Here is a 127,330-nt window from a genome sequence, read left to right on the forward strand (position 1 = left end):
CTTCTTCCCTGTTGTCTCTGTTTTTCTTTTTTTTCCCTGTTTATTTCTGCATACCCGTCTCTCTCGATTCTCTTTCTTACCCCTTCTATCTTTCATCCCTTGCTCTCTCTCTCTCTCTCTCTCTCTCTATTTCTCGCTCGCTTCCTCCTTCTTTTCTATCCTTTTCTCTCTATCTCTCACTTTTCCTTTCTCTCCATTACTCTCCTTCTCTTCTCTCTATGCTAGGCTTTACTCTCCCCTCCTCCCTTCCTCCTCTCCATCACATTCCTCCTCCTTACGCTCACTTCGCACCCCCTTGCTAAAGTATACAAGGCTACGCTAGGCTCTGTTAGCGTGCCTGGACAGCCGAGTGACTGGGACCATCGCCTTCGGATCGAGAGTACGAAGATTCGATTTCTGCCTCGTGAAATTTTTTTTCGCCAAGAATTTCCCCTTCTCTACACTTCTCTCTTTCCGTACTCGTTCTCTCACTCATCATGGTTATTGCAGTCCCCGCCGGAGAAATTGGCGCACGCGTTCTGGGAGCGAAGCAGAAGAGGACGAAGTTGAGGAAGAGGACGAAGCGAGCGCGTGGTGGTTCATGATGAAGGTCATTTCTGTGTCCGACAGTCAAATCACGGCCAGCTAAGGCAACTTCGCTGTTAAAGGAACTACCAGACTCAACATCCAGTACACCGCTGGCAGCGTAAGCGATATGGCCAAGAGCGTTATGCAAAAAGTCAGAGAGGCGGAGAGGATTTATTGGATAGTAGCGATGCAAACAAAAAAAACCCTCACTCAGTAATTACCGAACGGGCAAATTAGAAATAAGGAGGGAGGAAGTTTATGATAATTCAAGGGGAAGCGCTTTACTGTTCGAAACGAGGTCGGATTGCCTTGTAAGGCGTAGTTTTAAAGCGAGATTGCGTAAAAAAAGAAGAAAAATGTCCATGCTGTCGGAACTCTAAGGATGCGACAAAGCTTATTTTGACTGAATGTGGAGATATCCTCCCTGTTGTACGCCTTGGCACGACCCTACCTGAAGCCTTGTGTTTTAGGAACAACAATGGAAAGCTGACCACGTGCGCTATAGAAATAAGAGACGGTTAGAGTGCTGGTGGCAGAAAAGTAGTTCGAAAAGACAAAAATAATTAGTTGTTAACACAACCTGATTCTGCTATAAGGGGCGGAGAGGTGAACTGTGAATTTGTTCTTCTTTATATGCTAAGATCGAGAAATTCGAAGTATAAAAGACATTAGCCCAACTTTAAAAAAAATTCTTTTCTTCTGTCGAGCCTAATGGCGCGCATGTCACTGCCCCACTATAAAGGTGACGCTCATAGGATCCATCAATCCCCTGCAGAATCGTCCATGGGCAGGCACTATTGCAACTGGTATAACGGAAGAACTCTGGTCTGTGTGTGTGTGTGTGTTCATCTGTCTTTGTGTGTGTGTGTCTGTCTCTGTGTGTGTCTATCCCTCTCCGTCTGTGTGTCTGCCCGTCTCTGTGGTTCAGTGTTCGTTTGTCTGTGTGTCTCTCAGTGTGTGTCTTGTTCCGTCTGTGTGTTTCTATCTATCTTTCTCTGTGTCTGTGTGCGTGTGTTTGTAAATCTGTCTGGTGTGTTTTTCTCTGTTTGTGTGTGTGTGTCTGCGTTTTTGTCTGTCTGTCGCTTGTCTGTCTGTTTGTGTGCGTCTGTCTGTGTCTGGTTGTCTATGTGCGTGTGTTTGTGTGTGTCTCTGTCTATCTCTGTGTGTGTCTTTCTCTATGTCTCTTTGTGTGTGTGTATGTGTGTGTGTTCGTCTGTCCTTGGTGTGTTCGTGTGTGTGTTCGTCTGTATTTGTGCGTGTGTGTATGTGTGTGTTTTTCTGTGCCTGTCTGTGTGTGTCTGTGTGTCGTTGTGGGTGTGTGTGAATATGTGTTTGTTTGTTTGTCTGTGTCTCTCTCTCAGTATGTCTCTTGCTCTATCTGTGTGTTTCTTCTATTTCTGTGTGTGTGTCGTTCTCTGTGTGTATTTGTCTCTTTGTGCGTGTGTCTGTGTGTGTTTGTCAATCTATCTGGTGTGTTTGTCTCTGTCTGTGTGTGAGTCTGTGTTTTTGTCTGTCGCTTTGTGCGTCTGTCTGTGTGTCTCTCGTTGTCTGTGTGTGTGTGTCTCTGTGTTTGTGTCTCTGTGTCTTTCTATCTGTGTCTGTCTGTATGTCTGCCTGTCTCTGTGTGTTTCTCATTGTGTGCGTGTGTGTGTTCGTTTGTCTGTCTGTGTCTCTCTCCCACTATGTGTCTTGTTCCATCTATGTTTCTGTCTATTTCTGTGTGTGTGTCTATCTCTGTGTCTGTTTGTCTCTTTGTCTGTATTTATCTGCCTGGTGTGTTTTTCTGTCTGTGTGTGTCTGTCTGTGTTTTTTCTGTCTGTCGGTTTGTGTGTGTGTCTGTCTCTGTGCGCGTCTATCTGTCTCCGTCAGTGTGTCTGTGCTTATCTTCTCTCTGTGTCTGTATGTCTGTGTGTGTCTCTGTCAGTGTGTCTGTCTTTCTTTGTCAGAGTTCTTCGATTATGCGAGTTGTGAAACTCCCCACAGCTCCGTGTATCAAAACCCGAACTCTTACAAGCATTGCAAATGTCATGATTCATCGAATGAGGAAAGATGAAGCAGTGATGCTGTCGTTATTGGTCGCAGGGGTTTTCCCCGCCTTTGCTGGTGCAACTGCGATTAGAACCAAGAGCATACATGCAAAATTATCATGAGATGGAGACAAAGAAAGCCCTTTAATGAATAACGGAGAATTCTGCCGCCGTATTTAAAGGTGCCTGCATGCCACTCTTTATAGGGGAAGGGATTAAAGGACAGAAAGGACCTGGGAGAAGGAGGGCAGGAAAAGAGAAGGCACAAAAAAATATTATGATCGTGGCATGTACTTGTCACAACGTAATGCTGATGTAAGTTACGTCGCAGTTTATCAATTCGGTTCATGTCATGATTGACTGTGATAGTGACGGAAGTGCATATAGGTATTGAGTGATCTCGTGATAAAATGATAGTAATTAATGTGCGTCGGGAATATATGGTCGGGGGGGAGGCTTCATAATGACGGAAGAGCAAATTACGAATACCAACTGAATCAAGTACGCTATGAGATTTTTTTTGAACAGTCAAGCTGTTCTGGCTCGGCATATCTGTCTTGACCAATAACTACCACCATCGTGAACCGGCACGCGCTCTGTCCGTCCTCTTCTTCCTCTTCTTCATCTACTTCGCTCCCAGAACACGTGCGCCGATTTCTCCGGCGTGGCCTGTAATAACCATGATGGATGAGAGAAGGAGTACATAGAAAGAGAAAGAAAGAGAGGGGAAAAAATTAACAAAGATGAAAGAAAGAGAAGGAAAACATTGCTCCAGAAAAGAATTCTTGACGAGGCGGGATTCGAACCCGCGTACCCTCGATCCAACGCGAGCGTCGAAAGCATTCATCGACAACGGCGCCGACGTCGGCACGGTATTTCCTGTTACACGGGTTCTTTAAAGCTATCGCGTTAAGGTTTCCAGAGTATATTGTCGCTGTCCCTGGTATACACTGAATCACCTGCGGCGCATACCCGCATACCACGGGCCGTGATGTGCAGATACGGGGCATACGTTACTGGTTGTAAGGATTTCAGGACGTGTGCGACACGATATTCACGTTATTCTTGCTATGACCTGAAAATTGTGTTCGTCATATGTTCGTGTGCAGCTATGTCAGGTTTGGTACCAACTTAAGGAGACGACCACAAGAGCACCCTCACCTGAGCAGATAGATAGATAGATAGATGGATGGATGGATGGATGGATGGATGGATGGATGGATGGATGGATGGACGGACGGACGGACGGACGGACGGACGGACGGACGGACGGACGGATGGACGGACGGATGGATGGATGGATGGAATTGAACGGTCAAAGTGCCTTTGGTTCGTAAGAAATGCTTCGCATTTAAATATGTTGTAGATTAAAGTTATGTTTGTTCTAAAAAGATAGCGCGTGCAAACACGGACACAAGAAAGAAGTCAGGGCACTACAAACTCCGACTAACAACTGAAGAGACGCACAACGGCGGAAAAGAAAGAAGGCACGAAAACTTATCTGCGCATGCCCATGCAACAGGCGAACCTATCAAGCTTCTTTCCGTCCGTGTTCGCACGCCCTGTCTTTTTAGAATGAATACTTCTTACCAGCTCAGCTGTCTGTTTTTCTAAAGTAATAAAAAAAATTTTTTTCATTTGCAGATCGTACTCTCTCTCGAACGAGCGAAAGAGAGCACGGTGGAACAGCATATCGACCTCTCCCCCGCCGTCGGGAACATGAAGGTTCTCCGCCTGTGCTCTGCTGCGCCCAATATGGGCGCGAAGACATACCGTGTCGCGGCCATGCGGAGGGGTCCCTGTGACGTGCAAGGTTGGATTGCTCCGCCAGCCCTCTCCCGCCAAGGCCGCAGCCGCTTTCGCGTCTCCTTTTTTTGTGATTACTGTTGTACTTCACTTCAACGAGATCAGGGTGTGTCGAGATAAGATCGAGCATGAGGTCCCGGTCACCATTCCCGATTGTGATGAAATTTACTGTAGGTCTACGCATTACACCCAGAACAATGGTTTCGCAGTTAGTTTTGCGAAAAAAAAATTTGTTCGCCTGAAAAAAATATATATATAAATTTTGGCCGCAAAAAACGCTTTTCCGCCAATTTCGCGATTTCTGAATTTTGAGCGCACCTAGGGAAAAAACGGTGCACTTCTTCGTCACAATATTTATTCCCCTTAAAGAACAAGTAAAATACAATCTTATGAGTCTATTATTTCCCTTGCTTGTCGAAGCACGTTTGAAGAAAAAAAATCACAAACTTGGCAAATCGCACAAAATACCTCTATTTCAGGAATTGATTGCTGCAAGCACGTTTAATTGAGGATAATAAAAATCAATACATATTAACTTTGATACTTTCACTCTCTTTTAAAATAATTTGCATGGTTTTATCGCGCTCCGTTTTACTTGATAATTGGGCTGAAACGTAAGTGATTTACCAAAAACGCCGAACTTTGAAAATGATTTTCTCAAAAAGGCCATTTTTAATTTTTTTTTAATCCCTCTGATTGATGTTAAGGACGTCATCTACCATTGTGCAGAAAAAAACGTTGCATTATTTTGGTTGCTAACAAGTTATTGTGCGTCAAATGTGACCATGCCAGCCTAGCGGCCGCGTCGTTCGTTATGGGCTGAAACTCGGATATAAGTTGCTAAAAATACTTGTACGTGACGTAATCACAAATCAGCAGCTCCACACCAACAAATGCGCAGCCCGGTGTCATGGTTCAACAAGCTTTGTCTTGCGATCAGCAGCTTCACAAACCTGCAGCAGCGGCCGCTCGATGCTGCGGGCGCTGACATTACATGAGTGCCGCTTCGACTGCGGATGAGCTCCGCTTGAGCGCCAAACTACGCTCAGAGGACAAACGAGAGAAGGAATGCATCTCTGTGAAAGTTAAAGGCCGTTAAGTGCCAACAAATGTCATTGTATGCAACGAAAACTCTGCCGGCGATTTCCCAGTGAGCGCCTCCAGTAGTGCCCTCGTGTGTTGCTTTCTTTCTTCGGATGACCTAAATATAATTAGGTTCATTCCATGAGCAACATATGGCACAAAAGAAAGCCATTGACATCTAAAGAAAGCTGTCATACGTGCTTCCGATGGTCGAGCAACTCTAACTGCAGTTGTTCATCTCGTGCCAGAACACTTGTGTCAGCCGGCTGTGAAAAGAAGTGTGTCCAAGTCCTTTACTTCATTAAAGAATCGCTTTTACAATACTGTATTGTTGGGCGTCCGCGGATAGAATATTCAACGCAAGTCGAGCGTTTATCACGATATCATGCGGCTTCGGGCATAACAGCAGGAAAAAAAATACATCCGTGCTGCATTGAAGGCGCTCACTGGGAAATTGCCGGCAGAGTTTTCGTTGCATATTATGACATTTGCTGGCACTTAACGGCCTTTAACTTTCACAGTGATGCATTCCTTCTCTCGTTTGTCCTCTGAGCGTAGTTTGGCGCGCAGGCGGAGCTCATCCGCAGTCGAAGCGGCACTCATGTAATGTCAGCGCCCGCAGCATCGAGCGGCCGCTGCTGCGGGTTTGTCAAGCGGCTGATCCCAAGAAAAAGCTTGCTTAACCATGACACCGGGCTGCTCATTTGTTGGTGTGGAGCTGCTGATTTGTGATTATGTCACGTACAAGTATTTTTAGCAACTTATATTCGAGTTTCAGCCCATAACGAACGACGCGGCCGCTAGGCTGGCATGGTCACATTTGACGCACTATAACTTGTTAGCAACCAAAATAATGCAACGTTTTTTTTCTGCACAATGGTAGATGACGTCCTTGACTTCAATCAGGGGGATTTTAAAAAAAAATTAAAAATGGCCTTTTTGAGAAAATTGTTTTCAAATTTCGGCGTTTTTGGTAAATCACTTACGTTTCAGCCCAATTATCAAGTAAAACGGAGTGCGATAAAACCATGAAAATTATTTTAAAAGAGAGCGAAAGTATCAAAGTTAATATGTACCGATTTTTATTATCCTCACTACAACTTGCTTGTAGCAATAAATTCCTGAAATAGAGGTATTTTGTGCGATTTGCCAAGTTTGTGATTTTTTTCTTCAATCGTGCTTCGACAAGCAAGGGAAATAATAGACTCATAAGATTGTATTTTACTTGTTCTTTAAGGGGAATAAATATTGTGACGAAGAAGTGCACCGTTTTTTCCCTAGGTGCGCTCAAAATTCAGAAATCGTGAAGTTAGCGGAAAATCATTTTTTGCGGCCAGAAGTTATATATTTTTTTTCAGGCGAACAAAATTTTTTTCCGCAAAACTAACTGTGAAACCATTGTTCTGGGTGTAATGCCTAGACCTACAGTAAAGTTCATCGCAATCGGGAATGGTGACCAGGACCTCGTGTTCGATCTTATCTGGACACACCCATCAGTAAAATACTGCTGCGTCCTCGTCACTGATTGTACGAAATGCTAAATAACTGCTACGAAAAAATGTTACGTTTTTCATAATGCCTTAGACAACACCCTGAATGCCGGCGCCGTCTGCTGTGCCACCGATATGGAAGCCACAGGGGCCGAGCGCTCTGCTTTTGTAAAAGGTAACGAACCATTATGTGTTGAATTGAAACTAAGCATTCAATAGGCTTTAGCGCGTGCTTACGGCAAAGAAACATATTTTCGCTGCAAGAAATGCCTGCACCCGCGCAACTTCACTCATTGTAGGTTTGCATCTCAAAACGGGCCGCGGTTGAACCGGAAAGCATGCGCAAGTTCACGTTCCTGGTTTGCAGACATAGCCCTTCCAACACCCTGTAAGACCTTTTGCGCCGAAGCCACTTCAATGTCACAACTGCATGAAACTAGGTCACGTGAGAAGCGTATGCGAAGGTAAGCGAGTGTGTTCTCGTTGCGCTGAAACCCATTCCGCGGCCAGTTGTAAAGCCAATGATCTGAAGTGTTCAAATTGTAGTGGACCCCACGAAGCTTCCTCAAAAGACTGCCCAAAAATGAAAAGATGGAGAGCTGTGTTGAGACAAATGGCGAGAGACCATACATCGCATCGCGAGGCCGCTGCAACCGTCAGAAAGAGGCGCCGTCGGCGCCGAAGTTCCCCAGAGAAAGCCAATGCCTCTGCACCCGCAGCGCCCATTGGACGCCCTGCTTCACCACCTCCTTTGCCACCCGGACTCTGCACAGCTGGTAGGAAACAGAGTGCAATGAGTGGCGTGGTTGATGTGGATTCCACTTGGCCTACATTGCCGCAGCCACACGGATCGGGGACGGCCTGTACAAACCAGGACATCATGGAATGCATGGACACAACGGACGCAGCTTGTCTCCGTTGCCAAAGTCGCAGCGACATGAAGATTCACAGTGTACATCGGCAAGAGCGAACCCTGAATCTCCGACTGACAACTTGCCAGAAGAAGACAAATCAATCCTCATAGTGCTTTAATCACTGTTAGATACACTTCGCGTGTTCGTCGGCAGGCTGAAATCGCCATACATTGAGTCCGTGCAACAGGTACTGGATGTTCTATGTCCAGTACTTGCAAGCCTTCAGTAGGCACCATGACTCAACGATTTACAGTGGAACGTGATACGCCTGAGGTCCTGCGTCAAGTACTATCGAACGCAGCAATGCAGTTTAAGCTCACGCGTATCTTTTTTGTATGTTCCCTTCTTTCTATCTTTTCATCCCTTAATCCCTTTCCCTCAGCGTAGGATAGCAAACCGGACGCGCGTCTGGTTGGCCTTCCTCTTCCTCCTCCTCCTTCCTGTGGTGGAAGAGTTGCGTCGGCGAGACAGGTAACCTTCAGTAGAGACTCAAGCAGCACATGTATGATGTAAGAAAGAAGCTTTCATCGAACGCGCTGGCCGAACACGCAGAAGCAACTGGCCACGAAATAGACTGGGATAAGGCAAAGTTAACGGAAAGAGAAAAGAACTGGACTTCTCAGCCTTATCTTGAATCTCTGACAATCCAGAAAATGGGGCACACGCTTAATCGTAATGGCGGCAACTTCCCACACGTTTACGCACGTTGCCTACGTCGTATTTTAAACCATACATAACCGGACTGTTTGCGCATTCATTTTTCGTTGTGAACAGGGCTCCCGTGCTGGAGCCGAAACGTCTTTCTTTCATGTGAGCATTCATGGTCGGTGGCCATTTTAACCCTATGGGCTTGAAATAACAATAAAAGAAAGACAGGTCACAGCGGCATCACGCTCTTGCAAGGCAGGGTAGTGGTAAAAGTGAAAGCTCACGCCCGGTTCCTTCGCGTATACCGTAGCGCACTGTGTCACGGAGCAGAAAAGTGCCATGCCGCCGATAACTTTTACTGCACTTTTCCGGATTCTGTAGTCTCTAGGGGTCCATACACATAAAGTGAGAGCGAAACAACGCTGCTGAAACAGAAAACGCCATGAAATCGCGGTTAAGAACAACGCATTTAACCATCCGCTTCCCTTCGCCAGAGCAGGGTGAGATCACCTGATTCAACCCTGCATGTCACAGCGATTGCAGCGCCCGCGTCTCCAGTGGTGTGCCTCGCGCCCAATATCAGCAGGAGCAGTGGCAGATCCAAGGGGGAGGGGTGATCGCCCCCCCCCCCCCCTCCAGCACCTTATCGATAGCAATCTTTCGGCGCGCGGAAATTTTTAGGCCGATGCGGCGACCTTGGCTGTCCGCGGCGAGAAATGCACTCATCACTTCAACCTGTGCTGGGTGCGAAGATGGCTAACTAACCTCCGCCTTTTTGAAAGCGAGCTAATCGCGTCCAACCCACATCCCATTATGCACCTTATGAAAGAACTGGAATGTGTGTGAATGATCGCGTACTTGAGCATGCCAACAATGTTATACCCCTGACACACGGAAGGTCCTTTACTGAAGGGGGCATCTTCCGGAGGGTCGCTCGTGAGCTATGGCACAGTACAAAGAAGTATCTCCCTCCCGGCAATGTTCCTTTTCGGAAAAGCAGATTCCGCATCCGCATGTCAAACCTAAAGGGTATTTTCTCGCATACAGTGTGCAAAACTCAACAATGCAGCCTTTTAACAAATGCTCACCAGGTGTCGCCTAAACCTCTCTGTGAAGCTGTAAATATGCGTGGCCCGCCAAAAAATGCACTGCTGTGGCAGTGACGACATCCTTTGTGCGTCTCTTTGCCTAAAGCCCCAGCGGCAGCAGAGGCGTTGGAGGGGCTTAAGCTTCGCCGATAGTGTGGTGCATTGTAGTCTGCACAGTGGGCACCAATCAACCGCCTGGTCTTTAAAACGTCTTCTCTCCAGCCAATTTAACGAGCAGAGCATTTATTTTTTTTTTCTTTTCTCTTTGTCGGTGCTCCTCTGGGAAACCGGAGAGTGCGGTGGCGTGTGTCGTAGTAGGTAGTAGTAGCCTCTACTGCATGGCTCATACCCACTCTGGGGGATTGGCCAAGAAGTCATCTTATGAAAAAAAAAAATTTCTTAAAAGTATTTTGAGTATTGAATGCTGATGCCAATAAAAAGAATAAATAAATAAATAATAGTAATAAATATACAAAAAACGTACGCATCAATGATAAAGTGTAATAATAGTTTTTCAGATCAGACACTTTACTCGTTGTCCCAAATAGGAATTAGAATACAAATAATAAGAAGAAGAAGCACAATGATAATAAAAATAATATTAAAACTTTTTTTTCTATTATAATGATACTTACCTATCCAATTGGGAATTTAAAGTCGTATTCGTTTTGTTTCGTGAAGGTATCTACACACGGCATCAAACGCATTCCTGTGGCTGAAGCCCAGAGTTGAAGCACTGAAGGTAAGCACATTGTCGATTGTGAAGTTGAGTCCCAGGTTAGCGAATGGTATATCAAGAAGTTTTTTTGAGTAATCTGTATCTGCAACATGATAAAAAGTAGTACTCTATTGTTTCCATTTCTAAACAAAAGGGACATAGGGGCGACGTCGCCAGGCCAGCCCTGTGTGAATATAGATTTAACGGGGGCACACGACATCGTAGTCTAGTTACTAATACTTCCAACTGTCTAGTAGGACACCATTGGATCTTCCACAAAAATTTTAGATGATTAAATTCTGTCCTAGCTGTTATTAATTCTATGGCGTCTGCACGAAGTGAAAATTTTCTATATCTAATCGCAGTGATACTGGCCACTACAGGAAGGACAGAAAGAATTGGACCATTCAATGCAGCTCGCGCTAGTGAGTCAGACATTTCATTTAATTCTAATCCAGAGTGGCCAGGTACCCATAATAATTTTAAGAGCTTTAGCTGTGGAGGAATTAGCGTCAGGAACGTCTTTAGGGCCGTTGATTTTGATGAAGCTGTAAGGGACGTGCATACTGACATGGAGTCTGTTATTATTGCGTGTCATCAGCGCAACTTCTTCCTCCAAGGCGTCCTTCAGAGCATCAAAGGTGGTTTACAGCGTAGTGTTAACTTTTGCCCATGTGTCCGTGGTAGGGCGTTGGCATTTCTGGAAGACGCCAGTGCGGCCGCACGGCTCTCGAAGGGAGGTCTTCTTGTGTTTCACTTCGCATTCCTTGTTTTGTTATTTCTTCTCTCTGCTTTTCCTGCCTCTGTAGGAAACATTGAGCCTTCGCCTGGAACTAGTAAGCGCTTACGGCCTGAATGTCCAACAAGACTGAATGTCCAATAGTGGACATACAGTCTCGTTGGACATTCCGTCTCGGTTGGACATTCAGCCTCGGTTGGACATTCCGTCTCGGTTGGACACTCAGTCTCGTTGGACATAGTCTCGTTGGACATTCAGCCTCGGTTGGACATTCCGTCTCGGTTGGACATTCAGTCTCGTTGGACATTCCGTCTCGGTTGGACATTCAGTCTCGTTGGACATTCAGCCTCGGTTGGACATTCCGTCTCGGTTGGACACTCAGTCTCGTTGGACATACAGTCTCTTCCGTCTCGGTTGGACATTCAGTCTCGTTGGACATACAGTCTCGGTTGGACATAGAGTCTCGTTGGACATTCAGTCTCGGTTGGACATTCCGTCTCATTGAAAATTCCGTCCCGGTCGCAAATTTCGCTTTTTCGTTTTCGTTCCACACATCCCAATATTTACTGTGAAAATTTTGCGCATGTGCCGTAACATTTGCGACGTGCGTGAAAATTCGTTTCGTCATGATAGGACGTGGCGCTGAGACTGTGCATTACGCACGACGCGTAATACTGCTCGAGACCTAGTCTTGTACAAATTGCTTGGATATAGAGAGACACATGGTGAAAAGACATGAGGGAATGAAATACGGACACAAGGAATTAGACGCAAAAAAAGGTATTTAAAAATAAGAAAGAATATCTTAAAAACTCCCTTTTGCACCCGTTTTCTCGTGCTCGTGTTCTTATACTTGATGCCTTTTCAACAAATCGAGTTGATAGTTCGCGCTTTTCATGCCTTTGTTATGTGTGTCCTCCCTAAAAACATGTACCTGGAACTTTAGCACAGTTTGACAATTATGCAAAACCAACTACCCCGGTACCTCACCTTGTTGAGTAATCGATTAGCTTTCAGTTTTTGCGCTGTAGTCCGTCAGTTTCTTTGGTTTTTTTTTAAGTAATTGTAATCGCTGACGTTCTTTCACTGTAATGCGTACAAGTCTGTTCCCGACCCAGTTTGTTTTCTTCACTTGAGTTTCACAGTACTAATATTGATGTCATTGGAAGAGTTCGTGCTCAGGCGGGTTCTGAAAGTCCTCAAGTTATTTTAAACATCATGAAAACGGTTTTATTGTCGCCAATGATTACCTGTATGCTATGTGTTGTAATGAAAAATTATTCACGCGAAGCACTTTGCAAAACGCAAGCAAGTTTGGCTACTTCGGCGATAAGCTCAGAAAAAATCAGCAGCTCGCAGCCGATGGCCTGATGCTCTCTTGACTGGCTCGGTGCAGCTGAGCTGTATGTCACCACTCATTGCACTTCACTCTAATGCGGTGTGACGTCACTAAAACTTTCGTTACACTTCGTACACAGTGATGTCGGTGTCAGTCGCGCTAGCGATGGGTCTCGATCGCGAGAATGAGCATTTATACTGACTTTGGAAGGGAATTGAAATATATTCTAAACGTTTTCTGCGTGTAATACTTCGTGCTGATTGTCCTTGCTTACAGAGAAAGCCTACATCAGGTTTTTTATAGCTTCAGAATTTGGTGACACCACCTCTTTAACGGCCTAGTGTTGCCTAGACCGGCCCGCGGTTCTCTTGTAGCCGAAATGCCACGACATGTTTTCATCAAGGTAGTCAAAACTAAAACATATGTCCCACACTGCAGCATGCTTCATAATCATTTCGTGGTTCTGGCGCGTAACACCCAAGAATTTAATTTTAAAGGAAAATTTCCTCCTTAGCCTCTTCGACCCACATTCTTTAGAGGAAAGAATTGTTCGAGGGGCTCATCGAAAGCCAACAATCAAGCCAAGGAAAGCATTATAAGGTACGAACGTTATTTGTTGTTGTTTTTTTAACTGTATAGTGTAATATTTAAACGGCACGAAAAAGCACACTATTTCTTTCGATGGGATTCGAACCCACAACTTTCACATTACGCATCTGATGCTCTGACAATTATGCTACGATGGAGGGCGCTCCCTGGTCCACTTTGTTGGATATTTAAGTGAGTTTTATTCCTGGGAGTGTTAGCCAGCGCAAATCGTCGCCGTAATTATAAGGTTGCGGGCTCGGATCCCACCGACGGACAGGGTTCTTTTTCGTCCACTTGAATTCCTTTCAATATGGGTCATAATTATTACATTGCAGTTAAATAAAGCAACAAATAATGTACCCAATGTTTTATTTGGCTTAATTGGTTGTTGGTTTTCTAACAAATAAGCGAGCTCCTCGAATAATTCTTCTTTCGCACTTTCATAGCAAGGGCTTCGTCCTGCCTCGTGACGCTTTCTGGCAAAAAGCAATTCGAAGGTCGCAGGTTCGGTCCCTGCCCGCAGCAAGCTATCTTTTCGTCCACTTTTCTTTCTTCACATTTACCTTACATTTACTACTAATAACACCCCCTATACTTTCCTTGGCATTATTGTCTGTTAGTGCTCATTAATATTGTGCATAACAAAGAAAAACTAGTCCTCAAAATTAACACTTCTTTCCTTCATTCATAGCGATGGGTCTCGTTCTGGCAGACTTGATGCTTTCAGGTAGTATGCGAGGGATTATTGGTCAACTGCCAGCTCGTAATAAGTTCACGTGCTACGTGACGCCAACAGGCAGAAAAAGAGTGTTCCACACTCGCCGTCATGGCTACTGGCGGCGCTGACTGACGCTCCCACGTTTAAATGCACATATATACCCTATAAAGTGGACGGGGGGATGGCCGCCGCGGTAGCTCAGTTGGTAGAGCATCGAACAATTCGAAGGTCGCAGGTTCGGTCCCTGCCCGCAGCAAGCTATCTTTTCGTCCACTTTTCTTTCTTCACACTTACCTTACATTTACTTCTAATAACATCCCCTATACTTTCCTTTGCATTATTGTCTGTTAGTGCTCATTAATATTTTCTGGCAAAAAGAGTTTCACACTCGCCGCCTTAGCTACGAGTGGCACTGGTAACGCTCTCAGGGCCTAAACGCACATAGATACCGCACAAAGTGGACGAGGGAGCGCCCTCTCTCGTAATCCTTTGGGGAATTGTGATGTGCGATTTATTTATTCAGTCTCGTTGGACATTCAGGCTCTGAATCCAGAAGCAAGGAAGGAGCCTTCCCTTAGTCAGATACACATGCTCCCGGCTGTGTTAGGAACCCGTACTTGCACGGGTCACCTTTCATATCACTATATGTGGAAGGCATTCATTTGCATTCGTCGTACAGACTGTGTAGTGTGTTCAAAAAAAAAAAGAAAGAAAGCAACACAGGTCACCACCAGGGGCTATACGAAACAAGGAAATTATTTCGATATATTCACAGAAAAGCGGGTAAGCTTTGTGACTGATCTTCTGCGAGCCAGAGGAGGGGGCTCACACTTTGACACGCTCAGTCATTTCTTGGACTTCATTTCCAGGTGCAGGGATCTGTCACCGTGCGTCTGGGATTACTTCGGCGATGTCGCATTGTCGCCGCCACTACGAAGATAACGATCGGCTCCAACGAGCAATCCGCCTGGAACTTCTTGGTGCAGTGATGTGGTCCAGGGTCTCGATGACACCGCAGTGACAGCAGGATGGTGAGAAGATGCGGTTATGGTACACGGCTCCTGACCCGAAGGTCGCGGGTTCGATCCCGACCGCGGCGGTCGCATATCGATGGAAGCGATAATGTTTTTTTTTTTTTTCGTTCCGTAAAAAAAGTCTACCTCTCCGTCCACGTTTCAGCGATGTCAGCGCTTTAGAAGATGATTTTGTGTTTTGGTTAAACGTGACTGCAATGATGACAAGCCCCGCAAGCCATGAAAGGTAAGGATATTTTTGCTGCACACAATCGATATGCAATGCTTTTCTGCTGCTCGCGGGTACTGTAACTGTTTTGCTAGCAGATCAGTTGGTAGAGAGAACAGTTTTGATTGTATAATACCTTGCTGCACGAGAGAAGCATGATTTTAAAGATCTTAACACCGTTGCTAGTTGGGCGAGTTGGAACATGTCACTCATAATGGTATTGAGTGCGAACACTAGACAAAAGACGAGCGAGAGGACAAGGACGCAGCGCATTCTTCCAACTAAAATTTATTCGAAAAGCGCACACATATATATGCTCAGAGGAAAAGAACCCAAGTAAAAAAAAAATTTCGGCAGATCCCACGTACCGTGGGAGTCCATGTTATGCGAAGCATGCGGTGGGAAGGCGACTGTGGCGTAATTTTTTTGCTGAGCGAAACGTTACGAAATGATGCTAAAGATTCGTATAAATTTTATACGCACGCATATATGCTGAAGAGCCGCATATGTGTTATAAACCAGTTGTTTACAGTTGGGTAACGCTGTCAACGGCAACGTGGGTATTACGAACCCCAGAAGCGGTGAGCTGATATGTAGTGCTTATACTTGTCTGTTATCGTGGAGAAAGCACGCACGTTTCACGAAACTGTGCGCATGTGTGTAAGGGGTTCCTAACAGTTCTTGAACAAGGTCATCACCACCGTGATCAGTGAGCACTAGACGCTGGTAAGGACTTGTTATCGGATCTGGTCGCGAACGCGGTGGCGAGGGGTCCATGTGTAGTGAAAGTATGAGTTATAGTACAGCTGTTAGAAATCGTGGATGCCTCGGTCATTTCGTCGACAAATTGTCTGTCTATAGAGCCGGCGACATGTCGGAATCTGAAGTCACCCATCGCGTTGGTGAGGTTTAGGCCGTTGAGGCTGGTAAGCCTGGATAGGGCCAGGGCTGGGCAGAGATACTCAGAAAAGTATTCCGGAATACAGATATCGAAATACATGAACTGGACGCCTAAAATACAGATACTGAGATACATTTCCTTTTAACGTAACGGGATATTTCGGAGATACTTTTGCAATAAGACGAAAAAAGTATTCCGGAATACAGTTACAGTGATACAGTTAATGGAATACTTTTTTTATTTGAAGGATGCTCATACTACGCAAAGACACTTATTAGTGCAGCATAATGTTGTAATTAAAGCTACAGTGCATCGAAACTTTCAGTTCATTTATTTATTTATTACAGTACCCTCAGCGCCATTAAGACATTGCAGGGGGGGGCTGGACAAAGTACATAATTAGCAATAATGACATAATTACAAGTATCAATTGCAAAAAAATACACTATTTCACAGCAACTGTAACAAGGATTGGACACCGAAATCGACATACTTGGCGAACAAACTAAGTTATGCTAGAAATAGCACACTTTATGCAAATCACTCGAATCGCTAATGAACACTAGTGAATTGAGAAAAAGTATGCATTTACTTTGCACATAAGATCTGCTTTGCTGAGAAGGTTACTGTGTGAGCATCTCAAATAGGCTGTCTTCTAACAGCGTCGGTTCAGCCTCAGCACAAGGCTCACTAAAGAAAAAAAGTCTGTCTACCGCTGAAGGCGAGCACAAATTCGTGTTATAGTGAATAAATATCGCCTTCATAGCCGGATTGCCCTGCAGCGTGGCGATATCTCTTCTCGGGTCATCTAGATACCGAAACGCTTCCGCCCTCACTTGGGTTGTTCTGACTGTTCAGAATCCGAAGTCTGTCCCCATCTTCGGAACCCTAAGCCGTCTGACCCTGTCGGTTTCAATGAAGCTGTCACCACCACCGACGCTACCAGGGGGGGGGGGAGCCTGCTACCACAAAAGACTGTTTCACGCATGTAATCAATTAGGAACGCACCCTGACATTGGAGAGGTGGCTGAAAGCGCTTCAAAGATTGCCATCTTCTAGTCCCTTCCGCAGCGACTACGGGAACTGCTTTTGGAAGTGCCGCCGCTTTGAGAACTGAATGCACGTGAAGCATTGCAAAGCCTGTTCCAAGGCGGTATCCGCGCGGGAGGTCGCGAAGTAATAGCTTGCCACCTGAAAAAAATTAGGCGTGCTGCACTGACCTTGAGAGACAGCGACTTTCGTCGGCAGAGGCCGACAACACTGCCCCCGCGATTCTGCCGTCTGCGGCGACGCGCGCTTTACCACATGGACCATTCTGTGCTTGAGCGGAAACCATCGCCGCCCTATCTGTCGGCGACCGGCGGCGCGCCTTTGCTTGTCTTGGCACGAAAAAGAATAAAACACTATTCCCCCATTGGAAACACACCTCAACTCATTTCCGACACAAAAAAAACAATGTAGCGAGATACCCGTGTCCAGCATAGTATCGCGATACAGGCGATACATCGTAAATATATTTCACTACTGAGATACAAATACATTTTTCAAATGTATCTCTATACAGAAATACAGGTACTCAAAAGTATCTCTGAAATACTATCGCGATACTCTTGTATCGCGATACTGCCCAGCCCTGGATAGGGCTACGTAGACGAACATCATTGGATGGCGCTTGTCGTATTCGTAGGCTACCTGGGCGTATGTGACCTACGTAGCCTAGTCAAAGCGGCTGTCAATCAATCTGTCATCATCCTCACTCAGCATGAGGCCATCGCCCAGCCTCGTAAGAAATGAAGAGAACACTGCGTCGTTCTGGCGGACTAAGTGCACTTTACGCTGCGATGATGTGAATATCATACGCAACATTCGTTAATGCATTCCTCCGGGGTCGAGCAATGCTTCAGTGTAGCTTGCTGAATACAAATGTAATGCTTATTAGACTGCTATAAAACCGGAGCCAACACTGGAATCACGGACGTTAATCTGATATGACGCCTGTATTGTAGGACTATACATATGTAGTGTTTATTGCTTTCTTGTAAAATTAGATACCCAGCACCACAACCACAACTGACGTTGCACCGACATTACGCCTGCATAGGCTGTTTTACCAAAGCAGTTTGTAGACCTGGCGTGGCTTTGTGGTAGAATACCTGATTGCCACTCAGAATGCTTGGGTTCGATTCCTGGTGTGATCCTAATTCTTATTCTTTCCATTCGTCGGGTCAACGTTGCCGATATGACCAATGTCTGTTCTCGCCGTTCCTGGGAAGATATAAACTATCAATCACCTGTGGCGCATACCCGTACACAGCGGCCGGTGGTAAACGGGTATGTGCCACACGTGTCTGGAGGATAAGGTTTGACGACGCACGCGACAGGATTCTCACGTTATTCATGTTCTTCTGTGGTTATTAAGGAAGGGAAAAAGGCACCTAATTTCTGTCTGCCTATAGGCGACACGGCGCACTGCCTTGTAGGGGTGGGGGTAAGGAGGGAATAAAAGAATAGTAGGAAAACAGAGAAAGAAGTGATAGGAGCACATCCACCCAACGAAGAGAGAAGAGGACAGGAAAGATGGGGAAACGGTCACGGGAGTTCAGGGACGGGTCCACGAAACACAGCTAGAGGCACGGTGCACAACATCGGCGAAGCGGCGGAGGCCCCGTCGATGAGCGGCGCACGGCATAGCGGGCGAGGAGTCCGTCACGGGGCGCCGGTCAGCGAGAAGTACGAGGAGTAATCCAGGACATCGCGGCCGGCACGTCCATCTTGCTTGAAATCCTGCGAGCGAATCCGTATTCATGTCATGACCACACAGTCATATTCGTCCAGGTCTCTTACCCTCCCATGCTAATTTTGGTCTACACCAAGTTAAGGACGCCATCACGAGAGCACCCAGACGTAGGCGGCTATATAGATAGATAGATAGATACGTAGATAGAAACGCTCAAAGTGCCAGAGGTTCGCTAAGAAATGCTTCGCATTTAATAAAATAAAGGAACCCGGAAAAAGTGTCACGCTAGGAAAAAAAAAAGATTGACGTCATTTCTAGGCGCGCCTGCGCGAGAGTTCAGTTCTCGGTATAATATTCGCAGGAATTACATGCGTAATCTTGCTATTTACGTTTGTCCTCAACGCTCGAGCTGGAGCAGCCGACCATGGTTTTGCAGGGCGATAATGCCGAACAATCAGAGGCCTGCGGCGGAGCGGTTCGCCGTCTGCTTGCCTCGAAACCGGAAAGCGGCAGCAGACGATGCATCCTAAGATCCCTCGCTCTTTTGCCGGTCACCTATTACACTTCAACAATGAATCGACTTAGATTAATAAATTCTACTCTGAGAACCCTAATGTCGTTAATTTCATTGTCATATGCCAATTAATAGGGGAGAGAATCAAGGTCAAAGTATCATTCGCGCCGAAATCTCTACGCGTGACGTCACGTATTTCGAACAGTATTTTTCCCCTTTTCGTGACATTAGTTCAATGAAATTTCCTGAAACTTGATATGTTATGTCTATGGCCCCCTCGCAGTAAAATGTACTTCATTTTTACCAATTAGCAACTACGTATGACCTAGTAGACGCTGTCAAAATCTGTGAATGAATGAATGAATGAAAAACTTTATTAATGCAAATGAATTCTCCCGGCGAAGGTGGAGCATTCAGTCCAGGGCCCCTGTCGCCTTTGCCATCTTTGCGCAAAATCTGTGAAGTTCCAGAGTTTGGTGCGGGAATTTCAAGGTAGAGTCGCCACCCACATTTTCTTTTCGTGCGTTTTCTCGCTTACCAAGCGTCGTCTCGCGGTATAAGAGTGGCGTTTTCGTTATTGTGAATTGCTAATTTGCTAATGCGCGAAAAAATCGTTTTAGATGCGAACACGGTGGTAGAATAAAACAGTTGGCCCATCGAGCGCCGCGAGCGCGTCGCCGTACTGCTCGAGTTGCTCGCGGACGCCGCTAGGTTCGCGACGAGTTTTTGGGCCGAAAGACGCGCATCGCAAGCTTTCGCAATACTGTCGCTGTGCTGTAAAAACCGGTTTCTCTAGCTAATTTCGTGGCTTTAAAACGTGTTTTTACAAGCTTGTAGTGGCTGTCTGCCAGCTTCGACCGCAAAACTAAGAGCGCCAGGCTTTACGAAGCTTAAAATTTTCTAATCGGCGCGGGTAATTCCGATATGTCTGTCACAGGGTGCCGATTGCAAGAGACGCGCGTGCATTTTAAATGCGAAGCATTTCTTAGCGAACTTCTGCGACTTTGAGCGTGTCTATCTATCTATCTATCTATCTATCTATCTATCTATCTATCTATCTATCTATCTAATCTATCTATCTATCTAGCCGCCTACGACTTTGTGCTCTCCTGGTCGCTTGGTTAATCGAATGTACACCAAAATTGGTATGGCGTAACATGACTGTATGACGAACATAAATGACAAGTCATAACATGAAAATCATGACACGCATGTCATGTACAGCATGACTTACGTGCCACGCTCATGGTGCGCTGGCGGCCGTTTCGCTAGCTTGATATACACCAAAATTGGTATCTTCCGATGTGACTGTGTGACGAACATAAATAACACGAGTTAACATGAAAATCATGACACGCATGTCATGTACAGCATGACTTACGTGCCACGCTCATGGTGCGCTGGCGGCCGTTTCGCTAGCTTGATCTACCCCGAAATCGGTATTGCGTGACATGACTGTGTGACGAACATAAATAACACACGAGCTAACATGAAAATCATGACATGCATGTCATGTACAGCATGACTTATGTGCCACGCTCATGGTGCGCTGGCGGCCGTTTCGCTAGCTTGATCTACCCCGAAATTGGTATTGCGTGACGCGACTGTGTGACGAACATAAATAACACACGAGTTAACATGAAAATCATGACACGCATGTCATGTACAGCATGACTTAGGTGCCACGCTCATGGTGCGCTGGCGGCCGTTTCGCTAGCTTTATATACACCAAAATGGGTATCTTGCGACGTGACTGTGTAACGAACATAAAGAACACTAGTTAACATGAAAATCATGACACGCATATGTCATGTACAGCATGGCTTACGTGTCACGCTCATGGTGCGCTGGCGGCCGTTTCGCTAGCTTAATGCACTAAAATTGGTATCTTACGGCGTGACTGTGTAACGAACATAAATAACACGAGTTAACATGAAAATCATAATATGCATGTCATGTACAGCATGACTTACGTGCCACGCTCATGGGGCGCTGGCGGCCGTTTCGCAAGCTTGATCTACCCCGAAATTGGTATCGCGCGACGTGACTTTGTGACGAACATAAAAAAGTCACAGTTTCGCCGCAACGGCGAAGCAATGATTGCGATAGCAATAAATTGTAATGTAACGCGAAGAACGGAAAGCAGCTCGAAATTGCCAGCGCATCGCTCGAGCCCAAAGGACGCACGAAAAGAACGCACACAGGACGAGCGCGAACTAATGCGTCACAGCTCGACACTTGAAGCGCACTGCTCAAACATAAAGCAGGACGCACGAAACAAACGAACAGGTACACACAAGACGAGCGCGAACTAATGGTCACAGTTGTTACTTATTTCTGTTTGAACAGCGCGCTCCTTTCGCAAACGCGGCCGCTGCAGCGAACGAAGCGAAGCACCCCACCGGCCGCCCCTTCTTTCCTTGAGATAAGCGCACGAAAGCGACGACGTCCTGTAGAGCGAACAGCAACGGCGTTCGCAGGGGCGGGGCGACGATCTTTAAAGCGCGCAACACGCGCGCACGTCGCGCCATCTATGTGGCCACTAAGAAAGCATGCTGAATTGCATGGTGTGTATAAATAGCTCGCCGTTAGCAGGCTGAGAGACGGTGCTGTCGTGTCCTAACGTCTAACGCGGCGGGCTGCAAAGCGAGAGGTCGCCCGTTCGATTCCGCGCGTCGGAAAAAATTTCTTAATTATTTTTCTTTGTGGCCTTTCTATATATATATATATATATATATATATATATATATATATATATATACATATATATGTATATATATATATATATATATATAATAGATATAGATATATATACGGTGAATGGCGGCGACGGGGACGGACATTTTCCAGCCGAGACTGTCCATATAATTGCTATCGCAATAAAACACGAGTTATTATGAAAATCATGTCACGCATGTCATGTACAGCATGACTTACGTGTCACGCTCATGGTGCGCTGGCGGCCGTTTTGCTAGCTTGATCTACCCCGATGTTGGTATTGCGCGACGTTACTGTGTGACGAACATAAATAATAGGAGTTAACATGAAAACCATGACACGCATATTCCTCAGCGACATATAAGACGATGTGTGCAGCTCTTTGCTGGCTGCTTCGCATTACATCGATTCCCACAATGCGTGGGATCTGCCGGATTTTTTTTTCTTTTTTCGAAAGCGTGAAAATACCTACCGGCGAGTGTACAGAGTAAAACAAAAGCATGTGGTTTTCACGTTATTGTATGTATGTCGGAGGACTGTAGCCGGCGGTCTTTCCGTGGAATTGCATTTCTCCACAACTGCAGTCGCTTTTCGTCTTTCGGCGCGGAGAAAAGACACAGCTTTTCTTTGCACGCTTGGTAACCAGATTTGCAATTTGGAGCGAAGCATTTTCGTCCCATGGTGGCTGCCGCATCAGCGGCACTGTTGGAGCAACCATGGTTTCAGCCGTGGTTCCAGCTTACAAAGTGAGCGGAAACACCGATGCGGTCGCGCGCGTTGGTTTGACAGAGCGCAACAAACGCGACGCATCAGAGCGGATCTCAAGCCGTGGGATCACCTAATCACGACCACTGTCTGGCCGTGATCATGACTCGAAGGCCGATTGCGACATTGCGACGCTGGTTGCGTCACATAGGAACGCTCTTGCTCTTCGGAGTTCGGACGCTTGCACCTACGGACGCCTATGCATTTATCGAAGGTGTCCAAGCAGAAAGGAAAAGACGCCGCGGCAACGCTGGTTGCGTTGCGTGCTTAGTGGCGCGCCCGTTCTAAGCGACGGCAACTCTTCATTGTTGTTCAAGGCCTCTCTGGTGTAATAAATACATCGCGGATCTCTGTCTCAAAAGTTAAAGATGTAAAATAGCACTTTAAATGCTCGCAACGCACGCTGGCATTATGCTTTCAAGTGCGGCGGAGCGGAGATATCGGCCCAGAGTACCCCTGCTGCCACTTAGCAGAAAAGCGGCGGCAACTCGAGCACCTACGTGACACGCGCGGCGGATTGGCGAAGCGGCGCGTCGGGCCACCTGTTGTTATTCTACCACCGTGGATGCGAAGCATCTTTTTGCTCGGGTCTATGTCCCGCGACGTCGGCGTCCGCACTCACACTACGCATGCGCAACTCTCCTCCTTCCCTCTCCAACAACTGCGCGTTACTCTCTCCACCTCTGTCCCAGCACCTGCTTGCGCTTCTCCTGCGTTCTCGCTTCTGCTCTCGCGGCGCATGCGCTACTCTCCTCCTCTAGTCTCCTCTCCTTCAAGTGGTAGAGCGCTGCGCGCGTTCAGTCCAGCGCTTGCTTCGGTTGACTCCTCTGAAATGCGGGCTCGACATGCCGAAATTCTCTCCTGCGCAACGCCACGATGAGCGCATGCGCGTCTTCTCTCTCCTCTCCTACGCTGCCCTCCTGTCGCGCGCCTGTCGACCGCGTTCCCCGCTCGCCCTGTGAGAATTAACGGCCAGGCTAGAGGGAAGACACGACGCGCTTAGTGTTCCTCTTCGCGTTCCACGACGCCAGGTCGGTAGCATGCCCAACGAACGCAAACGGAACGCGATCGTGCAAGTGCTCCGGCTTCGCATCGCCTCATGGTCTCCTTTAGCGGGAGATGGTGTAATTTTTTTGTATGCTGACGAGATCGGCAGCAACACCGGCGTTCGCCGCAGATTGTCTTTTGCGCTCGCGAAGAAACGCGACGTGCGTTTCTCGCTCGCGAACAATGCGGCATACGTTTATCAGTCACAAAAAACGTGACATGCTTTTCCCGCTCGCAAAAACCGCGACATACCTACCGTAAAATTTCGAGCAAGCAACCCCCACCCCACCCCCCAACGTCGAAATTGCCGGCAAAGGGGCGGGGGCGCTATCTCGAAACTTTATTTAGGCCCAGGATTTTTGTAGCTTTTAATCGCTTTCAAAACCATCGAAAGACTCCTCCGAGTCAGCTGGAAAAAACACATACCTGCCAACTCTCCCGAATTGTCCGGGAGACTCCCGAATTTGGACCTAATCTCCCGATTGTACGAATGTCATGTTGAATCTCCCGAAAAGTGGCCACCAAAGCAGAGGCGGGTTTTTTTTTTCTCTTTTTTTAAAATCATGCGCGTACGTCAGCCTTTCCTGCTGTGGCGGTGCTGCGGAAAAGCACTCGCCACCACACTTCTATTTCACTGTAACCATATCGTAGAGTACCGCTGAGTACATTCTAGGCACTGTGCATCTGGGCGAAGGCTGGCCGGCTGGCCGTGAGAAGCGCTCGCCACCGTACCGAAAGAAGGCGAGGGAAAAGGTACAGTCTCAACGGAAAAAAATTGCCAGAAGTGCACAGCGGCCGGAGCCGCGGCGCTGCACGAGCGCTCCGATAACGAGACTGTCGAGCACATTCCATTTTCCAAAGGAGGGGTGGCGGCAGACCGGCGGTAAGTAAGCGGCCCCCATTTTGCTTTGCACTCTCGATATCGGCGTGCTTGGGAGAAACAGCGCCGCGTGTCGCAATCTTGCCGCTCCGGCCACCGTTCAGTTCATTTGCGGCAATCGTTTCCGTTAAGCCTAGCCAGAACTTTTGCGTCTCCATCTTGGCCCCCGCATTTTGTACGCTACACCGACTGCCGTGGGGGTCGCGTGTTTCCAGAGTTCAGTTAGAAGGTCGATGACGGCGTTATAATCAAAGTACTTGCAAATGTTTCTGGACTCATACACAGCTGGGTTTCCGTGCTTTGTGACTTCGCGGAGAGGTGACAAGTACGGATTCTGTACCACGTGCGCCTGTGAACTGCCTTGGTGCCTTCACAAGTAAAGAAGTTTGGTTCAAGCAGCTCAAAACAAACATCCTTATTCCTTTCTGATGTCAGTCTCCAGTCTCAGTAATTTCCGCTACGCAAACCCCCCCCCCCCCCCCCCCCCCCGCTGCGGTCTCCCGACTTTTCATGCTGTGAGGTTGGCAGGTATGAAAACAGGTCGCAGCATTCCGCTTGAAGTCCACCGCGGTCTTCTGGCACCACAGCTCCAACATCGGCTAGTCCGCTGTGCAGGTCGCCGTCCTCCGAGCCATCGAGCGCGTTACTAATGCCGCATTCCTTGAAGGACCGTGCCACTGTCTCCTCAAGTACAGTGGCCCACGCCTCGGCAACAGGATCGAGCACGTGTTGCCGCGACGACTTCTTCAAGTTTCCTTTCGGTGTTCGCGCTTCCTCAAGCATATACTGCTCCCACAAACGCCGCAAGGTGGACTTGAACGGCTTATTCCAAAACACGTCAGCGGGCTGCAGGACGCTCGCGCACCCCGCAGGCATGTAAAGCACGTCGGTGTCGTACTCATCGAAAGCATTTGTGGCGGCTTGTGTCTTATGGATGGGCGCCTGGTCCAACACTAGAAAGCGTCGCACGTCGTCGACGTTTGGGCCCCAGACTCTCGATAGCCATTCTTGCATTTTCTCTGATCTCATCCAACCGTTTTTCGTGGCGGTGAGACGAACATTTGCTACGAATGGGAAAAAAAGTCAGCGTCGTGATAAAAAGAACTAGGCGACAATGTGACCCCTCGCCCCCATCAAAAAAATAAAATTATTCTCGCCTGGTATGCGAAGGCTCGCAAAGGCTCTGGCTGGAATTTTTCCGCTTTGCTCCTTGAGATAATGAAGGCCGCGGGAGCTTGTGGCCGGTGGCGCAAGCAGCTAGGCAAACCGTGAAGCCTCGCCGGGCACATCCAGTGTTCGCAATCCGTATGGTGCTTTCGCCGACCACGTTGTTCGTCCTGTTGGCGGGGTTGTCTATTCGCACCATCGTCTGATCCATGTTGGCCATGTTATATAAGGTGTAGCCGTTGCGCCTTCGCAGCGAGTTCGCGGAAGACCGAAAGGCACTTGCTGCTTCAGAAAGTTTCTTTAGTGTCCCTATACTATTGGAAGCCAGCGATATCAGTTTTCTTTATTGCAGTATCTTCCAGACATACTCATTGTTTCTTTGTTGTTGCGGCCTCTTGAAGTGGTACTTGAGCTGGCCAGTGCGTGCAGCTCGCAGCGCTTCCTCTTGCTCGAATGTACTATCGTCCATTCCTTTCAATATATCCCACAAAATTTCCTGATTAACGTTGTCGTACGTACGACCCAGTGATGTCTAGAAAAGCCACGTACAAGGGCCTATTTTCTATTTCAGATATTTCTATACACTGAGTGAGAACAAACAGGTTATTGTCTAACCGCCTGTCGACTCGAAATCCATTCTGAAGTTTTCCCAAAATATTGTTATGTTCTGCCCACGTTTCTATTTTCATTTTTACTGCTTGCATCACGAACCTGTGTCCGATGTAATGGTCAGTGGTCTATACGAGCGAATGTTATCCGTTTCTCCCTTGCCTTTATAGATTAGGTTCATTCTACTTTTTCGCCAACTTTCCGGTATTTGCCTGTCCTGTAAGCATTTTCCCACGGCAGTGTTTCTTTACGTGTTATGTCCTAGTTCGTTAATCTAAACCCGCGGTAGAGCGCTTTGGAATTTTTCCTTCGGCCTTTTTCCAGTTGAAATTCTCAAGTACTAGCTCTTCCTCGGTTGCTCTCTCCGCCACACTTTTACTCACTGGGGATATCCCCTGAACGCTCTTTTTAAAAACGAGCGCCACGGTCCGTGGTTCTCAGTCCGACGCGCCGTCTCTCGGCACGCGGAAAACGAGGACTTAATCCGCCTCTCCCCAACAAGCGCTCCCTCCGCGTCGTTCGCTCAGCTAAAGTATTTCTTGCACCGTAGTGTAGAACTTGTGCATCTTAGCAAGCGCAACAGAACAAACACGGAAGAAACAGACGCGTAAGCAAGACGGGCGCTAGGAGGTGTTCTCTGCTAGCGCCCAGATGCACAAGTTCCACGTTTTTCAGTTGGCAACATTTATGGCAGCGCCCACGGCGTCGAGGTTTGTGTTTGGTTGGTGATGTAGTTCGCACAGTTCGGTAGCGGTGCACCTTTTCAACGGTCTTTGTGAGCTCGATCGTGTGTTGAGACTTCAAAGAATGGATGTACTAAAAGCAGAGATTGAGCGCAAGCGTAAAGAGCTGGAAAACAGGCAACTTGTCGTGAGTACTCGGCTGTCCGCTTCTGTCCAAAGGCTGCCAGAATCATCCGCTGCTGTGTAGTTCGTTGTAATGCGAATATTGTGGCTTGTAATAGTTGCAGGCACTGTTGCTGCCTTTGGCAGTGCTTACGGATTACGTAACAGCGCTGTCAATTAAATGGCATAATCGCTCGTGCGTGATGCGGTGAAGCTGCATTACGCTACGCTACAACTTCGCGCACTGTTAGAGCTAAAGCATGTTTGCTTTGACAGGGACCGCAGAGGAAGTTCTTCAAGCGGGAAGAGCTGATCAAGCAGACAACCGAAGAGTACGAGCAGCGTCGTCGAGCCAAGCACCAAGACGAAGATGACGACGAGGTGTGTGACATTCGGAAACTAAATTCTCAGCAATCAAAAGCTATTATTATTGCGGATGCTTTATCTGTTTGTACACATTTAACGTCCGCAAAGCAGTCTCCTCTTCTCAGGATATTTTGGTATCTTGTACCGCGTAGCCTATCAGAAGTTCGGTTTCTTTGGGTCCCCGGGCATGCTGGAATTGCACTAAATGAAACCGCTGACTCGCTCGCTTCGGCATCGTTAAATTTCCCGGTGGTACTAGTAGCTCCACAGTTTTCTTTTATTACTGCTGAACGATTCAAACGCCTATTAATCTTAAAAATCAACGAAACATCGCTCCTACAATCTGAAGAATTTCGGCACTTGCAATTCACATGGAACACCGCAAACTGCCTTTCCCGTCAATGTGAGGTGACCCTAACAAGCTTTCGCTGTAGAGTTCCTCGGTTAAATTATTATCTCCACAAATCACGATTTTCATTAACTAACCTATGTGCAGTTTGTAATGAACCGGAAACAATAGATCACTTTCTTCTCACATGCCGCCGTTTCGCCTCACTGCGCCGAATAATTCTTGAGAGACCGATTGGCATGCTCGGATTGGCAGTTGATACACCCACCCTTTTATCGTTTGGAGCCAGTCAGTTGGGTGCGGGCCGCTGTGTTATTCTGTCAACGCTACATAGATTCATTCAGGCAACCGGAAGGATACGCTGCTAGTGGTACCGCCAGTTACACCCAATTCTTTGACCCCCTTCTTTATTTTTGCTAATTTGTTTATATATTATGGTTTATCGAAAGCTTCTGCCCCTTTCACTTTTTTTTTTAAGGAATGTTATTATAGTTCTTATCTAATTTCTCTCTTTTTTTTATTTTTTAGCAAGCGTTGTGTAAACCATTTACATTATAAAGTACAGTGTGGCCAATCCCCCTTGTGGGTATGAGCCAAGACCTAGGCGACAAGACAAGACAAGATATCCGCGGTTCACTCCTCGCAGCTTCCTACGCATAGTGCTGAAGGCCCAGGCATTTGCATCTCCCTATAGGGGGTATGCACCTGACGTCATCCGCAAGGAGCGCTAGCGTCGTTCCAGGATGCCGCCATTTTGGCGGTCTCGGTGGTTCGATGCGCTCACGGTGGCACTGTGGAACTATCTGTTTTTTCGCTTTTCTTGGTGCACCTGTGGCCTGCAATGGATTTAAGCGCATACGCACGTGGGTTAGATAAACCTGCGCGATTTCGCTACCTGGAGAAAGGTCGTCTGTGCGGCGGCGTAGACCCACTCGAACTCGGAAGACGCTGAACTTCAATCCGATGTTGCCCTGCTGCCACGGATCGACTTCACCGACATAAAGGACTACCTTGTTCATGAGACAAGTTTTGTGTCGCGTGAGCAACGAAAGCTTATAAATCCATGCACGGTCACAACTATCTCATCAGCGGATGGGTTCAGCAGCCGGGTGTCAAGGTTCTCCAAGACAGCACGATAGTTGTAGTTGGAAAGGTAAACAGACTTCCCTCATCCACTTGTAATCGCGTTTATTGTGCCGTGCGAGCGCTCTGCCGATACTGTAAACCCAGTAACGGGATGTAATGGCAGGGAAGAGATCACAGCAATTGCTGCAGTGCTGTTTTCAAATGGTTTTTGCTTCTCAACAACCGCTGCGTGCGGTGCTAGTGTGTAGTCGATTTATCGCAGCTTTTTAGTGCAGGCGTCGAAGTTCTGCCGTACAGCACAATCGCTGTTGTCAGAAAAGGAAGCCGGCTTCCCCGTTTATTTCTAATCGCGTTTGTTCTATCGTGCTAGCGCCGTGTGAAACCCGTAAACACGGTAACGGGACGTCAGGGCAGGAAGGGATTACGGCACTTGCCAGTGGCTGTTTCTAAATGGTTTTCGCATTTCAACAACCGCTGATCGCCTTGCTCGTGTGTAGCTGAGTTATCGCAAGCGTTAAGCGACAGTTCTAGCTAGGGCGACGCGCAGCTTCCTGAAGGATTAAGTATGATCTAACTCCATTCCGCGTTAAACGCGATCGCCAGAATTTAAGAATCCGCGTTGCGTCGATCACTTACGTCGTGCAAATCAGCGTTGACGTTGCTTTATTCAGACATTTCTTAGTGTTCCAACTTTGCAGCTACGATAGCTTTCTAATTTATTTCAAATGTTTAGGTCACATCACTGAGGTTGTCTGTTTGTACTCCCAGGTTTGTCATTCAGTCAGTTAATGAAAAGCTCCTTACGCCGTGGCTTCTCATCAAAGAAGACGGTGAGGCACAAGCTGCTCACTGCACCTGCAAAGCTGGCCTTTGGTATGAAAAAGAAACCTACAGAGGCAGCATTCTGATCCACGGGCTTCTTTTTCGCGTGGTTGTTACAACCAAACACGGCGCAGTTCACCATTGTCGCAGCTGGCTGACGTGCAACCACGGCACGTACCGTCTCTCCGCACACGCAAATAAATTCGTTCAAAGATTTTCATGTAATAAATACGCACGCGCACGAGACACTGCTGTGCGTGGGCTAAGCAGAACGCATACAGAACGTAGCCTGATACTGCCGGTACTGCTACCTGCTACTGCGCTCACGAACGGCCGGACCGCCAAAATGGCGTCGCTGCCCGGCGATGCTGTCGCCACCTCGCGGATCAAGGTACAGTGCATACCCCCTATACAATCACTGCACCTGCTCGTTCTTGCTTACCCTGTGTTTTCTGTTAGTTTTGAGAAATCCTTAAGCTAAACAAGATAGTGGTGCACTTGTGTACATAAAGATTTTTAGAGACATACAAATAGTACAAATATAGTTTCATCTTTCATATCATCTCACGTTCCTTTTTTCAAGTTCTGACATCGGTAAAGACACAGATTGTACTGTGCATGTTTTTTGTTTTGTTTTTTTTTTTGTGTGTGTGTGTGTGTGTGTGTGTGTGTGTGTGTGTGTGTGTTTATATAACATGAACAAATATTGCTTGTTGTTCATCTGAATGTACCTTTCTTTAAATGCTTCTCAGAAATCGAGGGTCAGCTGATTAAATTGTGAGGTATCACATAAGTGTTGAGCCCCTCTACGTCAACGTGTGCACTCACAAGACAGTCTGCATGTTTGAGAAACTTGCTTAGTAAACTACTGCCTTAATACCGTGACGGATCTGATGCAAAAGTTACATGCACTCGACAAACAGGCAGGCTTGAACAAGCACCATGTTCATGTTCGTGTATCAAACGTGTGCCCCTAATTTTTGGATATGCTCTACCATGGCTGTGTGTTCATCTTTGGATTACTCATACCTCTATCGCTTTCTAATTTTGTTTTGTTGTCTGGGTATGCATGTGTTTTTGTGCGTTTTCTGTTAGCATTGGATGGGAGATTCTCTGCTCCGATAACCAGTTCTGTTTGCACTTCCATATTTCTCCAGTCCTGCATGCCTCTTCTAGGACTTGCTTCAGGAAAACAGCCTTGTAATTCTGTATTTAAAAAAAGGCTTTTGAATGCCACCTTTGATCAATCACAACCTTGTGAAGCCAACAGATAATGAAGCCAAAGAAACCATAGGTGGTGTAATATGTATTTTTTAATGAATTGTATCAGTTGTGATATAAATGGAACATGAGTTAAAGTGGAAAAACAACTTAATGATAGGGGAACCAAACCCACAACCTTCGCGTTAGACATGATTCTCAACCAACAAAGCTATGGTGGTGATCTTTGCCCCTTACACTTCTTTGGCTTTTTCATGCGAAGCTTGTTGTAAGTCACAGATTTCAGGGGTGGTGTATGCAAAAAACTCGGCACCGGCGAGCGTACAGCTATGCAGCCCTCAAAGGTGCACTGGCCACATGCTTAGTTGTGTACACTGTTTTAGAATCATTGGTGCTCTCTTGATCGTGGGCTTGTCAGCGATCAGCCGTTTTGGATCTGACGTTTTATCAAGGTAACTTCTCACTTCACATTTAATTGTTACCTGGATATGAATGCATGACTGTCGTCGTTGCCTGTAGCAACTGAAGTGTTGCACTTCTAAGCACATGGATGAAGGTCCCATTCCTGTCGTGGAGGAAGGGAACACTTTGGAGGAAGCACTGCACCATATGATAAAAAGAAAGAAAGAAAGAAAAGTAGTACACCAGGAACACGCATGCCAAGCTTCCTGATAGGGCAAGGGCTTCTGCATTTTTTCTGTATGTGTAACCCTGATAATGTGAGCCAGCGCCGCTTGTAGCAGTGGCTGCAAAGTTGGGGCATTCTTCTGGCTAGACAGCATTGTGTCGCACACAATCTTTACACGTAATGTTCCTATGGATCCTAACTGGCAGCAAGTTGTTTTCTCGTACGCTTTCATTCCCCTTGAACTCACATTGACTGCAACTAATTTAAAGGCTTGAAATGATGCCCTCTGTAAACTTGTGCTCCTAAACATTTGTAATTGTCCTTCTGATGAAGAAGTGACTTGCACTGTACATAAGTGCGCGTAAGACTCTCTTTGGTCTCTTTTTTTGTTTTGCTGTGTATTGCACTACTTTTTATTTAATTGTGATACCGTCATGTGTGATCAGTTGCTTTCAATTACTTGTCACTTTTGCCTTCAATATAGGGGCTGTGGCTCAGTTAAGCTGTTTAGGGCAGCTTTTGCTGCAGTTCTGTCCTTGTATTTCTTAAAGGAGTACTGACACGATTTTGAAGTGCAGCAAAACGGACGTTTTTGGTTTCCTTGGCATGTAATGTTAACGCTCTCCCCACACCGCATCCGGGAAACACGTATAAATATTTAAGTTTGATTTTGAAGTTTTCATCTACCAGCATCTGCAAGGCAGCTTCACCGCATGGAGAGCCCTATGATGTTTCAAGTCAGCTCACTTGGTTTGCGAAGTCTGGGTTCTGCATGCAGCCTAAATCACAGAAATCGCTGTCGGAGGCACTGGACGACAGTTCACTCACCATGAACCACGTTCGACTGAGAGCAAAGGACAGCAGGTGCATATTTCGTGGGTTGCAGTCTGCCCGTGACGTCACGGACAGACTTGACACGTCACTATGAAGCCGCCCTCTCGAAACCGAAACCGAAACTGCTGGTTGAAAGAAGCGGTATTAAAAATATATGCAATGCATCCCCAGGCACCACGACACTCTTTTTAGGGTTCTCGACACCCGTGCTTTTATTTAGAGCAACAACCCCAAAAATTTTAAAATTCATGTCAGTACTCCTTTAAGGCAGAAGTAAACTTGTCATTACTATTATTATTATTATTAGTAGTAGTAGTAGTAGTAGTAGTAGTAGTACTAGTAGTAGTAGTAGTAGTAGCAGTAGCAGTAGTAGTAGTAGTGGTAGTAGCAGTAGTAGTAGTAGTAGTAGTAGTAGTAGTAGTAGTAGTAGTAGTATACTGTCCTTGGCTTCATTGTCTGTTGGCTTGGTATAGTTGTGTCTAACAAAAAATAAGCCCTTCAGTCCACACCCCTTCTTTTATTTATGTCTGTACAGTACAGTAGGCAGTTAGGTTATTAGGGGTGAATGGTATTAAAACATTCCAATACAATCGGTCTCCGTGGACTAGGAAAGAGCGAAGATGTAGACAACACGAATGCATTTCATTGTCTGCAGCTCATTTTCCTCCTCCTCCACTCATGGCACTAGATTGTTTTCCCGAGTTGAAATACCAACGTGCCCAATGTACATCAGAGTGACACAAAGACAAAAGATTGCTAACAATATTCGAGTGTCTGTTCTCACCACTGCCCTCTTGTGCCAATGCAGTCGTCATCGTCGCTGTCAGTGGCCAGCCTCCTCAAGAAGAAGCAGGAAGATGAACGTGTACTTCCGAGGAAAGAGGTATGCTCTGGACAGATTTGCACCGCTGGTTATTTGTATTTCATGGCATAATAAACTTCATGGAGTACTGACACAAAATTTTAAGGCGAGATGACTTGTGGGATAGACTTGTGTGAACATACATGCATCATCTACAAAATATCAACAGCTAATACAGCTTAGAACATGTTTAAAATCATTTTATTAAAGTGTATGTTGTGTGACTGCATGAAAAACTCCCCACCTCACGACATCGACACCAACTTGTTTTTAATGTAAGCAACCAACTACCATCTTCATCGCAAGTTTGTTTTGGCCGCATGCTCCTTAAGAGCGTTTTCTCCTAGCAGACCTTTTCAACGGAAAGAGTGAGCACCTCCTTTATGGACTCGCAGGAGAGTACAAAGGCCAATGTCCTTGCCTCTGCAGTACATTTTTGGGGGCCACGCATATTTACAACATCCCAGGGGGCATCGTAGCAGCACCCAGGGAGCCTTCGTTGAAAACAGTTGTCAACATGGTGCTCATGTGCACGCCGTTTTGTGTAGTCACGTAGTCAGCTGTGCTTACGTGAAAAACCTGGCTGGGTCCCACCTCACTCAGCGTTCTTTGATACCAAAACTACAGCTCAACGCTATAAAACCGTCACCAAATAATTTAACTGTTGTGTACTCGAGCAAGCGAGGAGCGAGGTGATGGGACATTTTTTTGTCAGTGCAAACTGCACAGGACAAGGCACTTGTACTGTCACATTATTGTAATATCTTGTTCTTTTTAAAGTTGGTTATGAATGCCGTCAATTAACCGATCAGTGCACTTTAGGGATTTCATTTACACTTTCAATAAGCTCGTTTTGTTAGCTACTGATGGCAAAAGTATCAGTCGCAGGTTCGGTCCCTGCTGGTGGCAAGTCATCTTTTTGTCTGCTTTAGTTTCTTCATATTTACATCATAATTGGTACAAATAACATCCCCTATACTTTCCTTGGCTTTCTTGTCTGTTAGTTTTAATTCATGTTAATTACTATTTTTTAAACATTGTGAAGGGCACTACACTGAAACGGAACTTTTCATCCATTTTGATCCAAGTCAATTAAGCAGTGAAAAACCAAATTCACCTAGCATGGTGCTTTTCTTGTTCTAGTAGCTGCTTCACTTTCTGTGCTAGTTGATACAAACATGAACCAGCAAGCTGAGCTCATTGCTACGCATTAATGCAGTAATAATTAACAGGTTGTTCTCTTTGAACATGGTTGCTGGTCAAGAAATTTTGTTTAGTACTGCCATCTTGTTTGACTTGTTTTACCGAATTTTTCACACAAGTATGAACTACTTTGGGAAAGTTGACAACAGTGCTCAGTCTTAATGGCTGTGAATGATTGCGTCTGGAAATTTCTAGCTCATAGTGCACTTATCTTTACAAAGTGTATTCCACGCCTTGCAGTGTATGATGACAGTAATAACTTACAGTGTGTTCCTGTTTACTAACTGCATGTACTGCATCCTTTACTTTGTAATCTATGACAGTGGTGTGCTCTCTGAAAAATGCATGTACCAACAACATCGCCACTGAGGGTTAATCTGAAGCTATTCCTTCACGTAGAAACCAGGGAGTTGCCAGACCACGTATATTTGTTCTGTAATAGCACCATTGTGTTTTGGGTGGAACTGTGAAGAAGATGATGGCAACAACGAGTGGTGTAATTGTGGGAGAACTTGTGATGCTTGCGGTGTCCTTCTGCAATTATTGCCAGTAATTAAACCTTCTTTCACTTAATTAATGTTGTTGATGAATGTGCAATTCAGTGAAAGGGACTGTATTCAAAGAGCAAGGGAGGGGGAAACCTTGAGTGAAATACTCTCACGTGGTTGTGACGGCGAAGGATACAAAAGTCAAACTGGTAAGGATAAAACCTGTTTGTTGGGCCCAGCAAAAGAAAGACTCAAAGTGCAAGTAACACTTGCTGCACTGTGATAACGGCAAGCAAAGACGTTGGTTGTCTATAATGTGATCCTTGACGGAATGCGTCATCTTTTATAGATGAGTGGTGGATCATTCCAGCATTATCGCAGGTGCTTGCGTTACCTGTCGAATAATCTCGACTACCTGTGGTGTGCACACACAGCCTTATCGTAATCATCTAAAACAATCTGGAAGTTTCCCAGATATTGCAGCACGGCCTGCGCCAAGCGATGGTAAGAGTATTTTTGTGGGTGAAACTGGATCTTGTAAAATAAAGAACTAACCACACATGGCAATGCTCTGCAAAAAATGGAATAAACAGCACTCGATGGTTTTCATTGCATTTTTATGTAAAATGAAGCCACAACTTCGCCAGCAATGCATGCTCGTGCTTGAGGACCTCTGGCTGCCTTCAAATTTTTATTAATGAGGCACTGATAGCACAGGTTTAGAATACTAGGCCCGTTAGTCTTTTGTAGCTGTGGTAACATGACAAAGAAAGGCTGTGTCGCTTTCCCCTTTCACCATAGCATGACTCACCAAGCAGCAGGGTCTTGGCATGCTTTAGAAATGCCAGCTGAATGTCATTTCAGGCCAGTAGCGTAATAGTTTTGTTACGCAAGTAATACGGTCAACACAGGCAATCTAGCACCACTGGGCACACCTCAGTCTATCTCACACTACAATCACACAAACTCTCAGCAGACAAGGAGAGTGCATGTTTGAGCTAGGGACAGATGGCCTGCCATATTTATGCAATTCAATCAATGCAGACAAGAAAAACCAAGTGTAAACTTAGGACATTCTTTTTTTCTTTTTTTAGGCAGACCTGCTACTTTCTCAACCTCACCGCTTTGACACAGGCAGAGAAGTTTAAACTCAAAAACTGTCAAATTCCCAGCACAGTTTCCGCTAAGGCACTGATTGAAAGTAAAGACGAATAGGTGGCCTGGCACTGTTGCACAGGCCTAGTGATCGCAGTAAGAGGGTGCAAATATGAAACAACTGTGTGACCTCGCAGCACACATAACTGGACACGTAGGTGAAAGAAAAGAACACAATAATAAAGTTGGCATAAGCTTGTAATACATTGAACCACCATTTTCCTGACAGATCAAGACTTGAAAGCTTGTCTCGCAGTTTTCGTTGTTTCGTTTCTTGGTGTCACGTTTAATGCACGGTGGAAAGCCAGTGTGCAGCAGGACATGCTGGCCTAGTGCCTCCCATGCATCTTGTGATTTAAGCTACCAGTCTTGCATCTTGTACCAGTCTGTATCGGCAGTGTGGTTGACCACCTTGACCATATGACGTGCTCAGCTCCAGCTTAAGTAACGACATTGTGCTTTCAAAGGGAAAGTTGGCATTGTTCTACTAACTTTCTGTTAACAAAGCACAGCTAACACCACCATTCTGTTAGGACATAACGGTGTTAAATCTTTGATATTTGAATACTTGCATCGTTCTGTGCCGAGTTTTTATGTTAAAAGCAATCTCGAGTAAACCACCCTTTCACATATCAACACTCTAAACATATCTACTATTTTATGGATGTCAACTTGGCTAGCTCTTGGAGCTCACTGTCATAGCAGCCAATATGTTTCCATGCTGATGCTGTAAGTGCCCTTCAGGATGCCTTTTTTTTTTTTCTTTTTTTAAGTAGCTCAATTGAGCTATTGCTGCCAAGTTTTTAGTAGTCTCTGTTTACGTTTGCCTTGGTCGCCATCAAAATTTATGTGAACCCTTTGCCTGTAGTGGTGTGGTGCGCTATGCTGTGCGCAGCGCTGGTTAAGTGTGAATGCAGGGTGGAAAGCCGGGCTGGTTGATATGGTTGCATAGGTAAATGACAATGCAAGAAGAAGAAACCCAGAGAGAGAAAAGCACAGGGCAAACGCTGGCTGCCAATCGAAAGCATTAAAGCCAAAATGCATTCCTACACATGCTGTGTGACAGATGTCAGTAGGTGGCATACATTTTGGTGTTTTGACCGTCAAGTTTTTACTTGACGGTCAGCACTCATCCCGTGATTTTCTCTTTGTGTGTTTAATTTTACCACACTACCTACTAAGGTTTAATGGTTTTACACATGTGTTGTGTTATCGTTCAGGTGTGTTGTTTACTAGCATGTCTTGTTGCCTTTTGTTGTCTCTGTACACAGCTAACCCTGTGGTGCTGCATCAATGCAGGTGATCAGGCGCCTTCGTGACCGTTCAGAGCCCATACTGCTGTTTGGTGAGACAGAGACGGAGGCCTTCCACCGACTGCGCCGCCTGGAGATCCTGGAGCCCGAGGTGGACCGGGGACTCCGCAATGATTTTCAGGTCGGTTCATAAAGTGCAGCCGCGTCTGGTGTACTCAGCTGTGCTCGTGCATGCAGACACATTTGATGTATCTCTTATTGTCAGTTTATTTTTTAACAGCAAAGCTGTTTAATTGAGCTAGCCGTAATGTGGCCGACCCTATCTCGAAAAATAAATGGGTATGTGCCACAGAAATTGGGTAAGTCCCACTACTCACCACTGGCCCACTAAAGGTGAAGAAGGCAATACGTTAGCCCGTCCACGGGTATGTGCCACAGAAATTCGTGTGGCCCATCAGAAAACTATCATCATCATAAACGGGTATGTGCTACAGAAACAGAAATTTGGTAAATCCCACTACTCACCACTGGCTCACTAAAAAGGAAAAAGGCAACAGTTGGCCCAACACTAGAGAATGGGAAAGGCAACGGTGGCTACGAGAAGACCCCGAACCGATGGAACGCCTATGCCAACGACGGCGTGCCCGTAGATCTATGAGGGGTGCAAACGTTTGGTTTCAGCATAAGTTTGCCTCAGGCTGGACATGCATGTCGTATCTGTGACTGCATGAGAGGTGCGAATGCTTGATTTCAGCGCAAGTTTTGTTTCTGGAGTTTGGACATCTGTGTCGTGTCTGTGACTGTGTGTGGTCTAACTCGAACCTCTCTGCAATGAGAATCAACATAGAAATTACCTAACATCACCTAGCTAAAGCCTAGAAACAACCCAGAAGCAACCAGATTAGTCTTCAGAATCGTCCAGTTTCGCTGTTTCAAGGCTTGCACGGCTTAGTGCTTAGTAAAGTTTTTGCCAATTTCTTTTTACACTGTGAATTGCAAGCTCTACTGTATTAGCATTATTGTTAGATAGTCCGTGAATTTCTCAGAGTGACTTGTGAATATGCCATTTCTTCTATATTGGCTATTTTACTTTTCTCTTTACGAAAACTTGCTTCATGCTGCGAACTTCTATGTATTTGAAATATTGTTATTTTTGTATAACAGGTATGGAGGCCTCATTCAGGTGTTGGTATACCTTTAGCTTCTGTAGCTTTCTTGGTGTGATTCAAGAAAAAATTGGCCGCGTATCTGCGTGCTCCGCAGCAAATGCCGTGTAAAGACGATAGAGGAGGCGCTGCGTGAGATATGGACACCATCTGGCAATACGTCGGGAAACATGAGCTTGTGCAGAGGGTTTCCTTCCTCCGTGGCAGAGGGCGTTCGTCGGCGCACATAGGCATTTTCAGTGCAGCTGCATTTTCAGCGCAGCTTAACAAACTAGGGTCTTTAAAATTGCGTATCTATGTATTTTCTATTAAAGGAACACACCACCTAATACTTACCTAGTGATGTTGCGCCTCAGATATGCGTCATATTTACTCTTTGATCGACGACATTCACAAGTATGAACTGCCGTACCAGTTCAAGATGGGTGGGCGGTAAGCAAGTGGTTCAACTTTGGCCGGGTCGCTGAATTGGGTGACAGACAGACAGACAGAAAGACAGACCAAAATTTCTGCATTTAAGTTCCCCAAGAAATACTGTCGTTTTTAAAATAAACCACTTGAGTCTGGTGACTTCACCAGATGTGTGTAGGTGTGTGTCTGGGGACATGAGCTCACCAGAAGTTGGCACTTCTTAGTCGTACCTTACACAGTCGGTACACATTCTTGAAAACCCTGTTGCTTTTCACTCAGATGGGCGAAAGAGGAATGAACAATGATTAAAAATAAATTAAAAGGCAACTCCTGCACTTGCTTCACTCGTCAGTAGGTATGACAGCAAGCTGTCATCGGTGGCTTTCTGGTGTGTAGGGCTCTTCGTGGAAGGTTCTAGTCTTATATCGGGACTACTGACCGTCAGAATGTTGCAGCAAAGACTGTAACAAGATCACAGCAGCTGATTTTGGTGGTGTAGTTATCCACTGCTGCCGTCACTGCCAGTGTCTGTAACTGATATCACGCACAATGAGAAAAAAATATCAAAGATCGAGCAGGATTTGAACCCAGGCCCTCTGCATGGCAGTGAAGTATTATACCACTTAGCCACGCCAGTGCTTGAAACTCCTTCACAAAAAGACCCTATACAAGCGTCACATCGGGCAAGGAATCGCGTTAACATATGTGGTATAGTGTGGTACAAGAGTAAAGTAACAACCAGGCATCGTATGATGCGAATTGCATAATGACTGGGTCATTTAATTAATGCTTGCAACCCTTTGGAAAGGGCTCAGCCATAATTCTGCATTGTCATCAGCCACAGCACCAACAAAGTGCACGCAATGCCTTACAGATTGTGCAGCGGGTACGCAATGCCTTACAGATGTGTAGCGGGTACGTCGCTTCTCTGAAGATAATGAACTCATGCCGCACACCATGTTTGGATTCTGAAAATGCCTCTCAACGCAAGACGTCCTCCTGCAAATCCAGGAAGAGGCGCTTACTGCAGTCCCAAAATACGGTGAAAACAACTTGCTCGCGCTTGATCTTAAGGCGGCCTTTGACAATGTCAGTCTCACAAGGCTGTGCTAGACGGGCTCAGCAACCTAAGTTGCTGGCAGAGAATACACAACTGCGTCAAACCTTTCCTTAGTAACATAACTGCCGCATTTGGTATAGGAGGAATCCGGACTGACACATTCAACACGCCCAAAAAGGGAACACCACAAGGCTCTGTGATATCTCCTATGCTTTATAACTTCGTTAGATCGGCTTAGCATGAAACCTCGAAAAAATTGGAAGGACTCAGACATGACATCTACGCAGACGATGTCACAATCTGAGTGACAAGGGGATTTTTAGGACAAAAACAAGACGTTCTGCAACGCACAGCAGATACGGTCCACGCATACATCCGACAATGTGGACCAGTATGCTCCCCGGAGAAATCCGAGGTTCTCAGAGTTTACAGAAGAGGATACAATCTGCAGAACTCCGTAGACATCCACACAGGCAGGAAGAAGATTCCGGAAGTATCCCAAATAAGATCCTAGGCATGTGGATACCAAGTAAATGTTGTCTAGACCACACCATCAGACAGCTCTCAAACACCACACTGCAGATCACGAGGATGATTGCAACAATTTCCAACAGAAGACGAGGTATGAAGGAGGAGGACACATGTAGGCTAGTACAGGCCCTTGTGGTCGGTAGGATAGTATACAGTTCACCCTACCAAATACCGCTCGAGGAGGAAAAGGAACGATTAGAGGCAATCCTTAGGAAAGCCTACAAATGCGCCCTCGGACTACCAGTCAACACCTCGGCGGAGAAATTCCTTAAACTGGGCATAAACAACACAATGCAAGAACACATCGAGGCGCAGCTTCTTGCGCAGAAAATGAGACCCATGCTGACTCCAACGGGCAAGTACACGCTGCAGATACCGGACATGAGGGACGCTTACAGAGAAATTAACAGCACGGAGGGCATACGGAAGGACATTCGCCAGATCATTGAGATCAGCCCGATACCAAGAAACGTGCATCCGAAAATACATAAGGCCAGAAGAAAGACAAGATCAGAAGCACACAAAAGGAATTTCACAGGGAGAACAGACGTATTGTACATTAACGTGACCACATACAGAGACCACTCCGGGGTGGTAGTGAGCGTTGTTGATCAGCAGCCTAGGGAAGTCAGCAGCACTTCGATCAAAAGCAACAACCTCTAGAGGCTGAGGAAGTAGCGATCGCACTCGCCATCACGCACCGGGTCGAAGAGTCCACTGCAGAAATAGTTACAGACTCACAAGAAGCATGCAGACAGTACAGCAGTGGACGCATATCCACTGCTGCCATCCGCATACTCGAGGCAAGAAAAACCACCTTCTCGAGCTGCTCCATTACATGGACATCAGGCCATGAAACTGTGACAGGGAACCAGCGTGCCGACGCCAGTGCCCGAGCATACACCAACTGGGGGGCACACAACGACGGGGAACCACACACAGTCACTAGACGCTGTGGAGCAATTTTAAAACACCGAAGAGCCTTGAATGAAGGAAAGATGACGACTCTTAAGGGCTCGTTTTTGTTTGTTAGACTCAGTAATAATGGAAACTAACAGTCAATAATGCCAAGGAAAGTATAGGGGGTGTTATTTGTATTAATTAGAATATAAATGTGAAGAAAGTAAAGTGGATGAAAAGATAACTTGCTGCCGGCAGGGACCGAACCTGCAACCTTCGAATAACGCGTCCGGTGCTCTACCACTGAGCTACGGCGGCGGTCATCCTCCCGTCCACTTTATGGGGCAAAAAAAAAAAGAAAAAAAGAGTGTTCCACACTCGCCGCCATGGCTGCGATTGGCGCTGACTAACACTCCTAGGTTTAAATCACATATATACCCCATAAAAGTGGACGGGAGGATGACCGCCGCCGTAGCTCAGTGGTAGAGCATCGGACGCGTTATTCGAAGGTCGCAGGTTCGGTCCCTGCCGGCGGCAAGTTACCTTTTCGTCCACTTTACTTTCTTCACATTTATATTCTAATTAATACAAATAACACCCCCTATACTTTCCTTGGCATTATTGACTGTTAGTTCCCATTATTACTGTGTCTAACAAAGAGCCTTGAGGAGGATTTACCGTATTTACTCGCGTAATGATCGCACTCGCGTAATGATCGCACCCCTAAATTTTGTCGTCTAAATTCGATTTTTCTTTTTCCCCGCATAATGATCGCACCCCGAACTTGCCGCATCGATATGTCGTGTGCCAAGTCTAGCCGATGATCATCGCGTTTATCATCTGTCGAATGTTACGTTAATAACTCTTCCAAACTCGCCAAGTGAACTGCACGCACCAAACATTCGTAATTTTTGCCCACCGTTGGCGGAAACGTGCCATTTAGGATTGCAGTAAAGGCAAATGCCGCAGTTTTCACTGAATGCCCGCCATGTGTTTTATGTCTGTGGCAGCTGAACGCGCCCATCTTTGTTTCTGTGATCTGAAAGCAGGCATCACTACGCTAATGCCGTAAATTTACTGATTTAAATGAAAGCATTCCTTATTTAGACAGAAGAGACTGTTTTGACGCGCGTGACGTACTCACAACCACCGTGACTGACGAAAAGAAGAAAAAAAAATGCGGTCGCTTCGCTCTGTGGGCCGCCATGTTTGTTTTGCTATCCCGCACTGTTACAGCGGCGGCCGCCTGTTGGTCGACCTGTTGTCATCCCGCAGCAACAAGCTGCCGACGCATTCCCATAATTCCTGAAAAAGCCGTGTCGCCGCCAGCCGCCATCCCAGTCGCTCGTCACGGCGTCACTCGACACCACGTTTTTTTGGCTGTGCTTTGTGATCGTCTGTTGAAGCACCGTTTCACCATGGGGCGGTATGCGAGCTTTACTGCCGCGTTCAAGCTGAAGGCGCTTGATTACGCGCTAGAGTACGGAAACCGCGCTGCCGGCAGACATTTCGGCGTCGACGAAATCCGGATCTGATATTGGAAAAAACAGCACGAGAAGCTCATGGCTACGAACAGCACGCGCCGGGCTTTCCGCGGACCCAAAACGGGCAAGTTCCCTGACATCGAAAAGGCAGTCCTCGAATACGTGAGGGACATGCGCAAAGACGGTTGTGCCGTGTCGTTAGACATGGTACGGACGCAGGCGCGCACAGTTTCCCGGAGGCTGGGAATAGCCACAAAGGACTTCCGCGCCAGTTCCGGCTGGACGACACGCTTCATGCGGCGGAATGGACTGTCGCTGAGGCGGCGGACGTCGTTGTGCCAGCGACTTCCATCCGCGTACGAAGACAAAGTGATCGATTTTCACAGGCTCGTCACGAGGATACGCCAGAAGAACGGTTTCCTGCTGTCACAGATAGGCAACGCCGACCAAACGCCGTTGACGTTTGACATGCCTCGAAGGACTACTGTGAACGAGAAAGGTGCTCGAAGTGTGCTCGTGAAAACGTGTGGTGCCGAGAAGCAGCGGTGCACTGTGATGCTCGCAGTGACAGCAGACGGGCGGAAGCTGCCGCCGTACGTGATTCTGAAGCGGAAAACAATTCCGAAGGGAAACTTTCCCCGTGGCATCCACATCCACATTCTGAAGCGGAAAACAATTCCGAAGGGAAACTTTCCCCGTGGCATCCACATCCACGCTCAAGCAAAAGGGTGGATGACGGCAGACCTCATGGTCGATTGGATCAAGACGGTTTGGGGGCGAAGAGCAGGAGCGCTTCTGCTTCCTTCACTTCTTGTGCTGGACAGCTTTCGGGGCGATCTCGTTGACAGTGTCCGTACCGAGCTGAAGGAGCGGCGCACGGAAATCGCAGTGATCCCTGGGGGTCTAACTTCGCTGCTACAGCCTCTGGACGTGTCACTGAACAAACCGTTCAAGGACAACGTCCGGAGGCTGTACGCAGAGTGGATGGCGGCGGGCGACCACGGTTTCACGCCAAGTGGCAAAATCAGGAGACCCTCCGTGGAAGTCCTCTGCTCATGGATTCTCGAAGCGTGGAGTACCATTTCCGACGAGGTGGTCGTCAAGAGCTTTAAGAAGACTGGCATTTCCAACGCGCTCGACGGGACAGAAGATGACCATCTGTGGGACATTGAAGACACTGCCGATTCCGACAGGGAATCGTGCGGCGACGACACTGACACCAGTGACGCTTCAGACTCAGAATGAACGTTAGGGGGTCAGAGAGTTCAAAAATAAAAGGGCAGTGTTCCATGCATGTAGCTCCTGCGTAATGCGTGCATTTTATTACAAAGGTAAGCCTTACTCTACTTTTACTTTTGGTTATGTTCATGATAGCTATCGTAAGAATTCAGATTAGCGACTTCTTTGCGTTTTCGGTGCTCAGAATATTGTTTCACGGAAAATTTACCCCGCGTAATGATCGCACCCCGAAGTTGGCGTCAATTTTTTTGAAAAAAAAAGTGCGATCATTATGCAAGTATATACGGTACCCCCCTTCCACAAAGACCTCAGTAGAAAGCATTCGGTTGCCTGGAGAGAGCTGCAGACTAATACGTATCCAAATCTGAGTCTACTTAACAAATTCTATCCGGCAACATATGACAACACATGCCCGCTGTGTGGGGAACACCCAACGCTTTATCACGTCACATGGGCCTGCCAACACTCAAAGGTGGTGCCAATAAACAACACACCAACACTGGAGCAGTGGGAGGCTGCGCTGTCCTGCTCGAAGCCTGAAGAACAGCTCAAGCTGATCGACAGAGCTCGCAAGATGGCAAAAGTCACAGGTGGTCCTGGACTGAGGGCTCCACTTTCACCGGCATAATTCCTTTTCTAGAATTAGGTCTTTCAATCATTCATTCTCTGCAGAATAAGGAATAATGGCACAGTGAGTACTTCACTACATTGCGGAAATTACGATGATTTATGGCGTAGTGGGTACCTTAAAACTGTACTTGTAGTAGTTGCCTCAAGAGAGTTTACAAGAGGCTCTAGAAAGGCCACTCCTCCAGCTTTCGCTGTGACTGTGCTGCGTGTTCTGCACAGGCCTGGCATCTTATTGCGATAGTTGACCATAATTTCATCACAATTTGAGTATATTGTAGGAGTTTAATTGGCACACCGTCGTTCTCCATCCACATTCCTTCATCATCGGTTCTGGAGACTCATCTCGACTGCGACCTGTGCCTTGGGTATGGTCTTTTCGCCGTGTCTTCGGGGCCTAATGAAGGTCACATTAACTGTTGTGTCACAATATACACTGCTGTCTCCTCACTGCTCTCGCATTTTCTAAAACCCATGCAGGAGGCGATGGAGAAGGTGGACCAGATCTACCTGGACGAGATCCTCAAGTCGCAGGGAAAGACCGAGGACGGAAAGTCGGTGCACGATGTCAAGGTCGAGAACGACGGCACCACCTTGGAGGACATACAGGTGGGCAACGGGCCTCAGAGTTCAACACGAATCTCACGCGGATGTTGTGGAGTCAGAAGCACATCTCTTAATATGTGTTCTTTCTGTGTTGGCAGCTCAAAAAAACAAGAAGCGTTCATGCATATACCACATTTTCACAGGTATCCACACTACTAACAAAGCAAAGGATATTTACATCCACTCAGTTTGAAGAACAAAGTTACAAAAAGAAAAATTGGCCGCGTATCTGCGTGCTACGCTGAAAATTCCGCCGAAAGACGATAGACGAGCGCTGTGTGAAAAATCAGCGCCATCTGGCATACGTCGGGAAACATGAGCTTGCACAGAGGGTTTCCTTCTTCCGTGGCAGAGGGTGTTCGTCACCGTCTTGCATATTCAACGCAGCCGCATTTTCAGCGCAGCTTAAGAAACTAGGGTCTTTAGAATAACGTATCTATGTATTTTCTGGTAAAGGAACACACTACCTAATACTTACATAGTGATGTTGCGCCTCAGTTATGCGTAATGTTTGCTTTTTGATCGACAATGTACACAAGTATGAACCTACAAACCAGTTCAAGATGGCTGGCCCTTGGGCAAGTGGTTCAACTTTTGCCGGGTGGCTGAAACGGGTGACAGACAGACAGACAGACCAAAATTTCTGCGTTTGTTTTCCAAGAAAGGCTATTAAAAAACAATGCAGATTTCTCAGAAGGAAAGCTTCATAGCTGAAGACAATTTGTCGTGGTACAGGATGCTGAACCAGGATGACATTAAGGCAAAGGCTAGCTTGCACTGCATGTGAAATGGCTTAAAGTGCATGGTTCCTTGTGTTCTTCCGGAAAACAAATTTCAGAAAAAGTTCTGTTAGGACCACCACCTCTCGTCATCAGCGCAATACTATTCTGAAAGCGCTGAAGAGGTTTTTGTGCAAGACAGAACTCGACAAGAGACTGTAAATACTTTCTGGACATTCAAGGTATTGCTTCATCGCCACCTTCCCTCTCCCCTCCCCTTTCCTAATGCTGTGTAGCAGGCCAGAAAATTGCTTCAGGCCGACCTCTCAGCTTTTCTGCCACAATAAACCTTCCTCTCTCTGGAAGACAATGTAGCACCACCTCTGTACTTGTAGTGAATACATGTTTGTATAAGTACTCTTTTTTTCTGTTTCTTGCAGAACATAGCACAGGAACTCGGTGAGCGCAGAAACAAGGGGAAAGATGCTGAAATGATTCTTACTGCACTCAAGGTGAGATTATTGGTTTCAGCATTTTCTTCAGCCCTGCATCATCTGTTTATCCCTGAAGTCCATCAATTTCCTTATGAGTCAGTCAGACTAAAGCTATACATTTTGATACCATGGATATGACAGATATTTCTTGCCTTCCTCTAACATTTCTAGCAGGGGTGTGTGAATAGTGAATTTTCATCTCGAATCGAATTCGTATCTAATAATGCCAAATAGTGGCCAAAAATAGTGAATATCGAATCAAATATAGAATACAAAAGATATTATTAATAATTAAAAAAAAGAACGAAGAAATCAAATCTGCTCATGTCCTCGAGCACATAACGCCGTGTGTTACTGCTACCGAAAGGTTGCAAACTGTCGTGCGGAAGCACAAATTGTTCCACATGACCTGGCTTCAGGCTCTCTTGCCGTGATGTTACGTTGTTTCCTGCAGTTGAAAACATGCGCTCACTGGGCACCTCAGTAGCAGGGATGGGAAGGTATCGCAAAGCAATTTTGGCGATTCCTGAATAAAATGCAGCTCCATGTTCTTTCCAGTATTTAAAAAGATCATCCTTTCTTAGCACTAGGGGCTCATTGAAGTATTTTTGAACCTCTTGAGTAAAGGTCTGAGCTCAGTGTGCTGGTTATTTTTTTACGCTAGCAGTTCAAGAGTTTCCCTGGCCTTCTTTGCTGGAGCCATGACGTGTGGAAATGATATAACCTTTAAAATACACATGCGCTCGCTTTTGGACCAGGATATCGACAAAAGTTTTAACGGAAAGCCCACTGTAACGACGTTAGTGTCAGTTTTAGCCACCCCACCCTAACCAAGTTGCACCATTGCCCTTTGTCGCGGTTTAGATATTCGCCCTGTCGAATTATTCGAAATTTCAAATGCTAGCTATTAGAAAGTCCAATCGAATTATTCAATTAGGTAATATTCAATTCGAATTCGAAACTCGAATATTCGCACACCCCCAATTTCTAGTCTTGAAGGGACACTAAAGAGAAACAATGAATCAGTTTAGATCGATAAATTGTGCTCTGAGAACTCTAATGTCGTTAGTTTCGCCATCACATGTTCATTAATAGAGGAGAAAATTTCGTTTTCAAAGTTTCATTTTTAAATTTCATGCCGAAATCTCCCCTAGTGACGTCACGAATTTCAAAGTGTATTTATCGTATTTTGGTGCCATTGGCTCTACAGAATTACCCCAAACTTGGTATGTTAAGTCTATGGCCCCCTCAGGAGACAATGCACTTCATTTCTACCGATTAGGAACTACGCAGTCCCTAGTAGGCACCGTCAAAACATGTGACGTCACGGCGAATGGTGCGGAAACTTCAAGGTGGCGTCGCCACCTACATTTTGTTTTTGCGTGTTTTCTCGCTTACTAAGCATCTTCTCGCAGCAAGCGTGGTGTTTTTGGTATCATGAAAGAGTACTTTACTAATATGAGAAAAATCCTTTTGCTCTTTAGTGTCCCTTTAACCTTGGGCCCTTGTCAGCAAGTCGCCACATTTGAAAGTTTTTAAAGTTTCTGCACTGTCTAATTAACTCGTCGTGCCTCAGTTGTACTGACATGTTCAAGCACAGTTTTTCCCTCCACAAAGGAACATTGGAATTCTTTACCTGGAGATGTTCCTGCATTGCCATTTGTTGACTTCTTGTCTGCAATCGGTGTATGATCCCCACTTCTGTAATAGCCCCAGCAGGGCTATTGCAGGAGTGGGGGATCATATGTTATACATAATTAAATTATGAATATAGTTAAATAATAATGTCCTGCCTCACATTTTAGTACTCTTGTGGTATTTATTTGACACGTAGTAAATTTTCATAATGTGTAACAGAAGCTGGTTTGACGAAATTTGCAGTGTATACAGACCCCTGATCGATTGATATTATTGTGACTTATGCTGCTCAGTGCTAAAGTGTTTGCTTATGGGAAGACTTTGCTGTTGTGCCATTTATTTGTTAGATCACTTGATGACCATAAACAGCTGGGAAGTGAAGCTTGTTTTATAAAGTTTGAAACCAGGATTGTGTGCGCAAAGCGAATCGCAAATTTTATCTGATCATAGGGAAATAAAGCAGAGGTGTTTATCACAAGCTGAGCTGGTGATCGTGCCAACGGAAAAGATCGAACATGTTGTGCAGTACCATATCTTGTCAGCGCATTAATGACAGAGAAGCAAGGCCCTGTGTTTCCAAGTCACGCACTACATATCGCAGTGGAGATGTTGCGTGGGTGCCATTTCATTCAAATTGTAGGTAGTGTGCCTGTGGCTTAGTAAAACTTGTTGTTGGGCTAGTTGGTACATGCTTACTGTCCACCACGGTGGAGCAGCTGCTCGGCTGCTGACCCAAATGTCGCGGGTTCGTTCCCGGCCGCAATGGTCGCATTTCGATGGAGGCGAAATGCTAGAAGCTCGTATACTGTGTGATGTCAGTGCACGTTAACCCTTTCGCGACCGAAAGAAAAGAAAACATGCCAGAATTACCTAAAAACTTTTCTCGTTCAATTGGTAGAGCGTTTTTTTTTTTTCTGAATAAAGCTGTACCATTCTTTCAATTCAAACGCTTCTTTATTTCACTAATTGCGTAGAAAATGATAACTCGAAGGTGGCTTTGCCACATGGCAATACAATGAAAAGTGGCAATAAAATGAAAGCTGAGACACAAATGTCCCAACATGGACAAGTGTGGCCATCTAGCATCAAGAAACAAGTACAGTCTTCATTGGTTCCATGTGGGACCACTTTTTGTTGTTGACAAGTATAGTCATCACCGGTCATTTTGTTAGAAAATCTCATGACTATACTCGTCAGCGGTCGTGAAAGGGTTAAAGAACACCAGATGGTCGAAATTTCCGGAGCCCTCCAATACAGCGTCTCTCATAATCATATTGTGGTTTTTGGATGAAAAACCTCAGATATTATTATGATTATTGGTACATTGTTACTGAAATACGAGAAAGACATGTACCATCAAGGAAAGATTGAAGACAGGCCAGAAAAGGCTGTCACTTGCAACTAACTTTATTCTCAGAAAAGCAGCAGCATACATAGTCGTATTAGCCATGTGCAAAGCACATTGCCTTACATTCTCGTCTAAATACACTAGATAAAGGGAATGACAAGAACCCTTTGATCTAGAAAAGATTGAAAGAAACTCAACACTTCTGCGTGGTGGCTAGTTTCAATAAACTCCCGAGACCTTGATAAGTGGAAGAGTCCCTAAATGCATTGGTTTCCTTTTTTTTAGGGATGGGCAAATAGTGAACTTAAAGGGGCCCTGCAACACTTTTTCAGCACGGTCAGAAAACACTGCCGATCAGTAGTCGAGGCTACCGAGAACACACGAGCCAAATATTATTGCACAGCACACAGCCTGGAATTTACAATTCTCAAAGTAAGCTAGAAATTGCTCCCTCTTCTCTCTACAAATGATGCCATATAGTAGCACTCAAATCACTGCGCCATATACCCAAAGTCCATGGCCGTTGACTGATTTGAGCATCGTGAGCTGCATAGTTACTCTGGCTGCCGCAAAATGCTGCCACGTGCCCACGCACACGCTTACAATTACTCTGAAAGTAAGCCGCGCATTTTAAGAAAAAATGACAAGAAACTGCTCAAGGTCGTGACGCACGCTGACGAAGGGACACGTCTTGTTGCCCCTTGCATCCCCCGCCCTGCATATTGTTCAGCACGCTCGCTGGTACGAAAGGAGAGAGAAACCGCTTAGCATGCGACAAATCCCTGTAGCTGCACTCATACGTGACGGATTCTAAAAATTTTTGCGGCAGTCCATTTGTGAGACAGTAAACTCATTTAATGAAGTCATTGGACAATTACTTGGAAAAGTGTTGCAGGGCCCCTTTAAGGTGCGAAGCAAATAGTAATTTGGTCAAATAATTTAAAATCAAATGGCTCAAATTCTATATATATATATATTATGATATATTATGAAGAAAAATGAGCATTTAATCATGACCCAACCAACTTGCACAATATTTTAAAGAATTAGAACCAGGTTTGTGTGAATGTCACTTTATTGGTTTGTTGTGAAGAGAAGCAAGTTTGAATAGCAGCGAGATTTGAACTGTAGTGGGGCGCAGGTTATAAGCGGTAAAATACGTTATGCTCAAAATTTGCTATTTAGCACATATGGGCCCATATAACACACTTGTAAAAACATTAAGAAAATTATGATGGGGCTGCAAGTAATGTGCACATTTAGTAATGTGCAGTCTTTGCGCCTGCACAGGTCATTTTACGGCACAACGGCCTCATGCTGCAGCAAAACCACATTTTCAAGTGGGATATATGTGAACTATGTCTATTCGTTCGTTTTTAAAAGTTTTAATCCTCGAAAATTTCAAATCCGTGTCGAAGCAAATTTGAACACTAATATTTGTTCGAATATCCGAAGGACTCAAATGTTCGCCCATGCCTAGTTAAGTTTTCCCCTTTGTTGGCAGTTCATCCTGCAGATGTGGGGTGAAGCGCTCAACGCCCGGCCAGAGCCCGAGAAGACGTCGATGCGGGGCAAGCTGGGCTCGGCCACGTACGGCCAGACGCAGTCGTACCTGCGGCCGCTGTTCAAGCGCCTCCGCAAGGGCACCATCCCCGAGGACATCCTTGAGCACCTGGTGCGCATCGTCAAGAACATGCTGCTCAAGGAGTACGTCAAGGTGAGCACTGCCGTGATGATCTTCAAGGTCCAAATTTAGTTGCGGTGTTCCAGTTGTGCACATGTATTCAACAAACCCATAGCCATGAGAATTTTTCAAAATGGTGCTGTACTAGTGGAATTATGCACCTTTGAAGCGGCCTTCACTTGCTTTGCTCTTTCCTTTGCTACACTCTGTTCACCCATGCTTGCCTCTCCTCCTGGCCAAGTGCCCTTCCTCGCTGTGCGAGGAGGAAGAGCAGCTGGCGCACACACCTGCAAGCAGACAAACATGTTCTTTTTGTGGGTGACATGACCAGATCCAAAGTACTGTTGCTGCCTTGGCTCCTGCAGCACCCCCTGTTCAAAGATTTTTCATCTCTTCAAGCCTCCATCTTGCCCTGAGCTTCTGCCTTGCTTGGGTTTCTCTCAAGAGAAGCATTTCAGAATGCATTACTACTGAGAAACAAGAGAGAATTCACAGCTATCTCACAAGCCTTGAAAAGATGAACCAACAAGCAGTTGCGAAACTAAGGCCTTAAAGAAACCAAGAGGATTTAGAAAAGAATAAGTGCAGTGAACGATTTTTAATGACTTCATTCATCGTGCCTTTGTCTCAAGCTAAAAAGGTTATCAAACTTTTTCTGTCTTCACACTGCCATTAAAACCTTTGAGCACAAATGAGATTTGTCTTGCACATTCTGAATGGTAAGTGCCTCTTTTGTAAAATGGCAGCTGGTGTTGAGCAGTTATTGTTAAATGACGTTTCCTTTCTGTTCGTTGACTTGCAGGCCAATGATGCGTACCTGCAGATGGCCATCGGTAACGCCCCGTGGCCCATTGGTGTCACCATGGTGGGCATTCACGCCCGAACAGGCCGTGAAAAGATCTTCTCGCAGAACATTGCCCGTATCCTTCACTTCGGTGCCACGTAGTGTGCAGTGCAGTGCAAAATGCACTACAGCAAAAATATGTAAATTCCCCATTGCCTAGCATACACTGTTAGCACAAACCAGCCATTCTTCTGAGCTCTGGGCTTTGCCTTGTGCAGTTCCAAGGTACCTACTCCGGGATACTCGCTTCAGAAATGCTTTAATTTGCGATGTTCATACACTGCATTCAGCTGCCTTTTTCCTTCCCTGCAGCTGTTGGCGACCATAGGCATTGGTAAGGGGGTGCAAAAGGGGCAAGCGTCCCTTTTGCACCCCCTGCCTACACCTGTGGGCCTATGGTCACAAACAGTGCACTGGCAAATCACCATGTTCCAGCTGAACCACACAAGGATGTCATCGTGTCACAAACCCTGTCTAACTGGTGTGGAAGGTAACTATTTCGGCAACCTTGGACACCCATCCAAGCTCTTTCGTGGTCAATGATAAAATTATTTGAATCGAAGGTTACAGGGGGAGGTGCAAGGTTGCACTTTCCCCTCCCTCCATCCCACTTGTGGGTTTGGGGAGAAGGGCATAACATGGCATCCTCAGCTATAATTGGGGCGTACCTTAACAGCCCTTATCACAGCTCATGATTCCATTTCTTCCAGCTACATGTCATTCTAGATATGTAGTACGTACATTGCTCGGATGAAACATGCGTAAACACACCTTAAAATTTCGACCACGAGAATGACGGACTTGTTTTATGTGCCTCCCTCAATGCACAGCTAGTCTCCTTTCCAAACCCTCTTTCCCCCAACACCGGGCATCTGGACAAACCCCACTGGATTTATGCATACTGCCATTTAAAACTCATAGTGTGCTCATTGGGCAATACAATTATTGTCCATTGCATAGCTTAGCCTGGTTTTCATCAATATTGGACACAAAGCCAGGCTTATCAACATAATCACTCCAAGTCAGTTCTCGGGACTTAACAGCGCATCACCAGCATGAAAACCATTTTATAGCAAGGCTGCTAGCCCCTAGTTGGTCGGTATTTTTTTTAATGTGCACACGCACACAAATGCGGACCAATCCCAACGACAGTGCAAAAGGCGGGAAGCGCACAGTGTGCTGCTTATCCAAGAGGCATCACATGCAGCCATCAGGTGATATCTTCACATGATGATGACATCATCCTGTTACGTTTGACGTGATAATGTCATTGTAATATCACCTGAGACAATATCACGCGATGTCATCAGGTGATGTCATCACATGACGACATCATCCCAGCATGTAACGTTTGACGTGGTGTTGTCATTGCGCAACTTTTTACGTGTCACATGAGCATGTTATATCACGATGTCAAATGTGACACATGGTTTTTCATACCGTAGGATGTGTGGTGTCTGAATAGAACTGCTCTCAAAATACACTGACACAGTCACGCCTATGAGCAAACGAATATGTGTACGTTTATTAACCGCTTTTACATCATGGCAAGCTCGCCAATTGAATCTAATCAATACAGTGGAACTCCAATTATACAACTTTCAGAGGACCACGCATAATCATCCTATAATCCAGCCATTGTATAATCGAAAAACTAAGAATACAGTGAAACCTCGTTAATACGTACCTGCCGGGAACGCGGCATAACTACGCACTAAACAGTAGTACGCATTAACCACCAAGTACAAATTTGCCTCTCCTGGCGTACGCCATCGCCGCCAGCAAAGAAAAAAAGAGTGCCGCAGCAAATATTGCCTAAACTACCCACTGCAAAGCCTTTTCTTTCTTTTTGCCAAAGTGGAGAAAAGATCCTGGCACTCTCGCACGACTGACCGATAGCGCGCGGTGGCCGCCACGCGGCCCACGCCAAAGAGCATTTCGAAACTATTACAGGGTCCGGGATACTCAGTGCCCGACATAGCGACAGAACAGTGTCTGCATTCCGCGATATATGTGTATGCGTCTGTGCCGCGATCTACTACTAAACGAAAACGGACACGCGGAACGGCTGCGTGGAGCCAATCGTCTCCTGGGTAGTTGCGTGCAGCACGTCGCCTACTTGGCTCACGCCGTCAATGCCGGGCCGCTTGCCGTACCGCACGCGCGCATTAGTCGCGGGAGTGTTCTTCGTGCCCGCTTCACTCCAGACCTTGCACAGATGCGGCGAGTAGCTTGTTCAGATTACGCGGCGATGTCGTGCTTCCTCCGCGACGCTGTAGCGGTCCTGGCAGCGGACGGAGGTTTGTTGGGTGGTCGCCTAATAAAAGCGTGCAGTATGGTTACAACAGTGCTATGCTTGCTGTACCGTACGCGTGCGTTTAGCGTGATAGCGTCAATGCAGCGAGATTTCACGGCGTCCGCGCCCCGCAGCGCTCAACTCCGTAACAGCGATCTGCTTTCGTTTCTACAAAGCGGTGCGCGCTTGAACACGGCCCCGCACAAGGTGGCAGCGATCGGCGGCCCAGCACGTTCAGGTTGTGGCCAAATAAAACCGTGCAGTATGCTTAAAGTAGCGCTACGCTGCACGCGAGCCCGAGCAGATAGCTGAAGATACTTATTGTGATAAGGTTGTCGGCGCTAAGTCATGCTGGCGCGTTTGTCGGTGGCCGCCGCTTCGCCTTCGTTCTTTCCCGATGCTTACCTGCAAAGGCGTCGCCGCAATCGCGCGGAAGTCGGAATCGGTGATCGACCGATCTCCGCATGTCTCGAAAAGACGGGAAACCTTTGGCGCCACACTGTGGCGTCGAGAATTTCACTGGTGCAGCAAAATTTTATGGCAGAAAAAGTTATCGCGGTACGCGTAGGTACGCACTAACCGGTAGGCATAGGGCGAACCACTACGGCTTAAGCGGTCAGCGAATGCATTGGGCTCTATGGGACTCGGCCGGGGATTCGTCGCAACTACGTTTTAACCGTTAGTACGTTTAAAGCGGGTACGTATTAACGAGGTTTGACTGTATAGGCAGTGATGGCCACTGTTGCCCCACAAAAGTGGGTACATACTGCCTAAGAAAGTCTGCGGCACGAACCAGCGCTGTTCCAAGGAAGGTAGATTAAATTATTTGAAAAAATGACAACCAAACATTTTATTCGAGGTGTGAATGAATCTTGATTCCCACCTTTTAAAAGAAAAATCTGTGATTTTTTTCCTGTGAGCTTGCCCAGCCACTACGCATCACCTTCCTTTCGAAAGCTGCGACATTACGCGACAGCACACCGCTGAATGTTGTCGACGTAACACAACATGTCCACTTAAGTCAGAATGGACGCACTGGCCTCTGCAACGTCATCCATCTATTCCTCGTTGGAAGCTTCCTCGTAGAGCTCGAAATTATCTGCCATGTTATCTGCTCACAACGGTGACTCCAGAACCACCCAGCCAGAAAAAAAAAAAATAGCAAAATGACCGCACAGGAAGTGCACAGTGCTGTGAGCAGTGCAATGCAACAAAAACGAATGCGCTTCGGCTGGCTCTGGCTAGCTATGGCAGCCCGCGAGTCGAAAAATTGAAGAGGCCCTGTAGTGGCAGCGCGGAGGAACACGGTTCCTCGGTTTCCCAACTTTTTTCATCCGGCCACACAGGGGCTCCGGAACCGGGGGGGCAGTGGGGGCCGTCGCCCCCACAGGTTCAAAACCAGTGGTGGCATGCCCCCACACTAAAGGATGTTCACCCCCCCCCCCCTCGCCTTCTTCTCCCCTGGTACCACCCGTGAGGCTAGAGGCACTAGAGGCTCATTTGACTAGTTACTCCCTTCATTCAACAAACGAAACACAATTTTCTGGAAGTCTGTGACTTTCCTGACACTATTTGTCCGTGCTTTGTCTGCGTAAACAGCACTGCCTGCTTTCGCCTGGTTCAAGGTATCTTCCGTTCTGAAGTGTTTCTCCAGTAGGTAAAGGCTGAAGCTCTATTAGTCCTTGCAGGCGCATGTCTCAGTGCCACGAATTTAGGATGCCCCTCGTTCTCTGCATTTTTCCTTGCTCCTGTTCAAGCCGATGAAAAGCAATCAGATAAAAATTGTCGGTGTAAGCCTAATCCCACATAAGCAAGATTTTAACCATGAACCTACCCAGGGGCGTAGCCAGAAACTTTTTATGAGGGTTCTGACCTGCCTTTATTAATGTTCTTGCTTGTGTTTGTATTGGTGCACGTATGTATAAACATACAAAATGTAATAAATTCAGGGCGGTGCGGGATTTCGCGGCAGGCCCGGGCCGGGCTCGGGTCTGAAGCTCCGGGCTTAGGGCCGGGCCCGGGTTTGAGGTGGCGGGCTCGGGTCGGTCCGGGCTTAGACTTTGCTCAGTGCTTAAAGGGGCACTAAATGGAAACAATGAATCAGTTTAGACTGATAAAGTATACTCTGAGAACTCGAATGTCGTTAATTTCACCATCATAAGTTTATTCAGGAGAAAATCAAGGTCAAAGTTCTATTTTTTAATGTTGCCCCAACGTCATTGATTGCAAACTTAATTTTTGTCGTATTTTAAGGACAACAGCTCAATGATATTTCCTGAAACTTGGCTTGTTAAGTCTATGACTTCCTCAGATGTCAGTGTACTGCATTTTTTACCGATTAGGAACTACGTAGGCCCCAGTAGACGCCGTCAGAATCTCTGACGTCACGGTGTTTGCTGCGCGAAATTCCAGGTGGCTTCGCTACTCGCATTTCCCTTTTGCGCATTTTCACGCTTACGAAGAGTCTTGTCGCGGCGAGCGTGGTTATTTTGGAATTGTAAAAGAGTAACTTACTGATAATAGAAAAAGCGTTTTTCTCTTTAGTGTCCTTTCAAGCTTCTTCCACATACGTAGTGCCTACATACATGTTCCAAATTATGTCCCGAAAAAACGTTTTATATATGTGGTGCAGGGTATTTGGGGAAGTTTATGAAGTACAAGTACTGAACTTCTGTTCTGTTCTAACTGTTTTGCTGTGGAGAGGTTGAGGTCCATATTGCCTCGGCTACTCCATATCACAAAGTTATGCAGCGAAAAAAAAAGAATAATACTGAACGGTACCTAAACATGACCAATCCGCACACTGAAACCACTTCAAATATCATACCAATACACAGTTTGCTTGCAGCAGTTCACACTGTCATAAACTGTTCACCCGCACACCTTCCTTTTCTACTATCAGTGTATGCACTAACATTTTTCATATAAATCAATCCCTGGCTGTCTATCGTTTGCTTCTTGCACATGGGGCTACTTGAATTAGCTGAAACGGGTGAGCTAAAATTAGATAGATCAGGCGCTTATAACATCTCGCTAGTCTGTGCTTCATTTGCATTTTTGTGATTTTATATCCCAAATGGTATTTTTTAATCGCAGTAATAAACGTAATATAATAAATTTATGCCTTTAACTTATCATCACAAGCGTGATCACAGAGTTCCAAAGCGGGGAAACGTTCTTGAAAGTTCCAGCCCTCCACTAAAGCGAAAGTACTGCGCGGAATCTCGTTACAATAGAATCCCTATAAAGACACATTCTTTTTCCATCGCTGCGCCACAGCTCCCAGTGGTCATGTGACGCAATATGGACATGCACAGCCTGCTTTGTGTGCCCACATTGGTAATGTCTTAGCTTTCGTCTTGCTCCGCTATATCAAGGGTCTCAAAGTCACCTCCGTTGGGCCGCATTGACGAAAATTTACTCCCACGACGGCCAGGACAACGTGCCGAAGGTAGGCACGCGGGGGCATAGGTTGTAGAAAACGTCAGCTAAGGTTGTCATTTGAGGAAGGACCTTTCCCACAGCTCATGTATGGGTATTTCTGAAGGGGATTTGGCGGCAGGATTCCTACAACATATCGATAGCTATCTTCAAAATGACTAAAACCTGGACGCCGATTCTGACATAGAGAGTTGTTTCACGGTTATGTATCAACGCATGGTGACCGCAGGGGGTGCCTCATGAAAAAAAAAATGTTTTAGACCTGTCATGCCTGTGTAGCTCAAGAAGGTGCGTATAAATAAAATTTAAAACAAAAAATCGCAGCATATCCACGGAGTGAATGATGATGAGTGGGCGAAGCTGCGGAGGTTCATCGGTAAACCGTGAATCTTCCTTGAATTCTGCCCAGTACATCATCACCGACGTGAGATCGGGCGCGTTTATACTAAAGGTTCAATGAGAGTTATGACGACTTGCAGCTCACTTTAATTTTACATGTACGCTGTGAATTTTCATTGTTTAGAAAACCATTGCTTTAGAAAACATCTGGCGTCTTTCGTTAAGCAGCTGGCATCTTTTCGTTTTGCTTTAGAAACATCTGGCGTCTTTTCGTTTTGCTTTTAGAAAACATCTGGCCTCTTTCGTTGGTTTATTTCATCAATCAACGGCGTTTTGAACAAAATTTTTATTGTTTAATCACGCACAGGAGAAATCTCACCAGGCACTACCTTGGAGGTAAACAATGGCTGCTAATGGGAATGAGAGACAGAAGTCGGCTTTTAGCTAACACTTACACTTCTACTTCTACTAACGTTTCCTACTGGAACATGCCAATGGCTGCTAATGGGGAATGAGAGACAGAAGAATTCGGCTTTTAGTTAACGCGCACGCTGCGAATTTTTTATTGTTCAACAACGCACAGGAGAAATCTCCCACCGGCACCACCTTGGAGGTCAAGATCTGGTACTAGCGTTACGACTGGTTACGCACTACGAGGGACGAACGGGTGCCGCTTTAAGGAGCTTCGCCCCTAATAGACGAAGACAGTCATGTGGGGGCCGCGGGCCACTAGCGAGAGGTGCGCAGGCCGCGTGTTTGAGACCCCTGCAATATATAGTGCGAGAGCTACATGATGCTGCCGCAACAGCTCTGGAATATGCAGGAACAGCATAGGTGACGTGACGAAGTATCTGGCTTGAAAAAAAAAACGATTACGAATTCCGTGCCGGATGATGTCCCCTTAGCTCGAACCTAATGAATTCAATGAGTAATTGTCGAGAAGCTTATTCACGCCTTATCAAACTGGAACGAAATCACTTCGTCCACCTCCTGCCAGTCCTACCCGCGTGTTCCAATGGCCACCTTCTATCGGTACAGCATCCTTAGGAAGGCATACATCATTGTAATATAGAAAAAAAAAAAGAGCACGGTGCAAACCATGCATAACATGAACTGCTGAAAACTGCAAGTAGAAGCCCTCAAAGAGGAGTTTTATAGATGCTATTGAAGAGTGGCACGACGTTCGGGAACGAGAGAAATGAAGGGATGAGCTGGACAGCTGTGTTCATTCTGCAGAGGTCCACAATGACATTCTAAACTAGCTCCAGTGGTGGAAGCTAAGAACAACGACTGCCCACGCCTTCAGAATTCGTAAGGCAGATGTGCGCCCCTGCGGCTAGCGAAAGCAGTGCAACAAATTTTAGCGCGCCAGGATATGTGGTGCAACAGCGCATGACATGCTAAAAGGCAGGATCCCCTGATAATTGGATATTTGGCACAAGAACATGTGAAGAAATAAACTATAAACTATGCCACAAAACCTGATAGACTGTATATACTAGTAGTGCTGCGATATATCATAACGATGCTATGACAAATTGTTTTTTCTTCCTTTCGGCTGCTTATACGTATATGAAGTACACGTGGCGCACACGGATCGTTATAATTTTTATCTAGGTTAGTGTACTTGAAACAAAGGTAATAAATTTGGCTTTTTTTCCTCTATTTCTCTTCCTGTGGTAAGGTGCTACTATGTTGAAGACAGGTGCTACATATCCAGAAGGGTGCACGATTGGCTTTGTCGTTAGAGCATGCTTTAAATTTCAATAGAGAGCGCAATAACAACAAAGAGAAGAGAGCGTACTGTTCCCTGTCTCCTCTGTTTTTATTGCGCTCCCTATCGAAACTGAAGGCAAGCTGCAAATCACTTTCCTTGCTACAATATCTGCTACAAAACGCTCTTGGTGATCCCCATTGTATGTGCAGAAAAAAATAGGTACATTATACCTCGGCCGAACGAACGTTCATCGTACCCAATATCTCCGCTCAACTGTTTCCACGGTGAGCACCTTTTTACAAGAAATTACCGTAGGTTAAAGTATAATTGTTAGCGAAGCATGCGCCAACAAAGCGTAGATATTTCATACTTAAAACGCCTCGCTGTCAATTCCATGTTCGAGTAACACCACCTAGATTATTGGCTCAGGCCCCTGTCGGGCCCGATCTGCGGTCGGGCCGGGCCGGGCCGGGTAGGTGAAATTTTTTCTCGGGTTCGGGCCGGGCCCGGGTCTGGCTTTGAGTCACCGGGCCGGGTTCGGGCGGGTAAACTTTAACGAGCTCCGGGCACGGGCCGGGCCCGGGCCGAGAATTCCGGCCCGTGCAGTGCTCTAGTGCACACGTGCCAGCCTGCGTCGTCTTAAGGCTTTTTTTTTTTTTTTCTCAGACAGTCTCAGGGAGGTGTTGTATGAGACGGGGCCAGCGTAAAATTGAGTCATATAGTCTAGGTTTTTAATACATTATTCTCATTGGGGTTTTGCTGGGACCAAGCCAATTCGTCGTAAAATGCAGGTTGTCGCATGACTGGAGAATGTATAATCGAAGTCCCACTATAACTAGTAACATGACAAATAAGTGCAAGAGCATGATTCCAACTTGCCGTACAGTTCTGCTTGCATTGCAATTTTATATCTGGGCATAATATTTTATGTGTTTGCTTCCAAGTTATTTTTTTAAATTGCTGCCAATGTGAAGAACAATTTATAACGTGTATTTTTTATTGTGCATAGCACTTATAATGTGCATCTTATATCACATTAGTAACCATCAGAAAAACTTCCAGGTCTTCTCTTGTCGCAATTAGCACATTGGTTCCATGCTGATTGAAATTTTCAATGATTAGGGAGGTATTTTGACCTGTCTGCGAAAAAAAAAAAAGAAAGGTTTGTTTCCCTAACCACAGCTTCAGATGTCCTGAACGATGAAACTCAACGAAAGTTCATTCAGGTAAGTATTATTGCACCATGCTCAATCCATGAGACAAGATATCTTTTAAAATAAAATGCAAAGCTTTTACGGGGGTTTCATATCTGTGGTATTACATATAAAAAGCATTTAGTGACATCGCTTTCTGAACAAATACCAAATCATGCAAAGTTAATTTAGCATTCCACAAGTTACGCAACGTCCTTCTTTCTAGATACTTGCTGGTAGCTTTTTTCAAATTTCACGAGTGAATTTAAATATGTGTGTAATCATGTTCAACTTGAAGTAAATGATCAAAGTTACGTTGAATTTCTCATTCCTTGTCAGCAGCTGCAGAAATTGTGTGCAGCTGTCTTCTATTGATTTAACATTGGTCAGAAGAGCATAATTGGTTTAATTATATGGTGGGTCTAATTAAGAGAGGTAGGAAAGAAAAGGAACAGCCAGCGATACTGTTACTGTACTCAGCAGTATTTGCTTGATTCAGTCACGAAGCCGGATTAGAAACAGTGCACCGAAGTGCTCCGTTTTCAAGTCTGAAAATGATGAGACTTGCAATGTTTACCTTTACGGACTGTAAATTCGTTTACGATTTTGTCGCTGTCATGCTCAGACGGCTCTTTACCACTATTGGCTACACTGTATCATCCTGTGCACAGTCCACTGCATTACATGTTCCACTTTCTCGTGTGACTCCGCGACTATTGCGAACGTCTTTGTCGTGGCATAGCCGCATGACCTCAAGCTTAGTAGAGTGGACTTTGTACTGTCCTTTAATAACGAATGTATGATCACAAAATTAATTACGGTAGAGCTCCCAAAGATTATTCTGACAGTCTCAACTGATTTAGTAACCTGTAAGTGTATTGCAAAGAGACAGAGCACAAGAATGGAGACACAAATAACAGACCTTATGAGAAAGACGTCAGCTTAAGCAAAAGAAGAAATGGCATGCCAATGCACCAGCTTTGCCAATTTTCAATTCAGGCAAGTGAGATGCTGTAAGAGGATGTTTGTCGTGTCGGGCTTTGCCACATGCCATTGCCTAAATTATAAGTATCGTTTTTCGTTTTTGAATATTTTGTTTTTCGTTTTCCTCATCCAACAACAGGCTCTCAAGCGACTCATGACCCAGTGCCAACGGCTCTTCCCGACCGATCCGTCACGGTCCGTCGAGTACAATGCCTGACGGATGCACCCACTCCTTGGAAATGTCTGCAGAAATACCTCGAGCCGGCGGGCCGTGTTGACGTGCTCAAGGGCAGTGATGGGGTCTGTGTTGGGACTGTTGCATCCACAAACTCTTCGTGACACACCCAAAGAGCCTCTCCTGTGCACATAACATCCAAGTGCAAACAACTGCACGCATGGGGCTCTTATTGCATCGTTGCATAGGAATGGCAACAGGACATATGTGCGACGTGGATGCCATTTTATTTCATTCCTGTGTTGTTATCACTTTGCAAGTGTATTAAAACTGCAAGCTTCACGCTGAAGAAAGCTTTGTGGCCAGGTTTCATGGGCAGCCTGTGAAATAAAGCCACATAGCAGCGCGAAGCTGGACTTGACATTTGGGTCTTTGTCATAACGATTGTCGACAATAGTGCATTCCACTGTCGCAAGTGTCAAAAGCCCCCGGACTTGGATAATGGTTGCTATAGTGCATTGTGGTATCAGCCTCCTTTAATATGAAACTATCCCAGGTGAAATTACGATTTCAAGAAGCTTTCATATTGATGGCCGTACATCATCACCAGCCCATGTGGAAACTCGTGCTGTTACCATCTTGTGATCGCAGTGGTAGCGATGCTAATATGCTGTTGCAAATGCTGTGAATGTTAAAATACGGCTGAAATTACCTTGGTGATATTTTGATTAGAATTACATCAAGTTCTGGTCACATTAATTCCAGCCCATGCACATTTGTTTATGAAACACATTGTGTAGAGCTGTCTGTTTAGCCTTAAAGTTATGTACTAGTATCTGCTACAAAAAGCCAATACAATGCTCAAAGCATTTCTCTCAGCTAAAATCTGTGAAAAGCAAGATATGCATACAAAAGCCTTTCAAGAGTTAAGACTTCGTGCTATTATTCACATTGCAACACTTGGCTGGTGTGTCAAATCATGTGAATAAAAATCTTATCACAATCTTGTTTCAGAAATTTTAAGTAGTGCATTTTTTTGTTGGCAGGTAGATACTAATCTGATTCCAAGTGCAATCACTCAGAGTTACATCTGTGCCATTGACTAAAGTGAAAATACTATAAAGGGGAATGAGACGAATTGTTATAAAACATTGTCCCTTGAAGAAATTAATAATTTACGATATTTTATGTGCCAAAACTGTCATATGATTATGGGGTACGCCAGAGTGGGTGTCTGAATTAATTCTGGTCGCTAATGGGACACCCAAGGCAAATACGGAGTCGACGTGGATCTTTAAAACTATTCTAGAAACATCGCAGTGCTTGTTTCATGTCAAGAAAATGCTTCATTTAGGTGAAAATTTCATTTCAAAGGCCCACATCTAGATTAGGCAAAAAACAGTGCACGCTTTATGAAGACTGACAGAAGGAACACGAGGCACAGGCGCTGTGCCTCGTAAAGTGTGCGCTGTTTTTTGCCTGATAATGAACAACCAACTAGCTTGAGATGTGTTATTCAAGTCCACATCTACAGTGATGTCAATCACCCATCCCTGAGGAGGGAAGAATGACATCACATATGCCATTTATTGATTAACAGGTGGCACTTCGGTTTGCTTGAAGGGACACTAAAGAGAAACAATGAATCGGTTTAGATTGATCAATTGTACTTTGAGAACTATAACGTCCTTAATTTCACCATCATAGGTGTATTAATAAAGGAGAAAATGAAGTTCAAAGTTTCATTTTTTTAAATTTCACGCCAAAATCTCCACGTATGACGTCACAGATTTCAAAGTGTATTTATCGTATTTTGGCGCCATTGGTTCAACAAAATTTCCTCAAACTTGGTATGTTAACTCTATGGCCCTCTCAGAGGACAGTGTACTTCATTTTTATCGTTAAGGAACTACGTAGGCCCTAGTAGGCGCTGTCAAAATATGTGACGTCGCGGCAAATGGTGCGGAAACCTCAAGGTGGCATCGCCACACACATTTTCTTTTTCGCGCGATTTTTCGCTTACTAAGCGTCTTCTCTCAGCAAGTGTGGTGTTTTTGGTATCGTGAAAGAGTGCTTTACTAAGACGAGAAAAATCGTTTTGCTCTATAGTGTCTCTTGAAATCACAAAAGCTTGGCCACAGGGTGAGCTGACAACATCACATGGCATTTTCCTCTTACTTGCACTTGGAGTGAGCTCCACGATCGAGCAAAGCCGGTGCACTGCAGTTCACTGTAATGAAGAAACAGTGCACTGCAATGATCTTTTCTTTGGCAGTGGTCTAGCTCTAGTGACAGCATTACACTTGGTCTGCACCACGTTATCAGGCTAGTGCTAAAATATCCCACTAGAGTCTCATTTTGTCCTTTAACATCTTGACTACTATTATGCTGTACTCAACATTATCGATGCTTTAGACAGCCCCAAGAATTCATTTCTCAGTGTAGCCTTAATTTTTATTAACAGTTGTGTAAAACTAATTTCCGATTGCGTCTCATTAACGTGCACCTAAATTTAAGTACGAGGCTGTCCTTTTAATTTAGGCCCCATTGAAATGAGGCCTCCATGGCTGGGAAGTGAACCCACAACCTTGTGCATAGCGGTGGAAATCCTTGCCCATTAAGCCAGCACAATGGGTGAAGAAATGAAAGAACACTATAAAGATGTGTCCACATGGGAACAAGCACTGCGCAGTTGCTCATGCAACTACAAATTGTTCCAGTGGTGAGAGGTGGTGACACGTTCACAAACAAGGCTTGGCTGTAAGGGCCATTTATTTTGACCTTGTGCAAGTTAAGTATAAATAAGGAATCCTATGTTACAGCAACAACACTCTTCCTGCTGATCAGATCCTGCCCTCCACGGCATTCTCGAAGTGGTCCAGCAGCTTCTTGATGCTCTTCCTGCATTCACCAGTGTCAAGGCCAACGATGCTCGCCATTCGGTCAAGTGCGCTTAGTTTGCAAGGACAGACCTGAGACGATCACTCCAGTAACAAGAGTCCAGTAACAAACCTATTATGGCGACAATCTAGTAAAAACAGTCATCGTCAAAAAGCACAGCAATGTACAGTGCTTACAGATTGAAGCGTGACAATTTAGAGCCAAGTACTTTCGTTCCCACCATCTTCCGTTCCGTGTCCCGTCGCTGTAATTTCAACTCGAACACTTGCATCAGAGCCAACACTGCCTTTGGGGACCAGATTCGTGGCAATGTGATGCAGTTATCTTGAGCAAGTGCGCATATCGGATGTTACATACCTAAAGTTTAAATGTTGTGTTTCAATCTGTGAGCACTGTAGGTGTGATAATGACCACATTAACATCCTGTAGGCTTAGTTATAAAGTGCAACAAAAGGATGGAACGTGATGGTACAATCTGCCTGTCACTGAAGTGATGCATCACATCACTGCATTTTCACAAACATCCTTCAGCGTGTGCAGGCAAGGACAAAATGAACTAAGCAACAAGAAATAATTCTATTTGAACTATGCTCTCCTGACATAACGCCACCCTAACTACCAACTAACCAAAGTTTCCATGTTCTTTAATTAATGTATTTATTTTAGATGACCCTGATCTTCACATGCCCTTAAATGTACACTCAAACCTCATTATAACAAAGTTGCATCTGCCAAGAAAATAACTTCGTTATATCCGAAAATTCGTTATAAACGTTTATTTGTAACAATGTAGCTATGACGACTATTCTTCATTTCGTTATAACCGATAATTCGTTATATCCGTGTTCGTTATAATGAGGTTTTACACCCATGTTCAGAATGCTGCATTTTTATAGCTGTATAAGCATTGCTGTCTGACATAGCATCCATCTCAGACAAGCAAACTCCATCTGAAAGCAATGCAGCATCGGATTAGGTGTGTTGGTAAGTCTCTCTCTCTCTCTCCTCCTTCATGCAACACTCTGAGCTACGCCATGGCTCTTCTTGAAATCACGTATTTCTGGACAAGCACCCAGCAGCACATCACACTTGAGCTGTAACATAACAGCCTCTTATTGTTGTGAAACTAGAACAGCAATGAAAAAACTTTCTTAGGAAGATGGCCTGACATGCTACACCAGGTGAAGGAAAGAGATGAAGACTGCATTGACCAGGATGCAAAAGAAACGTTGCAAGGAGGTATAAATGTGCTCGCAAAAGTGGCACATCTTGGAGGCAACCACGTACTAAACACCAATAATTAATACAGTAGAACCCCGCTGATACGTTTTTGAAGGGACCGTAGGAAATAAACGTAAGAGACGGGAAACGTAAGAGCCGAAAAACAGGAAAAATGGCAAAATATTTAGTGGTACAGAATTTTATTTCAATTCTTACGAGCAGCACGAAAATTGGCGCGCTCAGCCGCGATCTAGTCGATGGATAGAAACGCGGAGCTTAGGACGGCCTTATCCGCAGAAATGTAATCAACGTATGTGATTTTTTTAACACCAACAGCTGTGGGCATGAAAGAACTAAGCACACGCAATCACGACCGGCGCGGCGAGTCCGACCGCGAATAGGGGTGTGCGAATATCAAATTTCTCGAATACGAATCGAATACGAATATCCACCTTCGAATATCGAATCGAATATCGAATATCAAAGGAAACATGCCTCCACAGTAACAATATTTTATTTAACATGTAGCTATTTAAAAAAAAAACATTAACAGCCTGACTGGAAACACAACATACACTGCTATCTCCAGAACACAATGTCCAGGCTAGCACAATGCACATCACAACACAAGCAAATATCACGGCACAATGAAAGGAATGAATACATGTCATCATGAAGAAATATGAGTTGCTCCACATGATCAGGCAGCAGCCGCTCCCTTGTAAGAGAGACAACCCCCCCCCCTCCCCCTGCCACTGAAAAGGCACGCTCGCTTGGAACAGAAGTGGCTGGTATAGGGAGGTACATGGGGCAAAGCTTTGCCAGACTGGGGTATCTGAACAGTCCGCCACCAGTCACATGGGTCACTGTCTTTCTTCAAAAGTGGTCCCGCATAGTGAACGAGTGGCAGTGCGGCACGTTACGGCTGCATAATATTGAAAATGTACGGTTACATGATCGCCAACAGCGCTGCACGTCGGAGATGCACCAGCAATAAATCATGCGTATTGGGGCGCTCGTCGCAGGCAGATATCGTGCCTCCGTGTACTTACGATGTGTATCGCTCCTCTCGGCAACGTTTTTAGCGATACGAACGCAGCAGAAATGTGGAAGACGAGTTATTTTATTGCGATAGGAATTATATGGACAGTCTCGGCTGATTTTTGCCGTCGGTGGCCGCCGTCATTCACCGTATATGTATATATATATATAGAAAAGCCACAAAGAAAAAGAATTCAGAAATTCTTCCCGACGCGCGAAATCGAACGGGCGACCTCTCGCTTTGCAGCCCGCCGCGTTAGACGTTAGGCCACGACAGCACAGTCTTTCAGCCTGCTAACGGCGAGCTATTTATATACACCATGTAATTCAAGATGCTTTCTTAGTGGCCACATAGATGGCGCGACGTGCGCGCGCGCTTTAAAGATCGTCGCCCCGCCCCTGCGAACGCCGTTGCTGTTCGCTCTACAGGGCGTCGTCGCTTTCGTGCGCTTATCTCAAGGAAAGAAGGGGCGGCCGGTGGGGTGCTTCACTTCGCTCGCTGCAGCGGCCGCGTTTGCGAAAGGAGCGCGCTGTTCAAACAGAAATAAGTAACAACTGTCACAATTAGTTCGCGCTCGTCTTGTTTATATACACCTCTTACATCAGTATCCTTTCTGAGTTACCACGTAGATGGCGCGATGTCCGCGCGTGGCGCGCTTTAAAGATCGTGACCCCGTTCCTGCGAACGTGGTCGCCTTCGTGCGCTTATCTTGAGGAAAGAAGGGGGCGGCTGGCGGGGGAGCGGGGGGTTGTATGTCTTGTGCTCTCCCGGCGATGTCTGCGCTGAAGTGACAGAGCGTACGAAGGTCGCTTCGACGCTGCAGCGGCCGCGTTTGCGAAAGAGGCGCGCTGTTCAAACGGAAATAAGTAACGACTGGTACAGTTCGTTCGCGCTCGTCCTGTGTGTACCTGTTCGTTCGTTTCGTGCGTCCTGCTTTATGTTTGAGCAGTGCGCTTCCAGTGTCGAGCTGTGACGCATGATAGTTCGCGCTCGTCCTGTGTGCGTTCTTTTCGTGCGTCCTTTGGGCTCGAGCGACGCGCTGGCAATTTCGAGCTGCTTTCCATTCTTCGCGTTACATTCCAATTTATTGCTATCGCATTCATTGCTTCGCCGTTGCGGCGAAGCTGTGACTTTTTATGCATGATAATCGAATCGCATATTCGAATTTTTCGAATATTCGGAACTTTTCGAATACACGATTTTCGAATCGAATACGAATATTTCGAATGTAATATTCGACGAATATTCGAAACTTTCGAATATTCGCACACCCCTAACCGCGAACCGCACGCACGACCATGCGAGCTCCAACCAGCTCGAACTCCTCCCGTTCTCCGACAAATAACGATGATGATGAGTCTACGCCAACGCGATGGCAGAAGTGAATGCCAATCTCGAAGGCCTTGCTTTCGCAAGCAATTACGTCATACACGCCATGTTTGTGCAATGCAAATCTCAGAGGCTATGCTTTTGTCAATAGTAAATGCCAATCTCGAAGGCCTTGCTTTCGCGAGCAGTTACGTCATAGACGCCATCTTTGCAATTTGAATCTCGAAGGCCATGCTTTTGTTTGCATCAATTGAAAGATTCTGTTGCTTGCGCCTCTCATGCGGCTAATATTACGGTCAAACGAGGCCAAGCTGCGTGAAAATGCACCATGGCCGCTCTCTTTGGTAGTCACTCGGTCGGCTCCGGGCGCACTTCGCGACGTATCATACGGGAACGGTCCGACAGTTACGACGTAACAGCGGGGTTCCCAATACATTGTATCCTATGGGAGCTATGCCGGGACCGGCGGAAAACGACGTAACAGCCGGGAAAACGCAGCAGTGAGGAACGTAACAGCGGGGTTCTACTGTAACACACATCTAAACTTCCACATCCCTCATGTGAAAATCTGCACCTTGGCCTTTTTTCTATCGTGCCTGTTCACAAGTACGATGGGTCCTGCTACATCCTCCAGTAGACATCTCCTGTTGATCACGTCAATGAACAGCCAACTCTGCCTTCCAGCCCTTGCTAGCATGGATGTAACAATGTGCATTTCAAAAATTTTAGCATCAAAAATTTCAGATGTTCTTATATATCGACGTCTACGAGGCAGATTTGGAACTCCGGACTTGAAGGGAGCACACGCTTGTCTGCCGTATCAGTTGGGCTTCCACAGAAGTTGAAAGAGGAGGAGAGGCTGAGGAAATGGCATCTTTGCCTATCGCGTGTAAAGTGTTGTCGGCAACACTTTGGTTGCACCTAATCATGTACATAAATACAATTCGGCCTCTACATTGCCTCATTCTTGATAAGACAACTATGAAACACCACCCCGCCAGTGCTTCATCAACCTAGCAAAAAGAAACACTTTCATGTTGCTATCTCATAAGAATATGCTTAGGAATCCTCTCTAACTTTTCTTCTGCAATTTCACTTCGAAGTATTCGAAAAATATTCTAGAAATATTCGAGAAATATTCGAAAAATATTCTATTCGATTTGCACTCACACTTCAATAATCGAATTCGCTTCGCACCCAAAATTTTGCTATTCGCACAGCTCTAAACGAAAGCAAATAAATTGGGTACCAGTGATGAGACTACAGCGCGTACACAAGACTGTTCTGCTCGGTGACCACGACCATTGAGCCAAGCACAGGCAGGACTGCTTTAATGGATCCACAATTTCTGGAGCCACATCTGTAGGTGTATCAGCAAGAGTGTAGCCAGAATTTTTTTTTTTTTGAGGAGGAAGGGTTCGACCTCCCTTTGTGCATGTGCGTGTATATATATAGACACAAAATGTACAAATCTCGAGGGGGGGGGGGAATGTTGAAACCCCCGTACGACCCACCCCTGGCTATACCACTGCGTATCAGGCTAGTTGATGCGAGAATCCTCAATGTATCTCTGTCTACTCCTTGTTAGCACATCTACACTGCTAGCATGTCTCACACAAACCAACAACCAACATCCAAGCAACCAACATACAGTCGCCGACCGTTTATTCGGACGCCGAAAATTCGGACATGCTCGTTTATTCGGACACCTTCGCGGCACCGCGACTCGTCCCATTGAAGTAATGTAAACTCACGACCGAAAATTCGGACACCCCACAGCCCGCCGTTCGATTTTTCGGACTCCGGATGGCTGATAGAGTGCGACGTTGAATGCCATAACAAGCTGTCAGCAATGTTTACAATATTTTTACTAGGTTGCCAGCACTGAAATGTTGCACTGGCTATAGACCTTTTTTTCGTGGGCGCGGCCATATTGCCTAAAGTCCCTAGATTTTTCCTTTCTACTTAGGTACCGACAACTGCCTCCTTTCCCGGCCCTCTCTCACGCGCAGCTGGCGTCTCCCGCCATTTTCTTCCTAACTTGGAAGATTCACAAAGCCATGTGCGTCTAAGTACATTAGCCACGCACCTTTCAGTGGACACTATGCTAACGCGACGCGCCTTTCTCCTCCCGTCAACCCCCTGTCATTAGTGAAAGGGGGACGCGTTTCACCGGGTGCAGAAAAAGCGTTAGGAAGAACATGGCTACCGAAAACGAGCCTTAGCCAATGAGATTCGTCAGCGGCGCTTCAATGGTTGTCGGTACTTAAGAAAGAACAGGGAAAAATCTAGGGACTTTAATATTGCCTAGCAGGCGGCGTCGTCTCTGGTCTGGCAACCCACTGGCATGTGCGAAGCTCCGTGTTTGCATGGAAGGTATGCGTGCGGCTGCAGTTGCAGTCGGAAGGTATGCGTGCGGCTGCAGTTGCAGTCGGATTTTTTTCGTTCTGGCGCGCTGAACTTCGTATCAAGAGATGCGGTCTACGTAGGAAATGAGTTTGTGAGACGTCCTGAAAAGGTTTGATCCGTTGAAATTCAATGATGTTAATATACGTCGACGCGAACGTGTCGCAAGTGGTCGATGTCATATATTTTCGGCACTGTCTGTTGGAAATCCACGCAAATATTTCGACTCGTTCTAGCAGGGCAAGCAAGTTCCGCCACTCTTGAGGTATTACATGAATTTTTTTTCTTGGACTGTAATCTATTAGTTACTTTTTTTTTCATTCACGGTATGTTTATGCTGTCGCGCTGGCTACCGCGTGTACATTCGGTCATGCGTGAACACGCAATCTCGATTTCATGGTGCGGCATCTGTTTGTTGCTCACAAAGAGTTGCCTATCTTGTTTGTCAACTTTTAGGTGACCGCTCATTACTCGCTCGTTTATTGCCCACCGGTGTGGACGAAGTTAGAGCTGTTTACAAGGAGGTGCTGGTACATAAAAACGATGCTGATGTTCACATGCCGGCGCGCTTCTTTTTTCTTTTAAGAGTCATGATATTTGATTGGATTTAGGCGGCGAGAAGATGAAGGTGGTTAGAGAGTTTCTTCTGCCGATAAGGCACGAAGCGCGCCCGGGCTCGAGCCTTTGATCGGCATCGGAGGTGATTCGAGTTTTTGTTTTGTCTTGTTTTTCTTATAACTTCGTATACCAGATTTGCTGTTCTTGAGAAATTCTTGCTGTCTTTCGCAAAGCTAAGCAGCAAAACTGGCAGATCAAGAAACACTAGACAAGAGTAACAACGTGGTTTTTGTATCGCACTTAGAAGATAATTAACTTTGTTGTATATAATTGCGCGACTTGTCAGACATGGTTCTTGACCACGTAAAAATTTGTCTTCCTGAGGTGGTAGTTCTGCACACGGAGTGGCAGAATTTTTTATTTTTTATTTTTTTTTTTTTTTTCCATTCAGCTTTCATATCGCTCATCGTATAAGATACACCCCGCTGGCTCATGGAAGTTGCAACCTCACGACAAAGATCTCACCACGTCCTTTTGATGTAGTGTTCATTGAATGTTCGGGTTTTAGAAGGCTGGTACGGAGCAATATTTTAATGTATGATGCCGGTTACCCCGCTGCGAAGTGAGGGATTTCTCGTCTGTGCTAATGCCAGTATACATCAACTGCAGCGATCAACGTGTTAAGCCGAGCTACGAAGCTAATTGTTAGACCAAAGACATCATATTAAAATATAATAAAACGAAGCAAAAACAACTCAGGTGGCTACTCGAGTGGTACTTAGATGTCTTGCACTTAACGGACAGGGACGCGTACTTGACCGTTTATGTTTGTTCGCAATCTGGCCATATCCGATTGACATTTGACTGCGTGGAACACTAGGAATTCCGGATATATTGCGGCACTTGCTGATTTAGAACCTGTAATGTAACACAGACGATGTACCTTGAAGAGCGCACAACCGCGAACACTCTGTGTTTGGTGATACACTTTGCATACTTATTCTGACAGCAGTTTCCTTTACATAGTTGTTAGAACAACAAAAAACGGCACAGTGGTTTCCCGATGACCTTTCGCTGGCTGACATCGCAATAAAAGAGAACAAAATCCGCAGGTCGACAAAAAACACGAAAAAATTGTTCGACAACGCCACTCATCCAAGCACTAGCCCGCACACTCCGCGCCGTCGCGCACGAGTCAGAAAGGAGGAAAGCGCTGGTTGCCAGTCCGGTCCTCCTCGCCCGATGCAACGGTCTATAACTGGAGATCGTACCAGTGTCAAAAATCCACGCAGAAGTTACCGATCTCGAAGGCTATGTTTGTTGGCTACACGTAACGGTTGCCTTTTGGCTTTAGCCAGTCACGTATCCATTGAACGGCTACCACGGCCAAACAGCAGGCCAAGCCAAGCCAAGCTTGGAATCGGCTGTGTGCGGCGTTTGAGGTGAATGACAGCGCGTACGAGTACGACGCGGATCCTAATTCGGACAAAGAGAGTACAACAACAGACTACAGAAGCGCTGCAACATCAACTAGACCAACGTCATTTCCTTTTGGCGTGTGAGGGTTTGCGTTCTCAGATGTTTCTGTGGCTAGGCCTGATCTGCATCCCGAGCTTTGTGTCCTGCTCGTGCGAGGCCTGATCTGCTGAAATTGCTCCGACGCTGCCCGTTCCATGTGCGCCGTCGGAACTAAAGTAACGCGGCAACTACAAGGCCTTGACGATGGCGAAAAAAGCAGCGATTATTCACCAGGTGGAAGTTTCTTGGGAGTTTTCGCCGAATTGGGCGATGAGATCATCCGTCTGCTACTCGAACCAGCGCATGTGGACAGTGACCGCCTGACGACGCACCTCCCACACCACAGCCATCAAATGCGGATTTAGCGTAGGCCGTTGCAGTGCTATTGCCGACCATCAGGGGTGGCCAAACATTGGCTGAAATACAGGCCGACTTGCTCGCGCGTAAGCGTACATGTGTACAGACGTAGACGTGCACTAACAAGTTTTTTCCGGCCGCTGGGCCAATAAAAGTGCTTTTTTCTGGTGAATCCTTTTTTTCGGACTCCCGATTATTCGGACTTTTCAGCGGTTCCCACCGAGTCCGAATAAAGGGTCGGCGACTGTACTAACAAATAATCGTTCCCTTAATTTCCAGCACAGTGTGCTTGTCAGCAACTATATAAACAAGAGATACAGCTTTACTGCCTTTGCAACACATCTAAAAATTTGTAAAAAAAAAAAAACATTAAATATGGCCCAGAACTCGCAAAGTGCTTCACCACAAGGCAGATTGTGAGACACAGTAGCAGCTGTCATTGGGCTGTAGTGAGGAAGCACAGTCTCTTTACCAGCAACTAGAAGTTTTCTTTAGCACTGTTCATATATTACTAGGGTTTCTTTTTCTTTTTTTGCTAAGTTTTCTTTTTGCAACAGGTTTTCACCAGCACCATGCAATTCGAATTGCTGTCACGGACTGAGCATACTTTTTACTGAATAAATTGGTCACGAGAACGAACAGTGCAGTGAAGTGATGACCACAATTATTGTAGAAGGTAGCCAGAGACAGTTCAACACAGTGCCTGGAACATTTGGTGTGGAATGATCCTAAAACTGACTAATGTTACAAAAAAAAACACAGATAGGATAAATAGTGCTAACACTGCGATTCCATCATTTCTCCCATGTCTATTTTGTCTGCAGTGCCGAAGAATGATTGTTGTCTGCAGTGTGTTGATGTTGTGGTAGAGTGGCTGACAAACACATCCAAATCCAGCTCGAGCACACACACACACACAGGGAACAGCAGTACTATATGTGACGCCATGAAGCAAAGGATACACTTCTGCTACGAGGCCGTCCAGCGGTCGTATGGAGTTGCTCAGCTCTTCAAACTTGGCCATCAGCTGGTACATCGCCTGCACGAATTCAACGCACAACATTAATGCTTTACACTAAAGAAACATAGATCCTAGTACTATAGTCAATCCTTGACTTTGCTTCACTAGGATTGCAAAGCAGCGTTCTAACCACTTGTCCTTTGCTCAAAAGGAATCTAAGGTCGTCTCGGCCTCGGTTCCTTGGCCCATGTGCGATACACTCACGGAATGCGGAGACATTTCATAATTTTGATGGGTCACAGCTAACGTTCATCTCGGGACAACAGACCAATGAGTAGAGATTTGTAGGAAAATTTAGGTGTGCAGACAAAGATATAGAGACGAGCAATACAGACACCACAAATGCTGAATACCAGCTGAAAGGTCAATCATGGTTCAGAGGAAGAAAGATCAGCTGAACGACAAAAAAACGTCTGACTTGTGTTTCGTAATAAGCGCAGCAGCAAGTTCACAAAATGCTGCAGAGGTGTAGTGCATAAAGTTCCATCCAGCTGCGGCCACTTGAATGTAGAGCCGACAGGCCACTGTATTAATCAGAAATTAACTGTGCTTTTTTAGAAAAACCCATAATTTACCACATCTGAAGCAAACATTGTTTTCATTATCGATGAAAACAATGCATGCACACCGTCACTATTTGCAAGTGCCATGCCCGATGAGTGCAGACTGAGAAAGGTCATTCACATCTTGAAATCTGGGAACAAGATCTCTACATTAAGTTACTAACTGATCTCCTTAACCAGCGTGCCTTGCAACCTCGTGGAACAATTCATTTACTCTCACGTCACGAACTTCATCGACTCCAACAATCCTTTTTTTTTTCATTCGGCCCTGCATGAACTACACCATGGTTTCTCTAGAAACATTAAAATTCACGCAGGTGCCTTTTTTTTTCTACAATGCCAAGGCCTTTGACAAAATACCCCACCAAAATACCCCACCAGATGCTGCAGTTACCCTGTACAAACTTACGCCCTAACGTGCTAGCTTGGACCAACAAGTTCTTGTCTAATCATTCACAAATCGTGCTCTCATCAAACCATTCGTCCACATAAATTTCATTACCGTCTCGCGAACCGCTACATTCGGTAGTCGGCCCCTTCTGTTCTTCACCAACGCCTCCTCCCATTGTAGCCGTCCTGCCTTGAGTTGTGGGCGCTTGTCGAGAGATGGCGCCACGTTCTCCCCTATTGTTTTCAATGGGGCTGGCGTGGTGTGACGTCGAGGGGAGTAATGTGTGCATGCGCAAATGTGTGTTGCAAGCGGCCACCACAAGGATCGCCAGCTACTGCCCTCATTAGAAACGGTGAAGGAGGGAAAGGGTAGGGCAGGAGGTTTTTGGCTCACGCTGCAGGCATCTTTCTAGAGGAGGCATTGTCTTCACACATATCAATGACCTGCCCCACAGGTATCTTCTAGCGTGCAAATGTTACAAGATACCTGCAATTAGAAGACACCTTAAGAGAAATTACAGTGTGCAAGCAGATGGGACAAAGAAGAAATACAGCACAAGCACTAACTCCCTACTGGCAATTTATTGCAACACAAATATATGCATGCAAAAAACCCAAATATGCACAGAAGAGCTGGCGATGAACTATGCGACACAACAAAAAGTGTCCCACTTCGAAGGAACTACACATGCTGTTGAAAGCAAACAAGAAAGCAAGTCAAGCAAGTTAAGTGCGGAAAGCAAGTCAAGCAAACATTGTACTGATTAGGTGGGCTTCTTTTTCAAGTAACGAGATTGAGGTCTGGCTTACACACGACTAAAGACAAAAAACTATTTTTATCATATCAGTAAATAACAACTTCACATTACTAAAAGCACCACTGTTACCGTGAGAACATGTTTGGTAAGCGAGAAAATGCACAGAAAGAAAATACAAGTGGCGACAATGCCTTCAAGTCTGCACACCAGCTTGCCGTGACATCATAGATTTTGACACTGTCTGTTAGGGCTTACATAAACATTGATCAGAAAAAATTGTTCACATTGTGTTCTAAGAGATCCAAAGTTTTAGCATACCAAGTTTGAGCAAATTTAATTGCATCAATGTGTCCAAAATATGCAAATAGACCTTGAAATTCGTGACATCCCAGAGACATGCATGCGTTACAGTTCTGACGCAGAATTCAAAAGTGAAACTTTAACCTTCGTTTTCTCTTCTCGTAATTAACCTATGATGGCAGAATTGATGACAACAGTGTTCTGAGAGAATAATCTGGTATCTGCCTAAACTGATGTAATGTTTAACTTTAGCATTCCCTTAATTTAAAAGGCTTCCACGAGCTCCCTGGCCGTTTGACAATGACGCTGACAACAAGTGGTAAAACTGCAGTTTTGTTTCGGTATATGTTTGTTGAGCAATGGCTGCAAATTGAGCACAGCTCGACTGCACGCAAATTATCTTCTGCCAGAACATTTCTTTGTAACGACGTTCCCAGGTCTCACACCGAGTCCTCGTACCGCTTTGCTGCGGAGGGATCTAACTGTCGTTTGCTTTTACTGCTTGTGCTCATAGCAGTGACTTCTTACATATGGAAGAGTGTGTAAAAGATATTCTGATTAAAGAACACTGTCAGAGAGACTGGGCCAACATGCAGAGATGCAGCAGTAGCAGTGGTGTGTGGATAGGATAATTGAGAATGGAAATGGTTTCTCATGATGAAGCATTAGAGTAGAGAGAAGGTGCATTCACGTGTGTGAAATCTTCTTAAAAGTGTGTATTGTGAACTGAACAAATTATGCAATGAAAGAATGTTGAATGTTGCTAAAGTTTATTAATATGCTAACTGTTCTGATCTTGTACCCACTTGCACTTTTTAAAGAGATTTTAACAGCGAAGCTGTTTAGCAAATCACTCCTTGTGAGTCGATCACAGAAAACTACCATCATCTTAACAGGTATGGGCCACTGTGCCTGAGAACGGGTACAGAGAGAGAGAAAGAAAGAGCGAAACAAACAGAGAGACGGAAAGAAAGACATAAAGAAAGAGTAAGAGAACAATCCTTGCCGAACAATAGATTCTTCACGAGGCGCGAATCAAACCCACGTAGCCTTGATCTGAAGGCGAGCGTCTTAACCACTCGGCTATCCAGGCACGGTAGCACAGCATAGCATAACCTTGTACAGTATAGTGCAGCAAGGGGGTGGGAAAGGGAAGTGGGCATGAGGAGGAGAGATGTGATGGTGAGAAGGAGGGGAGAAAGTAAAGCGTAGCACAGAAAGAAAAAACAAAGAGAAAGAAATGCAGAAAGAAAAATAAAAAGAGACAGAGAGAACATGAACGAAAGAGAGAGAAAGAAGTAGAGGGAGAAAAAAAGACACAAAGAAAGAGGAAGCAAGCATCTTAGTGCAAACTGGTTGCAACGTTTTTCTTTCATTTTTCACTGTCAAATGAGCAGTGTTAGTTTTGTTCCCATCTGTGGCTTCTGCAGTGCACACATATCACCGCTGTACGTACTGTCACTACTGTGATGTAATCGCATGCCCTATTTTCCTGCAGTATTTCAAACAAATGAAAGTGCAAGCCCGTCGCATCAGCCGCAGGATATGACACATGTGATCCAAAACGATGACAATTTCTTGTGCATCTTCACTCTCCTCTACACAAATCTGCCATCGCATGTTACACTTGTACTGTATGAAGTGACGGCCACAGTGCTGGCAACACTGTCACGTGAGTTTGACTCAAAATTGCTCACTAACGACGTTTCAGCCACTAGAAGATTTTGCTTCCTACACATATGACTGACAAAATACAGAATTAAATTCAGTTCTCCAAATAAAAATGTTCTTAGCCAAAAAACAAAACAAACAAGTTTCGACATAAACATAATGTTGCATAATGAACTCAATCACAATTTTGCATTACACTTCGTTCCCACGAGAGCTGCTGTTCTCAAGAAAAAACCACAAGAAGAGAGGCCTCAGCAAGTTGGTGCTATGACTCAGCTTTTGTGTGCCTACCTTGATGTTGGAATCTGCCATGTCGCAAGTCCTGGAGATACCTCTCTCGTACAGCCTCATGCAGTCCACTGTCATGGCCGAGATCTGAAAGCAAGCAATACGGGCTTTCAGCTAGTGCCACACCTGTTGGCAGCATGAGCTGTATCAACTTGTACGAGACAGCTATCCAAACACTGGCGAACCAACAGCTATGTCATCAACAAAGATGGTAAACTCCACATTGCAAAGCTTGCCTTGATAATGACAGCACTGGTTATTGTTCAAATAATGACAATTCCCTACATTGTGCCTGCTGACACTTGACTGTTACACGTGGTTTCAATGCAAAAGCCAGGCCTAGATTTCACAAAACGTACAAGCTGTTAATACATGCACTGATATAAAAATTGGTCATACCACCATCGTTCTGACAAGCTGTACTGGTGAAAAACTAGCTTTACAATCATGAAAAATCAAAGTACACAGGTGTTTTTTTTTTTTTTCGCTTTGTTTTTGTTTTTTTTTTTTTCGCTTCGCTCCCGTTGAAATGAAGCCACAATGGCCAGGAATCCAACTCACTTTATCGAGCTCAGCAGTGTCATGCTTTAGGTGCTAAACTACCACAGCTGGGGCAGAAATGCAAGCACAGTCTGCACTGCTAGGTCTTTCTTGACCGATATTTGACAAAGATTGCACCACCACACACTGCCAATGGCCTTCACTGCCACACAAGAACCATTGCAGAAGTCCCCCAGCTTTGCTGTAAGATACTGACAGTGGTGGGCATGGTTAGTATCTTTGCTGAACCATGGCAAATAAGAAATGTAAACTAATGGGACACAGGCACGGCACAAAGAGACAAGATGAAAGTGCTACTGACAACTGAATTCAGAAAGTAGGAAACTCTTCTAACACACCATGTCTTACATCATCGAAAAGCAGGCAGACTAGAAAAAGACCACAAGAACTTACTTTGTAAAAACGCACAAAATGTCTGCCATGTGTTGCGTCTAAAAAAGCCCCTTCATTGTCATGAAGCGCTAAGGATGCTCGACTGACACATACCTTTCCCTTCCTCTTAATTTCGTGGGCTTCAACGACCTCCCTAGTCGTCTGATCTCTACACTGGAAAAGAACTGATCTTTCTTCAAAGTAGGGCGTGCACGTATGTTATGACTTGCAATCGCTTGTGTGCATGGCAAGATGCATGTGCACGCTGCCTTTTGTGGAATTAAAGTGCTCTTAAAGCCTGGTATTTAAGAAGAGAACTTCAGCGCAAATCAAGACGAACCACAAAGAATAGAAGAGACAAGCACTGGCGCTTATTTTCAAGCGTTTATTCAAGCCTGGTGTTTAGGCGCCTGCCAGTTTACCCCATGTACAATAAAGAGTGCATTTGCTCCTTCTTAACTCTTTGAGGGTCAAACGCGTACGTCATTCCCTGTATGTGTAAAATGTGCCCCTTTTCCATCATTTCTCTTGCTTGGCATGTGCTGCCACGTGAAATTTTTTTTCTTGCGACGATGTCTCTCCATTTTTTTTGTTATGTTTTACTACAGCGCTTCACCAGCTAGTTTCGGTTTCGTTCTTCGGCCGGTTCCTGCTTGTTGCACTCGCAAAACTGATGGCTTTCCGATTTAGAATCTTTCAAAAGCTGACCGATTTGTTACTCTCTCATTTATGGCTCCCCAGTATGCGATTACACCTGTTTCCGTGCAGGCACTGACTCACGTAAACAATGCCGCTGTAGTTGCATTTCGGGGACTCACCATATGTGCTTTAGTCTTGTCGGCAATAAGAAGAATGATTATTATAGGTTTTGGACTTCTTTTCGCTTCCCAGACACGCTCACAACTACAGTTTTCTTCAGTGCACTCCCCGACGCAGTTTGCTTTCGCTATGGAAGTGTGCGTCGGTTTCTCTGCCACAAGTGAGTCCAGCGGCGATTCCTCCAAATCGACTGTCGAATCAGAATCTGATTCAGTAAATGTCAGCCCATCTTACGAGGACTTACTTACGAGTTAAGGCTCAGATGTTGATGAGTGAGCGACATCTCAAAAGTGTGTGCGGTGAGACGATGCTGACTGGATCAAAAGTCGCTTTTCTCCCCCTGTATTTCCACTTAACACCACTTCGTGCACTTATTTTCGTACGTCTGTGAACTACACAGATGTTTATTCAAACGCATAATTTTTTAACAGTCGTATAGGCCTTTCCTTAGAATTTATCTTGCACTACTCACTAATAAACCATGTGTATGTAACAACACAAATTATTTTTTGTCACTTGACGGTCGCCAAAAAAAATTTTTAGACAATTTTTTCTAAAATAGATTCATCTGAAGAATTTAATTCAGCAATAAAAAAATACAAACTGATGATTTTTTTTTGCATTTTGCAAAAAAAAAAATCAACCCTGAAAGGGTTAAAGAACTCGTGGGTCCCTTATGCCTTCGCCTAAGATGACTCGAACGTGAAAGCCTTCGTTGATGTGTTGATCCTCCCTCGCCTCCCTCGGAAAGCTTTCTGCGCCTAACGCGGCTTGCACTGCCTCCAGGGTCAGAGGCATTGCAAGCTTTCTGTGCTTGACAAGGTTTTGCACAGCCCCCACGATCGGCCCACTTTCGACGAAGCATTGATGTCATCTGATGATGTCATCGTGTGACGTAATGATCACGTCATGACGACATCACAAATTTTGGCGATCTGTGACGTCATCATGTGATGATGATTTTTCGCATCACTCGTGCTGCCACCAACGCCGTGGGACGCCAACACAAGCAACGCCGACTGTCAATTTTCACGTTTCATGAGGCACCTAAGACTTTTGCTTTAATAAGCAGCAAATAAGAGAAGACGAGGAGTATAGTATTCGCAGTCCTTATTGGCCATGCTTCCATACCAACTAAGGAGCACCTCAGATCAAGCTCACCCCGTGCATGGATGTGGTGAGGCTCTCCAGCAGCGTCTCGACCGAGGCAGCAACCGTGCGTGCCTCTTCTTCCAGGTCGGCCAAGGCACTCGGATCAATGGGGGCAATGGGCGGCCCAAACATCTGCCGACACAGGCTCGACGTGGAGGAGCACGACGAAGGAAACGGCTCTGCACAAACGTCACTATGTTCCCCTCATTGCAACTCGCTTGTCTAGGCCAGGCAAACTCTATTTCCATCTATCCATCAAACTAATAGCTGTCTGAATGGTTATCTGTTTAAATGGAAGCAGACTTGTGAAAGATCTCTTGTATTAGGTACTGCCTGGTGATAAATGAGGGTAAGGTATTTGTTGAGAGAAGAGGGAATGATTTCTAGCCGACTGAGAATTAATTGTAAATTCCAGGCCGCGTGCTGAGCGTTACTCGTGAGTTTGACTCACGTGTTCTCAGAAGCCTCAACTACCAATCGGCAGCGTTTCCTGAACATGCTGAAAAAGTGTTGCAGGGCCCTTTTAAGAAGATGCAAGGTGATGTTACCTAAGTAACAATTTATTATTGATTGTATCAGCAATTATTCTCTTCAGAGCTCATGTCCCAATTTGTGAAACTAAAAATGAGCAGCAACATACATTTCGCAGAAATTCTGTGCTTTGTGACAGTTTCAAGAAACACATCTTAAATATTTATGAAAAAGTGTGTCGATGTTACAGACTTTCTAGGTCCCAGTTACTTCTTGACAAGCTACGAGAAGGACCACGTGTAAATTTAACAGATCAATCTCACAGAAACTCTACCACACCACTACTGCTAAAAAGGATTCTAGAAGCTTTTAGGTCTTGATGATTTGCATCATCACTGTGATGTTTTTATAGTGCTTTTGTTCATGTTGTGCTTATCTTATCATGCCTTTCGCACCACTGTAATATGATCTTATGATACCGTGGACAAAAAGAGATACAAACATACATATGCACTAAATGGATGTATCAGCAAATAAATTGATCACAACTCCTGTTATGTTATTCCGCTTGAAAGTTTCGAATTCCAGTATATCACCATTAACTGCATCCCTCGCTCTGGTAATCGCAGCTGAATCACACTTGCTAAAAAAGTTGTGCTTGAAGTTCTCACTCTTTGAATGTCCTTTCTTTTCCCTTCTCTCCTACAACAAGTTCAAATATATGATGCATGTTCAGCGGTACAATGGAATGCCCTGTTTAGTACTGTTTGTTCCTTACCACTGAGCAAGTTTTCAGTTGATATCAGGGAGTATTTTTTTCTAACGTACAATTTTCAGTTGCATTTGCCTTGCGTTCTTACTGATTTACTGTCATCTTTATTTTTTCCTCTCCTGTTATATCCTTATAGGTCTGTACATGATTAAATAAGTAAATAAACAAATAAATAACCTGCAGTGCAGTTAACCTTGACATCCAACTCAAGGCTGCCTTGAACCTAAGCACATAGCAAAAATGGCAAGTATGTCTACATCATGGCTTGACTGGGAGGTGCACACCTTCTGAGCATGCCAAAACTGGTCTAACACCCTACACCCATTTCGGACACCTAACACCATCACACGCAATGCAGCCACACCAACCTGCTGCCTTGCTGACGGGGCTGCTTAGCTTGATCTTCTCCTGAAGGTCTTCGGCTACAAAGCTGACCATGTCGCCCTCGTATGTGAGCGTCCCAGCAAGTTCGGACAGTCCCGTGCCGCCGGCAACTCCGTGAGCGTGCCGCTGGAGTGGCGAGTCCTCAAACACCTCCTCGGCACTCATCATGGACGAGCCAGGGCTGGTGATTTGGCTGTCCGTCATCGCAGAGGCAAGACGGCTACTTTGGTGCGGCTTGGACACCTTGACGCCCAGGCTCTGAGGTCTGAAAGGCAATCCAATCGGACAAGTTTGACCAGGCACACTGCTACAACTACACTGCCAACATCATAATTTCGGTTACTTCCACAAAATGCAAACAGGGTACCAAAGCCAATGTTCCTACGCAGGTCACAGCTAGACAGGTAGTACATGCTATACATGTGTGCCACCACCCTTAATCACCATCATTGACATCGATGTCATGTGTGCATGCATGACACGTGGCTAAGCAAGCCCAGGGGCTGTAAGCAGTAGCTCAGAAGAGTCTGAGCTGTCAAACAGTAAATGTGTGTCTAAGATCCTAAGTTAGCTGCTGACTTCAAAGTCACCACCCTGATCCCACAATACAAAGGCATGTATAACATACGCATGCCTTACGCATGTATGTGCACTGCACAGGTCCCTTCACCTTTCTCAAGTCTGGACTTGTTCGTGTAATATTTTCCTTCAGTATCAGCTGTCCAGCCCAAGAGTGACTACTACTAACTGTGAAAGTGCAATATTGGAGATAAAATGTAGCAGCTTCCTACTGATAAAACTCATCACACACAAAACAGCCCTAGTTAACTGCATGCCAATGGCCACACTGATCAACAGCAATGGGGGTAACAGTGACCAGCATTTCTTCCTAGTCTGCACAATGCCTTGTCTCCTACAACACTTTGTATTCACTTCTTTGTTGCCTCATTGTCTAGATTATAACAGTTTCTCAGCACAGTGTATAAAGAGACATGCCAATGGCTACAAGAATGCAATACTGTTACAAAGTCATGTAGTAAGCAATGCGTGTTACGGTAATAACAATTAAAGGATTGTTCATTTGTGGCAATATGCATTTGCCATGGAAGTGTTGCACTCTGCATATGACAGGATGGTGTGATGAAATTATGGACTTTGCAAGCGTAAACAGGATGGGCATCGCTGACAAAAGACATGGTTGTATTAGACATCAACGGCAGAGGCATTTGTAAAGCAGACTCAAGAATCTTGATAGAGATGTTGGCGCTGGCTCTTTGTGCATAGTGGGTGGCACATATGTGGTGCTAATGGGATCCTGCCACCACTGGAGTGGCGTCACTGTTGCTTTGCAGGGAGAGTGGGTATTTCAGAAAGGGTTGTTGTTTACACGCTACGCATCGGTGTATTACTTTGCTGGCACTCGGTCTTTTTACTGTGTAATTTGCACAGCTTGTGAGTCTGTTTGCAATGCTTGAATCTGGTGAGAAACCCATCGGTGCAACCTTGCACACGTCAGCAATGTGGACACTGCAGCTTCACCAAGTATTCTCCAGCAACAACCTTTTATGAACAGGGTTCTAACAAATGCTCGTCTGTGTCACCATGGCAAAACATTGCACTTCTATGGGAAAATGTAGGTTGCGTAGAAACCATTCGAAGCCTACCAGAATGAACACAGTATACACAGTCGCGAATAATGTGGAACAGGGACGGTCCGCAAGCTTCGAGTAATGCTGCAGCTTGATTTCTTACCCCTGAAAGCAGCAAGAGCTTTCAAAATTCTTGTACTGATGTTATTAATGAGAACTAACAGACAATAGTGACAAGGAACGCATAGGGGATGTCATCTGTAGCAATTTGGATATAAATGTGAAAAAGGTAAAGTGGACAAAAAGATAACTTGCCACCGGCAGAGTCGCAGGTTCGGTCCCTGCCGGCGGCAAGTTATCTTTTCGTCCACTTTACTTTCTTCACATTTATATCCTAATTACTACAAATAACACCCCCCATATTTTCCGTGGCGTTATTGTCTGTTAGTTCTCATTAATATTGTGTCTAACAGGAAAAACAAGCCCTTGAAAGTCGTCATCTTTCTTCCTTCTTTGTACAGATGTTGACTTACGAATACTTATACCCTCGACTAAACGTCTTTATTTTTTTAAGTACCCTTAACAAGGAACAAGATGCAATGGTAGGGCCAGAATAGCCAGAAGCATGTCGTATATTTCAATGTTTCAGACCATTGCAGTCCTCCCTGGAAGCTGACAAAGAATGCGTGTGAGAAATACGGGGGCTGTAGCCTGCCCTAGATCTTTCTCAAAATTGCGTACTTCTCGTTTGACTTTAAATCAAAGTGCAAAGTGAACAGAGACTTGTTGCAAATGCTTAGCATCATTCCTTTGTTAGAAAACCTTACTTAGGTCCCTGACAAATAATTAGCATCAACGACACACCTGGCATTTCCAATCGCTTCGGCAAGCCCCTTTCAGCATTCCGGAAGAGATTAGTAGGATTGGGAATCAGTTTTGGGCAATAATGGTCCTTAAAAACACGTGTTTCCTTCAGTTTGTACCCTTCTCAACATAATTGTTGCAGCAAACATGGAACTACAAACACTTTTTTAATTTCAAAGGAAACACCATGTGGAAAATATCCTTTGTTAGATAGGGATGGGTCTTGATTACGTCTCTGCTTGTTTAAGCGGGTGAGTCAGTACGTATTACAGGCTTCTGCAGGAGGAACGTATGAGACATTTCATATAACTCCCTCAACATTACAAGGACGCTACCTGCCATGCTGATCTGATTAGTTTTCAGCAAGCAGTGTGTGTGTACCATGATTATGCCTTTAACACACATTCTCTTTGACTTTACCAACTTCTTTTGCATGTGTCAATGAACTAACGCCCAGGTACAATTCTATGTCTAGTGGGTACACATGTAGAACATCGAACCATACCCTCCTTTTATTTCCATCAAATTTAGTTAAATCTTGTTTGCCATCATCCTTGAAAGGAAAGGTGCAAATTTAGGCGCCATGACAACAAGACGAGCGCCACTACAGACTGATTTATTGGTCTGCATATCAGGGTAGATTCCACACGACATGTGACATGCGCAGAACAGCGGCCGCGGCGAAGAAACAGGAGAAAAGAGTTGTTGTCTCACTTTCGTGGTGTCTAAATTTGAGCCTTTCCTTTCAAGATGCTTCACCAAGTAGCCCCTCAATACTTATGTACTACTTCTATGATATTACCATCTTCCCTAATCTAATGAATTCTAACCTACCGCATACTCTCTTTGACTTCATGTCCACATATCTCATTTCTAGTTAGGTCCATTCCTGAGATTGGGTGTGTTTGTTAAAAGGCAACCCTTAATACCACGGACATGTGTCAAAGGGTATAACCCTCAAACAGGGGCTGGCCTGTACCTGTAGTTTGCACGCGCCGAGGCAGCGCCGCCCTCGCGCTCCTCGCGGTTGATCTGGTCGACGAGCTCGTTGATGCCCTGCGTGGCGTCCTGCACCTCGGCCAAGTCGGAGATCTCGCCTGGCAGCAGGTCGTCGTCCTCGTCGTCTCCCTCCTGGTAGATCTCGCTGTACGACGCCGTCATTGCGTCCGGCATGTCGTCAGACGTCGGCGTGTCGTCGTCGATCGACGGTGACACCGACGGGCTCGGTGCCTCGTCGCCGCTCGTCGCGCCGTTGGCGTCCGCCTCTTCGGCGCGCCGAAGCTTGGACGCGCAGTTGTCGAGGTTCTCCAAGTTCGGAGGACGGTTCTCCACACTCATGGTGGATGACCGATACGGCCGCCGTAGTGCGGATACCAACTAATAGCACTGCGTACGGCGAGCAACTGTCATTCGCAACGTACTCGCGCACTCGTCCGCACAATGCGGGCGTCCTCACGAAACCATTTGGGTTTCTTCCTACAGCACAGTTTTTGCTTTGCAGCCCTTCTCGAGGCAGATAGCCGAGCGAGTAAACTCACGCCCTCCTCCTTGATCTGCCTGCTGGGCTCCAAGAAGAGATGACCGTCCGCACGCTCTGACCATCCGTAGTATCGAGCCAGCCAGCTCCGAAATTCGGCAGGTGTGCGGGGCAAGGGCTAATGTCAATTCCCGGGGTTTCGTAAGGTGACTGAGAAGCAATGAACTCGGATAAACTCGTCACGCCGAACACTTGTCATGCACTTGTTTCATAACAGCGCATATTGCGCATATCACAAGCACAAGCAAGTACGTACGACTCCGGTGAAACCACCAACCTACAGTGCAGAGATTTCCCTAGAATATTCCCTAAAAACTCCCTGCTTTGGCGAGCTTCACCAATAAGGACGTTGCAGTCGGCGTGACGTAACATTAGGGATCACGTGGCCACGTCGTCTGCTCAAAACTAAACTATGCGCGCTAAAAACGAAAGGTTTAACAACGCCAGGGAAGCCTCAGCGGAGCTACGTTTCCAAGCACACCTCTAAAAAATAACGAGACATCAAAAAGAATTTTGAAAAAACAAGTGAATCATAGCGAAAGGTCTCCAGCTGCGTGGCGAAAGCATTTTCGAACAGCACCAGCTGAAAGCGTTCTCACAATAATTGTTCTTGTCATGTCAAATGCTCATACGATGCAACCATGTATTTCCATGGCACCGTGGGAATAAATGTGTTTGGTCAGGTATACTGTGTTCATCATAGGCGTGCTCACGGGGGAAGAGGGGGGGGGGGGGCGCCCCCCCTAGTCAGCTAAGAGGGGGGGAGGGGGCAAAAAGTCTGCCCCATACATTGACTTAGTAGGGAGGGGGGGGCACTCCGATGACCCTTCGCCCCCCACTGATGAGGAACCCTGCATGTGTGCACGCTTATGGTGTTCATGACGAAAAAGGACAAGTGTGCTATGGAAACTGTACATGCGTACTTGGTTAATACCGTATTGTCCTATGCACTTTGCTGTGCTTCTTTATTTCTCGAGTGCAAACGTTTCACCATGCAAACCTCAAATTCAGGTGCATTTGAAGTACACCATGCTTCTTCCATGCCAGTGAAATCACAGAGAATGAAATTCTGCTTGCAATTCTACTTCCATATGTCTCAACAACAAAATGAAAGCTCAAAGAAACAATAATACTAGAAGAGCGAGCAGTCAGACTACCTGATAGAAAAGTACGAATGAGGAACTGTATATATCAACACAGCAGGAAATACTAAAGATGCAAAAAAAGCAAGTATAAAGAAAACCAATATCACCAAAATGAATTGGAATTGCTTAGCACCTCATAACTTTACTAAAAAAATATTTTTTACACGAAACAGGCATGCTTGTTAAAAGACATTTTGGAAGTGCAGGTCGGTTTAATTGGTTCAAGATGGTGTTGGGAAAGATTGTATTCTTCCTTATTTTTTTATACACAAAATATTCCTTCCTTATTTTTTTATACACAAAAAACTTATTTTTTATACACAAAATATGTGCTCTGAACCTGTGATTTGGAAGATCGATATACAGGAATGACGTTGATTAGGGTTGCAACAGGCTTGTTGGTTACTCATATGAAAGGCTCTTGGTGTAGCACAAAGGAAACATGGACACGAGAAGGCGCATAGGAACACCTATACACTTATGTGCCTTCTCGTGTCCGTGTTTCCTTCGCGCTACACCAAAAGCCTTTCACAGGAATGAAAACTGAAGGAATAAATCCATCTAATGGCACATGATGATGGAGTCACTCTAACAGTGTTATTCATTCCAAACATGTACATATTTCTTATCGAAGTAGAAAAAACATTATTTCCTTCTCTTTCTTTTCAGGCTTGTGCAAGAAGTGTATTTATCTGCAGCTTGAATGAATAAAAGCAACGGAAATTTAGGCAGCACCCATGTGTCTAGTGTCTCTTCCTATTTGTCCTCATCTACACCAGCGCTAAGAAACTGCCTTTCCATTAAGCACCAAGAAAGCCCACATCGCTACGCTCGTAGAATAAAAGCATTCGATTGTAAGTTAGCACTGTTGTATGTCCCTTCTTTTTGTGTCCTGTTGCATGTGCAGCTTTTTCAGCAAGTCACACTCCAACCAGACCAAATGTACATGCTTTTAAGCACAGAAGCCTGGCCGTTTTCTAAGCATATATAAAAGATCTGGTGTTATGACAACAGGAGAATGCATGATTCAGACAAGCAACAAAGTAATAGGCTGTGGAACATTGTTTTTTATAGGCTTGAGCGAATATTCAATTAGCTTCGATTCGAATTTAAATTCTTGAAAATTTCAAAGTATTCGAAATGAACGAATAGGTGTATATTAGTCTGCATGTAACTCCCATGTAAAGGTGGTTTCACTGCAATAAAGGGGTGCTTACCGTGAATACACCTTTCCAGAAAAAATCCGCACTGCTGCGAAGCCCCACTTCAAGGTTAAATGAACATATTATCCTCGCATCGATTCATCATTTCTTAAGTTTAAAAGCTTGTTATACTGACTTATATGCTCTAAGTGCAGTACATTTTAAAACGTAAAATATTTTACAGGTTATCATTCTACCAAAAGTCAAATCCTGCTACTATTCAAACTTGCTTCCACTTCCTTTGAACCAAAAAGAATGACATTTGCGCATGCGTTGTTTCAATTTTTAAAAAATATCATGCAGGTTAGTTGGGTCATGACAAACATGCTGATTTTTCTTTGTGATATGTGATATATACTATTCAAATTTGATTCGAAATTATTTGACCAGATCACTATTCGCTTCGAATTTGCTTCGAACCTAAAATTTACTATTCGAACAAGCCTATTTTTTTAGTATCCAGAGTAGTCAGACAGCAGCTCTACTGGAGAAATTCACCAATAAACAGTGCCAGGATAGAGTTCAATGTGGACTTTCATAGATCATGAATGTGTCCTTAAAATTAAAATAAGTCTGCTTAATGCTCTCGTTTTCTCAGTGGTGATGCATGGGTGATTGTGAATGGGTGTGAATTGCAGAAGTATGAAAGACAAAAAAAACTCGCCTCCTTTGAGCTCTGATGTTAATGTAGTCTTGAGAATTTCACATACTGCCAAACAAACAAATCTTTCAGTCATAAGCGAGATTACACCAGAATGTTTCTCTCGAAGTAAAGATCCTGGAACGAAAACTTTCTTGCTTTTGGTCATGCTATGCAGGCTGCTGGTTTAACGGATTTTACAAAAAAAAAAAAAAAACAGAAGAGAATGTGGGTACCCACACACAAGATGGTTAGATGGTATTCCCAGGTCACAGGGTAATGGCTTTGCGAGTACTTGTGTCAAGTAGATCTAACTGGCGGTCATACACTCATGGTATCAAAATTTGTTGAAAGTGACTTGATGGTACTTAATGACCATAGCAGACAAAATGTTCGAGAGGGGTAGGGGGCATGTACCAGTAGCGCCCTCCTGCGACTATTCTTCCGTGCAAGGGGAGTACTCATGGATTCAAATGCGACATCAAATATTTTAGTATAACAATTGGTATGCGCCATTGCTCAAGATAACCACGTCATGTCGTGACGAATCTAGTCTCTATAAAGATAATCTTGGCTCTGATCTACGCATTCGAGTCGAAATTACGCCTATATGACCTGAACTGAAGACCGTGGAGACGAAAGTATGTGCGTTACTTAACCCTAAATTGTCCTATTTCAATCTGCGAGTACTGTACGTAAAGAATGAAACATGAGCAGTGATAATGCACCAGTCCACCGTGACGTCATGGATTTTGACAGTTTGCTTGGCTGGGGGTCCAGTTGCACCAAGATACAGTTGTTTATTGGCGAAGAACAGCGAATGCAAAGAAGGCACTATGTACAATGCATTTTTATTAGAACCTAAGACAGCAACATTTGAGAACATCTCTTCCACCAATGCAGCTGTCTTTTCACCGACAATTGCACTTAAAATATCTTGCCCACCTGATGTAAAAGAACAATAATCCGATCTGTTCAGGTTTGAAGAATGGTGCAGCAACTGGTAAGTGGAAATTTAAGCTAACCAAACTAAAATAACATTCCAAAACCACGACACGATTATGAGACGCCGTAGTCGACCACCTGGGGTTCTTTAACATGCACCTAAATCTAAGTAAACGGGCCTCAAACATTTTCGCCTCCATCGGAAATGTAGCCGTGGCGGCCGGGATTCGATCCCGCGACCTTCGGGTCAGCAGTCGAGCGCCATAACCACTAGACCACCGTGGCGGGGCAGTGTTAAAACACTAAAGGCTTTCGAAGCACTAAGCCTCCTTAAAGGGGCCCTGCAATGTTTTTCCCGTCTGCGTTCTGCAGCACTAGAGAGTGTGTAGTGTTCAATAGCGAGTTTAATGAAACAAGAATTATTGAACTTGGTGCACGGTAATGGAAGTTATTGGTCTTCAAGCTTCAAAACCCCAGCAGACAACAAAAAAATGTTCCCTTTTGCATTTCACTCTGCCACTGACGTCAAAGGCTGGTTCCAATCATAGAGTTTCCTACAATACTTACTAGAGGGAACTCTGGCGCTAGTGTCTATGGGAGCTGCAACGCATGACGCTTCAGCCAGCATGGGAATGATGGGTAGTACACAAATTTGTCTAAACTTCGTTCTTTCGGCTCCGTTTGGCTCTGCGTCGGCTGCATCCGCTTTGTCGCAAAACAAAGTTCAGCAAAACCACTTTAACTTTTATAGGCTCACCAATTGAAATCTGCTCACGAAGTTCACAACGGTCTATTCTTTTATCCGAAACGAACGCCAAAACACAGCAATAAACAAAGCCACAAGTACGTTTGAAGCCGTAAGCACGAAGACTAGGCAAATTTGTGTACTACCCATCATTCCCATGGTAGCTGAACGATCGCAGCGCCAGAGTCCCCTCTAGTTAATTTTAGGAAACTCTATGGTTCCAATCACCGCGCACCCGCACCTCTAATAGAGACTTACCAGAAGAGACGTCAGGGTGGGCGTTGCGCAGCGCACCTGGCATTGTTTTGCAATTTTCAAAATTTGATATTTAAAACAAATTATTTTCTATCTAAGGAAGTATAAAAAGTGCTTTTGTAATTGTTAGCGAACAACAGTGTGGCCTAGCTGGGACCATACGAACGTTACATGCAACCAGTCAATATGCCTGGCCATTCTCATTACTGCCATGTGATGAAGCGTCACTTCCGGTCACAAAAATGGTCATTCCGTGACGCTGTTGTTCAAAATCAAGGTGGTTTCTACGTTGAAATAAAATTAGAACAGCTTTGTTTTCAGCATTGCCACTTGTGCTAAAATGTCAGTGCATTCCACAGTTCCACAAGAAGCAATGAAAACGACACGCTTAATTTGTGTCGCAGGGCCTCTTAAAACAGTACTTACATTTCGCCGGTAAAAATGCAAGACTCATCACCTTATAGTCACTGGTTCGGCCTTCTCTGGAACATGCTCACATCATATTGCACAATCACCAGGCAGGTCACAACGGCCCACTTGAAAAGGCACAGAACAAAGCCATGCCATTTTCAACGCCATCCTGTTCACATTTTACAAGCATTTCGTTGACAAAAGCAGATGTTCAGTCTTCCAACATCTGTTCTGCGCAGGCAATATTGTCGTTCATTCACTCCCACTACTGAAACAACACATTATTTGCGCAGTTGCATGTTCTTCCGTCGCGACACATTTCTACGTCTCAATCACGCATGCATTGCCCCTCATTTTGAGCAGGACAAAGAAATTCCTGAATTCACCTTTGCCACTGCACATGGCCGAATGGGAATCACTTCCACCAAACATTTCCGAGAACAGGATCCACCACATTTCACTCGGCACTACCACAACACTTACAAAATAAGAAAACAATTCAGCTCAACCAGCTGCTTTATTATGTACGGTCTAATGTGTCAAACATTTGCAGTTTTTTTCTATGCATATAGTACTAATGCACCATTTTAGTGCCCAATAAACAAAATGATTCATTGTTATTGCATTTGGTACAATAAGTGTGTTATATCTTGGACCCCATGGTTTTAATTACACACTGGAACACTCTTCATTTTTGTATACCTGGTTCCTTTTGTTTTGAAAGCTTGTGTGTGCAATATGTTGAATCTCACCCTATGTAATACCCATTAGCCCCTAGGATGCTTTTGAAATAAATACCTGTGCATGTACAATCACACTCAATATGAGCTGGAACCCTGCACCCGAGGTCAAAGGATCTCCAAGTGTGCGCTGTGAAACTGGCAAATATTAATTTGAAAGGTGTTCACGGTTCACCAATTCTTATGTCTGCAACGCCTGTAATGTTTGTGCCACTTGGAACACAAGAACAGTGTTGCAGCTAACATTGAGCATATATACCTATGTAGCACAAGTAAGGAGGGCTCTCTGGCCTGCAGGCCTGGCCAAAAAGGGTGCAGTACCAAACAATCTTTTATTGATGACTGCCGATTTAAGTGGACATGTGCTCTTCCAATGCCTGGCTCATCCATTCGGGTGCGATGGAGCCGATCTTCTCGATGATGTTGTTCACCTGGAAGCACAGACCCTGGATCTGCTGGTTCCAGGACGGCAACACCTCACGGCCTGTAAGGCGAGACGTCACATGGTTCAGGGGTATCAGCATTAAAATCCTATATATTGCAAAAAAAACCAATAAAAACCTGACATGTATACCTTTTGTGTGCATACAGATGTTCAACAGATGCCTGCACGCTCGACAAGATCACAAGCGCCGAACGGTTTCTCATACACACTATTACAGTGTAAGCTGTTATGAGCTCACAACAGCTCAGTTTGGTGGTGCAGTTATCCGCCACTGCCGTTGTCCATCACAACTATTGTGCACAAGGAGAAAAAAGCTAAGGTTCAAGTGGGATTGGAACCCAGGCACTCCGCGTGGCAGTTGAGTGTCCCACCCCACAGAAGCATGCTGGTGCTTGAAACTTCTTCGCAAGAAGACCTTATACAGGCACCAGGTTGGGCAAGGAATCACATGGCAACTGTACATGCAATAAGCCTCTCTAAGAGAGTTTACAACCGGCTATATAAAAAGGTCACTCCTCCTGCTTATGCTGTGACTGCTGTGTGCGCAGTGGAGGCCTAGTGTGTTTCAAGATTTTGGTAGTGGCAGCGGTGTTGTACACGAAAAACAGTGAGTGCACAGAAATTTGGCCCTCGAAGGTGCCCCAGTTGCATGCCTTTTTGCACCGTTATCCCAATAATTCATGCTCTCTCGATCATGACCTTGTCAGCAATCAGCCGTTTCTGATATGGCAATCTGATGTTTTATCGAGGTGTCTTGTCAGTTAACACTGACACATTTCATTGTTCTCTGGACAAGAACACCTGACCGTCATTGTTGCCTGTAGAAACCGAAGTGTTGCACTGCGAAGCATATGGATGAAGGTCTAATTGCTGACATGGAGCAAGGAAACAGTTAGGAGGGAGCATTGCACAATGCATAGGGAAGAAATAAAGAACGAAAGAAAAGCAGCACATCAGGCATGCCCCCATTTCCCCGACTGGGCAAGTGCTCCTACATTTTCTTCATAAGCTGTACTGCAATGTTCTGTCTCGGAAACCTGACTCTCTCCCCCAAGGGTGCGCAGCTACAGAGGTACATTTAAATTTTACGCGCCTTTTATCTCAGTCTGAACTTACTTTCAAAATGGACGATAGAATCAATCTGGTCAATGTAGCCATTCATCCTGCCTTCAGTAATCATCTGTGAGGCTATTTTCTCGGCCTGCAATAAAAGAACATGAAAGACATTGAAAGCAAGAACACTGACGAGAAACACTAAATCAGTTTAGGGTAATAAATTATTCTTTCAGAAATAGCTCTACAGGTGTTAGTATACTGTTACTGCAGGCTATTTTTTAACAGGGGAGAAAATGAAGGTACAGCCTTGGGACCTTGAACAATGGCTCTAACATCAGTTTTGTGAAAAAATATTTCACTTGCCAAAAAGAAAAATCGCTAATGTGATCATTTCTTATCTTTGAGTGCAATTAGCACAAAAATGGTACTGTTGTTTATCACACTATTTTTTTACCAACAAGGAACAAGTGAAGTGCTACCTGATGAGTTGATTTAACTTCTCTGTGGACGCAACTTTCAGACAAAAAAATCATAAACATAGTCCACACCCCAAGACGCTTCTAATCCAGGAATTTATTCCTGTAGACAAGTTAAACTGAGGGTAATAAAACTCCATGGATATTGACTTTTTGTATTTGTACTTTCTCTTGAGATAATTTTCATGGCTTTGCCAGGCACCATTATAATACTTTGAAGTTTCGCTGAAACGTAAGTGGTTTACCGTAAACGATTAAATTTGAAAATAGTTTTTTTTAAAGGCCATATAAATTTTTTCAATCATAAACACTCTCGGTAAACACAATGACCTGGCTTACCATTCTGCCTAAAAGACACTGCATTCTTTGAGTATCTAACAAGTTACAATGTGTCAACTGTGACCAACTCAGCCTCAGTATATCCGTACTTGACTGCACTTCGCACAAAACGACTCCGTTGTCAGTTCAATCCAAAGTGAAAGATCATACTATGCGGTGCCTGAACTGAAGTGTGAGAAACAAACTAATGCAAGAGTGGACAAGCATCATTCGCCCCTTTTCTATTGTTGGCAACAAAATTTACCACGCTTATTAACTGAATTTTATAAACTGGGTACTGACATTTTGCATTTTAAATAATCTGATTTATCTGCATTGTTCCTTAGGTGACTAACCAATCGTGTTTACTCAAACTGTTTTGTTTGTAACGTATTTGTGAATGCCTTTCTATTGTCATGTATACTGCTTTGTGTTGCGATTGCTGCACCAAAGTTACGCCTTTATCGCCATTTTTTCTATCACTTCTTATTGTATGCTTTGCTGACCCATCTCGCTGCTTGTAAAAGGGGTGAGGTTTCTCAAGCCATTTTTCTACGGCTTTTTTTCTCACCCTCCTCCATGGTGCAACTTTTCGGTGGAAATAAAGCTTCATTCATTCATTCATTCATTGAAAAAATAAAAGCAAAAGGACACTCGCCTTGGATGAAGGAATTTCCAGCAGGGCACCCAGCTCTTCAAATGTGATGTTGTTGTACAGTTTGCTGGCAGACAACAAATTGTGCTCCACTACAGCTCTGTCCAGTATTGTGCTTCCTGGGGAGACATAAGTGATGGCACTATTAAGCAATGATATAGTGCACATTTACAAAGACATTGGTCACCCACAGACACTGATAACAAGAAGCATTTCTGCACTCACACTACAGGAATCACCGTAAGCAAGGCTTTTTTGATGACTGTACAAGGCAAAACAGCACACCACGATAAGAAGTGCACAGTGGTTTCCAGTAATAGCAATGAACATGTACCGTAACTCGTCCATAATGGTGGGAGCCATGATGGTGTACGAAGAGCTAAGGTAAGTTGTATTTGGGAGCAACACAGTGGAGTGCTAACTGGCAGTGACACCTGACCTTCAAGGCATTTCCCGTGCCTCTACATTGGGTGCATCAAAATAGATGAACGACAGTGTCTTACCAGAAAGCGACACAAGAACTTACAGCTCCCATAGATTGCATAACTTAATATGAACAAAAGAAGGGGAATTTTTTTTTTTTTTTTGAGGGGCTTGTTCACATGTTAAACACGACCAAATGATTTGAAGGATTAGGCCAGGGAAAGCATAGAGGACGTTAATTGTTATGTTTAACTGCAGTGCATTAATTGTGACATTAAATTGAAATAAATTGAATTGGACAAAAAATCGTCTGCTCCATCATTGGGATATGAGCCGACAGAACCAGGTGACATTTTGTACACTTCAATTCATATCAATTTATGTCACAATTAGTACACTACAGTTAAACAGAACAATTAATGTCCTGTATGCTTTCCCTGGCCTAATTGTGAGTTCAATCCATTTTGTTGATCATAACTTAAAATGGTACTTTAGGTCCTGCTGTGGCAGGATTTAAGCAAAGGAAAATGCAGTATTTTAATGGATACAGGCATACCATGGTTACTTCAAGCGAAATCCCCACCATCAATTATCGCATTGGATGCCTGACACTGCCTGATATTCTGGTCGAACACTAGGGTGTTCGACCATAGTCCTCTTTGTGAGCTTGTTTTCAGGCCACCTCAAAAATAAAGTTACGAAAGAGCAAGTGCTTGCGGTGCCTTTTGCTCTCTGCGAGCAGCTACTTGCAGGAAAGGAAAAGCAGCTGCTTTTGCTTCCTGCATGATCCTGTGCTGTATGTAGAGTGGAATCTTCTCAATGTCTTTTTTTTTCTTTTTCTTTAACAACAGACGAGGAAAGGCTAAGAAAGTGTTTAAGAGAGTGTTCTCCTAAATCTCCGTTCTTCTAGATTTTGCAAGGAGGGTGTCCTCATGGCGACAGACTCACCATCGGCAATTGTCGCCTTCTGGTGCGACTGCAACAGTGCTGAGAAGTCTTCCAGTTCGCTCCTCCTGATGATGCGATCCAGATACCTGAAGCAATAAAATTAAAAAACAGCATGAGGAAACCCAAGCAAAATCAGGGACGTGCGATCTAACAATTCGTGACATTTTTCTAGCAGCCAATTGTAGTGATAATGGGGGTGTGGCACTATCCAAACTCGTGATGGTGCGTATAAAGAATGTAACAGTATGTAACAAACTGTCACATGACACAGCCTTAGCTATACATAATGATGAAACTGCAGGAAAAAAAAAAAGACTTCGAGCAAGTTCATAGGAGAAATGAATTTTTGCTTATTCAATTTGGATTCACCAACACACAATGACGCACAGGAAATAAATAGGGAAGCAGGCTGACAGCTGTCACCTCTGCCATGGAAGATCAGTCATATCCGGTTAGAAGAAGAAATAACTTTATATAAGGAAGAGGGATATCGCAGCTTTTATAGGCGGGGCCCCACGTGGTACACTACTAGCCACATGTCGGACTTGATCCAGGAGCATGAATGGCCCCCTGGGTCTGAGCTCACAAGTCGGCTCCCACTGCTCCGTACTAGGGATGAGAGATCTGGGTACAACAAATAAGCCACAGATAGTACGGCTGTTCTTGCGTAAAGAATTAACGATGGAAGGGGTCAAGGGGAGCAATCCCCTTGACCCCTTCCCTCGTTATTTCTTTGCGCAAGAACAGCCATGCCATCTGTGGCTTATTCGTTGAACAGTCACCGACTAGCCCAGCAACGTGTACTTCGAGATCTATGTAGATGGACACACACTCATGTGACGTGAAGAGCAGGAGTCTCAAACTCTTGAAGAAGGTTGGAACAGGAGGAGCTTGAACAAAATGTCAGCTAATGTTGCCATTTGAGAGAAGGCCTTTCCCATATCTCAGATACGGGTCATTTCTGAAGGGGATTCAATGTCACATTCCAAGAAACATGTTGATAGTGATCTCCAGAATCGCTGAAATCTGGAGGCCAATTCTGATTTTTGTTTTTGTTTTACGGTTATGTTTTAATTAGAGCTGTGCGAATAGCAAAATTTTGGGTGCGAAGCGAATTCGAATAATAAAGATGGAGTGCGAATCGAATCGAATAATTTCGAATAATTTTCGAATATTTCTCAAACATTTTTCGAATAATTCGAAGTGAAATTACAGAAAAAGTTGCAGAGAATCCCTAAGTATGTTCTTGTGAGATAGCAACATGAAAGTGTTTCTTTTCGCTAGGTTGATGAAGCGCTGGTGGGGTCATATTTCATAGTTGTCTTTCTTATCAAGAGTGAGGCAATGTAGAGGCCGAATTGTATTTATGTACATGATTTGGTGCAACCAAAGTGCTGCCAACAATACTTTACACGTGATAGGCAGAGATGCCATTTCCTCAGCCTCTCCTCCTCTTTCAACTTCTGTGGAAGCCCAACTGATGTGGTGGACAAGGGTGCGCTCCCTTCAAGTCCGGAGTTCCAAATCTGCCTTGTAGAACATCTGAAATTTTGGATGCTAAAAAGCTTCGGCGTCCGATTTTTCGGACTTCCTGCCCAAATTTCAGGTCCAAAACAGCATTAAATGAGCCCCCAACTCTGCCACATCTTTCATCTCCATATTGGAACCAGCGTTTTCTTGAGTTAATACATTTGCAACCGTAGCGGAGCTTGAAAGGCAGCTTTGCCGCAATACGGGGGTGTGATGAGGTGAAGCATATTGAAAATTTAGGGACCACTTCCAAATGGACGTTGCCTCTTGACTAAGTTCGACCGTAACGGACCTTGAAAGGCAGCTTTACTGCAATACGGGGGTGTGAGGAGGTGAAGCATATTGAAAATCTAGGGACCACTTCCAATCAGACGTTGACTGTCTCTTGCCTAAGTTCGACCGTAACGGAGCTTGAAAGACAGCTTTGCCGCAATACGGGGGTGTGATGAGGTGAAGCATATTGAAAATCTGAAGGGGTCACTTTCAACCGGACGATGACTGCGTTTGTTTTTGGGAAGTTCGAATAGTTCGAATAATAAAATTTCAGTGCGAATCGAATCGAATAGCAAACACTATTCGAAAAATATTCGAAATTTCGAATATTCGCACACCCCTAGTTTTAATGCATGGTGACCGCATGGGATGCCTCACAGAAATGAAATGCTTGAGACCAGTCACTCATAAGCATACTTAAGAAAAGAAAAACAAATATGGGACAAAGACAGCCATGTGTGGGTCACGCGCTGAGTGTCTGAGACCACTTTGTTAGAGCATTGGCCTACCACAGTACCAGGGACACGCGGCCGGGTAACGTATGGTGAACCACGGTGCAACTGTGGTACAACCACAGCGCAACAGCCGGGTAATGTGTCAGGTGCATAATTTAAGTAAGGGTGAGAAAACATCAGTCTATAGACCTCTCCCCCGGAGAGAGGGAATGCCTCCTTTCTGGACTGTGGCACGGGAGTACAAAGGCTGACGTCACAGCCTTGGCAGTGCATTTTGGGGGGTTCACGCCTATTTAGTACAGCCCAAAGGGGATTATGGCAGCATCCAGGGAGCCTTCTGTGAAGATGTCTATAGTCGGATACAACTTCAGAAGTCTGGAGAGGCCCCACTTAGACAATTGAAGCGGGACAGCCAAGTGCCTCCGTGACTAGAGAAGGAGTCCCACTCAGGAGCTGGATGGCAAAGTCACCGGCTGCCTGGCTCATGACATCACTCTAGAGTGCACGCTAGTTGATGCAGGCCTGGAGGAGGAAATGCCGCTCACTGACTTCTAAAGCTGTGTCTCACTATAGATTTCTTGAAGGAAGGTGGCCTCTTCCCCACTGAAAGACTTGGTGAGGAACCCTGTATTTTTCTTACGTGACATGGTGGTGAGCAAGAATCTCTGTAGCAAGAATTGGTACAACCAAGGAATTTGAGGGATACGGAGGCGCTGCTCAGTTACAAAAAGTGCGAGCTAAAACTTCAGCCGACCTGTTGTCATCAAGCCCAGCATGTTTCGTGAAGGAGAAATAATACTTGCCTATGTTTGTAACTCTGAAACTGCTTTGTACAAGTACTTCCAGGCACATATATTATTGAACCAATATTGACACACAGTTGCAAGGCAATAAATCTTATTCTGGTTGCATGGAAACCTGGCAGTTTCTTAACCTACCCATTCCAGACCTCCATCTCCCAACTCGCACACAGTGTCATGCAAAAAAAAAAAAAAAGAATTACAGGACCTTTAATAATAACAATAATACGAAGAAGAAGAAGAATTGTTAGGATTTGATGCCCCAAAACCATGATAAGATAACGAGAGAAGCCCCAATGAAGGGCTCTGGAAATTTTTAGCACTTGGGGTTCTTTAACATGCACCTAAGTCTAAGCACACGGGTCTCTAGCATTACGTTCCCATTGAAAATGCAGCCGCTGAAACCAGAATGTTGTCCTGTGACCTTCGGGAAAGCAGTCAAGCACCATTGTGGATACCAGGTTGAACCTCCAACAAGATGATTCAATATTTGCCTCACACTTATGGTTGCAACATAAACATGAAAGATACACATGCTTACATCTTTTCCAGGATATTGTAGGCAGGCAGCTGCTGGCACCTCTCATCTTTGAACAGTGTGGCCAACATACGTGACCTCTGTTGACCTGAAAATGCATTGCACCGTTTGGAAGATAAGGCTTGCAAGAGTGGAACCACAGGCACTGCAGTGCAAGCTGACATCGATGGGAGACACATTATCTTCAGTGAAAGAAATTCCCATTTTTGGCCATACATTGAAGTGAAAACGACAGCCCAAAATGAATGAGAACCGTATTTACCCAACTATAACATTTGCCTTCATTGATCAAAAAAATTGTTCCAAACATTGCCTCTGCAGTGTTTTTGGTCATGATAACAAAAATCAAGGCCAGTTCCACTCCAAGCAAAAGCTGTACGAACTGTGCAGCATTGATTCACCTGTGGTTCCCTTGTGTTCATCTGCTTTGTTCTTTTGGTGTGATTATGTGATATTTTATATCCTTTTCTGTTCTTTTTTAGCGATTACCTGATTTGTTTGCAATTATCTATTTACCGTTCTATATTCTCAGTTTTACTGTTTTTTACTGTTTGCTTCTCCAAGCGCTGTGCATCTAACTCCTGGCATTGGCGTTTCACTGTCTACGATAGAGAGAACTCGATCGTAGATTTGTGTCTAACTCCTGACACTGGCATTTCACTGTTGCTTTGCTGGCTTGGACAGACGAATGAGCCCTTTGGCAATGCTGGTGTTCACGGGCAAGCACACGCTGGCATTCCAAACATGCAGCCTACTCGGCTTATGTGCATCAAATGTGGGATCTGTGCAACGCCAACGTGACACACGAGATGACAGGGCGGTCCCTTACACTGCTCCACAGTTAAAACTGCACTTGTGAAAGCTTATTGTAATGAGCCGGTGTCATCGTCAGTGTCATCCCCAAGCTACCAACAAGACAAATTCTCAAGTGAAATGGTGTCATGCCGCTTTCAATCTTTGATTACAAAACCTCATTGCTGTACAGTTACATTTCACGCTAAGCTAGTGCAAAGAAACAGGCCAGCTCTTGTCTAGGCACGGGCCACCATTCTGCTAGCTACCGTTCCCGCGTTGTTCGACAAATATGGAACAGCAGAACTTCCACAGACTGCACACACAGGCATTGGCAGGGGAGCGCAAGGGGGGGCACTTGCTCTGTTCACCTACGGATTCCAGCTGTTTCCAGCCATTTCAGATGCACCCAGCTGTACTCCGTCACAACCTATGAAAATATGTCAGCTCCAACCACAGCCATCACTGCCCCTCCCACAGAGAATTTTACATAAGTGCTCTGTCCAATAGCGCTTACTCATTTCCGTGATCTCAAGCAGTCAAGTACTTCTCGAGTGTTTCAGATATAGTTGACTTTCCCACACAGGCACACCTTTGTGTCGCTGATCTTAGGTGGGAAACGGGAACATCCTGGTAAGTTTCATCAGGAATTCTGACCTCGCTGCTCAGCCGAACGAAACATTTTAGGTAGCAACGACGAACCTTTAACTCTTTATATGTGTATTATATAAATTACCCGAGAAAAAGTACTTAGTTTGAGCAGAAACCAGCTAGCAAAACTGTCAGTCACACGTGTAGTTCTGTGGTCGAAGCTTACATGCCAAAATCGATGATTGAAAGCACTGATCAGCGGTGATCGATTTGAATAGGTGTGGTAACGAAAGAGTTAAGGTGCTTCACCCCTAAAAATCATCCTCGACTTTCACAAAAAACAGACAATAATGTGCCCAGACCACTTCCGTTTAGCCTGGCATACATCGGAGTTTATATCCAGGATGATATATACTCTTACATAATTGTTCCAGGGTAAAATGTGACAAGGATCCCTTTTGGGTACCATGGGATTGAGGAAGTTAATGGTGTCATGAACCACCCTTCTCAGGATTGGTGAGAAAACACATCCTGCAGATAGCAGACACTGCCACGAATAGCTCAGCTAAATCTTGCAGGCATGTGTGGCAAGGAGACTTTAGAAACGGAGCACAAAGTTGCCATTTTTTCAGGCGCCCCCTTTTCATACTGAGGCCTGTGCTCACTCTCTTCAGAGCTGTTGGCGCCTGCTGTATGACAGCAAACAGCAGATGGCATGCTATTGGCCAAGAGCAGGCATAAATCAAGAGTGGCGTTTGGATCATATACGCTTCTTGCCACGGGGTGCCACCATGTGCCGGCACTGCGCTCCATAGTCTGCTAACATTACACAGTGAGCCACACTCGCACAGAGAAATCACTATGGGAGAGGGCGATGGAATTTCATCGCACGCGCTCAAGGTCATAACGCACACTTCTTTGCCCCATGCAATTCACCCTGCTTAGCTTCCAGCATGCTTGTTGGGATGAGAGAAGAGAAAAAAACGCGCAACAAATCCCTGCAACTCCATTGTTCTTGACAGATTTGAGAAATTTCTGTGGCAATCAGTTCTTGGGACAATAAACTCTGATACTAAAGTCATTCGATGGCTAATTAGAAAAGTGCTCCGGGACCCCTTTAATGCACACTACAGACAAAGCATGTTTCTTTTTATCTCATTACTTTTTTTCAGTGACTGTGCAAGTTAAGAGTAATGTAGAAAACACTTACCAGCTGAGGCCAGGATGGTACAAATGAGAGCATTCCTAAGGGCAGTCATTCGCTCGTCCTCGTGAATTATCGGCTTGTACGAAAGCTCGTTGTACCGCTGAGCCGCCTCGATGAATTTACGCCTGTAGTCCAACACTCTGGCATAGCACACCTGCCAACAGGCATTGACACCGTGCTTGATACAGCTCAAACTATTTGTTCTTCGCACCTTGTAAAAGCAAACTGTAAAACTATCACTCTTTAAAAAAAGAAAAGGCACACTCTAAAATAAAAGTTAACTGCAAGATACGTGGAAAAACGCTAATGCTGCAAAAGCATCAGATAACATTTGTGGCAATACTTTAAAGTTACTTAACATGATGAGCAAGAGTCAGCATCACAATAACACATAATACTACTAATACCCACTCTCTCATGCCTTTGAAAAGGAAGTTATAGGGAAAATGCATCAGTTTAGCATGTCAAAGTCTTATCTCTGTTTTAGTTAATTATTTGGCTAGAGGTAAAATACTGGAAGAGAAAAACGCCAAGCTTACATACCTGAACAGATCTTGAAGCAGACAAATGAAAAGAGTACAAAAGTGGATTCTAATCTTTGGTCTGCGTGCCAGAGTGCTTCAAGATCTGTTCAAATCTCAATCTTAGTAGTCAAATCCTGTGTCAAGCTTACATTTATTCAACTTTGGCTATTTTAAGTCCCACAGTTCACACATCAGGATGACATTGAGAATACTATTCATTTTTCATTTGTGGTCCACCTTTGCCCATTTTAACAATAAAAGGTGGCTATTTTTAGGTATTACGGAGCAGTAAATTACTATTTTATGGCTCCGCTTTTCATACGCAGGCCTGTGCTCACCTGCTTCGGAGCTGTCGGCGCATGCTGTCCAACAGTGAATAGCAGATAGCGTGATACTGGCCAACTCTTGTTAAAGGGCCCGTAAACAGGCTGCGACTTTTTTTTTACACCCCCCAAACAAGCTCGGTAATTCGTACAGTAGACCGCGGCGATCGCGTTTTCCAAATATTACAGCGCTGCGCGCCGCGCAGACCCTTCATTTCGAAAAACAATTCCCGCGCTTCTTTCCTACGCCTGACCAATCCTCCTCGTACGTGCAGTGACGCCGACTCGGCAATCGGCGAGTTGACGTAGCACTGAGCTCGCCGATTGGTCTAAACCAGGTCTCAACAAACAGTTGTCAAGTTAACGTCAGTTCCTGTTCCCACCCACCGCTACGAAACTGCGCCTTGTTTTTTGGCCCTGCGGTGATGCGGTTTCGGCCACGCAGTTGTCACGCGTATATTCCTCGCACTGCATAGCACCTGCACGCACTTCGCCTTCGACATAAGGCGAAGCGTTGTTCAGTTGCCGGCTGCAAATCGAGCCGGGAGAGGGGAATCTCTGGTAACACGGACGGGTCGCGCTTGCTCGCGCGGCAAGCGGGGTTCTCCAGGCTTTTCTCTCGCGCCCCTTCGACGTCTCGGAAAGCAAGCCCGCATTCCTGCTGCATTGTGAACTGTCCCAAAGGTTTAAAAATAGTGAAGAGCCGAAAACTGCCCGTCAAGTTACGGAGCACGTGCGACAATATAAACAATAAACAACCAGGAGCCGCAGCAAGCGGAAGTGCATTGCGACTTATCGAGCTCGTACATGAAGTCAATTGTTGACGTCGTGTCACGTTGCCGAAGTGGGCGGAGTCACGATGACGGGCTACGCCTTTCCCTCCATGTGGCGGAGAAGGGTGGCGAGGCCGCGCGAAAATTTGAAACCAGCTGAAACGGATGTTCTAACCCCTGTAACTTCCTTATTATAGCACGTACTCGCAAAATTCTTGTGGCAGCATGTTCACATAGCAAAAGTGCGCATATTTCTCTTAATTACAATTTTTGTGGACATCGGGGTTGTTTACTGGCCCTTTAAGATATGTTCCTAGTGTCAGAGCTCTTCCTCGTAAATTTAAAAAAGAAGTTCTACGGTTGAAAATGCATGGCAACTCGCCCCCTTTGCACTTCTGAAACAGCTTCATCCGACACTTGGAAGGGTAGCGCTAGTGGACACGGACTAGAGAAAGACACACGGACGTGCAGACGGAAGCGCTCTAGCAACTGGTTTTTTATTGAAAATCTGCCCTACATATATACATCACTTTTATGGCCACACTTTTCTGTATACATGTAGTATGTATATATGTATGTATATATGATCATGATATATGCTGTTTAATGGCGCAAGGGCCACTGATGGCCAAAGAGTGCCAAGACATGATAGCAAAAGTGAACAATGGTTATGTTAAGTGGCTGTATAGGAGCCTAAAATTCCTCGCGCTAAAGGCGGGTAAAACATATAATAAAATCATGGGAGTGACGTGAAACATGTGCATAGAGAATGAATGACAAGTGGTCGTGATGATAAAACAATGTGGGTATGTTGTGAGCACGAATACCTCCTCAAGGCCTTTGAGGCCAAAGGCAGGGAGGCCAGTGCTTTTATTTGAAAGAACTACCGCAGCAGTGGCCTCTGTTGAGATGCCGTGCTGCGGTTGCCTGGGTGAATAACATTAAAACTATGTATATCTTTGAAATAGGGGAAGAGTGAGTCCTGTTTAAAAATAGGTTCCCTGCCTATGAACATTGAAGGGTGAAGTGGGAGAAGTTGGCGGTACGTATGATGGGAAATGTTTCTCTCTAATATCTTCTAGATGCGTGCATTGAAGCAGGATGTGCAGGACAGTAAGTGGCGCACCGCATTTTTCACACATGAGTGGGTCACCACCGGACAAAAGGTGTGCATGTGTACTGTGTGTATGTCCTATTCTAATTCTGCAAAGTGTGACTTCTGTGTGACGTGACTTTGATACCGGTGACCAAATGCCAAGAAGTGGCTTGATGACGTGTAGCTTATATTGTTTGTGCCTATCCCATGTGCTCTGCCAAAAAGCCCTGAGCTTTCTTTTGAGGAAGAGTTTTAAGTCTAGTGCAGGGACGGCTATTGGTGTATATATGTACTATGTATAGCTTTTACGTATATATGTAGGGCAGATTTTCAGTAAAAAACCAGTTGCTAGAGTGCTTCCGTCTGTGTGTCCGTGCGTCTTCCTTTAGTCCGTGTCCACTAGCACTACCCTTCCAAGTATGAATTTCCAACTCTCCAAAGAAACAGCACTCCCAAGATTCATCTGACAGTTCACCTCAAAAGTTACTGACAAAGTGCCAGTGAATGTTCCCAGAGCTAAGCTCTAACCAAATATTGACAAAACGTGCGATCAATTGGTAGATGCTGACTTGCATAACTTATAGCATCGTCCCTTCTACAAACATTGTGAGCCGGTACTGCCACTTGCAACCATTAGAAGAAGAGATTGCTATGTGCAGACCACAAAAAATTAAGCAGAGGTAAAAAGGTTCAGGCGAATTGGTAAGACAGGAGAGGCATCAATTGCTGCTCATGCAACCAACACTAGAGGCTAAACAATATCTGAACTACACTTCTAATGTTTTTGTACAGGGTCAGTAGTATTCAAGCTGGTAAAGCTAGAGTGTTTATTCCATTTCACAATTGAAATGTGTGTTATATGACATCTAATCATGGTGTCGACTAACACAATAATAATTTTTTAATTACTAGTATGTACTAAACATCAGCTTCTGTGATGTCTTCAATAGTAATGAGATGTTCACCTTAGATATGGACGACCCTGTACATGTTAGGGACATTTAAAGAACTGCTTTCGGAATATAGCAGTATTGCACAAAATACTCGGCATGTTAAAAAAACGTTTCAATGTACCCCAGATAATTCGTTCCAAGTCCAAAGCTTCTCTAAAGGACTCGCATCTCTTTCCTGCTATTACTCTCGGGTGAGCAACGATCTTCCATTTTATAAATTTCCTCCCCGCCAATTAAAACTATCTGTCCACAACTTCTGTAAGCCATAGCAGATTGCTTAGGGATGAAGTACAGTACGTACAGACCGCATACATATGGAAACTATTAAAAAACAAGATCTACTAGGGCCCACCTTATAGTAGATTTGCAGCTGCTCATTCTTGGTTTCTGCTTGGAGCAGCGAAGCTCGGTTGATGTACGCCTCGGCCTGAACGGGGTCCTCGTCCTCCAGGTAGAGGCGAGCAATCTTCAGGTACGTCTCGAGTTTGTAGTCCACAGAATACTGCCTGTCATATCGACACAAGCACAGATCACTACAACGTGCCTCATCGACAACAAAAAAAAAGCACTTTAATACAAAGGTTATTCTTACACAATAGAATAAAAGCTTCATTTCAACTGGTTTTCGAAAGGTCATACCTTGCAGATCCAGTACACCCTTGTCGACAATGCGAAGGCAATCTTCAAAACACTTAAGATGCACCCAACACACGCACAGTCTTCACTGCCTTTCGTCTCTCACATGTTTTACATCCCAATACCACGATATGATTATGAGGGACGCAGTCGTGAAGTATGATGACAAGCGGTCTTTGACAGCTGTGTGCAGAAATGGGTTAAAACTAGGCATGCGGGGAAAGCAAATTTTAGGTTCGAAGCGAATTCGAAGCAAATAGTGATTTCGTAGAATAATTTCAAATCAAATAGTTTGAATAGTATATATCACATATTACAAAATAAAGAGAGCATATTTGTCATGACCCAACTAACCTGTACAATATTTTTTTAAATTGAAACAAGGCATGTGCAAATGTCGTTATTTTTGGTTCAAAGGAAAGTGGAAGTATCTTTGAGTAGTAGCAGGATTTGACTTTCGGTAGAATGCAAGTGATAACCTGTAAAATACGTTACATTTTAAAATTTGCTATACTTGGAGCATATAAGCCGGTGTAATATAATATGTTCATTTAACCTTCAAGTTGGGCTTCACGGCCATGTGGATTTCCCTGGATAGGTGTCTTCACGGTACAGCACCCCTCCACAATAGTGAAACCACCTTTACAGGGGGTTACATGTGATTTATATTGTCTATTCGTTCATTTCGAATACTGTAATATTCGTTCGAATATTCGAAGTGCTCAAATATTCACACATGCCTAGTTAAAACATACTCGACAACTGCACTCACTTCTGTCCAGTTTCCAGCGGGATTCCGACGAGTACGCTGGCCGCTTCCCTCCAACTCTGCTCTTGCACGTAGATTTCAGCTAGGTGCTGTCGAATGCTCGCCACCTACACAAAAAAAGCAAGCGGGGATGACTCAATAGAATCCAGAAGGGCTACTTTGCTTAGCAGAGCTAAAATGAGAACTGTACTAAGTGAAGCCAATTAGTGCAATGCCATAACCGCATGCATTTTGATTTCCTGTTCAAATAATGTCAACGCCTTCAAGTAATCCAGCTCAACTGTGCTCTTTGAAAAAGGCGATCTTCTAAAAATGCGTATGTTCATAAACTTTTCTAGAACAGAAAAAGACACCTGATAATTTGGCTCTGGCTCATTTGATACTTTTAGGTAGCATGTTAGGATTTATTGGGCAGCTACGCACAAATGAAGTTCACATACTAAGTGACACATGCCATCATGCAAAACGAATGTTCTACATTCACTGATGTGGCCATGAGTGGCGCTGGCTAACACTCCCAGTGTTGTACATATATACACAAGAAAATGGATAGCAAAACAGCTGGTACCATAGTGCAATAGCAGTGCAAGAGACGCATAATGCGAAGGTTGTGGGTTTGGTGCCCACCAGCAGGAAGTTGTTTCTTCATCCACTTTCATTTTCCAGTATCTCATAATTATGCTACGCTTCAATTAAAATCTGCACATTATACCCCCTATGGCCTCGTATAAGCTGCCTTTCATGTGATAATGAGTAAATGTCAGTTCACAGCTGTGCAGAAACTGTGTATATAATTTGCACGCTCACGCCCAGTACTACTGCTACTGTCAAAGTCATAGCTACAACTCACCTGTTCTTCGAAAGACACAACCCGAGGCTGGACCTTATCCAACGTGAAATGAGAAACGCATTTTGAGACGTCGTCCGGCAGTGAAGTCAGGTGGCTGCCGACGTCGGTCAGGAGTTGCCGAGATATCACAAGGCTCACATTCTCGTTAACAACTGTCAATGGAATGGGAGAGAAAATGCCACAGGCAACCAGTCACTAAACCGCTCCAAGCTGTAACATCACACATCAGGGACAGAGTTGCCAGTTCCGCTTATAATAAGCGGATTTGGGCTTCTTTTTTCATCAAGTCACTTGTGTTTTTTGGGCTTATTTGCATTTTTCCAGCAAATATAGTCATTCTGGTGATCACCACACCACGTTCACCAATAGCGCGTTTGTGCATTTGTCGATGACTTTGACTAGTTGAGTGCTGAAGTCAGACATATGCTGGGGTAATCAACAAGTAACATTAATTGTGCACTGACAAACATGCATTCAACCGAATGGAGTACCCTGAAGAGAACATTAAAAATTAATATGTGCTTTCGTTCATAGAAGCTTGTCTTTTCACTGTACAAAATAATTAGTGATTTTTCTGGCTCCCCTTCATATTTGAGTGACATCTTTTTATTATAATTAAAAATGTATTCCAGAATGAGAAAATTCATTAAATCTGCGCTTCTTCGCAAAAGCCACACCACCTTTTTTTTTGGCTTCTTTTGTGATGATTATTTGCTTGTTAGCTCAGCAGCATTTGGCAACTCTGACCAGGGGTCTCAAACACGAGGCCCGCTCCTGGTAGCGTCCCGCACACGGCTGTCTTCTTCTCATATTTCTTTATGGCCTTGTGACTGAATTTTTTCTGACACTGCTAAATTGCACTCGCATTACTTTCTGACCTATTGCAATTAATAATGCTTTGTTCGGGTATGCTACTCAAACGTGACTGGCCTCAAGCATTTCTTTTCGTGGGGCACCCCATGAGGTGGAACAAAAACTCTATGTTGCAGAATTGTCGTCCAGAGCTTAGTCATTCCGCAGATCGGTATCGATACGTTGCTTTCGAATCTTCTCACGCCAAATCCCTTCAGGAAATGATGCATACATGAGATGTGGGAAAGGGCTAGCCTTTTTCGAACGATGTATTCAATCCCCCCCACCACCGCTTGGGCTTTCTTTGCTGTCCCGGCCCTTGCGGGATAAAATTTCTTGGCCCGCTAGCCGAGTTGAGTTTGAGACTCCTGACATACACAGTCCTGCAACAGAAGGGCTAGAACATTAGTCTCACAGCAAAAACTTGTTTAGGAGGCCTACTGCATAAAATCTGTCGTGCCTGAACACAAAGTCACAGCCTCTCCTGTACATGACCCATGAAGTCGACATGTTGAGTAGTCGACCTCAACAAAACTGCTGGAAGCTAAAGCAAACTTTTCCTCAGTGCACCTCAAAGGGAGTGCTCAGGGTGCTCTAACAATCTCGCAATGCCTAACACAACTTGAGGTTGAGCCTTGCGCAGTTGTTCTTCCACCTTTAACTTTTGATTACATCCACATTTTTTCTTCATACGCCTTTTTTGCATGTGAAAACTAACCAATTACACGCAAACGTGCCAGTGTGTACGTACTGCCTAGCAGCAATTTTGGGTAAACGCTAAATCAGGGGTCGGCAACCTTTTGAGGTGGAGGGCCGAGTTGCATGAAGCCGACACGGCAGGGGCCGGACACAAATCGAAGGGGGGCACGGGGCTTTGCAGGCAATGAGAAAAAGTTCAGCGAATTGACAATAATGTACGAAACAGGAATAGAAGTCGTGTCTATTTTGAGCATGCATGGCACAAGGTTGCAATTTACAAACATAGGTGACAAACAAACAAAAACTTTTTCAATGCAACTGTGGTGCTGCACATTCTTAACCAACTTGCAAATATCTACGTCAAGGTTGCTCACCAACAGACGCAGAAAGCTGTAGAGGTGTTCATCGGTCATTCGGGAACGTAAGTTTTATTTGATGACCTTCACTCTCGGAAAGTCTGTTCACAGACATGTATTGCCGAACGCTGTTATCATGGCTGCTACTTTCTTCAAGCTCAAAAACTTCTGTGAGACCAGTGTAAAACTTCAGTGCCTTTCGCATCAAATGCATCTCTGAGTTCATCGTCTGTGTGCAGATCAGGCAGTTCCAAGTGGTATATATCCCTACTTTAAAAGGATTCTGAAAGAATCGAATGCTACTCGAATGTTTTTGAATATCAGAGAACCTAACTTCGAATTCTCTTTTTACGTTATCTGGCAAAGTGTGAAACGGGGGACAACGCCAACTGGAAGTGATCTTTGTTCCTGTTTAACCCCATCTGCGGTCAAAACTACCATGTCGGCCTTCAGATAGGAAGTGACAAGGGAAGTGGGGTTCTGACGTCGCTCCGGGTCGCATGGCCGCAGGTTGCTGACCCCTGCGCTAAAACACAACCGCAGCGAGTACCTGAACTCGGTGAGGCGTTTCAAATTAAACACCGAGCTAAAAGAAACCATACCGTTGTCATCGCTTTTCGTGTGCCATGCCACAGACTCTCGTGGCATGGCACACGACCGAAAAGGGGCACTTATTTGCTGGCGTTTATTACAAGGCTGTTGCTACGATTACGTCCAGACGTAACTGTAGGCACTGCTATCGTTACGTCCAGACGTAACTGTAGCCACCGCTATCGTTACGTCCAGACGTAACTATAGCCAACGCTAGCGCTACGTCTAGACGTAACTATAGCCAACGCTAGCATGACGTCCACGGCCGTGGTTACGTCCTTTGCGCTGACTAAAAAACTTCTTGCTGTTTGCATCGGCTGTCCCTGAGAATATTTGACATAAGTTAGGGATGGTCACCTTGTGGTCGGTGTGAAAGGTAAGAGGGCCCACTAGGTCCACGTCGTGTAACTAGACGTTTAAGACCTAGCCACTGTAACTCTAAAGTTCAGCACGGACACTCGCTGAATTAGAGAGAGAGAAAGCTCTTTAATGAAAAACAGAGAATCTCGCTGAATTAAGCGGCCATGCGTTCACTATCACCGGAGGAGCATAGAATGACTCTGGTGTCACTGTCGTATCACTGATTTACCCGCATCACTTGCGTATTGAGACGTGCGTGGTTCGTTTTGCCGGACTGTTTCGCGTATCATCAGCTCTGTTGAGACAAACCAGCTGACGCACTTTAGGAAGACGCTAATTTACAGTCTCGGGTGCTGCCGTTTCGTTAGGTTCCTTGAGGCGGTCAACCTCAGTTTGGGGCAATCACGGTTAGTGAAATAACTGCAGCTCTCCTTCTAACTTGATGTAAGTATGGTTTGCGTACCCGTGTTGATGTGTCAAACGTCCACTAGGGTTACGTCCATACAATAACAATAAATGTCTTCAGAAAGCCTCCTTCCGTCCAGTTATGTTAGCGCATCCTACTTGGCCTACTCGCAACGCATTGTAACGAGATCGGGCTACAGTGGGAGCACCGTCGCGGCGTTAGCAGTAGCATGGATGGGCGGTCGACGGCACTACTAAGTACACAGCGGCGCTTCGCTGTGAGCGGTTTCATCCGATTGTCGGCGAAGAAAGCGCGTTGACTATATAAAGTCTAACGGTGGTATATACGCCCTCCGTTGCCACAAAGCCGGCCTAACGTTCCTAGTGTGAGAAGTTACGTCTGGACGTAAGAATAACGAGTCTTAAAGTTACGTCCAGCATGACAGCAACACAAATGAAGCCCGTAACAGCAACGAGTCCCATCGTTACGTCTAGACGTAGCTCTTTCGCAAGGTGTAGTTACGTCCAGCCGTAACGATAATCAGCTGCTGAAGTTACGTCCACCGTGTGATTCACAATGCGCACTTGAGTTTAATAATTATCTTGCCAGTCTCAGTGGTTGGCTTGTGTCAATGAGACGCGGTGCGCCGTCGTCGCTCTCACTATTTTGCTCGAGTGGCTCGTGTCACTACAGCAAGAGAAGAGTACGGAGCGTCAACGACGCGGGCTGGGGCGTCCGCCGCTGGCACCAAGGCGATGTCCTTAAAGAAAACAGTTCGCTAAGAAATGCTTCGCATTTAAAAAATATTACGGCGCCCGTGGAGTACTAAAGAAAAAAAAAAGCCCCACCAAAAAGAAAAAAAAGGACAGCAACGAGGTTCGAACCAACGTCCTCGCCGTTCCGCGCACGACACGTTAGCCCGCTGCGCCACGGGGACCGATCGGTTCAGTGGGTCTAACGGGCTGCATTTGTGTTGCTGTCACGCTGGACGTAACTTTAAGACTCGTTATTCTTACGTCCAGACGTAACTGCAACGACTCCTATCGTTACGTCTGGACGTAACGCTAGACACTCCCTTATTACAATGACGAACGTTTACTGGCACTCACTAGCTTCGACGAAAACTTTCAGTCCTTCGACCAGTTCCTGTCCGGCACTCTTGAGGATCGCCTCAAGCACCGCTCGGTACCTGCGCCAAATAAATATCATGAAGCATGCGTTACGAAAGTGAACTGTCGTACGAATGACATCTCGACGGGCTCTCCCCGTGAGCCGGCACAGAAGGGGCTGAAGAAGAAAGCAGCTGTGACTGTCGCATTTCCCACCTTTCTGCTTGATCTTTAGGTGAACCTCCAGCGACTGCCAAGCTTGTTAGTTGCTGCCGAAACGCTGCTGTAGCCATTCTGTTGATCCTGCGGAAGCAACGAGACTTGGTCTTGCTCCGAGCCTCTGTGCGCGCCGCGCTTCTCTCACTTCTTCTTCACAGAACACTAGACCATGTCTTCTTCTTTCTAGGCATAGATGCTTCTGGGGACTTCAGCTGCTTTTCTTTAGCCAGCTAGATCTATCCAGCAGTTAAACAAGTGCTATCATCATCAACAATTCTGCAAGGAGATTTTTTTTTAATTTTTTTTTGCTGCGTTTGGTATCGTTCTGTATTGTTCTGTATCATTTGTATTTTCGTTATGGTTGTGGCGTTGCGCGTTTATCGACAACAGTAGCACGCGTTTGCCTCACGAGTGCCAATGCCCGTTGTCACCAAATTCAAAACTTCAAGGCTGAACAACCAGGTAGTTGTAAAGTGTAGCTGTGCTACAGTAGTAGTGCAATGCGTTTCCGACCAACTGGTTCCTTTATTCTACGCTTTCGATCACCGTGCTTTTGACTGCCCGTAGCGAACGGTCGTTCTGAACACGATGGCGTCGACTGTCCTCAAGTGGTTGCCGGCTGTTGTCCTACTGCACATCGTCTCGGGCGACGCTACTTCGTCGACGGTCCTGCGAGAAGGCCACCAATACCTGGCCCGATCGTACAACAACAGGAACGACCTCGCCGTATTCTGCTACCCGGGCGAGCCCGCTAGTTACTGGTCGCTCTTCAAGTCCGTCTACGTCGAGTTCAAGCTCGTGCCAGAGCGCTACACGCTCTTCGAGGGGCCCGACGAGGCGTCCGTGCGGGCGCAGTTCGACTCGCACATCGCCAGCTGGGTCCCGCTGCTTCCCTGGAGGCGCTCCACCATCTCGCTGTCGGCATTCAGACCTCACTGCATCGGCGTCGTGTCCGAAGACGACTACCGTTTCCAGCTGGTGGTGCGCGAGGCCAACTACTGGCGCCTGCTGCAGTTCCTCGTCTCGGTGCTGATGTTCTTCAGCGTGCCTTCGCTGTGCCGCAACGTGCTCGTCTTCTACTCGTGCGGCGTCGCCGTCGGCATAATGGCCTCGTTACTCGTCGTCGTATTCGTCCTGGGTCGCCTGTTACCGCGTCGCTCAGCGTGCTTCACGGTTCTCTGCTTCGGCTGGTCGCTGGTGCTGTACTTGCTGCAACTGCTGTGGTCGAACGTTTATCAGGTAAACGTGTGCTCACGCATGTGCCGAGTTGCGGATGATCCTTCGAAAGAGGGACGAACTTCATATTGTAAGAGCATACGCCGTTATTTGGTCGTCGCCCTGTTGGACTCCTTAGTCCAGGAGGCCATGTGACTTGGCTGTCTGCCTCGCCACGTTTACCAGTTGTCACTTCGTTGAAACAGCGCGTTATAAGACGAAATACAAAGGGTGCACTGAACTCGCAACTGAATTTTGTTTTGAAGAACACCTCTCTCTCTCTATTTGCAAGCACCCCGCTTGTCTCTCATCTTGCAGCATGCTGTTTCAACAAAATGAACTTCAACCAACTTGTTCAATGTACCATCTTGATTCAACAGTTGTTGGTGGTTATCAGGGTTAAGGCTGGGTTTTCCACCACCCCGATGCAGGGTGGGATGTTGGTGTGCCCAAGCCGCGTTATTATAGGGCCCTTGGCTTGTGGCACAATTTGAAGTTTTATCCATAATGGTTAAAGAAAAAGGAGACCAGCCCAGAAGACTGAAACTGATGAACAAGAAGTGGACACGGTGGAGTGCCTAGCTAACGTTCCAGTACATGTCCACTTGACTTAATGCCAAAAGAAACACATATTGAACTGTGTAGCAAACAAAGCAATCGTTCTTCTTAGCTCATTGCTTCAATGTGTCTACGTCATGCCCTTTATATGGCTTGTCTTCACACTATAAGCCATGTGCTGGCCACAAAAGTTGACACCCCTTTGACTCCATCCTGGTCATAACGTGTTCAGTACTTCATACCGACGTCCTTGCATTCAATTAGAGGAAACTTGGAAGAAAGACACACATTTAGGACAACAGAAAATTGAGCTGCTTGGTGAGAATTCATTGCTAATTGGCATCTGCACCTTCTCAAAGTGCTCATTCAAACCCTGTCGATTGATAAGAGTTCACATGACCTATTCCAACTGGCAAGCAAGCAGCGACTCAAAGCGACCAATGGTCACAGCAAGTGGCATGACCTGCCTGTTGCCACGGTGAAATGCCTCGTGATTGGTGTCAGTGACATCCCTTCACGCCACTGTTTTCTCTTAAAGGGACACTAAAGCCAAATATCAAGTCGACGTTGATTGTTGAAGTAACGGTCCAGAAACGTTGTAGTGCTACTTTTGTGCCAAGGAAGTGCTTATTTTAAAATAAAATCCAGTTTTAGTGGTCCACATAGCGTTAGCGCACTTCAAATTACCCGCCTGAAAGCGGTGTTTCTCACGTCACTGCTGCCGTGCCCAACGTTGCCGGCTTTTACTGTGCGGCGGCGTGCACCATTCGGGCACCCGGCAACATCACATGCATGCAGCATTTTGTCGAACTTTCTGTCAGAGCGACTTTCACGAGCGCGCAAAACACACGCGGCAGTACGCAGTACCGAAACTACCACTGAGACGCGACTGCGTGAGCGAAGCAGGGTGCCGGGTGAAGCGCAGTTCGGCGAAAATGGAACCTTTGAACCACGCGCGCCGTTCCCCATGACAACGCGAAAGAGGTTCTTTTTCCCATGAATCAAACAAACGAACAAGCAGCATTTTATTACGTCTCTTGATGCACGGAAGGTTCTTTTTTTATTGCAGCTAGTTTGATTTCGAGTGATTAATTGTAGTCGAACTCTCTCGCGTCATCGGGATCATTTCCAAAACGTGCCGCTCGTGGCACTGATCGTGTGATACATTTAGCTTAATTTCTCGGTAAGTAGGGCACTGTTGTTGATAATATTGCTGTTTTAGACGTTGTCATACATTGAGCTTTCACTCTGACAAATTGTTATTTGCCTCTAGTGTCCCTTTGAAGGGGTTCTGACACGAAAATTTTCAAAGCTGAGTTTACTCCGTCATACAAATCTCCCGTATGCAGAGACTGCTCTGAGCAAGTGTGAAGCTCGGTAAATGCTATGTTATGTTGTTTTATGTTATGTTGTTTTGTTTTGAAGTCAATTCTTGCGTGGCACACCTACTTGCATCAACACTAGCGTGAATGTCAGGTTACAGTGCTGCTGTTTTATGGTGGGCAAGTCTGTAAATTTAACACATTCTGTTGGCAGCAGAGGCATGTATTTTACAATAGACATATTTAGCTGAGTTTTTTTAGTTTACCGTGTTCAGACTGCTATGTCTTAACAATTTCTATGCAGAAACGCAGCAGAAATACTTCCATGTATGCACACAATGTCAGTGCCTTCAACAGTGCGTGACGCAATGCCTCTCTGCCGAGTCGATTTAACTTATTGTGGCTTTGCTTCCATTTAACTGTAATGCACTGGTAAAGAATGCAAAATCAGCACTGTTCATTTCAGAACTTTCATAAGTAGGTCACTATGTAGCACTCAATTAAAACCGTGAAACAACTGTGTGTTATAGATTAATTATGCTGGTATTCTCTAAGCTTTGCTTCAAGTTAACTGCTTCTTTGATGTTCTTATATCTAAACTGCCATTGTCATGTCCACGTGACTCGTGCAGGTGCTGGCTGACTACAGGAACGTGCTGGCTGGCTACATCGCATTCACGGCGCTCCTCAGTTTCGCCGTCTGCTACCGCGTGGGGCCACCGACAAATCCTCGGACTCTGGATTTGATTCAGTGGTCCCTGCAGCTAGTGGCACTGGCTGGAGTAATAACGTCGTCAGAGATCCGCGAGGTGACGTGCGCCACGGCGCTCGCCATGCTGGTGGCCTACAACCTCCCGCCGAGCTGGACGGCCAAGATGAGGACCTGGTGGAGGACACGCGTGTGCCGGCCAAAGGTGAAGCTCCTTACCGAGGAAGAGTACATATTGCAGGGCGATGTCGAAACGAGAAAGGCCCTGGAATCTCTGCGAGAGTTTTGTGGCAGCCCCAACTGCAGGACGTGGCAGGTGGTGACCCGCTTGAAGGATCCCGTGCGGTTCGCCAAGTTCGTTCAGGGACAGTCGCATCTCGCGGACGAGGAAGTGCTCCAGTACGAGCTGGATTCGTCGGACAGGCCGCCAAGCGACGAGGACTACCAGCTGACAGAGGAGAGTGACGACGAACAGCCGTCGTTTACGGAACTTGTAGAGTAGGTCAGTGGCCCTTCTAGACGGTCTGAACCTCCGCCTATGAAATGGGTGAAGCAAACTGGAACTTTGCCGACACCTAAGATGGCTGGTGGTAAGCAAGTGCAGCTGAGGTTGTGTTATTTTAACCCTGTGGGTTTTACAATCACACGAGGCTTCTGCCAGCTACTAGACAACACGCATCTTGTTCGAGAATACCTGTTGCGACTTGCCAGATTTGCACGAGAACAGTCACGTGTAGTTGTCGTAGATGGGTCCTTTGGTATGACCTGGGTTTTTTTGAGACCATCTGCCCAATGGTGAGAGCTACCTAATAATGCAGAAACGTGACGACTGAAATAGCACTTCTGGAAATTATGCGCAAGGGCAACTGTGCTCAGCCTTCTCTGCCAACTCTAGAACAAACTTGGTGCCAAGCGTGATTGACATGGATGTTTCTGGTTGAGCATCGTTACCATACCACTCATGGATTTGTAGCATGAATCTACCTCTCTGTTAGTGAGCAGCTACCCAACCCATATAATTTGTACATTCCAGAGGTCTTGCTTGCAAAGAGTTTACAAGTTTATAAATAAACAACTAAGGTGCCTTGGGACATTGCAACTTCTACAGCTGTCAGTGTTGTGCACGCAGTGGTGCTGGTGTTACAGGGTCAGGTGATAGCCTCGCGTAACAACTTTGTCAGGGAAACACTTATCCCCATGATACCTGTTATGTTAAGGTCAACTCAGCTCTCTGACATGGCTGGACCAAGTCTTGCATGGCTGTAGGGCAGGTTGCAAGAGCTCTCATAGCTTTCATGTTCTACTCCTTGCCGCAATGTGACGAGGTGTTCGCAAGTTCACACTGAGCATCATACAAGTTTTGGTATTCTTGTCACACTTCACATGCAGCACGTATAAAGTCCAGTGTCAATAGCATTGCCACAATGCTGGCATTTTAGGCCAATCACAGCTCAAGTTTTTAAGCCAATCACAGCTCAAGTCGATGAAGCTCACCTTGTACCAAGGACAAGATAAGGCTCAACATAGTGCTGTATTGACTCAACATAGTGCTGTATTGACTCAAGTGCAAGGGGTGTCAGTTTTGTTAGTTAGAGTTGAGAAGGAAACGCCATATTGGGATTGATCTACCAATCGCTCTCATTTTCACAGTTTGTTGGTGCCTGTGCTTATCCTAGGCCAAGGACAACATTTCCACTGTACAGTGGCAGACTGAAATCATTACGCACCAAAGAGAACTCGGATTTGTTTTTGTGTTCATGTGATGCGTTTTCTTTACTAAAACCACTGATTTGTTTCTGTGACAGTACTTGAACCAATGTGCATGATTATGAACAAATTGCAGCAGGGAACAGCATACAAGTGAACAACTTGTTAACAGCTTTCATGTTGGTTCCACTGCTGCACTGAAATGATGGCACAGTTTAGGCAAATTCTCCCTCAAAAGGAGGGGTTGTGTTGCCAGTACTGAGAAATACGCTCATAGAGTTACCGTTGAACACTAACTACTGACAACGTGTTCACTTTTATATTTGTCTGCTATGTATGCGCGTAACACTTGTGGGAAAGAAAGCCACCCTTTTACGCCATCTAGTACTGACATTCGACTGACCTTTCAGCATGAACTGTGAGGGTCATCTCGTCCTGTTTCAATAAAGTACTTCCACACTTCTTTGTGCATTTGTGTGTCGTTAAAAACCCTTTTGGTGGTCTCTGCTCACATTTATAGTGTGGTCTCCTCTGTCAAGCTTGTAAACTCATGTGAGCATTTAATGTGCTAATGCATTCTGAAACGTTAGCACGCCAACTTGTCTTGAAACTAAGGTACAGGCTTTTTTTTGCATTGTGCATTTAATCAGATACTTACAATGTCAAGCAGTGTCCTTACAATCTGCACTGCCATCTTCATTTCAAGTACTGCTAACGAATCTCAAGAGATTGCAGTTAGAACTTGTACTGTTCAGTTGAAGCATGAACATGTAACCAAGTAAATCTTTGCTTTTCTATGGTCTATGGAATGTCGGCAGACAACACACCAATGCTCTTACGTGTGTTGTTTGCTTTGCGTCATGTTAAAAAGCACTGCTTTGGTTAATCGCCCGTGTGTACACCAAGTGGCTCGGGTTGTTGAAACATGCGCAGGTGTGATATTTAGCAGGTAAACATGTTATTTCTAGACCAAGTCGGGATCTGCTGCGGCAACACTTTCTTCTGTCCCTTTTCCACCTACCTTTCGCTTGCAGAACGTCTTTTAAAAACTGTGAAATGCAGACAGCATTTGTCAACAGAAGTACGTATATGTGCAACATGCAGAAGTCTTGTCAGAGTGTACACGTGTTGTTTCAGAACCATGCACACTCCACACTCTTGAGACAAAAAGAAAGGCCTATTTGGGGTGTTTTTTCTGCCACACATTGATCGTCAGCATCTGTCTCGCGTGCTCTACATGCTTTATCGTCGCATGCCCGGTACTTCCCAGTCACAAACAGCATGCGGCTATCGGCATGATGTAGAACCCTTGATAGGAAAATAGCCATTGCACAGTTTTCAAGAAAATAATTGCAAGCAAACCAGATGACAGTTGCGTGGCAGAAAGACGCCCCAAGTACTCTTGTTTGCCTTTGAGTGTCAAAACGCTTCGCACCCTTTGGGAAGTCGTTTTGTCGTACAACAATGGCCGCCATCTCTCTTGTTTGCATTTCCTCTGTTGGAAACTCATCATTCGTTACTTTAGCATTCATAATTCTGTGTCACGCTGCTCTGAGCATAGTGTACACACACCATTAATCATCTGAAAGTACTGGGTGTGTGGCGTTGAAACGAAGACGTGCAAAATGACAGTTAGTATTGAGATACAAAAGACACCTGAAAGGGTGTGTCCACTAAGCCATAAAATGCCCACTAAGCCATAACTCATCATTTTGCGAAGTAGAAAAGTATCCAATGTGGGTCCGTGAGGCAGTACACACACTTATGCAGCTGCCCATTTTGTTGATGCTGTGGCTGATGATAATTAATTATTATAGAGTGCTTTGTAATGGGTTGGCTTTAAACCATCCATTCATTACGCCATTCACATATTACATCGGTTAGCACGAATCCTTGCACTACATGACACCTGCAGAGGGCATTTTTCAAAATAGTTTCAAACACTGGCATGGCACTCTTGCAGAACACCTTATTGCCACTCATAATGCCTGGGTTCGAACCCCCAATTTTTGTTCATTGCATCCATTGCGATTTTTCACTCACAGGCGATGCCACCGACGCCGGAATTTCTGCGCCACTGGCTCTTTAACTCTGCCACCTTAAAAACTTGGACGAAAGCTTCACCTTTATTGGCATAGGCGTGCGCAGTTTCCCCATTGGGAGGGGATTAAAGTTCATCGCAGCGTCCCCCCCCCCCCCTGTGTGCACGCCTATGTTTATTGGGTCCCATTTGCATCAACTTCTTGTTTTGCTTCAGGGTGGACACCTCAACCGTACTGCGAGGAAATGAACATCTGTGCATTGGCTGTTGTAAACTCTCCTATAGGGTACCTGCGTCTGCAATTACAGTTGCGAAGTACCCAATGCATGTCCACATTGGGTAACACGTCAAGACAGCACGCGCACCTACGTAACTGCACAGTTTGTGGAGTTGTCATTGATCACGATGATGATGAGCCCTGGAACCATGACACCTTTCCACAGACCTCGAAGCACCTCGTACCTATTGTATCCCCACAACGCTCTGTGCTTCATTGTTGCAGCATTCCTCTTTCCTTTTACTGCAGAGGCTTTTTTCCTGGACCTCCATGTATCTATCACTCTCATTTACCCACACTCTGTGGTACCTCGGTACATCTTGGCCTTGCATTGACACCGTCTGATCACAGCGTTCACTGAATACCAGCAATCCACACTTCGTTACACTAAATCCTAGTCCAAGAGCTTCACCTTCCCTTCCGCATATATCCGCCAGCCGCTGTATATCATCTCGACTGTCAGAAATAAGACGATATCGTCCGCATAAAATAAACCTGGAAGCTTCTGCTCAATCATCATGCCGCTCTGTTTGTGTGACAGATTAAAACGAATGTTGCTACCTTCTAGCGCTTTTTTCATACTCACCATGTACAGCATGAATAATAGCGGGGACAAAGGACATCCCTGTCTTAGCCCCTTGCTAATATCAATGTTCTCGTTGCTACATATTCCTTCGCATGCTATGCAAACTGTATTTTCTCGGTATATCTCCATGAAAAGCTGTATACATTTGTTGCCTCTGCCCATTTCTTTCAATATATCCCACAAAAGTTCCTGATTAACATTGTCGTACGTACGCCCCAGTGATGTCTAGAAAAGCCACGTACAAGGGCCTATTTTCTATTTTACATATTTCTATACACTGAGTGAGAACAAACAGGTTATTGTCTAACTGCCTGTCGACATGAAATCCATTCTGAAGTTTTCCCAAAATATCGTTATGTTCTGCCCACGTTCTATTTTCCTTTTTACTGCTTGCATCGCCAACCTGTAGAGTACCAATGTAATGGTTAGTGGTCTATACAAGCGAATCTCATCCTTTTCTCCCTTGCCTTTACAGATTAAGTTCATTCTACTTTTTTGCCAACTGTCCGGTATTTGCCTGTCCTGTAAGCATTTTTCTACGGCTTTCAGCAGTGCTTCTTTAGTGCTATGTCCTAGTTCGTTAATGAGACTAACTGGAACCCCATCTAAACCCGCGGCAGTGCGCTTTGGATTTTTTCCTTCGGCCTTTTTCCATTTGAAATTCTCCAGTACTAGCTCTTCCTCGGTTGCTCTCTCCGCCACACTTTTACTCACCGGGGGAATCCCCTGGACGCTCTTTTTAAACGAATCGGCTGTTACCTTTCGGATGTAACCTAGTGCTTTGTACCCTTCCGAATGATTTCCTCCTTCATCTACAATATGTTGTTGCATTGTGACAGACTTCCTACCTAGCGCCTTAATGTAGCTCCAAAATATCCTAGGCACAGCCTCCTTTTTTTTTTTTTCGTGAATCTCTGTCACCCAGTGTTCACTTTCGCCTTTAATTTTTGCCTCGACCAATTTCTGTACAATGGATTTTTTCTCTAGATATATTTCCCATATTTCGTTGACTTCGTCCTGCGGTCGCTTGTCGTTTTTTGCCCTTCTATGATTCCGTGATGCTTCACGTCGCTTCTTGATCGCTTCCTGGATTCCCTTGTTCCACCAACTTTCTGGCTTCCTCTTTCCTTTCCAGCAAATAGTTTTCTTCTCTTTCCCTATCTCTTTCGTCTGTAACAGCTCACTATACTCCCAGTCATGTATTTTGCCTACTTCTTCCTCGACTCTTGCGGTTATATTTATTATTTGTGTGTCATTCAAATATGAGGTGCCAGACTTTGATTCCATGCTCTCATTTCCAGTTTTATATCCCATTTGTAATGTTATTCGTTTATGATCACTACCCAAGCTTTTAATCCCTTCCTCGTCTATTCTCATTTCTCTCAGTTAGTGATAAATTCCTTCAGACATGAGACAATAATCAATGCTTCACTGTTTGTTTCTGACTTCCCACGTGATCTGGCCGTCACATTTGGGCCCTGTGTTAACTATCTCCAGACTATGTTGCTCGCAGAGATCTGGTAATTATAACTTCCCATTGGTGTCTGAATATCCATCAAGGTCATGTATGTGGGCATTCATATGTCCCCTAGAAGGATGATTTCGGCCCCATTACCAAATTCCTTAGTATCCGCGCTCATGCAATCCAGCTATCTCCCGATTCTTTTCTTTGCAGTTATTCCCCGTCCACAAGTAGGCTACCCCTAGCCACGTTTTCTTTCCACCTACTGTGCCCAAATCCCAGAGGTGCTCTCACCACGTCTGTGTCACTCTAACCCATTTGGCTCCGTGGTGAATTAGCATATTCCTACACCCCCCCCTTTTCTTTCTGTTATGATCCTGTTGCACCCTCCCAAGTCTCTAAGGTGTGTTTCTATAACCGCATAAATGCCTATCTGTTCTTTGTTTAACTGCTCTTCAATCTCTAACCATTTTGTCTTTTTTTCTGCCACCCTGCATGTTTATGTAACTAATTGCAACACGCGCCTTCTCCCTTTTTCTTTTACCTTTTGCGTGGCAGCACCGATTAGGGTGCCTTGATGCCCGCGCGCATCGAGGCACAAGCCGAGCGGGACATTTAGGAAATGATCCCGATGACGTGAGAGAGTCCGACTACAATTAATCACTTGTAATCAAATTAGCTGCAATAAGAAAAGAACCTTCCGTGCATCAAGAGACGTAAGAAAATGCTGCTTGTTGTGTTTCCGTTTGATTCATGGAAAAAAGAAGCTCTTTGGCGTTGCCATGGGGAACGGTGCGAGTGGTTCAAAGGTTCCGTTTTCACCGAACTGCGCTTTGCCCGGCGCCCTGCTTCGCTCACGCGGTTGCGTCTCAGTGGTAGTTTCGGTATCGCGTACTGCTGCATGTGTTTTGCGCGTTCGTGAAAGTCGCTCTAACAGAAAGTTCGACAAAATGCCGCATGCATATGATGTTGCCGGATGCCTGAATGTTCCACACTGCCAGTGCACGCCGCCGCGCAGTAAAGTCGGGCAAATGTTGGACACGGCAACACATAGGCGGAGAGTTTTCATTTTACCGGAGGGGGCAGGGGCCCAACTTACTCTTCCACATTTCTCTCTCACTCTCCCTAAATATATATATATATATATATATATATATATATATATATATATATATATATAAAGAGAGAGAGAGGAGTCCAACATCCAAATTAAGGAATTTAATCTAACTTCAGTCTCTTAGGTGCCCGCGATATCATAATGAAGATCTGTAAGTGGAAGACCCTAGATTTATTTTTCAATTTACACAAAGACATCGATCCACCTCGTAACTCTTGGCTCAAAGCGAAGAAGGTCGCGTAGGCTGCTATTCATTGACTGCATCGTGCAAAATCGATTCACGCAATGCGTGGGGTCTGCCGAATTTTTTTATTAGGCTTTACTTTGTTCAAACATGCGCCACCCTTACAAAAAAACTTACGTCCTATCTTCAGAAATTCTGCAGACCACGACTCACCCGGGATTCGGAATGTGGAAAGAAAAGTGACAGACTTTTTGTCACCCCTTGTCACCTCCCAGTAGGTAATTGGAACACGCTTTCTGCAGAAAGTCTGCAGAGCATTTGTAGCTGCCAGAATGCAGCATGCCTGCAGAATGTCTGCAGAACGTCTGTAGAGCGTCTGCAGAATTTCTGCAGCATTTCGAGCTTTGTCGCGGATAAAAAAAAATAAGAGCTACCCTTTGCGTTAGCACCACGAGTCAAGTAACATGCAGCATCCAGGGGTAGAATACCGTACATACACCCACCATCACACGACCACAGCGTACACGCAACAACAGCAAAGTAAATACCGCACGCTCGCGCTTCACAACCTAACACCGACCACCCGGTATATATAGCCATGGTATCTTGACCTGCCATTCAGTACCGGTGGGAAGATTCCTACGCTTCAAAATTTTAAATTTACACGTTCACAGAATGCATGTAAATTTATGCAGGATGTTAGGTAGCCATTAAAATGTGCAACGCTATTTTAATTAGCGAATTCCAATTACCAGCTGGCAGGCTGTCGCATGGTGCTATAGAAAAGCTGCAGCCTTTCTGCAGAAATTCTACAGACCATGAACAACCCAGGTGCAGAGCACGTGAAGACAAGTGACAGACTTTTTGTCACCCCCTACCAGTGTGTGACTGAGAGGTGAAATCTATTTAATCATTATTATCAAATCTTCCATGGTCCAGAATATATAGATACATACATATATATTATATACATCCACATGCACGCACTCTGGGCGCTCATTATCAGAAAAGTATGCTTGCCTTCTGCTAGGGGTCTGCAGAAAATCTGCAGACTAGGTCCATATGGGGGTTACTGGTGGGCGACTGAAAAGTGAAATCCATTTAATCATTATTATCAAATGTGTCATGGTCCAGAATATATAGATGCATACATATATATTATATACATCCATACGCACGCACTCTGGGCGCACATTATCAGAAAAGTCTGCTTGCCGTCTGCTAGGGGTCTGCAGAAAATCTGCAGACCAGGTCTGCAGAAAGGTCAAGTCTACAGGGAGGTGACTGGGGTGACTGGGTGGTGACTCATAGGTGACAGACAGGTGAAACCAATTTTTGTAAGGGCAGACAGGAGAGAGTAGGCTAACGCTATCACGGGAAGCTTTAATTATGCCAGTGAATTCAATTCAAAATGGCCGAAAGTAATTCTGAGATGGTAGCAAATACCATTTGCTACCATCTCAGAATACCATTTGCTACCACTACACTTTGTGCGAAGCTGCGGTTACGAATCTTTCTGCCAAAGTTTGTTTTCTAGACGAGTAATGGAGTTGCTCATTGGTGACCGAACCTTTAGTGAAACCCTTTACTGATAAATCAAAACTGCGTACCATCTTTTCTCTGCACTTTTATAGGCACCGTACAGTCGAGTTTTCCAGTGCGACTGCAGCGCCAGAACGCAAAACCTAGCGGACAAAAAACGCAATAATGAGACGGGGTTGCTCAAAATGGAACGCGATGTGCGCGTCTCCCTCTCTGAATGAGTGGGCGGACTGCGGCCGGGATACATGGGGGACGCGTTCGCGCGTCTGTTTTCTGCGTGCCCCTAACGGCCAATGCCAGCGAACTCGGGACCGGCCAGTGCGAGCAACGCAGCTCCCTCTGGTCAGT

General features: G+C 45.3%; 4 protein-coding genes across 5 annotated transcripts; 2 read left to right on the top strand and 2 right to left on the bottom strand.

Moving 5' to 3' along the window:
- Positions 1-26,963: 26,963 nt before the first annotated feature.
- LOC119372275 (pre-mRNA-splicing factor 18) lies at positions 26,964-63,960 on the top strand. Its single transcript, XM_037642751.2, has 10 exons — positions 26,964-27,175; positions 27,427-27,531; positions 33,265-33,339; positions 37,464-37,598; positions 45,316-45,444; positions 46,601-46,672; positions 51,145-51,357; positions 52,127-52,244; positions 61,150-61,187; positions 62,278-63,960. The coding sequence occupies exons 1-10, from the start codon at positions 27,113-27,115 to the stop codon at positions 62,353-62,355; spliced, it is 1,026 nt and encodes a 341-aa protein (XP_037498679.1). The 5' UTR covers positions 26,964-27,112; the 3' UTR covers positions 62,356-63,960.
- Positions 63,961-65,067: 1,107 nt separating this feature from the next.
- On the bottom strand, positions 65,068-87,410 carry LOC119372276 (BLOC-1-related complex subunit 6). Its single transcript, XM_037642753.2, has 6 exons — positions 86,600-87,410; positions 83,152-83,432; positions 81,550-81,719; positions 78,640-78,723; positions 74,608-74,684; positions 65,068-65,214 (listed from the first exon to the last, which is right to left on the bottom strand). Exons 1-6 carry the CDS (start codon positions 86,956-86,958, stop codon positions 65,157-65,159), a joined length of 1,029 nt encoding a protein of 342 aa, XP_037498681.1. The 5' UTR covers positions 86,959-87,410; the 3' UTR covers positions 65,068-65,156.
- A 6,143-nt stretch (positions 87,411-93,553) lies between these two features.
- On the bottom strand, positions 93,554-114,449 carry LOC119372279 (COP9 signalosome complex subunit 4). Of its 2 annotated transcripts, none has more exons than XM_049419924.1 (11): positions 114,261-114,449; positions 114,045-114,124; positions 109,672-109,823; positions 108,825-108,928; positions 107,769-107,922; positions 103,751-103,901; positions 101,161-101,245; positions 97,562-97,647; positions 96,188-96,309; positions 94,802-94,880; positions 93,554-93,724 (listed from the first exon to the last, which is right to left on the bottom strand). In XM_049419924.1, exons 1-11 carry the CDS (start codon positions 114,335-114,337, stop codon positions 93,591-93,593), a joined length of 1,224 nt encoding a protein of 407 aa, XP_049275881.1. In that variant the 5' UTR covers positions 114,338-114,449; the 3' UTR covers positions 93,554-93,590. The 2 variants fall into 2 exon arrangements, with proteins under 2 accessions (XP_049275881.1, XP_037498683.1); XM_037642755.2 differs by having other exon boundaries at positions 94,802-94,886; positions 96,194-96,309; positions 114,261-114,448.
- A 107-nt stretch (positions 114,450-114,556) lies between these two features.
- On the top strand, positions 114,557-120,236 carry LOC119372278 (nuclear envelope integral membrane protein 1). Its single transcript, XM_037642754.2, has 2 exons — positions 114,557-115,502; positions 117,990-120,236. Exons 1-2 carry the CDS (start codon positions 114,852-114,854, stop codon positions 118,566-118,568), a joined length of 1,230 nt encoding a protein of 409 aa, XP_037498682.1. The 5' UTR covers positions 114,557-114,851; the 3' UTR covers positions 118,569-120,236.
- Positions 120,237-127,330: the final 7,094 nt, after the last annotated feature.

Source organism: Rhipicephalus sanguineus, chromosome 10 (assembly GCF_013339695.2).
Source record: "Rhipicephalus sanguineus isolate Rsan-2018 chromosome 10, BIME_Rsan_1.4, whole genome shotgun sequence".
In the NCBI taxonomy this organism is placed as follows: Eukaryota; Metazoa; Arthropoda; class Arachnida; order Ixodida; family Ixodidae; genus Rhipicephalus; species Rhipicephalus sanguineus.

What these genes read in the sequence shown, in the direction of transcription:
- LOC119372278 (XM_037642754.2), top strand. Translation starts at nt 114,852, where the DNA reads ATGGCGTCGACTGTCCTCAAGTGGTTGCCGGCTGTTGTCCTACTGCAC. An exon ending in TGTGGTCGAACGTTTATCAG is followed by an intron (nt 115,503 to 117,989) that starts GTAAACGTGTGC and finishes TGACTCGTGCAG; the next exon opens with GTGCTGGCTGACTACAGGAA.
- LOC119372276 (XM_037642753.2), bottom strand. Translation starts at nt 86,958, where the DNA reads ATGAGTGTGGAGAACCGTCCTCCGAACTTGGAGAACCTCGACAACTGC. An exon ending in TCGGCGCGTGCAAACTACAG is followed by an intron (nt 83,433 to 86,599) that starts GTACAGGCCAGC and finishes ATTGCCTTTCAG; the next exon opens with ACCTCAGAGCCTGGGCGTCA. An exon ending in TGGCAGATTCCAACATCAAG is followed by an intron (nt 74,685 to 78,639) that starts GTAGGCACACAA and finishes GAATTCGTGCAG; the next exon opens with GCGATGTACCAGCTGATGGC.
- LOC119372279 (XM_049419924.1), bottom strand. Translation starts at nt 114,337, where the DNA reads ATGGCTACAGCAGCGTTTCGGCAGCAACTAACAAGCTTGGCAGTCGCT. An exon ending in GAAGGCGACAATTGCCGATG is followed by an intron (nt 96,310 to 97,561) that starts GTGAGTCTGTCG and finishes ATGTCTCCCCAG; the next exon opens with GAAGCACAATACTGGACAGA. An exon ending in TTCTATCGTCCATTTTGAAA is followed by an intron (nt 93,725 to 94,801) that starts GTAAGTTCAGAC and finishes CTCGCCTTACAG; the next exon opens with GCCGTGAGGTGTTGCCGTCC.
- LOC119372275 (XM_037642751.2), top strand. Translation starts at nt 27,113, where the DNA reads ATGGATGTACTAAAAGCAGAGATTGAGCGCAAGCGTAAAGAGCTGGAA. An exon ending in TGGAAAACAGGCAACTTGTC is followed by an intron (nt 27,176 to 27,426) that starts GTGAGTACTCGG and finishes TTGCTTTGACAG; the next exon opens with GGACCGCAGAGGAAGTTCTT. An exon ending in TGCTCAAGGAGTACGTCAAG is followed by an intron (nt 51,358 to 52,126) that starts GTGAGCACTGCC and finishes GTTGACTTGCAG; the next exon opens with GCCAATGATGCGTACCTGCA.